Source organism: Onychomys torridus, chromosome 8, assembly GCF_903995425.1.
Source record: "Onychomys torridus chromosome 8, mOncTor1.1, whole genome shotgun sequence".
NCBI classification, from domain to species: Eukaryota; Metazoa; Chordata; class Mammalia; order Rodentia; family Cricetidae; genus Onychomys; species Onychomys torridus.
The window spans coordinates 87637622-87780055 of NC_050450.1; the positions used below are offsets into that span (position 1 = coordinate 87637622).

At 42.3% G+C, this 142434-nt stretch overlaps 14 protein-coding genes across 23 annotated transcripts; all 14 read right to left on the bottom strand.

The window, feature by feature from the left end:
- Window positions 1-14697: 14697 nt before the first annotated feature.
- On the bottom strand, window positions 14698-15054 carry LOC118588427 (keratin-associated protein 9-3-like). Its single transcript, XM_036194728.1, has one exon. It carries the CDS (start codon window positions 15052-15054, stop codon window positions 14698-14700), a length of 357 nt encoding a protein of 118 aa, XP_036050621.1.
- A 2065-nt stretch (window positions 15055-17119) lies between these two features.
- On the bottom strand, window positions 17120-17611 carry LOC118588753 (keratin-associated protein 9-3-like). The gene has a single exon (XM_036195301.1). It carries the CDS (start codon window positions 17609-17611, stop codon window positions 17120-17122), a length of 492 nt encoding a protein of 163 aa, XP_036051194.1.
- A 7020-nt stretch (window positions 17612-24631) lies between these two features.
- On the bottom strand, window positions 24632-25168 carry LOC118588754 (keratin, high-sulfur matrix protein, B2A-like). Its single transcript, XM_036195302.1, has one exon. It carries the CDS (start codon window positions 25166-25168, stop codon window positions 24632-24634), a length of 537 nt encoding a protein of 178 aa, XP_036051195.1.
- A 6232-nt stretch (window positions 25169-31400) lies between these two features.
- LOC118590413 (keratin-associated protein 9-3-like) lies at window positions 31401-31817 on the bottom strand. Its single transcript, XM_036198408.1, has one exon. It carries the CDS (start codon window positions 31815-31817, stop codon window positions 31401-31403), a length of 417 nt encoding a protein of 138 aa, XP_036054301.1.
- A 4215-nt stretch (window positions 31818-36032) lies between these two features.
- On the bottom strand, window positions 36033-36689 carry LOC118590414 (keratin-associated protein 2-1). The gene has a single exon (XM_036198410.1). It carries the CDS (start codon window positions 36653-36655, stop codon window positions 36263-36265), a length of 393 nt encoding a protein of 130 aa, XP_036054303.1. The 5' UTR covers window positions 36656-36689; the 3' UTR covers window positions 36033-36262.
- A 6441-nt stretch (window positions 36690-43130) lies between these two features.
- Window positions 43131-43535, bottom strand: LOC118588459 (keratin-associated protein 2-1). Its single transcript, XM_036194778.1, has one exon. The coding sequence runs from the start codon at window positions 43521-43523 to the stop codon at window positions 43131-43133; it is 393 nt and encodes a 130-aa protein (XP_036050671.1). The 5' UTR covers window positions 43524-43535.
- A 3677-nt stretch (window positions 43536-47212) lies between these two features.
- LOC118588444 (keratin-associated protein 2-3) lies at window positions 47213-48016 on the bottom strand. Its single transcript, XM_036194760.1, has one exon. The coding sequence runs from the start codon at window positions 47956-47958 to the stop codon at window positions 47569-47571; it is 390 nt and encodes a 129-aa protein (XP_036050653.1). The 5' UTR covers window positions 47959-48016; the 3' UTR covers window positions 47213-47568.
- Window positions 48017-52586: 4570 nt separating this feature from the next.
- Window positions 52587-53458, bottom strand: LOC118588240 (keratin-associated protein 2-1). The gene has a single exon (XM_036194452.1). It carries the CDS (start codon window positions 53331-53333, stop codon window positions 52941-52943), a length of 393 nt encoding a protein of 130 aa, XP_036050345.1. The 5' UTR covers window positions 53334-53458; the 3' UTR covers window positions 52587-52940.
- Window positions 53459-58691: 5233 nt separating this feature from the next.
- LOC118588238 (keratin-associated protein 4-6-like) lies at window positions 58692-70361 on the bottom strand. Of its 4 annotated transcripts, none has more exons than XM_036194446.1 (2): window positions 63621-63959; window positions 58692-59048 (listed from the first exon to the last, which is right to left on the bottom strand). In XM_036194446.1, exons 1-2 carry the CDS (start codon window positions 63957-63959, stop codon window positions 58692-58694), a joined length of 696 nt encoding a protein of 231 aa, XP_036050339.1. The 4 variants fall into 4 exon arrangements, with proteins under 4 accessions (XP_036050339.1, XP_036050342.1, XP_036050341.1 ...); XM_036194449.1 differs by lacking the exon at window positions 58692-59048 and adding an exon at window positions 70031-70361 and having other exon boundaries at window positions 63570-63907; XM_036194448.1 differs by lacking the exon at window positions 58692-59048 and adding an exon at window positions 70019-70361 and having other exon boundaries at window positions 63570-63907.
- Window positions 70362-76680: 6319 nt separating this feature from the next.
- On the bottom strand, window positions 76681-77139 carry LOC118588239 (keratin-associated protein 4-12-like). The gene has a single exon (XM_036194451.1). It carries the CDS (start codon window positions 77137-77139, stop codon window positions 76681-76683), a length of 459 nt encoding a protein of 152 aa, XP_036050344.1.
- A 5470-nt stretch (window positions 77140-82609) lies between these two features.
- LOC118588236 (keratin-associated protein 4-3-like) lies at window positions 82610-90318 on the bottom strand. Its single transcript, XM_036194445.1, is given in 2 exon segments — window positions 82610-83058; window positions 89766-90318. Coding segments are annotated over 2 exon segments (1002 nt in total).
- Window positions 90319-115618: 25300 nt separating this feature from the next.
- LOC118589402 (keratin-associated protein 4-3-like) lies at window positions 115619-122370 on the bottom strand. 4 transcript variants are annotated; one of them, XM_036196664.1, is made up of 2 exons: window positions 121886-122370; window positions 115619-115763 (listed from the first exon to the last, which is right to left on the bottom strand). In XM_036196664.1, the coding sequence occupies exons 1-2, from the start codon at window positions 122368-122370 to the stop codon at window positions 115619-115621; spliced, it is 630 nt and encodes a 209-aa protein (XP_036052557.1). The 4 variants fall into 4 exon arrangements, with proteins under 4 accessions (XP_036052557.1, XP_036052556.1, XP_036052558.1 ...); XM_036196663.1 differs by lacking the exon at window positions 121886-122370 and adding an exon at window positions 116223-116284 and having other exon boundaries at window positions 115619-116189; XM_036196665.1 differs by lacking the exon at window positions 121886-122370 and adding an exon at window positions 116175-116284 and having other exon boundaries at window positions 115619-115964.
- Window positions 122371-130228: 7858 nt separating this feature from the next.
- On the bottom strand, window positions 130229-130831 carry LOC118589403 (keratin-associated protein 4-3-like). Of its 3 annotated transcripts, none has more exons than XM_036196668.1 (2): window positions 130725-130831; window positions 130229-130613 (listed from the first exon to the last, which is right to left on the bottom strand). In XM_036196668.1, exons 1-2 carry the CDS (start codon window positions 130829-130831, stop codon window positions 130229-130231), a joined length of 492 nt encoding a protein of 163 aa, XP_036052561.1. The 3 variants fall into 3 exon arrangements, with proteins under 3 accessions (XP_036052561.1, XP_036052560.1, XP_036052559.1); XM_036196667.1 differs by having other exon boundaries at window positions 130229-130634; XM_036196666.1 differs by having other exon boundaries at window positions 130229-130831.
- A 4835-nt stretch (window positions 130832-135666) lies between these two features.
- Window positions 135667-136269, bottom strand: LOC118589891 (keratin-associated protein 4-3-like). Of its 2 annotated transcripts, XM_036197576.1 has the most exons (2): window positions 136118-136269; window positions 135667-136036 (listed from the first exon to the last, which is right to left on the bottom strand). In XM_036197576.1, exons 1-2 carry the CDS (start codon window positions 136267-136269, stop codon window positions 135667-135669), a joined length of 522 nt encoding a protein of 173 aa, XP_036053469.1. The 2 variants fall into 2 exon arrangements, with proteins under 2 accessions (XP_036053469.1, XP_036053468.1); XM_036197575.1 differs by having other exon boundaries at window positions 135667-136269.
- Between the last annotated feature and the right edge of the window lie 6165 nt (window positions 136270-142434).

Sequence of the window (142434 nt, forward strand, 5' to 3'; positions counted from 1 at the left end):
AGGGCACTGGATCTGGAAGCTGGAGTTAGAGGCATCATGTGGGTGCTGGGAACTGAATCCAGGTCCTTTGCAAGAGCAGCAAGTGCTCTTAACTGCCAAGTCATCTCTCCAGCCCCAAACTTGACCTAACTGTACTACCTTGCACTGAAAATGACCTTCAAGTTGTATTACTTTTTTTAAAAAAATTTATTATGTATACAATGTTCTGTCTGCATATATGGCTGCAGGCCAGAAGAGGGCACCAGATCTCATTACAGATGATTGTGAGCCACCATGTGGTTGCTGGGTATTGAACTCAGGACCTTTGGAAGAGCAGTCAGTACTCTTAACCACCAAGCCATCTCTCCAGCCCCCTGTATTACTTCTATTTAAGAGAGTAGTGATGTTTTCTGAAGTCAGCTGGTATTCACTGCTGTTGTGTGGGTGTGTAAAAGAGGAAATTCTCACTCTGTCCTGTGGACTTATGAGATCTCAATGGGCAGGCCAGAATAGATCTCAACGTGTTTGGTCACATGGCACATATAATATTCTTGAAAGTTTTTGCTTACCCAGCTTCCTCTGGCTGGAATTCTAAACAATGTTTTGGGGGGACTGTAGGTTCACTTCAGTTCTCATGTATTGTTGTGGTCTACAGAATATGCAGAGGGAAATAGAGAATCATAAACAGTGAACTAACACAGAAATATGTACTTTCACTAAAGCTAATGTGACTAGGAAAATGGACTCTGAGTGACAATTCTTTGTTTTTAAATTATTTTATATGTATGGAATGTTCATGACTGATGCATCAGATTCCCTGGAAATGGTTGTGAGTTGTAGGTGCTGTGAACTGAACGCAGGTCCTCTAGAAGAGTTGGAAGAGCAGTCGGTGCTTTTTTTTTTTTTTTTTGAGACAGACTCCTGGCTGTCCTGGAGTTCAATATGTAGACCAGGCTGGTCTCATAGAAATTCTCCTGCTTCTACCTTCCAAGTGCTGGTATTAAAGGTATGTGCTACCATTCCTGACTAGCAAATGGTCTTATCTACTGAAGCATCTCTCCAGCCCCTGAGTTATATGTCTGAGAGTGAGGAAAAAATGTTATCAGGTTACTAAGTGAAATCTATTGTTGAGATATTTAAATTTAAATTCATAATATTTAAATACTATAATTTATATTATAAATAATATTAATATTATAAATATTTAAATCTATAATTATTCTGTAGTAGCCTTAAAAGACTTACAGGTCAAATACATGTATCTTTTGTTTGTGTATGTGAATGTGTGAGTGTGGGTGCCTGTGGGCCTCAGAAGAGAGTAACAGAGTCCCTGGAGCTGGAGCTACAGGAGGTTGTGGGTTCTGGGACCTGAACTTGGGTCTTCTGCAAGAGCAGTATATGCTTTTAATTGTTAAGCCACCTGGCCCTAAAATGTTTTATTTTTAAGTTTTAGTTGACACTGGGACTTCAAAATATTTGTAATTGCAAGTTTACTAAAATGTATATCTATATACAATGATATAGAATAACAACAAATTCATATAATTTTTAAAAGTATGACTCTAAGGGCTTTCCATGTATTATGCCATTTAATTCTTACAACACTTTGTAAAAGTTACTAAGGTTGCTAATCCTCTCATTTATTGGTAAGGGCTAAGGGAATGGAACCAGAATTGAACCAAGGAGTTTCTGGTTTCACAATCTGTTGTTATCTGACTATACATTAATCTATAATGTTACTATTATTATACTTCTATTAAAATAATAATAATAATATAATTTGGTTTATTCCCACTAGTGGTTAAGCACCTTCCATGTAACTTGTCCTGTGTTAGGAGACGTCGGCTATGCAAGGGCAAGCAGGACCCAGGCATACTCTGAAGCATCCTTGTGTCTACTGGGGTTCACAGAGGATGTGGCGCTGCAGTGCAAGGTAGAGGGGGGAAGGCATTGCAGTGGCAGCGAACAGCAGCAGCAAACGCTAGGAGCAGGGAAGAACTGAATGTCCACAGACAACAGTGAGCAGAGACTGTTCTGTCCACAAGCTCACAAGACTGGGTCTAGCTGTGGAAGCACAGGATGAGGTCAGTCTAACCAGGTCAACCACTGACAACCAAGGAAACACTAGATATGGCTGTTATTGTCACACTGATATGGTGTTGAAGAAATGAATGAAATACCACATTAAGATGGTTGAAGCAGTGTGTGGAATACAGTAATTGCTCAGCCAACTGTTCTAGTAGGTGTGTTGGGTGTTGAGTACGTGGACTGAAGCTGGGCTCTCTTACTGTGGTGGCTGGAGGGGAAGTTGAGGTTTTAGCTTCATAGTGTCTCATTTCTGGGAAGTCTTTGTCCAGAAGTGCTAATAGCTCTCTGCTGCCCCGGCCAGCGGGGTTTCAACAGAGGTGACCCACCTGTGGGAGCGAATGAAAGGACAGGGCGACACGAAAAGACGGACAGCAAGACAGTATTCTGATCAAGCCGCCACACTTTATTTTCCTCCACATGGCTTATATAGCATAAGAGGGGAAGGGGCAGGAAGGAGGGAAGGGGAAGGGACGTGGAAGGCATGCAGTATGTGGGAGATGGGAGACGTGCAGGTCTTACAACTGCAGGAAGTCTGCTAAGGTGACTGGTCAGGGGCCATTTGTTCTGTTGCTAGGCTACCTGACCATGGAATGCTCTTTACATTTGGTTGCCATGGCCCCTGACTGTGGAATGTTCTTATCTTTGGGAGCCTCCGGTTAGCAAACAGGTGTTATTGCTCTAAGGGAGGGTGGTGGGTTTATGACTTGTTCTCTGGCTTAGCTACTACTTTCCATGGTTCATGTTTGGTTCCTGAAATCTTGGTCCCTAACACTCTGCCTTGCTCTGCTGGAGTCCTGGGATGTTGCCTGTATGTGGACATGAGAATTACAAAGAACCAGCTGGACCCAGGAGCAATTCTCCGTCAGTTTCTTTCTGTCTTTCTTTGCTTTTTTCTTCTTTTACTTCTTTGCTCTTGGGTTTTCATGAACACTTATGATTTGTATTGAAGGGATGCCATTTAAATACACTTAGAAAATGTAGCTGGGGTATGGGATATAATGGAACCACTGATCCTAGTTGGTCAGTAAGGGAGAATTTGTTTTCTTGGTCAGCTGTGGAGAGAGAAGAGAGCAAAAAGGAAGAAACATTACATGAGAACATTCCCACAAGTAGCCAAAAGTGGTTTGATTTTTTTAAAAAAATAAGGACTTACTATAAATCCCAGGCTGCCCTTGGACTGGCAACCCTCCTACTACAGCCTCTTGAGTGTTGAGTGTTGGGATTATAGCCTTGTGCCATCGTGCTTGGGTACATGCTTGGTTTTTAAGAGTAGATTAATTGGACAAAGGACCAATCACTCAGTAGAGTGAGACATCACTGGGAGTAATCCCTTCCTGTTGGCACAGCTATTTCCCACACACACACTAGTGCCTGGCTCCTTCTGTCCTTTTAATATTCTAAAGGGTTTTTTGCTCCCAAGGAAATAGATTTGAATAAATAGGAGCAGGACACATTATCTACCAAGTACCTACTACGTGTCAGGCACACACCGATAAATGGCTTTGTTGAGTACTTCTAGCAGTTCTGAGACATCGAACCCTCACTAAACAATTAAAAACAGTTTTGGGGAATCTCTGAGAGCCATCTACATTAGTGTGAGTAGATCTGAGGTTTCTAACTTGTGGTTTCTGATTCCTCTCATCCTCCTTTGTTTCCCTCCTTCGGTGGAAACACTACACAAGTTATTTGTTTCACTTAGCGCACGCTGACACATAAAACAAGACCTTGGCTTCCTCCCAAAGCCGCTCCTGCTCTATCCCTGGCCTTTTACAGCTTTCTTTCATTCTAGTCCCTTCTGCTCACTAACACAGTGAGTGTTGGGATAACGTTTATAAAACAAGAACCTCATAGTTCTCCAAGTGCTAGGTCAAAATTCTGTTATTTTGTCTCCCCCGCCATCTCCTGAGTGGAGAACCCTGGATCCCTTCTCATCTGGACTCTTTGTAACCATCACTCCCAAACACGGCCATTTCTAACTCTCCTCCAACTCCCTCATCTTCCCTGATGACAACTTCTCTGGAGATGCTGAGTTGCCTTTTCATCCCACAGGGCTGCTAACACACAAGGGAGGTGAGAAAAGAGTATGCTTAGAAACACACAGGCCTGATGTGAAGTCACACTGATTGTTTTGGATTAGCATCTGTCACGCTTACAAACACAACTCTGCTTAGCTCACAAATCCTCAGCTTCACCCAAAGCTTCCATGCTTCGGTAGATGTGGTGATTCACACATTCTCTTTTCAAAATCCCCCCAAATCACTTTATGCCTTGGACTTCTAAAATGATTGTACCTATGGGTGTTTAAAGAGCACCATGGGATTCAGGCTTCTTCCACTCAAGTTATGGTCTGGAGCATGTCAGGAACCAACCGAGGGTCTTCCCAGGTACCAGCCTCTCCCTGTAAGAAACTTTCTGTAGAAAGTGTGGAGATTTCTCAACTATCGAGTACTGTGGTGTAGGGCAATCTTTCTAGTTTCTAAACTAGACTCAGTGTGGCCCAAATATGATTCTCTGATATTCCCTCTAAAGTACACAAACTAGTAATTCCCCACAATCCACTGTGATAAACAACCAAAGAGAGTGAGTGAAAAGTCTGAACAAATAATTAAAAAAAAATCAAAGGAGGCAAATATAAGAGGGGTTAGTCAGGAGACATGAACTACGTGCACTATTTGTATTGAATTAATTTAATACAAACGATCTTCAAGTTGTTGGTTAGGTGGTTAAAAGGGCTTAAAGAAACCCCCAAGACATCGTAAATTTAGTACATGCAGAACACGTTCATTTTGAAGGAAAGAAGAAAAGAATGGAAGCGTACAAATTTAGAGAGGGCGTTACCCTGAAAAGTAAAACACCTCTTTGGAGAGGCGTGGCTGGCCAGCTGGTGTGATGGACTGACTGAGAAGAGCCTTGGAGCTGCTTCTGTGAGGATGGAGAGAACTGCAAAGTGAACTCAAGTGCAGCCAGGGCGAGGACCCGTGCTGCCTGCTGGAGTGCAGCAGCATCCTAAGGTGATAATCCTGGCATCAGAGTAAGCAGAAAGCACTGAAGAGAAGGGACAGGGCCCTCCTCTGCAGACTGTGCAGTTTTCCTCTCTTGCCCCCTAGTGGTCAGGTCTAGCAGAGCTGCCGGCAGAGCAACACTGGGGGATCAGATGGTGCGGCAAGCTCCTCAACCAGCGAGGAAGAACGACCACCATTCGAGGATTCTTCTCAGATCACACTTTATTGGAGCGCCTCTTGATTAAGGGAGAGTGGGAGGTGAGGGGCCCCAAGAACCAAAAGGCAGCTGCTTATATAGGGAACCAAGCGAACGGGTCAATCTATGATTAGATCCTACCAGAATGCAAGCACGGGGAGCCACGGGATAGGCTGAGGACATAAGACCAAATTACCATATACTCGCATGCGCAAACCTTGAGGCGCGCAGCCCAGCAAGCATAGCCAAATATGGAGTTGTTTACAGCAAAGCTGTCAGGAAGTCAGCGCCATCTTAGAATGGCAGCTCCCCACAAGATGGAGGATGACCGAGATGAAAAATGTGACAGCAGGTATACAAATCAGTTTATTCTGAAATCTACATCTTCCAAGACAGTAATCCTTAGGTATCTGAAATCTCCACACAACATCACTTACTTCCAGTTTCTCTCTCTAAATAACATGCATCCTTCTTTCTATCCATCTGTCTGTTTATCCATCTGTCTATCCATCTACCTACCTACCTACTTTCCTTCCTTCTTTCCTCCCTCCCTCCCTCCCTTCCTTCCTATCTTTCCTTCCTTCCTACCTACCTATCTACCTATCTATATCTATCTATCTATCTATCTATCTAATCTAATCTAATCTATCATCTATCTACCCATCCTGTTTGTGTGTGTGTTGTGTATGCTCACTGTGTGTGTGTGTGTGTGTGTTGTGTATGCTCACTGTGTGTGTGTGTGTGTGTGTGTGTGGTATATGCTCACTGTGTGTTGTGTGTTGTGTATGCTCACTGTGTATGTGTGTGTGTGTGTGTGTGTGTGTGTGTGTGTGTGTGTGTGTGTTGTATGTGCTCACTGTGTGGCTTCTCGGGATCAAACACAGGTTGCCTTTTGCCTGCTGAGCTAGCACACTGGCACTCTTCCTTTTTTTCTGAGACAGTTTCACACTGCAGCCCAGGCTGTCTTGAAACTCTAGGCAGTTCTGACTTAGCTTCCAGAGGCCTGAGATGACAGGCCTGACTCAGTGGCTTACTTCATTGTCTCTTCCTGAGGTGGCTTTTGCTGTAGTTTGCTTTTTGTTGATTTGTTTTTACATATGCCTGTCTGTGCACACGCACATATGTGGATACATGTGGAGACCAGAGGCCAATGTCAAGCATCTGCCTTCCTCTCTCTTCATGGCATTTTTGAGACCAAGTCTCTCACTGAACGTGGAGCTCAGCCAGACTGACTGGCCAAGAATCTCCAGGGACCATCCTGTGTTGGCCTCCCTAGGGACATGTCACCCTCAGCTTTTTACTGCAGCATTGAGAACCAAACTCAGGACCTCATGCTTGTGCAGCAAGGACTTCCCTGAGGGAGCTGTCTGCTCAAGCCTCTTGAGCATCAAGGTTGGAGTTAGACAGTTGTTTCCTCTCCCTTTTTCGTAAGTGTGTGAGTATAAGCAAAGTATTTCCTCATCGGCAAAACCATGATAACAGGCTATGTTTCACAAGCTCAATGTATTCCGTAAAGTTGCATCCGTGAGAAGTAAGTTTGGTCTGTAGTACCACGAAGGGAGCTTAGTGGAGAAAGGCAAGCAAGGAGGGCAATATCCCAAGCATCTTCTAGACCTTTTAAACAATGATTCCTTCAGTGTATCACATTCCAAGTGATGCCACAGCAATCTTCAGGAAGCCATGGTTTCTGCAACCCTTGATTCTGTAATTGGTGATGGAGATATGAGTGGTATTTATAATTCTTTTCTTCCAACACTCACTTCATTTCTTTATCTGGCTCTTGGCTGGTTGGGGTTCTTAACCTGTGGTGTTATTCCAATCTTCATTCTTCAAGAGTGCATCCACAGTTTTTTCGCATCCACAATTTTTGCTGTTAATTTTCCATTAATTTTTTTTTTTTTTTTTTTTTTTTTTACCAAGTTTCAATTTAGTAACCTGGCCTCCTCATCTAGTCCTTTCTTGCCACAAGAAGTGGCAAGCAACCCAGACTTCATTGTCAGATTCAGGACTCAAGACAAAAGCCAGCAGAGTGACCCACTTTCTGTCCCCCTGAGATCAGTGACAGGAAAAGACCAAAATAACAAGATGGAAGTACCAGCTCCTCAGCCACTGTTCTGCCTCCTGGTGAAAGTGTTTTTCCCTTAAGAACCAAGACCTCTAGAGCAGCATAGCTCACAATTATGGGACAAGAAACGACAAAGAGTCTACATTGAATAGTTGTGGAGTTACTCTTACTCCTATGTTTCAGAAGACATGATCTCAGCTGACACAGCTTAGAGGTTCAAACATCTTATAAACCCTGTAAAGAATTATTCTACATTGTTATCACAAGACAACACCACAACAGTCTTCAGGAGGCCATTGGACTTCTTTGTTAGGCTAGCTGATTTGAGGTAAGAATTTATAGGTGAAGACTAATTAGTTTCATAGGGACTGACCTATCACAAAATTTTTATTTATTTATTTATTTATTTATTTATTTATTTATTATCAAAAATTAATTTTGACATGAGATAAATTATTTGATAAGGACCCATGTTGTGTGGTATAACATCATAGAGGAGAAAACATTCTTTAAGCCTGGGCATGGTGAGGTAGACACGTCCATATTCAGCATTCCTCTTGCAGGTAAGTCGGAGCTCTGATCCTATAATGGATGGGATCGAATGCAGTAACTTTATCATGAATTGTGTAGCTGGTCCGCCTACAGCCAAAGGACGATGTCAAGTCAGGAGCTCATTGTTAAAGGTGCTTGTGACAGGTTAGGGTTTCACGGGCAGAAGGCTCCAAGCTGAACAGTGGAGCGGAGAAACCTGGGCTGTGGAGCCTGGTGTTCTGTGGCTGTCACTGACAGCAGGCTCCATTGTATGGGTGCATCAAGCAAACCCTGGTACAGCCGAGGAGCAGAGCTGCATGGCATGTAGAGAGCATTCCATTCGTTCACCTGACTATTGAGAGACTCCCCTACTATGATCATAAACACTTCAGAGTTGGGCCTGGTGCTGCAGGCTTATGATCCCAGTGGACAGTGAATAGTGGAATCTTAGTCTTCATCTGGAACACACTGGTCTACTGTCTCCTCAGTTTGTAGATGTGTAATTGAAATAATCATGTTTGACAATCGTCAGAATTCCCACCTTTGAGCATCAGCCTGAAGAATAAATTTTAGCTCAAAAGACATGAAGCAGTAGGAGCTGCTAAAGCTCCCTTGGGTAGTAGAATAATTAAGCCAGAGTTAGTTACCAGTGACTTGAAACTAGCCAGGATACTAGTACACTCCCCATTTAGCTCACCCTTTTCTTCTGAGAAAGCAGACCCATCTGGGAGAGTAATAGAATAATTCAGGTGATGACCCCAGTTGGCTCTGATATCCAAAGTGTAGTATCTTTAATGGGGTAAATCCACACAATGTGCAACTAAATATTTTGAAAAGTACCCCTCTCCCCATCAGGATATAGTGTGATCAACAGTACTTTTCCTAGTATTGCCTTAGGTCAATGTCAGCTTCCCTGCTGTCATAATGCACACAGGAGAGATCTTAATCATAGTGACTTTCCACACATTATGTCAGTCTGTTAGTTGGATGACATCATGCTGATTACCTTTGAAAAACAGGAAGTAGAAAGTATTAGATGTCTTAGCAAAAGAGGCAAATCCTACAAAAATAAGAAAACCATTACCTCGGGACGTTTCTTAGAGTTCAGTTGTCCAGAACATGCTGGGGTCTCTCCTCCAACACTGAATTAAATTTTGCTGTACCTTGAACCAACTTTAACTTGAAAAATGTGCAACTCTTTATTTATTTATTTATTTTTCATTTTACATACTAACTACAGTTCTCCCTCCCACTCCCCCCCCCCCGTTTCCTATCCCCTGACCCTCCCCCCAATCCTCTTCTCCAAAAGGGTAAGGCCTCTCATGGGGAGTCAACAAAGCCTGGTACATTCAGCTGAGGCAGTACCAAGCCCCTCACCCCTGAACCAAGGCTGAGTAAGGCATCCCATCATAGGGAATGGGCTCCAAAAAGCCAGCTCAATGAAAAATGTGCAACTCTTTATGGGCCTTGGGATATTACGAAATCAATGTCTATTATATTTGAGTGTGATAGTCCAACCTGCTTAATGATAACTCAAAATGCTGTTAGTGATTGGGAGGACAAGAACAATGGAAGGCATGGTAGTAAACTCCCATGTGTAATACAGGCTGTTTCTTCATTTGATCCCTGCAAACCAGCAGAGCCAGTGACATTGCAAATGTACTGAAGAACACGATTTCTATATGTAGCCTCTGGCATGCAGCAGCAGAAGGGTTAAGAGCAGGCCCATGGGGTTTAGTGAAAATGCATGCCTTCTTCAGAAAATATTTACCTACTAATAAGCTTGTGACATGCTTGTGAGCAAAACCTTCTCAAAGGCAGCAAACAGCTGCACTTGTAATGCAATAGGTGATATCTGGCCACCAAGCTGTAAGATCAGGTGCTCCCTGGAGTGATGTGTTAAAATGGAAAAGTGGCCCTGAGGTTTGAGAATATCCAAATGGCACAAGTAAGTTCCATGAGCAATGTCCCAGCCTTTTGATACCACGTTGTCTCCTCTGCTTCAGTCTGTGTTTAGCCTCTTGGATAATTCCTCATGAATAATTCTGTTTCGAAAGAATCGTGGTTTACCGGTATTCCCAGATAACATCCTGGTGCAACTGAGCATAGAATCCTCCATCACCTGAAAGGACAAGCTGTGCTGTTCACAAATAACAGCTCATCAGAGGAGCCCTGCTGTGGATATCGCTCTGTGTAAATAAAGTTCTGATTGGCCAGTGGCCAGGCAGGAAGTATAGGCGGGAAAAGAGAGTAGAGAATTCTGGGAAGTAGAAGGCTGGAGAGACACCGCCAGCCGCCACCATGAGAAGCAACATGTAAAGACACTGGTAAGCCACAAGCCATGTGGCAAAGTATAGACTAACAGAAATGGGCTAATTTAAGATAGAAAAGGTAGCTAACAAGAAGCCTGCCACAGCCATAAAGTTTGTAAAACAATGTAAGTTTCTGTGTGCTTTCTTGGTTGGGTCTGAGCGACTGTGGGACTGGCGGGTAAGAGAGATTTGTCCTGCCTGGGCCAGGCAGGAAAACTCTAACTACAGAGCCCTAGAGCAGAATGTTTTCTCCAGCCGAGAGCAGACAATCACTTAGGGAGATGCTACCAGAGAGGTTCAAAGTGTAAAATGGGGCTTGGCCGACCATTCCTGGTTTGGTACTGGAAGGGCTCTGAGAAAAACATGAGAAGGAAATAAATCCAAACAACAGGGAGCTATGAAGAAGACCCAGGCTCTAGAGGAGACTCATTCGACTGACTTCACTTGTGCAAACCACGCGATAAAACTTTCATGTTCAATTTTGGACCATGTCAGCTCTGTGGTTACAGGAAATGAAAGGCATATTGGAACTTCTGTTTTCTACCTGTCATGGACATCTGATAATGACTTGGCTTGGGTGTTGTGATCTCAAGTTTGTCGCTTTCCTTCTGAGAGCCCTGCAGAGCAGACCAGAAGACAGTCTCTTCCTCGTCTGTTATATCCCCACCACCGTCAGAGTCCTGACCAGGAGCTAAATGGCTCCCAAGCCATTAGATCAAAGTAGTAAGGATGGGATGATTCTATTTTACTTCCTATGGACAAGTTTAGCACCAAGTTCAAGTTTAGGAGTTCTATTAAAGCAGTCATAAAATCCCATTGTAGAAGGACTTTTTTCTGGGACCCCTCTTGTTACCAACTTTTGTATTAGTGAGGATCCAGTAAGGAGGGGAAAAAGTGCCACCATCTCCCCCCACACAAAAAGAATTTAATATAAGCCATTATTAACTAGCTATAGGCAGTATTAGCTTAGCAATTATAAAAGGAGTCAGAGGAATAGTTTATCACAGAAGTAGTACCTACAGGAAAGAAAGAGTCACACAGTAATAAAATACATAAATTATGAGGAAGTGTCTTGAAAAGGTGACTCATTGTATGTCGTCTTGATGTTTTCTAGTGTCCTGAACTTGGAGGATGGCCCCAAAGGACTCAGAACTCTAAGGATGGGTGCTGGGTGGCTTGAACAAATCTGTCATGGAAGCAGTGATGTGGTTTGTACAGCACCACCACCGGCCTCCCCGAGCTGAGTGTGGAAGGAGGGAATGGGGAGGGGAGCAGAGTTACAAGACCATAACCTATGCACCAGCATCTAGTAACTTCTTTGGAAGCCAATGATTTCTAAAGGAAAGCATTTTTTTACTATTACTATTAGTAGTAGTAGTAGTATGTGCCTGGTGTGTGGGCATGCATGATACGGTTGATGCACCTGTGTAGGTCAGAGGGCAGCTTTGTGGACTCGGTTCTCTACAATCATCTTTACATGACTTCTAGAGAGTGAACTCAGGTTGGTGGACAGAAAATGCTTCACCAGCTGAGCCATTTTGCTGGCCCAGTCCTAGGAACTTTGGCATGCTGTCCTAATTCTTTCATTCCCCTTTTGTGGATTTTGGAATCAGCTAGAGGTGGATTCAGATTTCCGCTTCTTTCTTAGGAACTGTGCATCAGAAAGCAAGACATCTTACCTCTTTTAAACTTACCCACATGTAAGCCAGGGTACACATATCTATTTCATAGGATTGATACAAGGTTTATGCAAAATAAATCTAGCATAAGTGTCAATGCTAAGTGTTAGTGTGTAAGACAGTACACAGTACAAAACAGAGCTGGGCTGGTTCCCATCTTTCCCCTTCCTGTGCATCTTTCTCAGGATTCTCTCTCTATTCTGCTTCTTGTCCCTTATTTTTCCTCACTGTGTCTTCTCTCTGTTTTTCTCCTCTCCTTTCTTCTTTTCTTCACCTTATAACTCTTTCCCCATCATTTAATTTCTAATTTGTTTCTTATCCCTTGGTTATTCTTCAGCCCTCCCATACCAATAACCCCCAATTAAAGAAATATCCCTACCTCTGCTTTGGAATTTGAAATGTGTGTCCTTTTGCCATGACTTGACTGTTCATGACCAGTAGATGTTGTATATAGGAATCCACCATTCCTGAGAGTTGATTGCAGCCTCCTGTACCATGGAACAGCGATGTTCTAGGCTTCTGGGTTTGGAAATCCAACAAGCATTGGCTTGATCGAGTCACACTAGCTCTCCTTACTGGTAGGCTAGCTGCTGGCATTGGTACAGACTTATCTTTGTCTGGACCAGGGCTCTGCCATTTTCACAGGAGTTTGTTCCAAGCATCAGGTGCGTGTTTCAAATAAGAAGGGTTAGCTGAGGTGATGAGTAAGGGTATATAGCAACCTCACATGCTCCATTCATCTGAGAAGGAACGCCCTCTCAGAAACCTAACCTGCTGTTTATAGGCTTAATTAGACTGTCCTGTGGTTCTCTATTTCCATAACTTCCTTTCTTTAAATCTGAAGCTTGTCTTTTAGTGACAGCGGCAGACATCTGCACAGCACAGTATTAGGACACTTAGGTTAACTATTAATTGTTTCTGTGTCTTTGGAAGAATGACTTGTAGTTGAACTATTTAGCATGGAAACTTTTCAGACTGGGTGGTTTCATATTTTATAGTAATTCAAAACAGTATTTCGTTGCATAGATGTCCCAGAGTTTATTCACCTACTGAAAGATATCTACATTGAAAACCTGAACTGATGTTGATTGTAAGTGATCAAGATATAAGTTTTCATCTCACTCGGGTATATATACAGGAGCACAATTTACAGATTCTATGGTAACAGTATGTTCAGTTTTGTAGGAAAGTACCAGACTACCAAAGGGCTGTAGCATTCTGTGTCCCCATCAGCAACAAGTGATCTCTTCTGTCATTGCACATCCTCATCAGCATTTGGTTGTGTTGTTGCTTTGGATTTAATTATTCTAATAGGTATATAGATTCTTCTTTCCCATCCTTTTCTTTTCACTGGGAAGGACCTTCAAAGCTCTCTCCTTTGTAAAGACCCTCTTGCTGTTGACACCGTCCACAGACCTTACTGGTCCCATGGTGAAGCAATCACTTACATTTTCACATCCTGTTGCTCATTCTGGGTATTCCTTTCCATAAACAAATCAAAGGTATTATTTCCAATGTGGAGACTGTCCAAAGACTCTTGGTCATCTCTAGAGCTCTTGAGGCATCATTTTCTTTTGTCCCTTTGTTTCATCAGCTCCCGGGTGACTTTTTTCTTTTTCTAAATTGACCCACACAGGAATCCCAGCCACTTTAGTGCTTTTCACAGAAAGTTCAAAGATTATGTGAATTTCTTGACTTAGTGGGGAGGGATCACATAGCAAGATCCATGAGCTCCCAATGACATAATACTCTCTCTTTCTTTTTCTCTGTTTTATTTCTAGACAAAATTTTCTTTCAGTCTTATGTGTTATTATTTCATATTATTCTGGTAGGATTTTGGGGCTTTGGGGCCTGTAGGGAAATACCTTATTGTAAACAGGCCTCTCAAGACATATTGGCCACAAACATATTCACCCACTAAGGGTCCTTCTGTGAGCTGGGAAGAGATTATACTTTATCTCATTACATTGTAGCTATTCAACCATATGCTTTTTCTTTCTGGATAGCCAGGTTGTCACAGATAAGAGTTGACTCTTCATCTTTCTATCTCTATCATACCTTCCATTTTCATGCCTTAAAGTGGTCATTAATGCATCTTAATGGACTGAATAATATATGATACATGAATGACTTCAGTCTCTCAGAAGAAACAAAAGAATCAATTTAAGTACATTTTCTAAAATTGTAAGTAGGTGAAATATTAGATAAACAAGTTGAAACACAAACCATGGTTTCTTTGCCCAGGATATAACCTTTATTAGGAAACATCACAAGACACAATACTACAGATATAATGGAAATAGCCAACAGACAAGCTAATTATGATCCAAAAAATATGGAAGGGATCCAATGTTCAAATGAGGAATAGTCCAGCCTATTTCTTAGAGGCTGGAAGTTGGGTAAAGAACTTCCATTTTCTCTGATGACATCTGAAGAATGTCTCTTAGCTGTATTCTGGTGCCTTTGATGTGGAAAAGCTTTAAGTAAACAGAAGATAAAAAAAATGGTCACCAAGCAGGGTGAGTAGAGTTCCGGTCTGTTCTTAAAAAAAGATTCCCTAAGAGTTTGACAATTTTCATTCCGGCAAGAGTTTCAGATACAGTGTATCCAGAACCATTTGGTGATCAACATGAGGGTTCTTAGCATTTCTGGGTCCACTGTAGAGGGTCAAGATATTGACTATAGAACAGACTCAGACAGGGCTGTAATGCGTCTGTACTCTGTGGCCCCATAACAGACAATGAAAGAAAGGTTCAAGAACTTGTTACTGGTCTAAGGTTGGTCAAGGAGATGCACAATTCAAGAATACTGTGTCCTGGGAAATTGAAAATCTGCAACCTGGCTCTTAGCAGCTGGGCAGGCAGCAGTAGCAGCAGCAGGCTGGACGGCAGCAGGACTGTCCACAGTAGGAGGGGCGGCAGCAGGAGGCCTGGGCATGGTGCAACTGGCAGCAGGTTGGGGGTGTGCAGCTCACCACGCAGCAGGGGGGCAGGTAGGTGCCCTCCACGCGGCAGTCTGGGCGGCACCATCTAACGCGGTAGCTCACGCCTCCATAGCCACCCTCCTGGCCACAGCCAATGCCACCCCCGATGCCATAGCCATAGCCAGCCTCACAGCAGCTTGGCTGGCAGCAGCTGGAGCCACAGGTACCACCAGTAGAGCATGTGGGAAAGCCACAGAAGCTAGTAGCGCAGCAGGCCATGGTGTTAGGAGTTGGTTGGGAGTTGAGTAGCTGGAATGAATTTCTGAGTTTGGGTGCTGACCTGAACATGGGGCCCTTTATATAGTCAAGAGAGCTACTGCTTATAAAATTCTTAACATATTTTTCTTGTTTTTGTTTAAATTTGTTCCTCAGTGGTCCTCTGATTGGCTTCCATGGACATACTTGTGACGTATTATGGGAACAACTTTGTTTTATATGGCTGCTGTGACTCGTTCTATTGGCCACATACTCTTTAGAGGAGTGTTTGTGGTTTCCACGTTCAAAGAGCCTTCTCACTTTAGGTTAAGGCAACACCCCTATTCTGAATAGTTGTCATTCCACTTGGCCATCTATACAAAACTCTAAAGCAGAGGACAATTTGCTCCTTTCAAGTATTATTTTTCCCTCCTGGATACAGAGACCAAATTCCATTGAATTCAGAACATCTACCACATTGACTCCATTGAGCACCATATCAAATCTTCTTCATAGTTCTTATCATTTCAGCTATTAGAGATGTATAAGCATTATTTGTATTTCAGGTCAAGCCAGAGAGGGTTCTTTTTGTTTGTTTGTTTTTTTTGAACCAAACAACTTGGTTTTTCAGAAAGTATCTAGCCTGATTTTGGTAGAGTCTTATAAAATGTTTATTGAATCTGATTCAGTGGGTATTAACTGAGGGGGTGGAGTATAAGGTATGATTCATGGACGCCTGAACCACTCAAGAATGAGTAAATAGCACTTTCAAGTTGTAGCACCGCCTACAAAGGAGACTTATTTGCTGTGAAGACACTAGGGAATGTCAAGTTATTTTTGTCTTAATTTAGTGGTTGAACAAAAGCTTAGGGAAAATATCTAGGAGTTACAACACCTTGAAAAAATGCACAGCCATTCAATTTTTCTGGAATGTACCATTCTGTCTGTGATCCATCCTTGGTGCCAATTTAATGAGAGAGGTAAGTGTTGGGTACTTGTAAGTAACCTGGAAAGAATGTTCTCATGTCTTCTTAGATTTATGTATTTTATGCTTACATAAGAGTTAACATTAGATGACAGAATCTATCTCCTTTTGTTCCAGGTTTGTGCTAATTTCTTAAGAATGGCTTTTTAAAATTGACTTGTAAATTATAAATCGTGATTTTTCTGTTTGAGACTTCTACTGTGTCTGTATGACGCAGTGCTGGAACTCAGCAGTTACACCCCAAAGCTGTCTGCTCTTCTCTCATCTAGTACAGAGGTACCCCTCATATACTTGGTAAGTGCAGGCGAATATTGAGAATTGAAGCTTATACAGCGGGGGACCAGTGGGAAGGAGATAGGCCAAGTTGGAGGCATTAAACCCAAGTTCCCTTGGAAATAGTATTGGTAGAAATTTTCCAATCTATTTAGTAGATAATTCAGTTTCTTTATTTTGTGCATGAATGAAGAAAAACATCTACTTTACTAAATGGGACAAGGTTAGAGCTGGTAGAAAAAGTCCATCCAGGGTAATTCTATTTGTCTGGATCTATTTTAATAAAACATTCACATATTTAAATAGCCATGAAGATTTTTTAATGCACAGAACATTTTTTATTAGCAGATGATTCAAACATAAGCTAATTTTCATACAACACTTTTGTTTAGATTATGTGTCTATGCCTGAAGATTACTATTGTCTATAGGTGAGCAGCTTAAAATTAGAAGATGGACAGAAATCTATTCACTTGTGCACAAAACACTTTATTTGAGAGCAACAGGGACTGTTCAAGTAGAAAGCATGGCTAAAGATGTGTGGGGACCAAGAACTAGGGAAGGAAGTCCACATGTCACTGGAATGAAGTACCGCCCCATCCTGGTGCACTACCTAAGCAAAGCAGAATCCTTTGAACATGCTGACTGAGGCATGTTTTCAGTGCACTAATTTCAGCACAGCTGTGGGGGTCCTGATGAATAGCTCCACTAATGATGAGCAGGTTAGCAACATGGAGACACTTAGCATCCACCACACAGAGCATTTCCTTAGCGAGCCATGCAATTCTGCCATGTTTTCCATTTCATTTTTAGATACTCAGCAACCTGGCTCTTAGCAGGTGGGCTCAGAGCAGCTGGGCTGGCAGCAGCTGGGCTCAGAGCAGCTGGGCGGGCAGCAGTAGCAGCAGCAGGCTGGACGGCAGCAGGACTGTCCACAGTAGGAGGGGCGGCAGCAGGAGGCCTGGGCATGGTGCAGCTGGCAGCAGGTTGGGGGTGTGCAGCTCACCACGCAGCAGGGGGGCAGACAGGTGCCCTCTATGCGGCAGTCTGGGCGGCACCATCTAACGCGGCAGCTCACGCCTCCACTGCCACCCTCCTGGCCACTGCCAGTTCCACAGCAGCTGGTCTGACAGCAGCTGGACTGGGAGCAGCTGGGCTGGCAGCAGCTGGATTGACAGCAGCTGGGCTGGCAACAGCTGGACTGGGAGCAGCTGGGCTGGCAGCAGCTGGTCTGACAACAGCTGGGCTGGCAGCAGCTGGAGCCACAAGTGCCACCAGTGGAGCATGTGGGAAAGCCACAGAAGCTAGTAGCGCAGCAGGCCATGATGTCAGGAGTCAAGTTGGTTGTTTGGTGGAGAGAAGTTTCTGAGTTTGTGTTGCACCTTCCTTACCCGGCCTTTTATATATTCCCAGAGCTGCATTTCCATGTAACATTTAGCATCTTTCCTTGATGCCAGTTACAGAGTCAGTCTTTGATTGGTCAGTATCTGAGTAATTGAGAAAATTATAAACAGTGTGTCCATCATCTGCTGTAGTCAGTGATCAATTAAGTGGCATTGAGCTTCCTCTTTCCCCTCTGGTTTAAGAGAAGGTGTATTGCCAAACACAGCAGCCCTCTATGAAAGTCACATGACAGGCTGTGGGCCAAACACTGCGCCAGCTTGCTCTGTCTCAGCTGACCTTTGATAACCTTAGGCACAGTTCATCCACACTGAGCATTTGTTTCCTAAGAAGCCACTCAATAACAATCATGATTTCATAAACAGTTTCCTCAGACTCTGTAAGACTAATTAATATTGGTGTCATCAAGACACGAGCTATTTAATTGATCAGCATCCAAACTAAGTCTGCCTTTCTGGGATCAGCCTGGGCAGGATAGAAGATCTATGCTTCTTCCTTTCGATCACCAATGCACACATTACAAATCAAAGCCGTTAATGACTTTGCCTTTACGTTGTTTTCTGTCTTTGTCATAATATACATATATATTACATGCATATCCATATATATATATATATGGATAGCATTTAACAAGGCCATCACCAATGCACACTTTACAAACTGAAGCCTTTAATGATTTTGCTTTTGCATTATTTTCTGTTTTTGTTACATTAAATATATATTTAATGTAATATATATGCTATAAATATATACCATTTAACAAGGCACACCATAATGGAGTTATATAAAGAAAATTTGATGTCCCTTTTCCCCAGTGTGCACAGACATGCACACACACACATGCACATATCTTTTCCTGGGCTAGTGTACCAGAGATGATCAATACTAGCAGGTTACTCTCTGGCACCTTCATTCCTGCTTCTAGAAGAAATAACAAACGTATTTGTGTGTATGTGTGTGTGATTCTTCAACTTAAACAAAATTTGGGTTTTATACATGTTTAAATTCAAATTTTAATCATGACAAATACTTATTGCATGAGAATTATGTTAACATTTTAAATATTTATGTCAATCATAATAACCTTCGGGCCTTATTACCCCTATTGAAAATCTTTTGACTATGCACAAGGATTTATTTCTGAGCATTCTATCCTATATGCCTGTTTTTGTGTTAATACCACACTATTTTGATTACTTTAGTTTTAAATAAATTTTGAAATCAGGAAGTTTACAAAATGAATCTTGTTCTTTTTAAAAAAGATTGATTTTATTTTTAATTATGTGTATGTGTGTTGGTATATACATGGGAGCACACGTGCCTGAGGAGGCCAGAGGAGACAGACCCCCTTGGAGCTGGAGTTACAGATAGTTGTGAGCCACTCAGTGTGAGTGCTGGGAACAGCTTCTACAAAAAGCAGCATTGAGATTGGATAGGAATTGCATTGAATGTGTAGGTCTTCGGTATTATCTTTATTTTCACAGCATAAACTTTACAATCTATGAACATGGGATGTCTTTCCACTTATTTGTCTCAGGAATCTGCTGTTATTTTTGGTGTCCAAATATTTTTTCCCAGTCAAATTGATCCCTTCAGAGTTTGTTTTTTTCTGAGGCCATTGTAAACTCTTTCTGTAACTTCCTTTTCATATTGCTTATTGTCAGAATAGGAATTCAAGTGTGTGTGTGTGTGTGTGTGTGTGTGTGTGTGTGTGTGTGTGTGTGTGTGTGTGTGTATGTGTATTGAGTTTACATTGGTAACTTTGCTAAGTTCATTGATTGGTCTTAGCACTTCTTTTGTGTGTGAATCCTTAGGTGTATGTGTATGCAAGATCCTGCTATTTTTGAACAGAGATAGCTTTACTTTTTCTTTTTCCAATCTGGTTGATATTTATTTCTTTTCTTTGCCTGATTTCTCTAGCTAGTACTTCTAATAGTATGATAAACAGCATGCAAAAGTTGACATTCTTGTCTTATTCCTAAGCTAATGGGAAAAACCATCAAGCTTTGGCTACTGAGTATGAGATTAGTTGTATACTTTTAGTTGATGGCTTCTATTTTATTGAGGTAGTTTCATTTTTTCCTAGCTTTTATTTTTAGTTTTAAATGTTAAAAATTACATTTATGTATGTGTATGTGTGTGTGTGTGTGTGTGTGTGTGTGTGTGTGTGTGTGTTAGTGCATGTGTGGAGGTTCAAAGATGACTTCCAGGAGTCTGTTCTCTTCTACCATCATATGAGTCTGGGGATCAAAGCCAGGTTGTCTGGCTTGGAAACAGGAGCTTTTGCCCATTGCACCATCTCCTTTGGTCCTACTGAGTGCTTTTAAAAATGATCAATATTAAAATTTATCATATTTATCAAAACGTTTTTTGGGGGGCAGTTGAGATAATCATGTACGTTTCCCCTTTCATCTGTTAAATAATGATTATACTGATTTTTTTACATACTGGAAAATTCTTGCCCTGTAACATAAATTCTCACTTAGTAATGCTTTTTAATCCTTTATTGTCCCATTGAACTCTGTTGGATAATATTTGACTGGTTAATGTTGTGTGGATATTAATTGGGAACATTATTCTGTGGTTTCCTTGTCTTACATTGCTATCCAGTGATGGTGGCTTTATAGGCTGAGTTTGGGTGTATTTTACCCCCGTTTCCTATTCCCCTCCCTCTGATTTTGAGAACACTGAACACTTTTTGAGATATTTCTTGGGAATTGCTGTTAATTTTTCTTTATATGTATTTGGTAGAATTTACCTATGAACATATCTGGTCCCTGGACTTTCTTTGTTGGGGGAGTTTTTGACTACAGAGTCTGTGTCCTTTTTCGCTACAGTTATGCTCAAGTTTTCAAGTTCTTTATGACTGAATATTGATAGTTTGCATGTTTGTAGGATTTTTCCACAGATATATTTGTATCTGTATCTATATTGTTCAATTTCTTTGTATGTGTGGAGGCCAGAGGTTGACACTAGACATCTTCCTCAACTGTTCTTCGTTTCTTTTTTTTTTTTTTTTTTTTTTTTTTTTGAGACAGGGTGAGTAAACCTGGAGCTTGCTGATGTGCATGCCCACACTCAACTTTTTTTTCTTACATGGGTGTGGAGGATCAAACTCAGGTTCTCATGCTTAAATGGCAAGCATTTTACCAACTGATTCCAGTTTTTTCTTCAAATTCATTTTAAGAGCTACATAATATCCAAGAGTATGAGCATAGCAGAGTTTGTTTACTTATTTTATAAATTGTTCTTTAAAATTTTTTGTTTGTTTTTGTTTGCCTTTTTGAGACAGGATTTCTCTGTATAGCTCTGGCTGTTGTGGAACTTGCTCTGTAGACCAGGCTGGCCTCAAGCTCACAGAGACCCGCCTGCCTCTGCCTCCCGAGTGCTGGGATTAAAGGCGTGTGCCACCACCACCCAGCTAATTTTAATTTTTAAAATGAAAACATATTACACAATTTCCCCCTTCCCTATATACTCCCTAGTCCTTCCCACATCGCCCTCACTCTTCACCCCCTCTCGAATTCGTGTCTTCTTTTTCTTTCATTATTATTGTTACATATAGACGAAGGTAAACCTGTAGATAGACTCTTCTGAGTCTGTTGAGTGCTGCTTGAGTTCAGAGCTGACCATGTGGTGTTGGGTAGCCAATCCTTGAAGAAGACTCTTTCTCCTGCTCTCAGCATTCCTTAGTTGCCTGTAGTTCTTTGTCTAGGGGTGGGGCTATCGGAGTTCCTCTTTCCATGTCTATTGGTCTTGTCCTTGTTCTGGTCTGGTTTACACAACCATTCCATTGATGTATCATGGTTGATGTTCCCTGTCATTCCTAGGAGACAGTCTCACAGCAGATTTCCTGGTCCTCTGGCTTTTACTATCTTTCCACACCTTCATCCACAATGTCCCTGGAGCCTTAGATGCAGACGTTATGCTGTCCATGAATCTATTGGGACTGGGCACAACATGACCAGGTGTCCTCTGTATTTTGACTAGTTATAGTTTTCTGTAATGATCTCCATCTGTTGCAAAGAGAAGCTCCTTTGATGAGGGATGAAGCTATACTCATCTGTGGTTAAAAGGATAAATATTTAGAATGCTGCTAGAAATTATGCTGGGTTAATAAATTGGCTGTGGTAGGTTCTTCTCAGATTCATGACCTCACTAGGGATTAAAAAAACAATAAAAGAATGACTTACAGTATATGTTTGGCTAGGGCTGTAGTTCAGTTGTGAGGGTGCTTGCCTAGCATGGATGAAGCCCTGGGTCCAGTCCCCAGGAGTATATGAACCAGATGTAGTGGCATACATCTGTAATCTCAGCACTTGAGAGTGAAGGCAAGAGAATAAGAAGTTCAAGGTTACATGTTCATACATGGTTGCATGGTAAATTTGAGGCTAGACAGTGGTGTGTGAAACCCTATTTTCTAACAAACAAAGCCCCCAAACACAAAACAATATGTGATAACTATGATAACACTGTATATACCTTGGTCACTTGTGGTCAAATTTCATTTTCTTCTATAAACCTTGGGCTGTTTAAGTGGTGAACCTGAAAAGAAATGGTGGCTATAATTAAGGGGGCAGAAGGACAGAATGTGCTTCCATTTTTGCCCTGTCCGGATAAGGCACCTCTGGATTGGAGTACGTTGCTAGACAGTATGTAAGGGAAGTGAGCTGTTGGCTTATGTTTTGCCCTTTATTCACACCTTCTATTTTTCTGGGTTTTGTTACTCTTTGAATGTATAAATTACAATTTAAAGCAAAGCAAGCTCTGATTGAAATCTTTCAGTTTACTTATTGTGTGTGTGTGTGTGTGTGTGTGTGTGTGTGTGTCTGTCTGTCTGTCTGTCTGTCTGTCTGTGTGCTGCAGGGCTCGTGTGGCAGTAGGAGGACAACTTGAGGGGCTCAGTTCTCTTCCCAGGGGTGTAAATTCCAGGAACAGAACTCAGGTGGTCAGTCTTGGTCAAAGCGCCTTTACCCACGAGCCATGTTGATGTTGATGATGATGATGATTTTATGTCTATCTATCTATCTATCTATCTATCTATCTATCTATCTATCTATCTATCATCTATTTACCTACCTACCTACCTACCTACCTATCATCTTCTATACCCTCCAGTTCCAAGTTCAAGGTCCCCTCATGTTAGTTTGAAAAGTTGCCTGGGTTTATGAAGCATTTCTTGATACTCATGCTTAATATATAAAAATCTATTTCCATACGTATTACACAAAGGCAATTTATATATAATAAGCATGTGCTTATTTTTCTATTAAGCATACATCTGAAACCAAAGAACACATGTTAATTATAAATATTGTGCAAAATCTTGGTTATCCTCACTTTCTATTTAGCAACTGGGGAAAATGGTTTTAAAATCTCCATCTGTTGGTGTTTTCTTTTTTTTGCCAGCTATATTATTATTATTATTATTATTATTATTATTATTATTATTATTATGTGTTTTAATTTTATACATCAGCCATGGGTTCCCCTGTCCTCCCCCTCCCACCCCGACCTCCACCTTCCCCCCAGCTCCTCCCCTCCATTCCCATGTCCTCCAGGACCAAGACACCCCTGGGGATTCATTTGAACCTGGTGGATTCAGTACAGGCCGGTCCTGTCCCCTCCTGTTTTCCTGGGAGAGGTTGGCCATCTGGACACCTGTCTCTTTCTGTCCTGCAAGATCAAGTTAGTGGAAATGAGTGATTTGTTAGCACGTGTTACCACTGTTTTAAGATTGCCTGAAACAGCTTCCTTCTAGTGGATGGGAAAGGAAGTCCCCTTCAGGTTCTGAGTTTCTAGCTTCTATGCCATCTAGTTGTAAAAGCACTGGGTGAGATTAAGAGACTCTTGGTGTCCTAGTTAGTGACAGCTGTTAACATGACATGGCCTACAATAACCTGAAAGGGATTCTCAACAAAATGAGCATCGTTTTCAGGTTAGTCTTTGAGAGACTGTCTTGATTATCATTTGAGTGAGGATGGCTAAGCTCACTATGGGCAGCACCATCTCTAGGCAGTGGTTCTGGTCTTATGAGAAAGCTAGCTAAAAATAAGCCTTCAAGTGAGCTAGCGAGCAAGCCGCGAAGCAGCATCCCTCCATGATTTCCGACTCCAGGTTCCTGCCCTGACTTCCCTCAGTGATGGACCGTGACCTGGAAGTGTAAGCCAGACAGCCCCATACCTCCCCATGCTGCTTTTGGTCAGGGCGTTTAACGAAGGCAACAGAACGAAGGAAGAACATGGACATGCTGCAGCTTTTTGTGCGATTTAATACCCTTGGGACTCATCCCATTTCCATCCCATAAGAAGAGCCATGCAGAATACAAGGGATGGGCTGACAAGATAGATCAGTGGGTAAAGGCCATTGCCACCAAGCCTGATCACCCGAGTTCAATCCTCAGAACCATAAGGTGGAAGGAGAGGTTGCCTCTGATCTCTGCACTCACACCTCGGCATGTGCATGCCCCACTTCCTACACAAAATAAATAAAGGTATAGAATCAAACTCAGAATTTTTTTATGTGGCTCTCTATGAAGTGTCTGTTATTTGCCCTCTAAATAAAAAGAAGTTATTTTGATATGCCAACAGATATAATTTATTACCTTTGATACATCAGCCCCCCCTTTTTTCCATAAGAGCAATTTAAGTACAGTGAAAGAAGAATGGAAAGTATCTCAGCATAGAAGATTTTTACATGGCCTTGGCAGCCTCAGCCCTTGCAACATGGGGGAAATCCCAAGGAAAACTGATTTTCTCATTTGGGGATCAAATTTGGATTTTATTATTTTCACAGGGGATGTCAAAGCCTTTCCAGTTCAGACAAAAAAAAAAATGTTCTGTGAGGCCAACTGTTTGGTGGCCCTCCCTCCACCAAACACAAGCCAAATCGAAGTTCAAGAACGTGTTAGTGGCTGAAGGCTTGAAAGTTGAACAGTTGGGTCTTAACAAGTGGGCTGGCAGCAGGTGGGCTCAGAGCAGCTGGGCTGGCAGCAGCTGGGCTCAGAGCAGCTGGGCGGGCAGCAGTAGCAGCAGCAGGCTGGACGGCAGCAGGACTGTCCACAGTAGGAGGGGCGGCAGCAGGAGGCCTGGGCATGGTGCAGCTGGCAGCAGGTTGGGGGTGTGCAGCTCACCACGCAGCAGGGGGGCAGGCAGGTGCCCTCCACGCGGCAGTCTGGGCGGCACCATCTAACGCGGCAGCTCACGCCTCCACTGCCACCCTCCTGGCCACTGCCAGTTCCACAGCAGCTGGTCTGACAGCATGTGGGCTGGCAGCAGCTGGGCTGGCAACAGCTAGACTGGGAGCAGCTGGGCTGGCAGCAGCTGGACTGGGAGCAGCTGGGCTGGCAGCAGCTGGACTGGGAGCAGCTGGGCTGGCAGCAGCTGGGCTGACAACAGCTGGGCTGGCAGCAGCTGGAGCCACAGGTGCCACCAGTGGAGCATGTGGGAAAGCCACAGAAGCTAGTAGCGCAGCAGGCCATGGTACCAGACGTTGCTCTGTGCTGAAGGCTTCTTTGCTTGGAGGTTTTTTGACTTTGGGTGGTTGTTACTATCACTCCAGTCCTTTTATAATCCTTGGCTGGCTGCTGTTTCCCTAATTCCCAAAGTCTCTTCCTTGTTTATGTTTATATAATTTTCCTCTAAATGATAATTGTTTGTTCCCGAGTTACTTGTTCAGTCTCCTGAAAGCCTGTAAAAAGTTTATTTTATTTGGCGTTCAATTAAGGCTCTTAACTACTGGGAAGTAGTCATTAGCGTTCATTGGAAACATAAGCATGGATCACCCATATTCGCTATAATTTTCCTATTGCTAAGGATGATTGGCTAATGCTGCTCCTACTTAAGGAGGGTCAAAATTACTCAGTGTTGACCCTTGTAGTAATTGGGTCTTGAATTTCACATGAGAGTTTAATTCCTTTGTCTGTTCTTTTTGGTTGAGAAGCAAAGGTGGGTTCCACTGGGCAGAAAAGATTCCTTTTCTGCACCTGGAAAATGTGAATGGATGGTTACTAGTAATGCTTTTTGGGCACTTATGTTCCTAGAGAACTGACCATACCTGGTAGCAATCCATTTCATTTTCCCAGCAATCTAAGCATGGGGCCTACTGCTGCTCTCATGATGCTAGGGAGGAAACTGAGCCGTCAACAGGTCAGCTCTGTGTTTTTGTGGGACTCCTAACAGTGGGAGGGGGTGTCTCTGACTCTTTTGGTTGCCCCTGGGACCCTTTCCTCCTACTGGGTTGCCTCACTCAGCCCTGACATGAGGGTTTGTGCCCAGTCTCATTGTGACTTGTTTTGTGGTTGTTATTCCTGGGAGGCCTGCTCTTTTCTGAAGGGAAACAAAGGAGGAGTGAATCTGGGGGAGAGGGAGGTAGAAGGGAGACTGGGAGGAGTGAAGGGAGAGGATGTGTTATATGAGAGAAGAATAAATTAAAAAAGGACTAAATAAATAGAGAGAGAGAGAGAGAGAGAGAGAGAGAGAGAGAGAGAGAGAGATCGATCCTCAAGGCTACAAAAAACCAAGTGGTGAATCTGAAGTCTGAGCTTCTGTCATCTGACTAAGGATAAAACTTGTTTTTTTTTCACCGTGTGTGTGTGTGTGTGTGTGTGTGTGTGTGTGTGTGTGTGTGTGTACATTCGTGTATGTGAGTAAGTGCATGCATGTGCCATGGAGCTCCTGTGGAGGTCAGAAGCCAACCCCAGGCGTGGGTCCTCACCTTTCACATTGTTGGAAACAGGCTCTCTTGTTTTCCACGGCCTGGGCCAAGCTAGCTGGCCTGCAGACTTCTGGGGATTCTCTTGTCCCCAGTTCCTATCTCTCCATAGACGTTCTGAGATTACAGATCCCTCTGGGTTTATGTGGATCCTGGGGAGTCAAACTCAAGCCTTCACACTCTGTGGCAAGCATTTTCCCCACTGAGCCGCCTCAGCTTCTTAGGTTAGCTAATGTTTCTACCTTAGGTGCTTGGAATGTGCAGGTGTCCTGATAACGATCTCAGGGGTTGTTTAATTCAGGTTGAAATTCCAATTCAGCAGAATGCTTGGTGCTAAAGATACAGATCTCGGGTATTTGAGGCTTTGTGGTATATTGTTGATAAAAGGCCCTGGAGATAATGGCATTGTGCATGGTATTATTGTTCCTGCCCTTTCTACCTTGGCACTGTTTTCAAGAGCTCCCTCAGTACAAGATTTAAGTCAACTTTCATGATTATGGAATTAGGTAATTGCTAACAATGAAACACAATGCTCAAGGGCCAGCAAGCTGGCTCAGCAGATAAAAGAACAACTCACCAAACCTGATGACCTGAGTTTGATCCCTGGGAGCCATGTGGTGGGAGGAGGAGCTAACTCCTCCTACTGGACCTCTGCGCACCTGTGTGCGCGTGCACACGCGCGCGCGCACACACACACACACACACACACACACACACACACACGATACATCTAATAAAGCAGTTAAAAATGTTACTTGGAATTTGAGAATTCTACTTCTCTGCCATAAAGTGAAGATGAATCTGAACATCCCCTTACTAACCTCAATTAAATCAAGAACATAGGATATAGTCAGACTCCGCCCCCCCCCACTTGAGCCTGTTTCTTTTGTATTGATTTCCATGGAAATCAAAACAGATAAAAATATTCATGATGTTTCTCTTTGTAGATTTTCTACCCTTTTTAAATACCAGGAACTTGTGTCTGTGTCTTATTGGAAATGCAGGTGTCTGGACATTGGTGTTGGCCCTGGAGGAGATGGGAATGGAGGGGAGGGGATGGGAGGGGGGAGGACAGGGGAACCCATGGCTGATGTGTAAAATTACAACACAAATATAATAATAATAAAAACATCATCCTGCTTATTGTCTTACATTTTCACGACTTCATTTTGGAGGGCTCAGACCACTCCTGTATGGTAAGAACAAGGGACTTTTGGACTTTGACTTTTGAATACTTGACCCTCTGTTTAAGAGTGGTGCTGATATTTGAGTGGTTTCTGTGTAAGACAGGATGGTCCTGGTTCTGGGGGGTTCTCCAACTTTCTTCCTCCTCATTTCACTGGTGCTTTGAACCAGTCTGATCTAATTCTCTCCTACAGTTCTGAAGGATAAAGTGTGGTGGTTGATACACCAGCCAAGTGAATGCACCATTCCTGCCCAGGGCATCCATGCTTCTGTGCTTTATATTTTATCCCAGGGACCTCAACCAGACAACAAACAAGCCTCAAAGACTTCCTCTCACCCCCAACTTTCAAGCCTTAATCAAGTAATAAGGTCCTACTTGAGTTTTCTAAATACTAACCTATGTCCTTTGGATGCTTCTGAGCTGAAGTCTTTCTAAGTAAAAAATGCCTCAAGCCTTAACTTTTTTATCCAGTTGGAGACAAGAGACCTATATATCAGGATCTGGATGTTGACCGTGTGGTAAGCCCATTAAGCACAGGTGTAGGTTGTGCCTGAATGTGGGACTGTGTCCACACAGAAGAAAGTGTACCATTCTTCATACTGATGTACTGAAGGTCTGATGAGCTGTGTTCCCCGGGTATATGCTGACTTCAAGGTGCTGTTTTTCTAATTGTTATGAAGTTGTACTAGGGGAAGCCTCACTCCTTTACTTTTTACAAATTGATGTAAAACCCATATAACACGAAAGAACCATTTTAAAGTGTATCGTAAAGTGATATTTAGTGTATTTTGTGTGTGTTTGTGTCGTGTGGTTTATGTGCACAGGAGCATGTGGGTGCACACTCCTCAGCGTGTGCAAATGGAGAAGGCCAAGGGAGGATATGAGCAATCTTCCTCTATTGCTCTCATCATCATCATCATCATCATCATCATCATCATCATCATCATCGGTGTGTGTGCAGGTGTGCACAGGCCATGGGGTGCACGCTGAAGTAAGAGAACAACTTTGTGGCATCTGTTCTTTTCTTCCATCTTCACATGGATTCTGGGGCTACAACTCGGGTGGTCAGATTTTTGTGGCACTGAGCCACCTTTGCTGGCTCCTCCATTTTGTTGTTGAGACAAGATCTCTCAGTGAATCTGAAGCTCTCTGTGTGTTGACTAGCTAGATGGCCAGAGTGTTCCTGGGGTCCGCCTGTCTCAGCTTCCCCAGTGCTGGCATTACCAGCATGCATGGCCATACCTGGCTTTTCATATGGCACCAGGGATTTGAACTCAGGTCCTCTTCCTTTCACAGCAAACACCCTTACCCACTGTGCCATCGTCTCAACCTCATGGTACATTTTAGACCTCTGATGTCCAATCTCTTTAATCACCTCTGAAGAATACCCTATAACCTTTAAACCATCACTTGCTAAATGCTCCTAGTCATGACCTGTAGTTCACCACATTGATTCTGTGACCAAAGATTTTATCCCATGGAGTGGAAGCTCCATTGTGCAGCTTTTGTTTTGGACCTGCTTTACTTTAGAAACACCTTCTGGAGATTAGAATAAGAACGGTGATCAGATGTGACCAGCATTGCGCTCTGTGTTCTGCCTCGCAGCACTTGAGAGGATTGTATAAGTACAAAAATACAGGTTGCTAGACTGATATTTTCTTTCATCGTTTTCCAAAGTACATATCGAGGATCACTAGTTACAAGACACTAACAGGCGAGATAACAACAGCAAACATCCTGGCTTTATCAGTTTGGGCATGATGGATAGAGACGGTCTTACTGAGGTCATTATGCCTTAATGTTCCAAGGCAACTTATAAAATCTTCACAATGACAGTTGTCCTGGTTTGATTTGCTGCTACTACAATAAAAACACTCTGACCAAAAGCAACCGGAGGAAGGAAAGTGTTTATTTCTGTTTATACTTTCAAGTCGCAGCCCATCCCCGAGGGAAGTCAGGACAGGAACAGAGGCAGAAATCATGGAGGAACAAACCAAGTTGCTTCCTGGCTCACTCTCAGTTTATGCTTGGCTTGCTTTGTTTTCTTTTGGTTCTGGGTTGTTATTTTTATCTAATTCTTTTTAGTTTTTGAAAATTTCATATATGAATATTAGAGTATTGTATTAATATCATATCTGCCCCTCCTCCTCCAACTCCTCTCATGCCCCCACCCCCTCAAATTCATAACCTCCTCTCTTAAAAATAATGTATATCTTACTGAGTTGAGTCTCTCTAGTGCTGCTGGTATGTGCTTGTGTGTAGGGCTGATCACTTGGGATTGGAATGACATATAAGTTATAAGGGAATTGTCCCCAAAGAAAATTATTTCTCTCTTTCTCTCAGGAGCCATTGATTGCTTATACTCTTCATCTAGAGGCGGAATATTGAGAACTTATCCATATCTAGAATTAATACCCAGAATATACAAAGAGCTAAGAAAACAAATAACCCAGTTTTTAAAATGGACTATAGATCTGAACAGAGCTCTCAAAAGTAGAATTTAATTTGGCTAAACAATATCTTTGAAAGTATTCAATGTCTGTAGCAATTAGGGAAATGCAAATTAAAACTACTTTGGTATTTTCATCTTGCCCCACTCAGCATAGCTAAGATCAAGAAAATAACTGATAAGCACTGGTGAGGACGAAGGGGAAGGGAGTCTTTATACATTTTTGGTGGAACTGCAGCCTGGCTCAGCTTGAGCTCTTACAGAGCCCAGGACCACCTGCTTAGGGATGGTAGTGCCACAGTGGGCTGAAGCCTCCTACATCAATTAGCAATCAAGAGAATTCCTTACAAGGCATACCCACAGGCCAATCTGATCAGGGCTTTTCTTCATTTGAGGGTCCCTCTCCTCAGGTGACTCTAGAGTGTGTGAGGGTGACATTACAAACTAACCAAGACAGCAATAAAGCGTATACTATTGTTGGATCGTTGGGTACTTCTCCTCTTCCGATGTCTGAGGATAAGGCCAGCATGACGCCTGTTGGTTAGATGATCTACACATCTCTCCCTGAAGGGACATCACCCAGTTTTCAGATGAGAAATAGTGAAGTGACTTGCTCAGTAGTCATGGGTGATGGCTTACAAGCTGTGGCTGGAAACACCTAGTGCTATTATTTTGCTGTCTTGAGTTTATGGTCTTGCATTTTGCATTACACCTTAGTATCCCTTTGATGTTTGAAAGAATCATCTGTAGACTCACACGTGAGTGACTGGATGTGCTTGGCAATGCCTCAGGCACCTAAATGACACAAAGTTCCTGTTTGTAAAATGGACCTTTTGGAACACTAGGACCATTTCGTTCAGGTAAGGGTCCTCATGGTTGTTGTGTTTTTTAGTGATGTATTTTGGTTGCAGAAATAATAGGCCATTTAGTAGGAAACAAAGAAAAAGAATTATTGAAAGAACAAGAATAGTTAAAGAAAAAGAAGTACTGTAGTGCCATGTTGAGACTTTGAAAAATTCCAGTCCCCACTATTATTAACAAATCCCAAAGGAAAGAAAGCAGTGACAATAACTTCTTACCATTGAAGAGATCAAATGCTTTTTATTAAATACAAGTCCCAGTAAGCTGCTGTAATACTTCTGGTAATGTATTACCCGCCCCTCTCCATATTGTAGGGCTTCCGTCCATGTTCAGGCCAGCAAAGACGTTGGCTCTTTCACGGCAAATGAATTTACCTCCTGGGAAATTCTGTAGCTGGGACAGTAGCTGAGTTATCAATGCTGAAGGTTTCTAGAGTGATAGCTGGTTCATTTGAAGTGTCAGCCTCTCAGGATCCTTGTCAGAAGATTTTCAACAGCTGGGCTCTTAGCAGCTGGGCGGGCAGCAGTAGCAGCAGCAGGCTGGACGGCAGCAGGACTGTCCACAGTAGGAGGGGCGGCAGCAGGAGGCCTGGGCATGGTGCAGCTGGCAGCAGGTTGGGGGTGTGCAGCTCACCACGCAGCAGGGGGGCAGGCAGGTGCCCTCCACGCGGCAGTCTGGGCGGCACCATCTAACGCGGCAGCTCACGCCTCCACTGCCACCCTCCTGGCCACTGCCAGTTCCACAGCAGCTGGGCTGGCAGCAGCTGGGCTGACAGCATGTGGGCTGGCAACAGCTGGACTGGGAGCAGCTGGGCTGGCAGCAGCTGGGCTGGCAGCAGCTGGGCTGACAGCAGCTGGAGCCACAGGTGCCACCAGTGGAGCATGTGGGAAAGCCACAGAAGCTAGTAGCGCAGCAGGCCATGGTGTCAGGAGTTGGTTTGAGAGCTGTGTAGTTGAGTTGAGCTTCTGGATTCTGGCTGCTTATTCCAGCCGGGGCCTTTTATAAGGCTCCAGCAGTCGCTCTGCGACAGGTAGCATTTTTATCTTGTTACTCTTCAAACCAGATTTTCTGGGGCCCCTGAGTTACTTTAAACATATTTTAAATTGGGTGTTTCCTTGTTGCTCAGCTAATGCTCATCATATATGTTCATCTGAGGTAGACATGTTAAATGCTTTATGTCCAAACAGAGTCGTGATTTCCACTTGAGTCTTAGCCTCAGTTTTGTGTTTGTGGTCATGGCACCTGACAAGATGACTCTCACCTGTAATTATAATGACGGGGACATGCTCACCAAATCTCAAATATACAGAAAAGGGCCATTGATCCTGGGTTGTCCTCCAAGAAGACCGTCTTTACAGGTCTGGTTTTATTTTATTGTTAAGATCACTGTTTCTACATCATTGTGTAGAAAATTACACATAGAGAGATAAGTTACACATTAAGAGGAATTCACAGATATCTCCAGATTTTTTTTGTATGATTTCTGTGAGCTCTTCTAAACTTAACACATTAATATTTGAGGACTCATTTGTCACTCAGGAGAGTATATGGAACAAAACCTGCTGCACTCCAATTTAATCTAAAGAAGAGGCTAAAATTTGTAATCAGTGAGTGGTGGAAAGCACCCACAAAGCAGTCAAGAGAAACTTATGCTTCCTTAGGATAGTTTAAAATTAATGCTATGTGGATCATTTGGACAGTGTTCCCCAAAGGCTTTCAATGTATGTCATTTTATGTTACTACACCATATGCCCTGCAAAAAGGGTATTGAACCAAATGGTACAGCAGCTTAATTTACAAAGAGGAGTCAAAGAGACAAAAGGAATCAGGAAATACTGTTTCTCTGGTTCATAATGTTTGTAAGAGAGATTAAAAATGGGATATCAATATATGTTAGTAGGTACAAAAGCAAAAATTTAGGATAAATCTTAGCAAATGAAAAGTTAAAATCATTTCTGGTAGTCGACAAAAACGACGTGATTTTTCTGCTAAGTGTTTAGGGTTACATGAGGGGACATGAAAAAAGTGTAGTGACCAAAAGTCATTTTTGCTTCAGTGATGGGCTTGTTAATTCCATGCATATGAATATAAGCACAAAGTTGGCTTTTATGAGATGGGGATACTGTTTTGGACAGTGGTAAGATTATGTTGGAATATTGTTCATGCTAGTTTCAGTAAAGATGTACGCCCTCTGGTAACCATGGCGATAGGCACGAAGTTGAAAATAGTTACATGTAATCATTGAATAATGGGAAGAAAAAACAATAACCCATTTTTTGACTACTTAACATTTTAGGTGTAGAAACCAATACTGTTTTCAATGTGAGTGTCACAGGCTTATTTAGTTCTACTAGTCACAGGACACTGAAGGACCATGCAGAAAGAATATAATTATCCGCCTCATATTTTGCTCTGGTGCACAAAGCTGTGGGGTATCAATAGGATTGATTAATTAGAGGAATGAGTTAAGTAACAGAGCCATTCATTCTCAAAGTCCTAGACCAGAACACTGGTGTTGTGACAGGTATGAGTTTTCATTTTACCTCAGCATCAATTGTTGAAAGAGCACCGTGATCTGGGAACAGAGAAATTTGTAGACATTGAATGAGCATTTGTACACACAGAGAGAAGAGATGGGTGTGATGGTCCCCTCTCCCTTCCATAGACCAGTTCTTTATATTTTATGACATGCTGCTTTCCAGGTTCAGTGTGTATCAGTAAAACTCTGCGTACTGCCTTTACTTTAAATACTTTTTAGTCGTTCAAGAACATAAACATGAGGTGTTGGATAGGATATACTACAGAATAATAATCTGAAACACAAAGCAAAGAAGCATAAATGTGTTAAAATCATTTTAAGCATTTTTAGCTCAGAGTTGAAATAAGTTACACTTACTTTCTAGTTGTGTGGTGGTATTGTGTTCCCCTAATATTGTGTACCCTAATAAATTTATCTGGGTCAGAGAACAGGAACAACCACTAGATAGAGAGGCTAGAAAATGGTGGCACTCATGCCTTTAATCCTAGCATTCCAGAGGCAGAAATTCCTCTGGATTTCTGTGAGTTCAAGGCCACATTGGAAACAGCCAGGCATGGTGACACTTGTCTTTAATCCCAAGAAGTGAGCCTTTAATCCCAGGGAATGATGGCAGAAAGAGAAAGATATATAAGGCGTGAGGACCAGAAACTAAGAGCTTTTGGCTGGTTAAGCTTTTAGGCTTTTGAGCAGCAGTTCAGCTGATATCCATTCGGATGATGACACAGAAGCTTCCAGTCTGAGGAAATAGGATCAGCTGAGGAATTGGCAAGGTGAGGTAGCTGTGGCTTGTTCTGCTTCTCTGATCTTCCAGCATTTACCCCAATAACTGGCCTCAGGTTTGATTTTATTAATAAGACCATTTAGATTCATGCTACATAGTTGTTTCTTGTCTCCCACTTTAAATTTAATGTACCTTCTGGTTTTCTGTGTTTGTCACCTTCTCTGTCTCTGTCTGTCTGTCTGTCTCTCTCTCTCTCTCTCTCTGTCTCTGTCTCTCTCTCTCTCCCCCTGTATGTGTTCAGGTTTTTGTGAATATACATGAATAGGGAAGCCAGAACTCAACCTTAAGTGTCATCCTCAGGAGTTGTCAATTTTTTTGGGGGGAGACAGAGTCCTGGGATCTGGGCCTCGCTGATTAGGCTGTGTCTCCCCAGGACGGGGACTGCAAGCCTGTACTACTATGGCTGACTCTTGTTCTCGCTCTTGTGGAGACACTTTTACTCACGGAGCCATCTTCTTCTTGTCTTCATTAAAAAGCTCCCACAGACTGTTCTCAGCGCCAGCTTCTGTCCTGTCATGTATGGACCCAAGACTGGAAACGGCTCCTTAGCGCTTCTTTACAAACTCCATTGGCTGACAGGCCAAGTATGGTAAGTTTCTAAATAGTTCTTCCACGGTGGCCCCTCACATATCCAGTCCTCTAGCCAAAATGTATGGATGACCCTTGAGGTACTTCCCTCCATACCTTTGTCTATACTGTTTCCACCCATGAGAAAGCTGCTCTCCTTCTAATCTGGGCAACAAAACCTTAACTCAGAGGAGATACTAACATTTTTCAAACTTTCTTTCTAAACAATAGTAATGTCTTTGCAGATACTATATGATATATACCCCTCATTTCTCATATTCTATTTAATTGTGTCAAGGTAGATATGACTCATCTTCCCAGAGGTTTTTAATGAAAGAAAAAAATTTAAGCTGGAGAGATGGCTCAGTGGTTAGGAACACTGGTTGCTCTTCCAGAGGACTTGGGTTCAATTCTCAACTTTGACAGGGCAGCTCATCACCAACTGTAACTCCAGTTGCAAGAAATCCCATACCCTCTTCTAACCTCTGAAAGCACCAGGCACGCGCGCGCGCGCACACACACACACACACACACACACACACACACACACACACACACGATGAATAGACATATACACAGGCAAAACATTCAAATACATGAAATAAAAACAGTGAAAATAAATTAAAAGGTCATATTTTAATATTTCTTTTTCTTTTTGATTATTACATGTATACACGCACAAATACATAAACACAACTTCATGTGTTGCTTATGTGTATATGTTTTAGAGATGACCACTTGGTATTGAATAACCAGTTAGGGGGCTTGTCCATGGGGAGGATTGATTCCTCTCTCTTTTAGCAGTAGTCATTAATTGCCTATAACTTTTCATTTAGGGGTGGGAACTTGTGAGATTTTTGAGGGGAAACTTTTTGAAACCCCAGTTGAATGTTTCTCATGGTCTATGCAGTCTGTGGTAAGCAACCCAAATTTCTTTGAGAGCTAATTTTTTAAAAAGCATGAAGAAGATGGACTCCCTTCCTCTGGTAGGTGGTCCACACTCCAGCGGATGGGCCTGCACCTATGCAAATAAATGCAGCACTAGTGGAACTCAGTGGGTTACCAAAAACCAGGTATGAAGTTGTAAGAGGGTCATGGTTGTAGGGAGGGGAGGATGGTCTGGAATTGAAGGGGGAGTGTGGGATATAGATGTGATCAACCTAAGTTGGACATGCGTAGAAAATTCTCAAAGAATAAATTAAAATAATTTAAAAGGCACAAGTAAGAGCAAAGCAATGGTTTGTGAGGCCAAAGAAGAGAAATTTATTAAAAAAATAAACATGTTCAAAAAGATCTTAGACCCAAGAAGGAGAGACGGACAAAACCTGCTTAAAAGAGTCGCGAGAGCCTTAATGGAAGGCTCCCGGGCCTCCGTTCACAAGCTGGTTGATTTAGGGCATCGTTGGCTCAGGGCAGGAGGATAGAGAGAGAAAGGGGAACATGACTATTTTCCAATGGGCTGCTGCTTGCCCCAGGTGCTCAGCAGCAGGTGTTGCAGGGGGAGGTCCTGCAGGTGGTGCGGCAGGGGGCAGGCTGGCAGCAGGGGGGTCTGCAGCAGGGAGCCTGCACAGAGATGGGCTGGCAGCAGGTGGAGGCCCAGCAGCAGGGTCTGCAGACCACAGCTGTGCAAGAGGTGGGGCAGCAGGTGATGGGGCGACAGCAGCCCTGCTGCAGGCTGCAGGGGTCACAGCAGATGGGGCGGCGGCAGGGCTCACAGATGGGCCTGGTGCAGTGGGGCACACAGGTCACAGGGCGGCACACTGTGGTCTGGCAGGACACTGGGCGGCAGCAGCAGGGGTCTCTGCAGCAGCAGGGCTGGCAGCAGCCTCCACAGCTCTGGGAGGAGAAGGATCCACAGCAGGAGCCGGTCATGGTTGGTGTCTGGACTGGAGTGGGGCTGAGAAGTGGAGAGGAATTTGGTGTTCTTAAGTGTGATGTCTCTTCTGGGTTGGACGTCTTTATATACCTGGCTGGGAGCTGATGACCTCTCTTGTTTATCTTTTGACTAATTAAGTCAACTTCTGTTTGAGTAACAGTTGAGTCATGGTCTCATTAAACGATTCTTATTCAATCTCTAAATATGAACATCTTACACTCACTGTTCATTGTGAAAACTTGAAAATCACAGCCATGAGATGACAGAGTGTCAATTGACAGAAAATGTGCGGGTTTATGGAGTAGAGTGTGACATTGTGCTGCACTCACCCACCGTGTATTGATCAATCCAGGAGGCAACCTGCCATCATTGTCTCAGACATTTCTCATTCCATTGTGCTGAAAACACTCCTAATCCTGTCTTCTAGTTTTAATTATGAAATATTGTTAACTACAGTCACACTTTGTGTAATGGAACACCAAGACTTCCTTATTTAACTGTGATTTTACCTGTGGACCAATCTCCCCCAGCTTCTCCCACCATCTCTCTGGGCTCATTTCAAATATCAGCATTAAGATAAACCTGGAGCACATGGCCACAAAAAAACAAACAAACAAAAAACAACTCAGTTTTCAACATTATTGAGTATAGTGAGGTACACAGATTGTTGAGTGGTTTCTACCCTGGAAGCACCTGTCTGTAAACAGGCACTAGGCATGTTGATTTAAGAGATTCATTAAGAATACATTTATTTACCATTAGGTATAAGATACTATAAATTCTTTTTGCTAGAATAGCAGCTCATATATAGAAAAATCAAAAGGTGACTTTTAGATGTGTTTGATTGTATTTTCTACAAATGAGTGTTTTGTCTGTATGCATATATATGCACCATGTACATACCTCATCCTCTAAGAGGTCAGAAGAGGGCATTAGGTGCCCTGGAACTGCAGTTACAGATAGCTCTGAGACACCACATGGGTGGTGGGAATCAAACATGGATCTTCTGCTAGTAGCAAGTATTCTTAAATATTGAGCTATCTCTGTAGTTTTCTAAAATTTAGTATTATAAATATTATTATTGTATTGTATTAATATATTGTAAATGTACTAAAAGAAAGCATCTAAGGTCACTGTGTGCATCTTTATTTTCTCCAGGTCAGGATATGTTCAGCTCTGATGCTACTGGTCACTAATTTTTATCTCTAAATCACATTTTGTTTGTTTGAGGCAGGGACTCATTATGTAGCCCAGGCTGGCCTTGAACTTATGATTCTCCTGCCTCAGCTGCCCAAGGGTTGACATTACAGATGTACACCATTATGCCTAAATGGAAATGTGGCTTTTGTATGCATGTGTTGGTGTATGTATGAGCACATGTTGACATGTGTGTATGTGTATGCAGGGGCACTTGTGGAAGCCAAATGTCCATGTTTTCTTCTCTATGCTTCACTTTACTTTTTGAGACACAGTCTTTTACCTGAAGCTCACTAATCCATGCAAATCATCTGGCCATCAAACTCCAGGGGCCGACCTGTCTCCACTTCCTCTTGAGGCTGGAGGTGTACAGCTCTTACATCAGTGCTGGAGGTCCAAACTCAGATATCAATGCTTGTGTGGCAAGTACTTTACTCACACAACCCTCTCCCCAGCCTAAATGCTGTGGGGAGATTCTCCCTCCCCCTTTGATATCCTATGACTATCATCAAGTAAAATGATGGTAGTTTTCTTAGTCTAGACTGCAAAGATATTATTCAATACAGCTTTCAGGGGCGGGCACAAAGGAAGGCTGCTCCATATTTGTAATATTGTAGCTCTGCTCCAGACACACTGGGCAGGCTGCTTCAGGAAGGGCTCCTTATTTCCCAGCTTTGCAAACCTTTCTGAAACTTTCCAGGCATCTGCTAGATTATTTTAGAATGACTCTCTCTCTCTCTCTCTCTCTCTCTCTCTCTCTCACACACACACACACACACACACACAACTGTGCCTCAGGCTCCAGGATCTAAAGTCACCTCTGGTAATTAAAACATAACTCTACTACTTTTAAAGGAACTGTAGTACCATCGTTAGCATACTTGCCTAGCACTCACAAAGCACCAGGTTTGATCTCCAGGGCCACATACACTAGGCACAGTGGTACACAGCTATATCCCAGGGCATGTCAAGTGGGGACAAAAGGATCTGGAGTACAAAGTAATCTTCGGCTACATGGCAAGTTCAAAGCCAGCATGGGCTATGTGAGACATATCTCAAAAGGAAAAAAAAAGTGGATTGACTATTTCCACAACCAGGGAGATAGAGGAGGAAGAAATGTAGATGTGTCTCATAGATAATGATGCTTCACATACTTTTGGTTCTTTCTTTTGTTCATAGGCATGTTGAGTCTTCTTTTCCTCTTCCTCCTCTTCCTCTTCCTCCTCCTCTTCCTCCTCTTCCTTCTCTACTTCTCCTTTCTCCTCCTTCTTTCCAAATCAGTAACCTAAAGAAACAGTTGTGTATTTGGTGCACATTAATTATCAGATTTCATGTTGTTGTGGAATCTCATGGTTAAATTTTTTTCCTTTTGCAATGGGACTCTCCTCCAAAGCCATAAAATGCCAACTTAACAAGATGAATCTCTCTGCTACATATACTTCTCATCAGTTGTCCCATAGGGATTTTTTTCTGATTCTTATATAAACATCCACAAGGACAGTGTCTGAGAATAGCTCAGAAAACTCTTCAGATGTTTGTTTACTGTGGCATACTTATCCTGGCTCCCTAGCGCACCCTCGTTTTCAGGCTGAGGACATATAGTTCCTGTTCCCATTATCCATGACACAGTGAAGACTCAACTGCTTGCTTTGGCATTGGCAGCAAGGCAGATGCTGTCTTCTGAAACCACTTATCCTAGAACACTCAGCACTCAACGAGGCTCTGCCACTCACTGGCTTTGTGTCCTTCGGTCACATAATTGTGCATATCTGGATAGTCATGGGGATTAAAAATACCTGTCCAAGGACTAAGAGCAGAGTCAGATGCTTGGTGTCTTATTTTTGTTAGATGAAGGAGTATTTTTTAGCTGCCTTTGCCAGCTTGTAATCCCAGTACAAAGAGTGCTGAAGCATGAGCAGTTCTAGTTTGAGGAGAGTCTGGACTGTGTAGTGAGACCCTATCTAAAAAATATATTTTAAAAGTTTATATTATTGGTAGGGAGACGGCTCAGTGGGTACAGTGCTTTGCTTTGTAAACATCAGGACCTCAGTTAAATTCCCAAAATTAATGTTTTTCTTAAAGTTGTGGTGGCATGTGATCATAACTCTGTACTGGGGAGGAAGAGACAGGCTGATCTCCTGGGCTACATGGCCAACCAATCTACCTTAACGAGCCATGGATGGTACCTAAGAAGTGATACCCAAGGTTGATCTGGTTGATCTCTGGTCTGCACATGTATGGACACACATGTGCCTGTGCACACACATGTTCATGCCGCACAGGAACACACACACACACACACACACACACACACACACACACACACACCATATTATTTTGGTGTATCATAGACTTTAAAATTTGAACTTTAAACAAAGTCAGCATGTATGATATGGGCCAGTTCTCTGCTCAGCTGCCACAGGATGCATATCAAATAAGATGAGTATTTTGTGGTGGCTTTTCTTAATATCATAAAGTAAATCTGAAGCACCTGTAAGGAAGGTTTAACACTCTTTCCAGGTCTTTGTTCAGGGGAGTCAGACTACTGCCAAGTGCAGAGGACATGCATATGTGAGAACTATGGACAGAATGTATTACTGCAAACCCCCAGTTCAACAGCAGACTGGGGTCTTAGGACAGTGTCTTTAAAAACACTTATAAAGAATTTAGAGAGCTTCCTGCTGGTTGTGGGAAATATTTTTATTCACAGCAAGTCATAGGACCCCATTTATCACTATCATTCAAGATCAGCATTGTGAACACATTTTATGTGGGAAATATTTTCTTGTGTTCTCAAATTCCTGATTATTCACACAAATGGATAAGAGCAATTTTACATATGACACAAATAGCTAACAACTTACAAAATTATTAATTTGGAGCATAATAATGTAGATTATTTATGTAATTGAGCTGATCTTCAAGTGTTAGAAGATAAATTCAATGCTTTATAATTTGGTCACATTTTTAAAATATCAGAAAATCCCACCATACACCTGCCTGTCAAACAAAGAGACTTCTTTAATAGTACAAAACACTGCTTTATGTCAATTAGACTTTCATAAATAGGTAAGTTTTGAAATCAGAATATATTGGAAAAGGGACTTAAGTGTTTTCTCTAAAATAGTAACAGTTTCTCAAAAAACTTAATTTTTTAAGTTTGTTTTGGTTAGCACACGAAGAAATGGGGTCTCATATGACATTTTCACATATATTATTATTATATTTTATTATTGTGTACTTATTTGCTCTAACTACTGCCTTCCCTCCACCATTTAAACAGTTCCTCCTCTTGATTTTATAACACACAAATTCTATCCTCTATTCTCCTTTACCCCAATAATAGCTTTTAGATACTGTATTTTGTTCATAGTAAAAACATGTGCTTACTTAAGAATTATGTAATTAAGAAAACCTAAAGAAGAAACTGAATATTATCACCAACTATGAGTAGATTTTATATAATATTACAATTTAAGCCTAGACAGATATGGTTTATTTAAGAAAATTTTTTCTCACAAAAATGGTTTCTTCTATTACAGCTTACTTAATAATATGAATAATATGTTACGGAAAGTTGTGTGGTATTTCCTAGTAGGTTTATCATCTTCATCCATTTAAACAATTTCTCTCCTCTCCTCTCCTCTCCTCTCCTCCTCCTCTTCCTCCTCCTCCTCCTCCTCCTCCTCCTCCTCCTCCTCTTCTTCTTCTTCTTCTTCTTCTTCTTCTTCTCTCTCTCTCTCTCTCTCTCTCTCTCTCTCTCCCTCTCTCTCTCTTACTTCTGTCTCTTCGAGCAGGTGTGGAAAAAGGACAGGGTCCCAAGGTCTCATATAGCCCAGGCAGACCTCAAACTCTGTAGCCAACTGTGACTTCGAACTTCTGATCCTCCTGGTTCCATTTCCATAGTGCTGGGACTGCAGGTGTGTACTACCATGCCTGGTTTCTCTTTCTCTCCCTCCCTTCCTTCTTCTTCTCCCTTCTCCTCTCTCACAGGATTTCACTTTATAGCCCAGGCTATCCTCAAAGTTGTGGTGATCTTCCTGCCTCAACCTCCCAAGTTCTGAGATTATAAACCTCAACCACCTTCCCCAGCTGATTTTGTCTGTAAATTGACAGTTTACTCACACATCCTCTCCCTATGCACAGTATATACTCACTCTTTCAAGCAAGGTCTCCTGTTCCACACTGTACACCCTTCAGTGTAGTGAGCTCAGTGCCTCATTTGTACTAGATGTACAATAAAGACATGCCAAACTGGCAGTGATTGATTTGCTTGAAAAATATCAATAATATGTAATTTCTGAGCACAAAGGTAAGCAGACTTGGAGGGCCACTGCAGACTTAGTATCCATAAGAGCTGGCACTGCCACTAACATTCTAAATGTCACATAGAAGCACATAGGAAGAGACTGCTTACTGAAAGCAGCAGTCACATTGGTAACCGTAAAAAGAGACTCAGTGACCTTGGCAGGAAGAACAGGCTTCTGCCATACTTAGGATAAGTGTTGACCTCAAGGTTGAAGTTTGGGAATTATCTATTCTCTGCGGTAATGTAATGATAATTACATTTTATCCCTATAAATAACCAACTTAGTTCACATTCACTAGCCATTTTTTTTTTTTTTTTTTGTCTTCAAGCAGAGACAATTCACCAGATGTGGCCTGGGGTTTCTCTCACCTCTGCTTTGCAGACTTTCATGATATCCCAACAGTTCTCCACTCAGGAGACAAGCCAGCAGCCTGGGCATGCAGATGCCACCTGGACACAGCTTCCTAATGGGCTGATCACTGCAAGGAGGTTCTCAGTTGACTGGCAAGGGTGGAATTTGGATTATATGATGAACAGATGGGGACTAACTGCCATCATTCTAATCAGCTGGCTTGCCCCAAATGCCACTTACAATGATTCCAAGAGAACAACTCAGACTTTAGTTATTTCCTAGGACAATACAAGATTATTCTGTATCTTGTACTGAAAAAAAAATCTCTGGAAATTGAGACAATAGACCAAAGGAAATGATCACAATGCCCATAATTTCTATGCTGAGAATGTTGAGTTTATTAGAAAATAGTATGACGTATTAGATCACAGTCCAAAGAGGGTGCAGTGTTCTTTGTTAGAAGAGGTCCCAAAAGGTATCTTTCATGAGTGAGTTGAATTAATTTTGAGAACATACTTGTCAAGAAAAAGTAATTTTTTTTTTAATGATGTCCTGAGTGGCAGCAGCAGGAACCTGACCATCTCCCAGGAATCCTTAGTATTAGTTAATTGGCTCAGCAGCAGGTGTTGCAGGGGGAGGTCCTGCAGGTGGTGCGGCAGGGGGCAGGCTGGCAGCAGGGGGGTCTGCAGCAGGGAGCCTGCACAGAGATGGGCTGGCAGCAGGTGGAGGCCCAGCAGCAGGGTCTGCAGACCACAGCTGTGCAAGAGGTGGGGCAGCAGGTGATGGGGCGACAGCAGCCCTGCTGCAGGCTGCAGGGGTCACAGCAGATGGGGCGGCGGCAGGGCTCACAGATGGGCCTGGTGCAGTGGGGCACACAGGTCACAGGGCGGCACACTGTGGTCTGGCAGGACACTGGGCGGCAGCAGCAGGGGTCTCTGCAGCAGCAGGGCTGGCAGCAGCCTCCACAGCTCTGGGAGGAGAAGGATCCACAGCAGGAGCCGGTCATGGTTGGTGTCTGGACTGGAGTGGGGCTGAGAAGTGGAGAGCAGTTGGGTGTTCTCAGGTGTGATGTCTCTTCTGGGTCGAGTCCCTTTATATACTTGGCCAGTGCTGATGATCCCCAGGACAGATGGCCATTTCCTTGTTTTCGTTTATTCCTTCTGTAATGGCATTGGTGGGTCAGTAAGCTCTTTTGACATGTTTTAGGTGCTCGGGTCCTTGTAAAAGATTGTGTTCCTTATTTCATGGTAACTCATTCTATTTTGCTATTTATGGTTCAAATATGAACTTAATAGCCCTAACTTCAAAGTCACCAATTATCTTCATAGTTTGGCGATGCTTTTGCCAGTTGGTGTTTTGATGGCCCAGAAGAGCTGCCACGCCCTCGGGGTTACTTGCTAACGATGGAAGCAAATTCAGCAAATCATTGTACAGTTCCTTTTCCACCCACTGCTCATGACAAAATGAGGCAAGAATGTTGTAAGAGTATGTCAAAATAGGTTAATAAGAAAGGAATTTCCCATCTCCTTCAGGAGTTCCAGGAACATATCTTGGTAGGCCTGCATCTTCAGCAGTGGGTTTTTGTCTTAATTACCCATTCCCTGATTTCAGGATCTTATTAACCTTTCTATGTCAAAAGGAATTCTATTGCTTTATGTCTTTACTTCATATCTCTGAATCCCAACTGTTTCAAACATCATGCTTAATTAAATAAATGTGTTAATTTATTCTTTATAAATTCCTCCAAGGTATGGATTATTATATCCTGCAATTGCCCTATACCAGAGTAAGGAAGTTCTTTACTCAATGTCATATATTAGGAGATGCTGCAGCCAACACTCAGACCCCAAATATGTGTCATATTGTTTATAAGTCCAATGAGCTGCAGAATGAATGATGAGGACCACATGACCAGAGCTTATTGAATATTTGCTTTGTTTAGTAATTTTAATGATGTATTTACTTTCACAGCTGTTACATGTGACCTTTTTCAGTCATCTATCTGCATTCTGTCTCTTACCAAATATCCCCAGGAGCTGAGAAAATTGAGCCCCACATAACTTAGGAATTCTAAAAATTCGCAAATATGCCTCCAAACAAACTAGGCACAATTAAATAGTCATGGGACACTCTGAACAAAGGCACCCAAAAGGCGAGGAAGCCAAAGAACCTGCGCCCATCTGGAGAGGCTTCCATTTCCTGGTATAAGAGTACCAGCTAGTTCCGATACAAAGTGGTCTTCAGTCCTATCTTGTCTGTATCTAGTACTGCCAATAGCTCCTGTGTATTAGGGTTCATGAAGTTTATTTCCATCAACAGAATCAACTGTGATGTTTAATGGCTCCAAACGATCAGAGTTCATAGAAAAACGACATCTTTATTGTATAGCTCTTGTCTGCCCTTTCTCTACGATGACTGCTATTCTGGATCTATGGCTGGAGGCTCTAGTTCACTCCTTTTCATTTGTCATGACGCTTGCATAGATCTTTAAGGGGGTTACCCAGCGCTACAGCAGCCACTGTAGCTGACCAGAGCGTAGGTTTACCATGGAAACAAACAAGTGCCAACAATCCTATTAATGTGTTTGGAAGAAAATAAAATGTTATCTATCTGAGAAAATGAAGTAATGTAAAAAAGTTTCTAAGGGTTGGGGATTTAGCTCAGTGGTAGAGCACTTGCCTAGCAAGCACAAGGCCCTGGGTTTGATCCTCAGCTCAAAAAAAAAAAAAAAAAATGTCTAAGAAGGAAAACGCTGAGAGTGAAGCAGAGTTTGTATTTTTTTTTCTTTTTAAATGTTGATCAAAGACACACAGAAAGAAATTGGACTCACAGAGGGCAAGGGCTATAGCTCAGCCGTAGAGCACTTTCTTAGTGTCCATAAGATCTGTCCACAGAACTGCAAAAGCAATACAATGGGATTGGTAAACCAAAGGTCTGATGGGAAATAACTGCCATCCCTAATCATGAGAAAACTCCACTGTACACATACTAAAGATGTATCGTTATGAAATGGTCCCTGGAAGTCCCTAGTCACAGAACACCCTGTACACATGACTTGTATTGGTATTGTGTTCCCCACAATATTGTGCACCCTAATAAATTTATCTGGGGTCAGAGAACAGGCAGCCACTAGAACAAAGCCAGAAATGGTGGCTAGAAAATGGTCAGAGCAAGCCATAGCAGAAGTTGGGCGGTGGTGGTGAACGTCTTTAATCCCAGCACTTGGGAGGCAGAGCTAGGCAGATCTGTGTGTTCAAGGATACAGCCAGCATGGAGACACATGCCTTTAATCCCAGAAAGCGAATCTTTAATCCCAGGGAGTGGGGGCAGAAAGAGAAAGATATATAAGGCGTGAAAACCAGGCACCAAGAGTTAGTTAAGCATTTTGGCTGGTTAAGCTTTTAGGCTTTGGAGCAGCACAGTTCAGCAGAGATCCATTCTGGATGAGGACTCAGAGGCATCCAGTCTGAGGAAACAAGACCAGCTGAGGAACTGGTGAGGTGAAGTAGCTGTGGCTTGTTCTGCTTCTCCGATCTTCTAGCATTCACCCCAATACCTGTCCTCAGGTTTGATTTCATTAACAAGAACATTTAAGATTCCTACTACAGTGACTTCCCGTTGAGATACAGTGTGATGAATCATCTTGGTGTTATTTTAAAAAAATGCACATATCAAAAATGAGACAAATGGGGCTGGGAAGATGATGTCTTCTCTCCTCGCCTCCTTAGTGCTTATTTATTCTCAATATCGTTCTGTTATATGTGCCAAATGTCCAGATGAGCCAGAATCCAATCTTGACCCAAACCAGCTCAGTCCCTCCCCTCACAAAGCTCCCTCGCTTGCCCTATCTCAGCAATCAGTGCATATGGCTAAGTGTATAAGCGGAACATCCAGATTAGATTCCTGGGACTCAAAAAGTTGATAGCATGATTTTTAGCCCTTGTTTTATAACTTGTTTGTGTCTGTGTCCTTTCTCTATAATGACTTCTGTGGTTGAAGCTTTTCTTCAAGAAAACAAAAGCAATAAACAAAACAAATAAACGAAAAACAGTAGTTAGTCTTCCTAATTGTCCTAACAAGATTCTAACAACAGTGAAGCCATCTTACCAGGATTAATGTGAACATCATGTCACCCACACTGACACTGTGTTATTGACACTGTATGTCAGATTCTAACCAAGGCTGTGTTTTTTTGTCTTCTAATCAACAGCCGCATTGGGAACCTAACTACCATACTGGTGCTGGTTGGGGGGATGAGAGAGTGGCTGATCAGTAAATACAGAGGAATTCAGTGGTGAGGGTGTTCCTGGGTACTAGCTAATAGGATCATTGCATAGTTTTCTATGTTGGGAAGCAAACAGGGCTGTAACTTGGGGTTTCTTCCTTTTCTTGTGTGTATGGACCACTCATGAGTCAAATTCACACTCAAAGATCTGCCTCAATGTTTTTGTCCCATCACCACAAAAGTCTGTGTCTTTAAATATGAAATCCCATCAGCAGAATTATCTGAAATATTTGAATTCTTTTTACAATTACAGATGATGCACCTCAAATACTCTTGGGAGGGGAAAGTTCAAAATACAGCCTTTAAAAATATTTCCCCTTGATTCTTCTCATTTTGAGCACTGTAATTTATTCTGTAAATGAGGTTGTGCATACCAAGGAAGAATACAAAACAATCATATGTGCTTCATCAGAAATAAAATTTTATTTTTTTATCATGCAAAACAACAGCCTGAAAATATCATGCTGAAAATATATCCCATCTGAAACCCTGAAATAGAAAATTACAGTGATGCAATGGGGCCATGCTTCATTAAAGAACTTTATCTTTGTTTACACGTTTTTGAAGCCAAGAACTCAGCTGATGAGAGCTAGGATATGTCTAGAGTTATGCAGATGACCAGCTGCATATATGTGGGAAATTTGATAAGCCTTTACAGCTGAGTGAGTTGAGGAAGAACAGGTGGGTTACAAAGGTCACACTTTCATCTGCTCCAGCAGGAGTAGGAAGAGTTCTTTTCATAAGGCAAAGTTGTATATTAGATGACTCAGCAGCAGGTGTTGCAGGGGGAGGTCCTGCAGGTGGTGCGGCAGGGGGCAGGCTGGCAGCAGGGGGGTCTGCAGCAGGGAGCCTGCACAGAGATGGGCTGGCAGCAGGTGGAAGCCCAGCAGCAGGGTCTGCAGACCACAGCTGTGCAAGAGGTGGGGCAGCAGGTGATGGGGCGACAGCAGCCCTGCTGCAGGCTGCAGGGGTCACAGCAGATGGGGCGGCGGCAGGGCTCACAGATGGGCCTGGTGCAGTGGGGCACACAGGTCACAGGGCGGCACACTGTGGTCTGGCAGGACACTGGGCGGCAGCAGCAGGGGTCTCTGCAGCAGCAGGGCTGGCAGCAGCCTCCACAGCTCTGGGAGAAGGATCCACAGCAAGAGCCGGTCATGGTGGATGTCTGGACTGGAGTGGGGCTGAGAAGTGGAGAGCAGTTGGGTGTTCTCAGGTGTGATGTCTCTTCTGGGTCGAGTCCCTTTATATACTTGGCCAGTGCTGATGATCCTAAGGACACAAAATCATTTCCTGGAATTGTGGTTACCCAATGAAAAGAGAAGCCTGGATTCAGTTGCCAGGCAATAATTCCAGTATCTTCAAGGATGCTTTTCTTTCCACCCTTCTACTGTGTCCCTTGGAATGAATACCTGGTAGTTTGTATCATCAGAACTATTGCTCACCTGTTACTCAATCCTCCCAGGCTATGCCATGTGACAGACTGAAAGTCTAAAGTGCACATTACTGATGTCACTTTCCCCTTGTGCACAGTCTGTGAAGAGATGTGAGGCTAGGATGCACAATTGAGTCACAAGCCTGGTTTCTGATTGACATTCAGACAAAGTAACAATTCCTGAAAAGCCACGATGGCTCATAAAATAGATGCGTGTCTCTTCTGTTATGGGAAATACAGCCCAAGGCTTCTGAAAAAGAGCTAATTGCCTTGCTTATGGAGAGATAATCACCAAAGCATCAGAGTGACCTTTAATAAAAGAACATGAATTGTCCTGTAACTCACAACCTCCCATGAGATACTTACTTACTATGTGAACAGGGCAATGAGGGGGACAGAGAAGGAAAACTAAGCTCCCAAATTTCTTCCCACATTGTAATCACAATTTGTAGGGGGACAAGATAAAGCCAAAAGTAATTAAAGATGAAGAACTTTTCAAAGGCCAATAAGATGAAACCAAATGAAGATTTTGTTCATGCCTGTCTTTTGAATCTCTTTCTTGACCGCTGTATTTCTTGCTTACTAAGTATGAGACAAACACTGCAATTTAAATTCTTTAAAATCCATTGTAGGGCTGGTGAGATGGATGGTTCCCTGGGCAAATGCTCCTGCTGCCAAGCCTGACAACCAGGGTTCAGTCCCACAGGACCCACATAGAGGAGAGAGAAAACAGATTTCTACAGGTTGTCCTCTGACCTCCACACGTATACCAGAACACACCTGTACCCACAGACATGGGTATGTGCCTGCACACAAAATAAAGAAAAGAAATAAAATCCATTGGAAATATGTGTGAAGGAATCAAACATCTTTCTGTAGTCAGTACTGTGGTTTGTTGGCTGAGAATTTTGATTGCTTATAAAATATGGGATAGGATTATTACAAAGAAGGAGCCCTGGTGAGCCAGTGACTGGACAGAGAACTTTGTGCTTCACCACCATAACGAGGGGATATGGAAGATAGACGAAGGGTAGAGAGACAGGTGAATAATAGCATGGGCAAAGGATTGCTGAGGACTTTGGGATCAAATTTGCCTCTGAGTGTGTGTGACTGTTAGTCTTGATAGTCAACTAGTCACACTGTAGAGTCAACTGGGAAGGGAGTCACAATGAGGCCTGTGGCTATGCCTATGAGCTGTGTGCTTAATTGGGTTGACTGGGGTGGAAAGACTGACCCTGAATGTGGGCAGCATCATTTCATGGGCTGGGCCCTTCAGTGAACAAAAAGTACAGAGTTAGTTGAGTACCACCCAGCATGTGCTAACTCATCGCTCTCTGCTCTTGACTATGGATGTAATATGAAGAACTCCCTGCCATCTTGACTTCCCCACAATGATGCACTATAACTTGGAATTGTGCACCAAAATAAACCCTCCCCTCCCTCAATTTGCCATGTCAGGAATATTGTCACAGCAAGAAGTAACTAACAGAAGGTCCCAAATTTCAGGTAGGAGATATAAAGTCACAATATTGCCCTCTATATTCATTATGTCATTTTCTGCAGAAGAGGGGTCTGTTTGACAGCCCCTGCTGATGTTGGTTCTTTTGTAAACAGTCCTGTTCAGTTGATCTAGATTTCGTTTCCTGCAGTGTTACCAGAAAGCCACCACCCATCAAATCCTATGATGATCTCCCCCTCTCTTGGCTGCTCTGCTTGGTGGGTGCTCTTGCTGACACATATTCAAAGACAGGATTGTTGAAAGGGGAGTGTCCCTGACTTGATGACATGAGCTTTTAAAGTCATATTATTCCAGTTCCAAGCATTCTGCAAGAACATAATCATCAGTGGGAACACATGCATTTTAAGCATAATGGTAATTCGTTGTGATACTTCTGTGGCTGGGTTGGAAAAGAATGTGGCGATGGTTGACTGTTGGTCCAGTAGGCCATGTCCTTATTTTGATAGCTTTGTGACCGTGTTTTGTTAGAAACTAGTTTGGGGGAAACGAGGTGTCAGGAGATGTATGAAGTTCTGGAAAAACACATTTTTCGTAGAAAATTATTTCTTGGTAGCACTCTTAAAGTACACTCCAGTCGTGGGAGCCAGAAATGAGGACGAGGAGGGTGGAGGGGAAGGGAAGCATTATCTCAGGGCAGACGACATTCCCATAGGCCCCGTTTCCTCATCTGTGAAACGGAGTCTTCAGTATCTGGAGTTCTTCATGACGACTCTATTGTAACATCTGTGCAAACACGAAAGACAGAGAGATACAAATAATTAACCAAAAAGAGAAAATAGCCAAATTGGAAATACAGGAAAACAATGGTCAGAGAACTGGTGGAAATTTTCAATTTATTTCTGTAACTAATATATATATATAATCTTACATTATAGAAGTATATGTAAACAATCTATCATATATCTATCTAATCTCTCTTAAGTTCCTGCCTAAAGTCAGGAAGATTAAACAAAATATCTTGGAATCTCTTAACGCTTTTAGATTTAAAATCCTCTTGAATGGGTAAGTATAAGAGAAAGACTTTCAGAGACACATATCACCTACTGTTCTTTTCTCTTGTTATTAAACTCTCCTTGGAAGACCTGGAGTCTAGAGCTCATTTCTATTGGTTTTAAACTAAGACTCCTAGCAATAGTGGATTTGTAGCCCAAACTGGCCATCTCCTGGGATCAGATTGGTGACTACCCAATTGCCTTCACCAGTAGCTGGTGACAACAGATGCAGAGATTCACAGCCAAACATTAGGCTGAGCTCAGGGAACCATGTTGAAGAGAGGGAGGAAGGATTGTAGGAGCCAGAGGTGTCAAGGACACCACAAGAAAACATTCAGAAATTGACTAACCTGGCTCATAGGAACTCACAGGGTCTGAACCAACAACCAGGGAGTCTGCATAGGACTGACCTAGGCCCTCTACATATATGTGACAGTTGTGTAGCTTGGTCTACTTGTGGGACTCCTAACAATGGGAGCAGGGGCTGTCCCTAATGCTTTGGCTCGCTCTTGGAAACCTATTTCTCATACTGGATTGCCTTGCCCAGCCTTAATATAAAGGGAGGTGCTTAGTCTTACCACAACTTGATATACCTTATTTTGTCAGTATCCATGGGAGGCCTGCCCCTTTCTCAACAGAAACAGAGGTGGGGCGGGGGAGGCACAGAGGGGAGGTAGGGGGAGGGAACTGAAGGAGAGGAGGGAGGGGAAACTGTGGTTGGGATGGAAAATAAACAAATTAAAATAATAAAAATCTATAATAAGTTTTAAAGATTTCTTTTCATTCTGAGACTCTATAATCTGATACCAAAGTATACTGACACCAATTAGAAAATACATTTCTCTGAAGTATCTCAGAAAAAAACCATATTGAAACATATGAGTAAGATCTCCCCCTGAATTCTCTCTGACCCTCAATGACTTGATTTGAACCAGTGAGCATGTTTTTGTTTGTTTGTTTGTTTGTTATTTTAAGACAGAATATGACTGGTGCAAATAATGGCACTGGGCACTTAATGTGTGACTGGTGAAGTCATTCAACTTTTCCGGAGATCTATGTTGAGAATTGCTAAATCTCCCATTTTACAGTGTCGTCCCTAGGTAGGTGGGCCTGGGCTATGTAAGAAATGCAGCTGTGGAAGCCAGAGGGAGCTCGCCAGTAAGCAGTGCTCCTGTGCTCCAGTTCCTGCCCAGAGCACCTGCCCTGGTTCCTCCTGATGGACTGTCACCTGTAAAATGAAGCAAGCCCTTTCTTCTCCAAGCTGCTTTTGGTCATACTATTTACCACAGCAGCATGAAGCAAATTATAACAGAAACTAAAAGTTAGAGCAGTTCAGTGATCTATGATGATCTTGTCTTTTCTTCGAGTGAATACCTCCTTATTTTAATTCTTGTAAAGACAATTCCTTTACAGCTTAATTTCATTTAACAAATGGAAACCAAGCACCAGCCTTGTACTAAACACTGAGCTCCATCTCTACAGGCAAGGCCAATTAATGGCAATCTTCCTCAAAAGCAGAGACCAGCTAATCTCAATGTGGTGCTTTGTGCAGAGTGAGGTAGCTCTGGGTGCTCCAGGAACACGCTGGGGTATCTACTGCAGCCTGATATCATGCAAGTGCATGCATATGTATGTGTGCATGTGTGTTTTTTGTGGTATGCAGTTTAAGACATGTCCACAGGAGAGACAGAGATGACTATCAGAAATGAATCAGAGCTAAGTGCTTGAAAGAAGGAGATGAAAGAATATTTGAGAGAAATGACAGAACTTTGGTTTCCTAGTGCAGTCTAGACTTCTGTTCATTTGTACACTCTCATCACAAACACTAATGAATGAATCAGGAGTGTGGCATTTGCTATGCCAAGAAAATCATTTTATTGAAACAGTGAGCAACACATGGCAAAGACATTATTGAGGATTTGGACTGCTTGAAGCATAAGGGCTTAAGATGGGCTTATCCAGCCCATTCTGGGGACCGCTGAAGGTTATTTACCATCCATGATGATGCCTGCTGGGACAGATGTCTGCCAATTTGGCATAGGACAGGAATGACAATGTCCTTATTTCACATTGTATCCAGGTTGCAGGATGTTAAGTTGTTGTCACCTTTGGGGAAAAATATTTTCTTTCAATTTGGTTAGAAGCCCAAATAGGTGTGTAGGTGATAGCACATCCTTGGTGGGGATGCTGGGAGCTCAGCAGCAGGTGTTGCAGGGGGAGGTCCTGCAGGTGGTGCGGCAGGGGGCAGGCTGGCAGCAGGGGGGTCTGCAGCAGGGAGCCTGCACAGAGATGGGCTGGCAGCAGGTGGAGGCCCAGCAGCAGGGTCTGCAGACCACAGCTGTGCAAGAGGTGGGGCAGCAGGTGATGGGGCGACAGCAGCCCTGCTGCAGGCTGCAGGGGTCACAGCAGATGGGGCGGCGGCAGGGCTCACAGATGGGCCTGGTGCAGTGGGGCACACAGGTCACAGGGCGGCACACTGTGGTCTGGCAGGACACTGGGCGGCAGCAGCAGGGGTCTCTGCAGCAGCAGGGCTGGCAGCAGCCTCCACAGCTCTGGGAGGAGAAGGATCCACAGCAGGAGCCGGTCATGGTTGGTGTCTGGACTGGAGTGGGGCTGAGAAGTGGAGAGCAGTTGGGTGTTCTCAGGTGTGATGTCTCTTCTGGGTCGGGTCCCTTTATATACCTGGCCAGTGCTGATGACCCCCAGGCACATGATCATTCTTGTAAATCCTCTGGCTAATTAAGGGAAGAGTTAGCATTGACTAATGGTATCTTTCCCCTCTCCACACATAGCATGCATATACATCACAAATATTTATTTTCTTTTGTGGTTTATTCTTACTGAGTCTAAACTGTAGATTCAATTATGATGAGTCTGGAATATTTATAAGTCATCAAAGAAGAAAGAATTTGTTTTCTAAATCAGATATGATCTAACCACTCTCTCCTTGGCTCTGACGTCATCATCTTGCCTTCAAAGACTCCCTGGGTTACCACCCAAGCAGTGACTTACCTTATTAGTACACACATGATAGCAGCAGATTAATAGCGCCACTGTAAACAGACCAATCCTCATCTGCTCCCAAGAGAACTCCCAGCATGCACTTCTGGCAGATGTGTGGTTTTTCATGTGATGAAGGTCCACATGGGCAATTCCAGCCTGTCACACTGGTTTGGTCACTCTCTCTTGCTGAGAGGATCAGGGCTTCCCAGTGCTGGCTGTTGTTTCCTTACTGACCTGGAATGCCCTGCTTGTCCTGAACTCAACTTCCACCTTGATGGTAAAATCTGCTTCCAAGACTCCTTGCGATTTTTATCTTTGAGATTTATTTAGGATTAGTCATCGCATCTATAGAATCCAGGAAAGGATTGTGGAGCATCTATAGGCCTGTCCCTTCCCTCCTTTATGGCTTTAGGGTTTACTGAGGTCACACAGTGAGGTTGCAGTGTGAGGTCTGAGTTCTGAATCCCCTCACTTTTTTGATATAAATATTCTCTGCCCTGGGGTCTATGCATACTGTTCTGTAAACCATGATTCTATCAACGTCAGTAGGACTGTCCCTTGCATGCTCATGTGGGGTCACTCACTGATTCCTTCAGTGGAGTGGGGGAACTTTTGACCACAGAAACAGATAACTTTGGGAAAAGGACACGTCATCAAAGGACAAACTCTTGTCAACTCCCTTGCTTCCTTGATTTTAGTCTGATTTAGCCAATGGCGGGAAATGAGGACAAATAGATTTCAAAACCGAATTCAAGAGCCAGCAAGATGGCTCAGCAGATGAAGGTGCCTTCCTCAAAGGCAGAGGACCAGAGTTCCAGTCCCAGGAACCACATGGTGAAAAGAATGACCCAACTCCTACAGTTATCTTCTGACCTCCACACATGCTCTGCCAAGGACGCCCACATACACGCAAGCACGCACTCACGCATGCACATGCGAGATAAGTGTTAAAAAATAAAAGCAACCTGACTCATCCAGGCTGCAGTGGCATACGCCTTTAATCCCAGCACTTGGGAGACAGAGCCAGGAGAATCTCTGCGAGTTCGAGGCCAGCCTGGTCTACAGAGCAAGATCCAGGACAGGCTCCAAAGCTACACAGAGAAACCCTGTCTCAAAAAACCAAAACCAACCAACCAACCAACCAAAAACCTGACTTACATGCTCTTTAAATGTCATTTATCCTGAAATCACTCTTCTCCGGTGGGGAGCTTTGTTGACATCATGAGGGAATTAGCTCTGTCTTGCATAAAAGATATGGAAATGTAGCTGTGAGTGTTCTCAAATTCATTATGTCTGTCTTTCTTTGTGCAATGGTTTCCTCTTGGTTCCTTGTTACTACTTTATGACCTGGTAAAAGAAAACTAGTTCCTAGTTTGTGTACAAATAACCTTTTAAATTTTGACCAGCTTCTGTGGACATTTTGTTAGTCTTTCTTAGTCATTTGAATTGATGATTCACATCATAGGATTGTAGGGAATCCCATTTTCTTTTGTAACAGGTTTTTATTAAAAGCATCTACTCTAAGAACAGCTTGCCATAGTTCCCATAGCTACCTTCTCGAATGTACTTCATTTACTGGTGTTTTGTTTCAGCTGCCGTTTTCCTGCCTACCACATGAGAACTTTCAGTTGCCATTTATTGAATGCTTGACCTGTTCCATGGATTGTAACAGGTATTTTAATAACTGATTGACTACCATGCTAATCAATAGAGGTGGCTATTATTATTATTTCCACATTAAAGAGGAGCAACCTGAAGCTTAGAGAAGATAACTAATTTGTTCAAGATCACACAACTCTTTACTAAGAGTCTGGGTACATAGTCAGATATGTCTCAGTGGTTAGTTTATGTTTAAAAAAAGATGCTTACAAATGAATGGAATCATCCTACCGCCTAACATTAATAAGTTAAGTTTACACTGTCCACCTCAGCTTAGTTTTATCTATTAATCTTCAATTTTATAATTCCAAATTGTATTAAAACTCAAAATATAGCCAATCCTGTCTGTATTCTTAGACACCACTGAATATTTGCTGTCTCGTGGAAACCATCTTCTCATCTTTGCATACTGACGGGCATGCTAAATTAGTTTATCATTGCCATGACTGAGTTAGTTACATTCAACTGTGGTGCACAGCAGCCAGCCATCGGCTCTCATCAAGTCCAGTAATCAGAGCTTATGTCCTGGTCTGGATGATTTAAAACTGGGAATGGCTTCTGGTCACAGGTTAGTGTAGAACTTCTTTTGGAACTCAGGTTGCCATATTTCAAAAATGAAATTGTATATGTTCTAGATACATTATTTTCTAGATACATAATTTTATAGTCTTGAGTGTAGATGACACATCTTTACATTTTAAAACTATTTGTTGTTTGCAAGGCGGTGGTGGCGCACACCTTTAATCCCAGCACTCGGGAGGCAGAGTCAGGCAGATCTTTGTGAGTTTGAGGCCAGCTTGGTCTCCAGAGCGAGATCCAGGGAGGGTGCAAAGCTACACAGAGATACCCTGTCTCGAAACCCCCCCCCAAAAAAAAGAAAAGAAAAAAAAGAAAAGAAAAGAAAAAAAAGTCTTTGTTGATTATTTGAAGTTAAAATTTAACAAGGTGTCCTGTATTTTAGGTACCAGCCCTACTGAGCAGAGAGAAACCCACTGACACCTGTCAAGTCTTTGGGCAGAACAAGAAAGAGGGTAGAGTTACTGTTAATGGCAGATAATCTAATGAAGTTGAGAATCAGCTACCTCAGTGACCTCCCCTGTGGTGGTTAGACAGTGCCTTTAGGAAGTGGTGGCCTCTGTTTGTATAAATAACATCTTCTCTTCTTGCTTCCTCTCATTCCAGATAGTCAAGAATGACCAGTTATTAAACAGAGACTGCCGGATTTCTCCATAGAAGTTCACTCTGTCTTATCTCCTGTTAGTTGGTATTTATTGTGACCCAAAAGACAAAACAAACCTCAAAGTATTGGGAAGAGCCTGGTTTTATGAAAGTTAATGGAAGAAGAGTAAACCCTGTGTTTACATAGAGATCTAAACACTGATGTGGGTTTCAAATCCAACTTCAGACGGTTGTAATATCAGGAGCCAAACAAAACTAAGACATTCAGGTCAGGGAGCAACTGGAATTCATATGGAGAAATACTATTTGGCCATTTATTTTCTCACCCAATATGTCATTGTTAATCATGATTTAATAGACTGGAGGTTTTCTTTCCCTGTAGGAGTATAATATTACTTGGCTGTACAACTGTGTCTTTTTTTTTTTTTTTTTTTTTGAGCTGAGGATCGAACCCAGGGCCTTGCACTTGTTAGGCAAGCACTCTACCACCAAGCTAAATCCCCAACCCAGAACTGTGTCTTACTTAGTTTTTTTTTTTTTTTTAATTGCTGTGAAGAAACATCATGACCACAGCAGCTCTTATAAAGGAAACATTTAATTGGGGTTTTAGAGGTTCAATTGACTATCATCTTGACAGAAAGCATGATGGCATTCAGGTACACATGGTGCTGGAGTAATAGCTGAGAGTCCTATATCTTGCAGACAACAGGAACTTGACTGAGACACTGGGTGGTATCTTGAGCATAGGAAACTTCAAAGCCTACCCCCACAGTGACAGACTTCCTTCAACAAGGCCATATGCATTCCAACAAGCCACACCTCCTAATAGTGCCATTCCCTGAGATTATGAGGATCAATTACACTCAAACTACCAAACACATGAACACAAACACACACATACCATTTTCATTCCCATATCACATATAGCATTTAAAAATGATTTAATTATGGTTTAATTTCCCAGTGTTTTTATATGAAAAGTGAATCTTCCATTATTTGGTGAATATTTATTTTCATTTTCACTTTATGTATCTCTGTGTGGGTACATACATGTGAGTATAAATGCCCATGAAGGCCAGAGGCCTCAGATCCTCTGGAGCTGGAGTTACAAGTAGTTGTGAACCATCCAATGTGTGTGCCGGGACCTAAACTCGGGTCCTCTGGGAGAGCAGCATATGTTCATTAACCACTGAGAGATTTCTCCAGTCCCCTCAATCATTTTTTAAGGATTTATTTTTATTTTAAATACCATGTATGCTTGTGTATCTAAGTGTATGTGTGGAGAGAGTGCAGTTGCCTGCAGGGGCCAAAGAAGGGCAGGAAGTTCCTGGAGCTGGGGTTGAAGGTGGTTGTACACTGCTCAACATGGGGGTTGGGATCTTTTTTTTTTTTTTGGTTTTTCGAGACAGGGTTTCTCTGTGTAGCTTTGCACCTTTCCTGGAACTCACTTGGTAGACCAGGCTGGCCTCAAACTCACAGAGATCCGCCTGGAGTGCTGGGATTAAAGGTGTGTGTCACCACCACCCAGCAGGGGTTGGGATCTAAACTCAGGTCCTTGCCAGAGCAGAAATTGCTCTTAATCAGCCAGACTTTAGTCCTCAGTTATTTAGTACAATGGAAGACACATAGAACAGTACCAATGAATTCTTATTTGTAAAAAAGTTTATTAGAAAGAAGAGAAACAACAGGACATAAGAAATTCATTTTAGGAAAAACAAAACAAAACAAAAAACCAGAATATATCCAAAGCCTCGTGTCTGGAGTGTAAAGTCAATGCTAAGACAAGGGCTGTAGAAAATGTCTAATTTACTAGAGATAATAATCTAGAGCCACAACATCAATCAATTTGGAGAAATAGGATACATTTTTTTTTTTTTAGCCCATGATGTACAAATTAATTTCTACACTGTACTAACTTTGGAAAGAGATGGTAGCAAAGGAGAGGCGTCCAGTGAGCCAGGATGTGCTGCCTGATTCTGGAGAGGATGATAGGCTCACTGGAATTGTGCAGTCCATCCTGTTGAATGATATTAAGCAGATTCCTGAGGGTTCACACGAAAGGATGGTGTATAGCTGCAGGGGGAAATGAGCCTAGAGCAGGGGTCTCAGCAGCAAGGGGTGGCGCAGCACATGGGGCGGGGGCAGGTGGAGATCACACACGTGGGGCGGTAGCAAGTGGTCTGGCAGCAGACCTGACCACAGACTGGGCGCAGGCAGCAGCAGGGGCGGCAGCAGGGGCGGCAGCAGGGCTGGCAGCAGGGCTGGCAGCAGGGGCGGCAGCAGGGGCGGCAGCAGGGCTGGCAGCAGGGACGGCAGCAGGGGCGGCAGCAGCTGGAGATGCAACAGCTGGGGCGGCAGCAGGGCTGGCAGCACAGAGACTGACAGCAGCTGGGTCTGCAGCAACTGGACACACAGCAGGTGGGCCTGCAGCAGGTGGGCTGGCAGCAGCCTTGGCCACAGCCCTCCTCAGAGCAGACAGAGCCACAGCAGGAGTTGACCATGGTGTTGGAGGTGGAGGTTCTGGGTGGATTTCCAAGTGAGTGAAGATAGTGGGTTTGGAAGTTTCCTTGCCCCACACCCCCTTTTATACCCCACTGAACACCTCATGTGACGTCACTATTTCCTTGTTAGTATTTACCTTCTTGGGAAACTCAATCATTTAATTGCATAATTGTAATGTTTCTAGTTAAATACTCCAAAAGAAAGAAAATAAGACATTTTTCCCTCCTCTGGTAGCCCCCGTGTTTGCAACTGAAATACTCATTGCATTTTTCCATAGTGGGTCACCTTTGTCCTTTCAGCAAATAACTTGTCACAGGACTCTTTGGCATTTTGTTTTCTAAATGTGACATTCCCTCCTGTCTGTACACTGTTCCTTACAAATCATGGAAATGTTTTCACACAAATTCAAGGATTTATCTTGCTGTCAAGGAATGTTCTATTCAGATGAGACTTGGGGAAAGAATCAGAAGGGAAGACCGGTTAGATGAATAGAAACTCAGTTTTTTGGGTTTGGGGTCTATTTTGTTTTTGTATGTCTTCCTGGAGAATGATGAAGAGTAGGGAAATTTTATTCATCTTTTAAGTATGTAACTGCACAGTAGATTTTTTTCACCCACAGAGGCATTCAAGCAATTTACAGCATAGGCACTATACATCATTAGCATTTCATTGAATTTATTTATTATCTAGTGTGTGTGTGTGTATGGGTACACTCACCATGTGGGTCCCAGGGATGGAACTCAGATCATCAGGCATGGCAGCACATGCCTTTACCTGCTGAGTCACTTTGCTGGTCTGATTTCTTTTTGTACATATAAAAAATATTTTGAGTTTCTAACTTCGGCAATTTATATGTAAGAGTTTCTGCTGAATATTCTAGGCATAGAGCGGGTAGACCTTCATGCCTTTCTGTAAGTGGTTGGATAAGGCACAGGCAGAGGGAACTGTTTGGCATAAAATAAAGAATTTCAACAACTTTAATGAAACAACTAAAACCAAAATATGCAGTATGAGAATGTGTTCCATGTGCCTTGGTGGGGTATAGTTTGTAAAATGTCACTGTGTGCCAGGCACCATGTGAGCTGTGCTGTATTTCTTTTGTTTTTAATGCAGTCCTATGAAGTGCTGTGCACTCTTCTCTTGATGGAGGAGCTTGATGAAGCACAGAGAGGCTAAAACTAAGATGTGTACCCAAGAGGAAACCCAAAGTGAGCTGAACAAGCCTCTGAGCAGCAAAGGACATGTGAAGATTAAGCGTGCAAGCCTTTGCTCAGCTTGTTTCTCATCAGCTCTGCAAACCCTTCCTCATCTGTCAAGACTCACTGGAGATGTTTCCGCCTGCATGGTGTCTGTCTTCATAAACGCCCCCCCCCCCCCCATGCATTGTGCTTCTAACTTAGCACAGTCTACTTCCTGATAGAAGTTTGTGGCGTGGTTGGAAGTGTAAGAGCAGGCCATTGTATATATTAGAGAAAAGGCAGGAAAGAGTCTCAAAGTGGATCACAGTCCTCTTTGAGAAAAACGACATTTATTTATTTAATTCATTATTTGGTCAAATGTTCATATTGCTTATGAGGCAGCATTTAGAGTGGTGTGTCACTGGCTAAAAGCTAGGTGTAGAAAGTGGCAGAAAACTTGATTTGCAGAGGGAGACTTGTTTTTAGATATCCATTAATACTGTGCTTAACTCCCATGTATCTAGCCTTGGGGAATGGGATAGGAAGAAGACACTTACCAAACACTAACACCTATTCACTTTTGCTTCTAAATTCCCCAGTTTTATTCTTACGGCTAGAAAAACTATCAATCAGCTATTTCTGAACATCCCTTGACTTTGCTTGAGTTTTACATCCTGCAGAACCCTAGAAGAAGGCTCCATCCCAGAAGGTATGAGAGAGGGAAGGGAGAAAAATGGACAGAAGAGGAGAAAAAAATCCAAAACACTGTATTAATGATGGGGTTATACTGTGGGCTACAAGGGACAGGCCATGGGAAGTGTCTAAGCCCAGATGCATTGGGCTGCTATGACAGTCCCCTCAGAATATCTCAGAACCAGCTGGGCATTAGTGTTAATCACAAAGTCAGGATAATATGAATTTATGAAAACTGATTAATATCTTACACGTAAACAATAATCCTTCCTAAAATGTATTCACCATTCTCACAATAAATGCTAAAAGATGCAAATAAACATGCCTAGCCATACACTCAGCCTGGATGGGAGTAAGTACTGACATTTCCTGAAGTATATCAAATAATTTTTAAATAAATGACAACCTAAGTAATGTACAACAAAAGCTAGGTGAGTGAGTGAATGATGTTTATTTACTACATGTATGAATGTGTTTAATAAGGCTGTAATGCATACCAATGGCTCTTGAATGAGATTAACAATGACTCATAAAGGGGAATTTATTTATGGTCACAGACTTTTGTATTGTTTTAAAATTTAAAGATTGTGTGTGTGAGAGAGGTGAGGTTACTATATAAACTTTATAATTTTCTTCATGGATTATGTACAATATACTTCTGCCATTATGCTTATATTCTTATTTCTATCAGGCACTGAAAGATTGAACATGCATTTTTAATAAATGGTTCCAGCTCTCAGGTCATCTATCATAAATGGGTTTTGGGAACAGGTGGAACTCTCTAGAAAGCACGTGCTGAGACAGAGAGCAGCATGCTGTGAGTTCATGGAGACATGCTGTGGGGATCAACTGTCACGGATGGGAAGGGTCGAGTAGAAAAACCGAACTGGAAGGCTACCTCATGAGCACGCTTAGTCAGTCTTTTGGGGAGTTCACAAAATGGAATGACCTGTTTACAATCTCTAAATTGAGGAGAGGAAATGTGGTTCTTTATATGCCACCCTGGGAAAGGAGAGAGGGCAGGCTTAGGGAAAAGCCACCACTTCCAATAAAGCAACAGGCTTCCTCTGGTCCTCATCTGCATCGCCTGTATGCCTCAGAAGTGGTCCCTTATACAGGGGGATGAATGCCCCATTGACAATCTGCCCTCATGAAGCATACATGTGAAGAAAAGGTTCACCACACCTGACTCTGGAGTAGAACATATAAAGAATTTACCACACGACCTACTGACTGTCTTTATTCCCCCAAAGAGAATAAAAGGTGGTGTGAACTGTGTTCAGTCTTCCCTGATGACTTCTGTTATATACTCATGGCTGCTTTCTCATTTTAATTCCTCCTTCTCCCCCGCTGCCCAACAACTACAAAGTAATTAATTTACCTGCAACAAAGAAGACTTTCTAGAGAAACTAGGCAATTGCTAATGCCATTTCATTTCTGTTGGAACTTTGACTACCATGGGTTGTTTACTTTCAAGTGCAGTGAAAATACAATTCATACGTAGGCAGTTGTGTTGGTGAGATTTATGAGTGCAGCTTCTGATGTTTCCAGGAGACACAATCTCACAGCAAATTTCCTGATCCTCTGGCTCTTACAATCTTCCCATCCTTTCTTCCACAATGTTTCCTGAGCCTTAGGTGTGGGAATGTCTATAGATGTATCTCTTGGGACTAGGCTCCACAACTCTGCATATTGATTGGTTATGGCTTTCTGTAGTGGGCTCAACAGGTAAGATCTGGGAATATGTGCATACAATAACAATTGAAGAAAAAAGAGGCCATGAGTTTGAAGGAGAGTAGGGAGAGGTGTATGGAAGGATTTGGAGGGGAAAATGTTATAACTAAAATACAATCTCAAAAATTAACTAACTAAATGAAGACAAAATATTCATTACCCAGGAAGCATATGTAAAGATTTCTTTCTCTTTATGTAATTTTTAAATATTCTCCATCCCCACCGTGTGTGTGTGTGTGTGTGTGTGTGTGTGTGTGTGTGTGTGTGTGTTGCAGCTGCCACAGCATACACGTAGTAATAGAATGTGTGGGAGTCAGTTCTCCCACAATGTGAATATCAGACTTGGAACTCTGATAGTCGGGTTTGTTATTAAGTGCCTCTATCTGCTGAACCATTTCCCTTGCCTCCTTTTTTATTTACACTTTTTTTTTTTTTTATAAAGAAAGCAACAGTCACACTCAATTTTAAGTACCCGTGTGATGGATGTTTATTTTTGTTATACAGAAATAGCAAAGTATGAAAATTTTTGCAAAGACTATAAAAGACACTTTATTGGATTTTAATGACAGAAGGGTTAAAATTTGTGCTCCTACAAGTGCCAGGGATAATTTAAATTCCTCCAGCACGATGAATAGATAAAAAGACGAGGTGAGACATGTTGGAGGAGGTCTGTTAAGTTATTGGGAGATTTTTGATAAACTCATTCTCAGAGGAAGAACTTGGGACAGAAGTCAGAATATGCACACAGAACAACTGCAAATAAGACTGAGTTCTGGGACTCGGGAAATCAAGTCCCTCGAAAGCTACATATTTTCTAGAAGGAAGGACTTCATCTGTAGAGAATGAGGGGATTAATGGTGCATTTGAAGAGAAGATTCAGCAGCAAGGGGTGGCGCAGCACATGGGGCGGGGGCAGGTGGAGATCACACAGGTGGGGCGGTAGCAGGTGGTCTGGCAGCAGACCTGACCACAGACTGGGCGCAGGCAGCAGCAGGGGCGGCAGCAGGGGCGGCAGCAGGGCTGGCAGCAGGGGCGGCAGCAGGGCTGGCAGCAGGGGCGGCAGCAGCTGGAGATGCAACAGCTGGGGCGGCAGCAGGGCTGGCAGCACAGAGACTGGCAGCACTGGGGTCTGCAGCAGCTGGACACACAGCAGCTGGGGCGGCAGCAGGTGGGCCTGCAACAGGTGGGCCTGCAGCAGGTGGGCTGGCAGCAGCCTTGGCCACAGCCCTCCTCAGAGCAGACAGAGCCACAGCAGGAGTTGACCATGGTGTCAGAGGTGGAGGTTCTGGGTGAGTTCACAAGGTGGTGAGAGTTCCTAGTTTAGTCTCTCTCTGTGCTGTCTCTTGCTTTTATATCCTGCTGAGGGCTACTAACCACGTGACTCTTGTTTATACTACAGAAGATCAGTTTTAGTCGATTACTGTGTTTCTCTATATATAGAAAAGGCGCTGCTTCCTTTTCCTGCTATATTCTGCACTATCTAATTTGGCATAGCTAAGAGAATCAACTTTCCTTTTTTTCCTTTGACACACATTCCTAAAGTAGACACAGTCTATGACTTTGTCTCCTTGTGTTTAGAGTTAATTCTTTATGTCTGGTCTCTTATCCTGGGATATTAGGTTCAGAACAGACATTATGGTGATTATATCTCTTACAGTAGTAGGTTTGAAGTAGGTCTTATGGGATACTGGTGGGAAAACAGGATGGAATAGCTGGTATTTGGGGGAATGAAGGAGGTAACTTGCAAATGGCAAAGAGTATTGCATTTCTAACATGGTCAGTAGAATGTGAGCAAGTTGAGGGAAGGTCCTATCAATCTTGGCTTATTTAGTTACTCCAAGGTAAAAGGACTTTGAAATGACAATTATTTTTGAATAGCAACAACATGTTGGCATGATGAATTCCTAAAAATTCCTGAATTTCTAGTGTCGTGGTTTTCAGGAGTGTCTTAAGGGCACATTTTGATCAAACCTTTTGGTAAGTCAACAAACCCAATGAATATATGCAATGCAATAATCTTAATGCATTCTCTACAGGCATGAAATTCCCAAATAATAAATAAAAAATAATTTTAAAAGCTATATCTTTTCCATATTCTGAGTTTTTTTTCCCTCTGTTGGAAAAGTTTTACTTGAGATAAGATAGAAATAAAGGCACAAACTTTCATCTGCATCCTACAAACAATTAAGGGGACAGGAGATATACATGGTAAAGAGCTTGCCAGTTATTCCCAAGGTTGTTGGACTAGTCAATAAAATAACAATGAGGTATTTAAATCTATGCATTCCTAATGGACAGTGTGATAATCCTGCTAGTTAAAATTAGTTGAATACCTACCGTGTGCCAGGAATTTTTGGAGTTCTCTGTAATTGTTATCTTATTTACATTTCTCAAGGATTCTGAGGTGGGTGCAGTTCTTGTTAATTCCTTACACACAAGGTGACTGAGGTCCCAAATGGACTGAAGGGACATAGCCAGTCTCTCATAGAACAAGAAGAGTGATAATCTGGTGTCATTTCTTATGCCTAGAATATTTTTTTGACTAGAATGTTTTCTCCTTTGTCAAGTTATCAAATCCTTACTCATCCTTCAGTGCCCAGCGCAGCTCACTTCTGATTCCTTTTTTGACATCTACTACACTCAAGGGAACTTTTCTTTGACTATTGCCTCAGTTCTAGGGGATCACATCATAACACAACTGTTTTGTTTTATCTCCACTTCCAAGGTGTAGCCTAAAAGGGCTTAGTCTCAAGAAAATCTCTCACTTGCATTTATTAGTACGATGCCTAGTCCTAGGTGATAGGTCAGTTGATCAAATTTTAGGTCAGTGTGATATATTTTAAAAAAGGCACTTATCAGTGACAGAGATAATATATTTGGGTGTAGAAGAAACATTCAGATGATGAACATAGGCTTGGATGGGCCTGTGTTTGGGCTTTTGATGGGCTTAATAACCTGTCAATCATGTGTGAGGATTGCAGAGGAAGACAACACTCGATGAGGAGGATGAAGAGAATTTAAGGATTTTCTTGAATTTATACTGAATGCTGTGTCATCATCTAGTAGGAATAAAAGTGTGAGCAACACCCTGGGCTTGTAAATATTTGGAGGTGTGAGAATGGTAGGAAGCAGGAAGAACACTTAGATGGTTGTATTGAAGGGGTGAAATGGGAATGCCTGTCTAGGGTTGTAATAATAAATGTAGAAAGGAGGAAAAGCATTGTCTTGATAGACATTTCAATGAAGTTAGCTAGAGTTAGTTACAAAGACAGAGATACATGGAACCTCACCATGCGAGAAGTTTCATATGTTTTTGTCTCATACATGTGAACAAACACACTTTTGCAGTCAAATCCTTCCTGATAGTTTTAGCAAAAAAAATAAAAAATAAAAAAATAAAATAAAAAAAACAAACAAAAACAACGGACAGCAGTAATCGGGATACATTATACACTGATAAAATTGTCAAAGAACAAACTCAACAAAAGTTTAAAAATTACTGCATACTAAGCCATCACAAACAAAATAAAAACAGAAATGGCAAACACAGAGAGACAGGGCGGGTGGTGTGTGTGTGTGTGTGTGTGTGTATGTGTGTGTGTGTGTGTGTGTGTGTGTGTGTGTGTGTGTGTGTGTAGGGAAGGAAGGAGAGAACGTAAAAGAGCTTCTAAGATAAATCAGAAGGAATCCGTGCTTGGTATTATAGCCCAAGGTGAAAAACTGTCTAGAAAAGTCATAGTCCCCAGAAGGAAGCTTACTACTGTTGTTTAGCTAGATTGAAATTGGGGCAAACTGTTTTCTAGGTGTGTGTGTTTATACCTGTAGACTACTCTCAGTCTAAGTAAAGAAATCTCTCTTTGCAGCCAATAACGAATGCAGAGATGTTCAAAGTGCCAAGAATAAGCAACAGCTGAATGCTCAGTTCTAAATAAGACACTACATTCTCTAAGGCTCAGGGAACATCGCCAAAGAGCGAACTAGAAGAATGTAAGACTGGGAAGACGAGGAGGAAGGCTGTGGACCCCCATCCACTAAGCAAGTAACAGCCAGGGCCTGTTCTGACCCGCTCCAATCCTGCACAAGACTGGCCCTTTCAGCAATCAGTCACGGATTAGGGCGGGGCTCTAATCATTCCTGTTGAACTATTGGCTACTATAGATTCTGGGCAAGTCGTAGTGCTGTCTTTATTTCCTTTACTCATGGATGAGTAGATCAGGCTCCGGTGAGCACATTTATTAGTCTCACACGTCTGGGTGCGGTTTAACTCATTGTACCACAAAACAAAAAGACATAGATGAGGGAGCAGCAATTGTAGGGAGGGGTACTGATGGGTGGGAAGGAGATAAGAGAGGGTGGGGGTGAGAATAATCAGAATGTATTTTACGTGTGTTTGAAACTGTTAAAGAACAAAGTTAATCATTAAAAATATTAAAAGAATTAATTAAAGAATGGCACAACTTCAGACACTGGACATTTGTGGTAAGTGATATATAATCGTGCTCAACTACCATTTTCCAGGACAGCTTGAAATGTCTTAAAAAGGCACAGGACAGATGAATGGATTTGGTGTTTGATAAAGGTAAGCTAGTAACTCACTTAATGGTCGAAATGAGAAGATTTATAATTACATTTCTGGTATTATTAGACAAGCACTACATTTTTTGCAGGCTTTTTGTTCCACCTTGTTTTGTTATTTTTGGTCTTATTGTTGGTTTTGATTCTCATATTTGTTTTGTCTTCACGAGAGGGAGAACACTAAGTTTGCTGGGAAGGGAACTGAGGAGAATCTGGGAGGAGCAAAGGGAGGGGGAAAATTATCAAAATATTTTGTATGAAAAAATTTTAAAAAAGAAAAAATGAGACAAGCAATAATAATAATAATAATAATAATAATAATAATAGCCTAGTTGATATTTGAGATGGAAGAATTACCTCCAATTAAATAGAATTGATTATTGAAAGATAAAAGTAAACTAGATCAGGAAAAAGATCACCTGCTTCAGGGGAAAAGAAGATGTTTCATACAAAGATACACAATAGTGAGAAGTAAAGTGTGAAAACATCAAGGCCTTGAAAATATTTGGAGGTGGGGGAATAAGTCATATACCCTCTCTTGCATAATAAAAGAAATAAAATAATTAGAGATGATACTTTTCATCCATTTGGTTGTCAAAAGCTCAAAATCTGGCAATATGTAAAAAAAAGTGATCATGATTTTCTTGTGAAGATTTACCAGTAAATAGCAACATTATTCTTGGGCATAGCTATTCCAAATCTATAAATTATCCCCATATGTAAGCCATAAAAATATGAAGATATTTTATGAGGTTATTAAATCAGTTTTATTTGTAAGGGGAAATAAAGAAACAAAACAGAACTGGACATAGCCTGGGCATCCTTCTATAGGAGGCAGAAGAATAAATGACATCAACTTTCCACAACACAGCACTGTGTAGCCCTTAAGTGAGGAGGGTGCACCTCTCTGTGCTGCTGTTTAGCAGGATATTGTTAAGCAGTGGTAAAGAAAGTGTAGAAAACATGCATCACACTCTATAGTATGTCCAAACAACCCATGATGCAAATACAAAAATACATGTGGGCTAGAGATCTGGCTCAGAGGTTAAGAGCACTTATTGCTCTTCCAGAGGACCTGGGTTTGATCCCTAGCACTCACATGGTGGCTCACAGCAATTGGTAACTCCAGTTCCAGTGGATCTGATGGTCTCCATTGGCACCAGGTGCATATGTGGTGCATGGATATACATGCAGACAAATTTTAAATGTGTTACACACACACACACACACACACACACACACATTTGCTTAATATTTAAAATGAGAAAACAGAGAAAGAGGAAGTGAGGACATAAGAATAAAAGATCTCCACTCAAAGCCTAGATAGAGTAGCAGGGGTGGGTTTACTTTCTTGTCTGAGACAATTGAAAAGTCAAACAGAAAGGGAGCACAGGTTTGTAGATATTGACTGTCAGGTGGGGCAGGAGGCTGGGCTATTGGTGTGTGGCAAAGAGGAGAGGCCCGGGAGGAGAGGGAAAGGATCTTGTGTTATCTTTCAAGGCTGGGCATCGCTTTATCTTTAAACAAAAAAGATATCCTGTTCTTCAACAACAATAAGACTATTTCTGCTCCAGAGAGCTCAGGGACATTCGGAGACCTAAGATCTTTAGTTGCACAAGCCAGATGCTACCATACCATACCTCAGTGTCTTCTGTCCTAGTTAGGGAATCTGTCCTGGTGTGGCAGAACAGTCTAGACTGAGAGAAGAAGCATCCTGGAGCTTGGTTTCTCTACGTCATAGATTCATCATCTTCAGCTTCATCTTTCCTCTGTTTGCAAATGAGAGTTTACACACTAATACGAAACCTCCATTTCTCACGTTCATCCTCTGATCTCATTTAGCACCTGCAGCTTTCATTGCATTTTTAACAAAATCAATTGCCCTCAGCTACAGACACCTGACTCTACTATCCTTGTAGTTACTATGAGATGTGTTTGCATGTGCATAATATCAATAGATGTAGACCCACGGAACATGATTTACCATCTTTCTAAAATGGATTTTCTGATTTCTACCCATGAGTTTTCCCATGTTGTCTAAAAATAAAGGAGACTGTTGAAGAAAAAGGCAAATGTAGTTTAAATTTTTTTTTTTTCACCAAAAAAGTCTTTTCATTCATCCTACGTGTACCGGCAAAACACACTTTCTTCAGGATTAAGAAAAAAATCTTAGAGACTTATAAAATCACACCAGATTTTCTATATAGGAAAGTGGTAGTTTATTTTAACACAGTGATACAACACAGGAAAACTGGGAGAGTAAGGATGACCCAAGAGCATCTTCATTGAACAATTAAGACAGAGACTATGAAAATCAACGACAGAAATATTGAAATCAACCTGTGCACCCTTGAACTTTGTGACCTGAACCTAGAAGTTGAGAAGAATCTAGGAAGGATTAGTCAGGCCAATTCAACAGCTGGTGAGGGGCGAGCAAGTCCCCATGTAGATGGGAAGGAGAGGTCCACATGAGGGATTTGGATTGAAGCTAGAATAGCTGTGGTTGGGTCGAATAAAATACAGAGACATGACTCAACAAAACAACATTGAGCCCATTCCGTATGTCCTTGTGGTTAGTTATGGGGACAGAGTGAAATAGAAGCTGGATCCAGGGATGGAGGCTCAGCAGCAAGGGGTGGCGCAGCACATGGGGCGGGGGCAGGTGGAGATCACACAGGTGGGGCGGTAGCAAGTGCTGTGGCAGCAGACCTGACCACAGACTGGGCGCAGGCAGCAGCACGGGCGGCAGCAGGGGCGGCAGCAGGGCTGGCAGCAGGGGCGACAGCAGCTGGAGCCACAGCAGCTAGAACTACCGCAGGAGGGCTGGCAACAGCTGGACACACAGCAGCTGGGGCGGCAGCAGCTGGGGCGGCAGCAGGGCTGGCAGCACACAGACTGGCAGCACTGGGGTCTGCAGCAGCTGGACACACAGCAGCTGGGGCGGCAGCAGGTGGGCTGGCAGCACACAGACTGGCAGCACTGGGGTCTGCAGCAGCTGGGTCTGCAGCAGCTGGACACACAGCAACTGGGGCGGCAGCAGCTTTGGCCACAGCCCTCCTCAGAGCAGACAGAGCCACAACAGGAGTTGACCATGGTGTCAGAGGTGGAGGTTCTGGGTGGGTTTCTGAGAAAGTGAGTTTTGAGAATCTGAAGGTCTCCTGGATGGTGTTCCCTTTTATACTCTGCTCAGAGCAACTGGTGTCAACATGAGCAAAGCTCCTTTCCTTGTTTTTCTTACTAGGACATTAATTAGTGTTATTAGGGCATAATTATGTTTGCAAGGTTAAGTATTCCAGCATGTAGAAAAGGCATCATTTTCTCTTTCTACATTGTTATGATTCATTGAATTAAGGCACATGAAACGACATTTGTGCTTCTATTTCTGCCCATGTCCCTTCTAAAATGGGACTAGCACATGATACATGTGTCATTCTATGCCTGCCTGATAATATTTTGAGAATGGCTCACAAAATGTTGTCTCTTTTTTATGTGGATACAAATAAGCTATTGCCTGGAGCTCACTGGTAAAGAGAGAGATGGGAAAGATTCATCAGTGCAGTTATTTGGATACTATCAGGAACAACTGTGTTCATAGCTCATTGTAAAAATTGTTAGCTGGGTGGTGGTGGTGTACGCCTTTAATCCCAGCACTCGGGAGGCAGAGCCAGGAGGATCTCTGTGAGTTCAAGGCCAGCCTGGGCTACCAAGTGAGTTCCAGGAAAAAGGCACAAAGCTACACAGAGAAACCCTGTCTTGAAAAACAAAACAAAACAAGACAAGACAAAACAAATGTACCTGAACGGTTAGCTTGAATGAGTCTTTGCCATTGAAAAACATTCAGAGTGCTGGAGAGGTCTCCAGAAATCCACAATGATACATCCTCTGTAGACTGCTGGCCATAGTCGAGAGAAAGCCTGACCTGACCTAGTCTGGTGATCAGATGGCCAAACACCCTAACGGTCGTGCTGGAACTCTCATCCAATAACTGATGGAAGTGGATGCAGAGATCTACGGCCAGGCCCCAGGTGGAGCTCCAGGAGTCCAATTGTCGAGAAAGAGGAGGGACTGTAAGAGTGTGAATTGTTGAGACCAAGATTGGAAAAGCACAGGGACAAATAGCCAAACTAATGGAAACACATGAATTATGAACCAAAGGCTGTGGAGCCCCCAGCTGGATCAGGCCCTCTGGATAAGTGAGGCAATTGAATAGCTTGATCTGCTTGGGAGGCACCCAGTCTGTGGGACCAGGATCTGTCCTTAGTGCATGAGCTGGCTGTTTGGAACCTTGGGCTTACACAGGGACACTTTGCTCAGCCTGGAAGGAGGGGACTGGACCTGCCTGTACTGAATCTACCAGGTTGAATTGAATCCCCAGGGGAGTCTTGGCCCTGGAGGAGATGGGAATGGAGGGGAGGGACTGGGGGAAAGGTGGGGGTAGGGGCGGGAGCGGGGAGGACAGGGGAACCCATGGCTGATGTGTAAAATTAAAACACAAATATAATAAAGAAGGAGAAAAACAAAACAAAACAAAACAACTCATGTGAATCATCTGTTCCTGATACTCTTTTAGTAATTATGGGTTCCAGATATTTTGCTTGGATAACAATGGCATAGTAGGTTTTGCTCTTTGTCCTATAGACTCTAAAGTGTGCTATGTTAAAAAGGAAATCCTGACACAAATTGAAAGTGTAGAAGACCAGGATCCAAATCAAGAATTAAACATTTCATACATTTTTCAATGACAATGGACCTCACAGAGGCCATCACTGTTAGTGAGTGTTGGCCATGCTCCAGACCTCCTATTCATAATTTGTGTGTATTGTAGTGAGTCTACTTTTCAAAGAGCCCCCAAGGCATGTGGTCACTACAGCTCATGCAGAAATGAGTTAAAGTTGTTAGAGACTTCAGTAGTCCACAAAGCAGAAATATTATTAACTCCCATACCTTTTATTGTCCTGTTTCATCTCCTTAGAATGTACCTTCTTCAGCTTCTTTCCAGAAAGTTCTTTTACTTCAAGCCAATTGGCAGCCCCACCCTCCTTCCTCTCAAGTGTTTTCTTTGGCATTATTTTATTAGTTTGCGGAAATTTCCCCTGCTCCTTTTGCTTGTCTTTGTACTGGGAAGAGCCCTGCTTGAGCCCAAATGACCACAGTCTGAATGTGTTCAATTGTCTCATCCCAGACTGTAAACTCCCGAAGTAAGTATTTAGAACTACATATTACCATGTCATCATGTTGGGTGCGATGGATAATCCTCACAGTCAACGTGATGGGCTTTAGACTCTCCATGGAAACTCACATCTGAGTGTATCAAAGAGAGTGTTTCCAGAAAACTTAGACAGAGCAAGGAAGACCCACCCTGAATGTTGACGACACACCCCTTAGGCTGTGATCCCATGCAGAATAAAGGGAGGAAAGGGAGCAGAGAACAAGCTTTCATCTCTCTCTGCTTCCTGACTACAGATTCAGTGTGACCAGCTACTTCACACCCTCACTGCAGGTCTAATGGACCATATTCCCCCGAGTGTAAGCAAAGTAAACCCTTCTTCCTTAGGCTGCATTTACCAGGGATTTGATCATGAAAAAAAGGAGTATACTTAGAATTCACTACACATCCCATGCTTGCTTCTCATAGTCCTAAAAATTACTTTAAAAATTTAATTGTTTTAATATACATAAATTATTTTGGGTTCCAAAATAATTTTTACAAAATGAGGCATATCCAAGGAAGTGTTGCTTTTTTGTCTTTCTTCTCTGCATGCAATCTCTCTCTCCTCTATGAGTAGAACTTGCTTTTGATTGACACATGTTCTGTGTACATATTTGTGAAGCACAGTGCAATTTCTTGGCTCATGTGCATATTGGATAATGATTAACTTGGATTGATGAGTATATCAACCAACTTAAATGTTTATCATTTTTAAAACTGAAGGTTGTCTTCACATTGCTGTTTTAATACAAGTTCATACTTACTGTCAGTTTTGTTAGATAGCTGTTCTCATACTATGCACACTTACTTACAGTTTGCTTTGGTTCACTCACTGCACCACAGTAATGGTGTATTACTATGTATTCTATAGTAGTGGCTTCAGATATTTCTCATTGCATTTCAGCCATCCAATATTTGATTTTGTGGATGTAATATAGATCATCCGGCTAGTATTTTACTGAGAAATATTTGGTCTATTGCACATTTTGTTATAAAAATGATACTCTGCTGTAGATGTAACCATCTTGTTAAATAAACACAGAGCCAATTGCAGAGTTAAAAGCCAAGAGGTCAGAGCAATAGCTGAGAGCTGAAAACCTTACCCTTCACTGCTGTTCTGTCTTTCCTCTCCGTCAGAGACCTACTTCCTGTGTCCTGTCTTTTATACAGACTTTCTGTTCTGCCTTCTCATTGGTTGTAAACCCAGCCACCTGACCTCCTCGTCACTGCCTGTCTGTATAGACCTTCAGGTCTTCTATGGTTGGTATTGAGATTAAAGGCATGTGTCACCATGCTGGCTGTATCCTTGAACACACAGAGATCCTGCCTAGCTCTGCCTCTCAAGTGCTGGGATTAAAGGTGTGCACCACCACCACCCAGCTTCTGCTATGGCTTGCTCTGACCCCAAGGCAAGTTATTTATTTATTTATTTATTTATTTATTTATTTATTCATTCATTCATTTATTCATTTATTATTATTTTTTTTGGTTTTTCAAGACAGGGTTTCTCTGTGTAGCCTTGTGCCTTTTCCAGGAACTCACTTGGTAGCCTAGGTTGGCCTCAAACTCACAGAGATCCACCTGCCTCTGCCTCCCAAGTGCTGGGATTAAAGGTGTGCACTACCACCACCCAGCACAACTTTATTAATATACAAATAAAATCACATTTCAGTACAAATAAAATATCACTCTACTCTGCATTTGAAAGCAAGTTTTTGGGGAGGGAGGGTTTAATTTGTTTTGGTTTGGACATCGCTGCCGAGAATAAGCTCTGCCTTACAGATTGGTTACTTCCTGTGGGCTCTATCTTTAGTTGTACAGTATATTGAGTTTCGTTCTGATTCTTGCTTCTCCTAGAGCAGGGCTTTTCAACCTTCCTAACACTGCAACCCTTTAATACAGTTCCTCATGTTGAGGTGACCCCAAACCATAACATTATTTCATTGCTCCTTCGTAACTGTAATTTTGCTACTGTTACGAATCATAATGTAAATATTTGTGTTTTCCGATTGTGTTAGTTTGAGATCCACTGTCCTAGAGCTTCTGAGTTGAGGTTTGCTCTCTCTTTATATCACCATCATAATAATAATGGATCTCACTTTGTCTCGTGCAATGTCTTTTGGGTTCGATTCAGATCATTTAGTTTTTATCCTAAGCAAATAGCTGAGGTGTATTTCCATTTTGTCCCTCATCCATGGGTCTGCACTTCTGGCCTCCTCTCCAAGCTACAAGATATCAGACACTCTCCAGAATGGAAAGATAGGATATATCATTAATAAAAATAGCCTTTTGAGGGAATATTTCCCATTTTTCATCTAAAGGGGACCTCTAAAACTCAGTTTCATCCCTATGAATAAAATTACCAGAAAAAAATACTATGTACAAACTGAAGAGGACAAGGGTTTTGCTTTTTATTTGTTTTGTTATTATTTCATTTCGTTTTCTGTACATGGGTGTTCTGTCAGCACTTATGTCTATGTACCACGTGTGCACCTGGTGCCCACGGAGACCAGAAGAAGGTGCTGGATTCCTTGCAATTGGATTTACAGTCCGCTGTAGAGCCACCATGTTGGTGCTGGGAATCTAACTCAGGTTCTCTGGAAGAACAGCCGATGCTCTTAACCATTGAGACATCTCTCCATCTCCTGGAAAAAAAACTGAATGGGAACAAACACATCAGATACTTTATTGGGAAACTCCATCATGGTGTAGACTCTTAAGTGCAGAGCCTTGTGCATGTCGGCTCCCACTATTGCCTCAGCACTTACAATGGGGGTTGTGTTGGATGCATTCAGTACATGATCTTTGAATGAGTATGTGAAGAGTCTGGAGTCTGAGAGGGTCAATGGCAGCAGACTCGATTTTCAGCAGGCCCATATGTCAAAAGAACATGGGAACAATGACCAGGAGCTCTGTGGGGCTTTTCTGATGCAGACATGCAGCCTGCAGTTGACCGTAGTTTACAACAGACCACATTTTGCTCGTCTATTTTCCCTACTGGATCTATCCTCTCCTCTAAGATATGGTTCCGTCCTCTGGATATTTCAGGATTTGAAAACTTTCTATCAAGAGGAAAGGTGAGTCATGGGTAAAGTCCTGCTCTATTTCAAGTAAATTTTAATCTGATATTGGAATATGTCTGCTATATTATTTTCCAGTTAATATATGAGTTTAGCATATTACTGAGTTTCATCTTGGCATCTTTATACATAGGTGTCAATGTGCTTGTGCTCATATGGAAGCCCTGCTCTGCATGGAGGCAGAGGCAAAACAGGCTTGTGGCATCTGGATCCCAAAGACGCAAGCTTTCTGGTGTGAAGAGGGAAGCATGCACTGTGTTGTTCATGCTCTTACATTCATTAAGTCCTGCAAGCATCGCTACTTCTCATGGCTTTTCTCTTTCCCCAAAATTGACTCATAGTACTAAATAGTTTGTCCTTGAAATAGTAAGACATCTGGGGAAAAGTTGGCTAGTGACCAAGGGAACCTGGAAAGCAAGAACATTTTCTTCTGTGCTCTGTAGGTGAAATACACTTGTGTTCTCCCCCCGAACCCCCCCCTCTCTCTCTCTCTCTGTGTGTGTGTGTGTGTGTGTGTGTGTGTGTGTGTGTGTGTGTGTGTTTGGGTAGGCCAGAGGTCATTCAGCCGAGTCTGTCCATCTTAGGTTTTGAAACAGAATCTCTCCCTGGGACCTAGGGTTCACCAGTTGGGCTAACCTGGCTAGCCCAGCAGCACACGGAACTCCCTTGCTCTGCCTCTGCAGCACTGAGTTTATGAGCATGTATCCCCACATCTGGCTTTTTACACAGGTTTTGGTGATAGAATTTAGGTCCTCATGCTTGTGCAGCAAGTACTTTACTGACAGATCCATCCTCCAACCCACCCCCCCCAGACACACTTGTTTAAGAAGAGTAGACGCCATCTTAGAAGAGCAACAGTCATACTGAATTTTTATTGCAGAGAATTGGGAAGTTTCCTATAGAGAGGGTGTGAAGAGAAGTGTTTTTCTGGTTGTTTGTTGGCTCCATAAAATTTGTTTCCAGGTGAAATCCAGATTCCAGGCATCATCCACACGGTCTGGCTCCTCACTGGACTCATGAGGCTGAATTTCACGGTAACAATCCACTCCACATATTTCAAGTTAAATTACATACGCAAAAGATCTGAATCTATAGGGAGGAAAGTGGATCTATGGCAAGGGTCTCAGCAGCAAGGGGTGGCGCAGCACATGGGGCGGGGGCAGGTGGAGATCACACAGGTGGGGCGGTAGCAAGTGCTGTGGCAGCAGACCTGACCACAGACTGGGCGCAGGCAGCAGCAGGGGCGGCAGCAGGGCTGGCAACAGCTGGACACACAGCAGCTGGGGCGGCAGCAGGGGCGGCAGCAGCTGGAGCCACAGCAGCTAGAACCACCACAGGAGGGTTGGCAACAGCTGGAGATGCAGCAGCTGGGGCGGCAGCAGCTGGGGCGACAGCAGCTGGGCTGACAGCACACAGACTGGCAGCACTGGGGTCTGCAGCAGCTGGACACACAGCAGCTGGGGCGACAACAGGGGCGGCAGCAGCTGGACACACAGCAGCTGGGGCGGCAGCAGGTGGGCTGGCAGCAGCCTTGGCCACAGCCCTCCTCAGAGCAGACAGAGCCACAGCAGGAGCTGACCATGGTGTCAGAGGTGGAGGTTCTGATTAGTAAGGGAGTGAGTAATGTAGTGAATCTGAACATCCCCTTGCTGAATGCCCCCTTTTATATTCTGCTAGGGGTGCTGTGACCACAGCCTGGAATATTTCCAAGTTGTTTTTCTTTTCCCTGAAGGAATGTGCATCATTAAGTCAGATCATTGGTTTTCCCTTTTAAATACTTGAAGATGAAGAAACACACAATTTCCTTTTCCTTCTGCATTGAGATAGCCTAATCTGACTTTTGTTGCAGAATTGCCTTCCCTGTTTGTGCACCCTGCTTCTTGGGTGGGTCCATCCTATGGGTTTGGTCACTGGTGATGCCTGTGGTTTGTGTATCACTCATGATGCTATTTAAGCCAATGTGTCTCATGATGCTCACATCTCTTTTGATGTCAAAAGGGAAGTAAATGTTAGTAGGTAAATGGGGCACATGGTGGGGAGGGTCTTATCATTGTGAGATAGCTCCTTGTGAGCTATGAGGAAGAGAATCTTGTCTGTGAGTCAAGGATAATCATTAGATGCTGTCCAGACCACCTCAAGGTATGCAGTCGAAGTGATACTTCCTTCACCCGGTTTCAAGCTGTCATGAATGACTCACTGTTTTAATATGAAAAGGCCTTTGGTGCCACCTTGAAGGCACTCTCACTGTCCCAGTATGGGACAACTTGAACACCAAAACAAATAATGACAGCAATAGATTTCAACACACCAAGTAAAATAAAATAATCGGTCTATACTAAGACCAAGGAGAGAAATAGAAGAAGGTGAGAAACTCTCCACAACAGTGGAATGATGATTAGTTAAATGGGAAAGGAGTAGGGAGTTAGAGTCTCTATATCTATCATAATAAAACTTGGTCAGGAAAATCTCAAAAATTCTAAAATGATTGGATAAAAGTTTCACTAGGAATGTGATGTTTGCATATTTCAAAGTATTTCTCTATCAGTTATTTATCAATTTTAAAATGGAAACATACTAACTTGTTGTTGAAAGAACTCTTAATCTGGGGATTAGTATTGGTGTTAGGGTTGTAAAGATGGTTCATGCTTGCTCTGCTGGCATGAGAACCTGAGTTCAACTCCCAGAAAGTATTCCAAGCATAGTGGCATGTACTTGTCACCTCAGCACTGGGGAGGCAGACACAGGTGGAACCCTGGCACTTGCTGGTCAGTCAGTCTAATGAATGGTCTTGTCTCAAAATCAAAATGATAGACAGTGCCTGAGGCACAATATCCAAGGTCATTTTCTGGTCTCCACAAACATGAGTATATATTTGCATCTGCACACACATGGATGAACACACATGTGTGCATGCACAGATGCTCTCATGTTCACACACACATGATAAATGCAGTCACACATTGAAAAGACACCTCATTTATTATTCCTCTCAAAGGCATAATCTGACTGTAGCTTTAAGGAAACTTAAGATAAACAAAGGCTGAAGAATTCTGCACATAATGACTGGCTCACCCTCTTTAGTACTGTCAGAATTTTCTAACATAGTGACAGGCTGAGGAAGTGTTTCAGATTTAAGAAATCAAAGAGATGCAGTATCTAAGTGTAATGTATAGCTGTGAATATTCCTCTACAGGAAGGTGTTGACAGCATTTGGACATGGAGTGGACATTAGACAATAGATAATAGTATTGTATAATATATGATTTAATTTTGTATCTGTATTGTGGTTATATATAAGTGTCCCTAAATTTAGGATATGTGTGTGTGTGTGTGTGTGTGTGTGTGTGTGTGTGTATGTATGTATCTGTGTGTTATATGTCTGACTACATTCATTAGTCTTTGTTCCTTCCTTCATTCCTTCATTTCTTCTCTCCCTCTTTTCATCTATCCATCCATTCCTGTTCTCATCCATTCATCCACCTGTCCATTCATCCACCTACCTACCTGTCTCCTAATGTGTCTGTCTAGACAGTCATCAAGTGTGGCAAAATGATGAATCTCAGTGAAAGCAGCATGCAATGAGGAACTCTTTGCATTGTCGTTATGATTGTTCAATAAGCCCGATGCTTTTCAAAAATAACAGTTTAAAAGTATAAAAGGAACTGAAGCAAAATTTCTATTGAATGTCTATTTGGTCAAGATGGAAATAAAGAAAGAAATTAAAGACTTCCTAGAATTCAATGAAAATGATTGTGCAGCATACCCAAACTTGTGAGATACAATGAAAGCGACATTAAGAGGAACAATCATAGCACTGCATGCCTACATAAAAAGTTGAGTGGTCTCATACTAGCAACTTAAAAGCTCACCTGAAAGCTCTAGAACAAAAGGAATCAAGCACACACAAGAGGAGTAGACAGCAGGAAATAAGGGCTGAAATCAATAAAATGGAAACAAAAAGATCAATACAAAGAACCAATGCAATGAAGAGTTGGTTCTTTGAGAAAAACAACAAGATAGACAAACCCTTTATTCAAGCTAACTAAAACACAGGAAGAGAGAGAATATCCAGATTAGCAAAATCAGAAACAAAAGGGGGACATAATAACAGACACCAAGGGAATCCAAAGAATCATTAGATCATAGTTTAAAGATCTATACTCCACAAAATTGGAAAAATCTAAAAGAAATGAATAATTTTCCCAATAGATACCACTTGTCAAAGTTAAATCAAATCAGATAAATAATTTAAATGACCTATAACACTTAAAGAAATAAAATCAGTTATTAAAAGTCTCCCCATTCCACCCACCAAAAAAGCCCAGGGCCAGACAGATAGTTTTAGTGCAGAATTCTACCAGACTTCCTAAGGAGAGTTAATGCTAATACTCCCTCAAATTGTTCCACAAAACAGAAGGAACATTGCCAAATTCATTTTATGGGGCCATAGTCACCCTAATATCCAAACCACACAAAGATTCAACAAAGATAGAGAATTACAGACCAATTTCCCTTATGAACATAGATAAAAAAATACTCAACAAAATACTTGCAAATCGAATCTAAGAATACATCAAAAAGATCATCCACTGTGATCAAGTAGGCTTCATCCCAGAGATGCAGGGATGGTACAACATATGAAAATTTGTCAATGTAATCCACCATATAAACAAACTGAAAGAAAGACACATGGTCATCTCATTAGATGCTGAAAAAGCCTTCGATAAAATCCAACACCCCTTCATGATAAATGTCTTGGAGAGACTGGGGATATAATAAAGGCAATATACAGCAAGCCGATTGCCAACATCAAATTAAATGGAGAGGAATTCAAAGCAATTTCAACTAAAATCAGGAACAAGACAAGGTTGTCCACTCTCTTTATATCTAGCCAATATAGTACTCAAAATATAGTATAGTATTCAATATAGTACTCCAGCTAGAGGAATAAGACAACTTAAGGAGATTAAGGGGATACAAATTAGAAAAGAAGAAGTCAACATATATATGCAGATGATATGATATACATAAGTGATCCCAAATCTTCTACCAGGGAACTTCTACAGCTGATAATCACCTTCAGCAATATGGCTTGATACAAGATTAACTAAAAAAAAAAAAAAAAAATCAGTGTCCCTCCTATATACAAATGACAAACAGACTGAGAAAGAATTCAAGGAAACAGTATCCTTCACAATAGCCACAACCCTGATCAAAGAAGTGAAAGACCTGTGTGAAAAAAACTTCAAGTCTTTGAAGAAAGAAACTGAAGAAGATATCAGAAGAGGGAACGATCTCCCATGCTCAGGGATCGGTAGATTTTTACTCTAATAAAAATGGCCATCCCACCAAAAGCAATCTACAGGCTCAACCTCCATCAAAATTCCAACACAATTCTTTACAAACCTTGAAAGGGCAATACTCAGTTTCTATGGAAAAACAAAAAGTCCAGGATAGCCATACACTGGCATTGTGAAAAAGGATTTTCCTCCATGTGTTCTTAACACTTCACTCATTTTGAAGTCCATGCAGATATTCAAAGAGATGATAGACTTCAAAGTGTTCTAGTGGATGACTACGAAAAGCTGGCTGTATTTGTATACTTGGTAAAGAACCACTTAAAGAATTCTTTCACTTTTTAATTCTTCTTTTTATTTTCTTTTTCCATATATAATTTAATTTTTTATGTTCATTGGTATTTGGCCTGCATGTATGTCTGAGTGAAGGTGTTGGATCCTCTGGAACTGGAGTTATAGACAGGCGTGAGCTTCCATGTGGGTTGCTGGGCATTGAACCCGGGTCCTCTGGAAGAGTAGCCAGAGCTCTTAACAGCTGAGCCATCTCTCCAGCCCCACTTGGTTTATTTTTTATTCTTTGACACTTTCATCCTTGTGAAGCGGGTTTTAGTCTTTCTCATTTTCGGTCACCCAGTCTCATCCCCTCCTCAGACCCAAAGCTCCTGACTAGCCCCTCTTTCTTCTTTCATGCCTTTGTCCATGGGTGTGACTGCTAAGTGTAAGCAGGCCTGGCCAAGTGGGCAGGGATAGGTTATTTCTTGTAACGGGCAACTTATCAGCAGTTAGGCTTCTGAAGAAGGTAGGCATCTCTCAGCCCTCATTAGCAAAGCCGCTTTTTGCAGTAGACATGGGCAGTTAAATGCAGACTCGCAACCATCCAAGTAGAGATTAAGAGACTGGGGAGAACTCAGGCCTAATCTGGACATTTTATCACACATGCATGTGCGTGTACACACACACACACACACACACACACACACACACACACACGTACATGTACACCCACACATTTGCACACACTGCTCAGGAAAGATCATGCAAAAGAGACCGCAAAAGCCAGTGTCTTCTGGACATGCCAGGTCGATGCACTCATGAACTCGCTGCACAATCAACCATGGTTACTTCCTTTCTTCCAATTTTTGACTCATCGCGTTGGATATTTTCTGAAGTTGTGAGAGCAGGGTCAGGAAATGTTGGTGTAATTGTGCTTTGAATATAATTTCCTTAATTAAAGTCAATCACTATATATACAGCAACAGACACAGGAAAATTGTATTTCTATTCCAATGAAATGCATTTTATTTAGAAGTAGCAGCAGTAAAGTACAGAGATGTCACAGTTAGCGTGAAAACAGGATGGCAGCGTGAGACTTTCAGCTCCATAATCTGACTCTACAGGCGCTGAAGGTATTTCCACTTTGGATAGAGAAGACCTGTACTCTGATGAATTTCTTTTTAAAATACAATATTTTATATTAATTATTTTAGAATTTCATAATGCACACAATGTATATTGCTCGCATTAACACCTCCACTCCTCCCTTAACTTCTTCAGGAGCCACCCCCACCCCCTCTATATTAACTTCTTAACCTCCAGTTTCATATTATGGCCTGAGACAAGGTAGAAGTCAACAGAGGCAGCTTTCCTGAGTCTGGGATATGGGAATGGCCTCTCTCAAGACAACTATGAGGTCCACAAGGTCTGTTTTCATAACAAAGGAGGTGGGGAAATGGATGTGCTCTGGAAAGGAAGGTCTCAGCAGCAAGGGGTGGCGCAGCACATGGGGCGGGGGCAGGTGGAGATCACACAGGTGGGGCGGTAGCAAGTGCTGTGGCAGCAGACCTGACCACAGACTGGGCGCAGGCAGCAGCAGGGGCGGCAGCAGGGGCGGCAGCAGGGCTGGCAGCAGGGGCGGCAGCAGGGGCGGCAGCAGGGCTGGCAGCAGGGCTGGCAGCAGGGGCGGCAGCAGGGGCGGCAGCAGCTGGAGCCACAGCAGCTAGAACTACCGCAGGAGGGCTGGCAACAGCTGGACACACAGCAGCTGGGGCGGCAGCAGGGACGGCAGCAGGTGGGCTGGCAGCACACAGACTGACAGCAGCTGGGTCTGCAGCAGCTGGACACACAGCAGCTGGGTCTGCAGCAGCTGGACACACAGCAGATAGGTCTGCAGCAGGTGGTCTGGCAGCAGCTGGGTCTGCAGCAGCCTTGGCCACAGCCCTCCTCAGAGCAGACAGAGCCACAGCAGGAGCTGACCATGGTGTCAGAGGTGGAGGTTCTGGGTGGGTTTACAAGTGAGTGAGTTTCAGGGTTTGGATCCTCCTTGCTGCAGGTCCCCTTTTTATACTCAGCTAAGTTGTTTCTGTAATTATGCAAACACTATTTCCTTGTTTTTGTTTACACGATACAAATGCAAATTAATAGGCTGTAGTTTTTCCAGTAAAAACTTCCAATCTGTGGGAAATAATTACCTCACTTTTCTCATGTTTCCTAGTGTTCCCCCATGAATCACCTCTTGCATTTCTCCCACGGTTGCCATATTACATGACCTCAGTCCCTGCTTGTCATGTGACATGACAGACTCATTGTCTGCTTCAGTTCTCATGCCGACATGATTTCCGAGGGGTTCCTCATGGAGCTGGAATTCACAGTAGATAAATGCTGGCTTCTGTCAGGTGCACCACTGGAATGAAAATAGGAAGTAAGATCCCCTCTTTCAACTGTGAGAATGCAGGATGCTTGCTCATGATCCATGTGTACATTCTAGGTGCTTGTTGAGCTAGTGAAATGCTAGGACATTCTAAGATGTGTTCAGTCTCAGCACCCTGATGCACCATGAAATGGTTAAGCAGGACTCAGAATTTTAAGGCCCTGAAGAGTTATCTAGGACTGAGATCTGTCTTCAGAGTTGACCTGCAGGCTGAGCTAGACTAATACACCCAATAGTTTTAAATGCATTTTTTTTTCTGGAATATTAAGGTATCTCATTGTTATACTTTATTAACATTTTACCAAAATATTTTCATGTATTCTAGAAGTTTTGTAATCTGTTTAATTTTAGAGGCATTAAAATGAATATAAGACCTATTCTCAATTTTACATGTGCTTACACAGAAATTACATTCATAGAGTTTACATCAGACACCAGAATTCCAGAGAAATTCTGTCTTCAACTGTGATAAGAGAAACTTCTCAATAGTGGGTGACATTTATTGCAGTGACTTAAAATCCCAAACAGGACATCTCTATCACCACACCCGAGGCTCAGGGGACATCCTGGAAGAGCAGGTGGAGAGAATGTAAAAGCTGGAAGAAGGGATGGGGCACTGGAAATCATTGTCTCCTCACATGATATAGCCCTTGCACTCACAAACTCACAGTGTGTGTGTGATTACCTGCACATGACTCATACAATCCACCACAGATGGAAGAGGGGCTCATGAGGCCTCACCCCTCCCTAAGGAGTCATTCAGTTAAAGGCTTCTGGAGGAGGTGGAGTCATTTAGTGGTATAACCATTGGTAAGTTTTCCATGCTCCAGAAAATGACTCTCACACTCATGCTCATGCAAGCAATCTTACTTAAGCTCAGTGGGTCACAAAAACAGATAAAGAATGTAGGAGGGAGCCTAAGGAAGAAAGATAAGACAGTTCAAGAGGAGTAGGTAGGTATATGACACAATAACAGGAAGTGAACATATAATCAAAATATATCATATGTATGTATAAAAGTATCAAATAATAAATAAAAATTAGTGGTGTTCAAAATAAAGCTTCAGTTAAAACAGTCAAGACAATCTCCCTCAGACATGCCCAAAGGCCAAACTGACCTAGATAATCCCTCATAGAGACTGTCTTCCTAGATGATTCTAAAATGTATAAAGTTGACAATTAAAACTAGCCATTACAGCCACCTTCGAAAATAGTAACTTCTTTTATGTATTCTGGATTTGATTTTTCAATCCCCTAATGATTTTCATGGACCAGTGCAGCAGGAATTAATTTATTGAATTAATTTGCTTGTAATGGTTCTCAAATCCAGTCTGTCATTACGGCAATATGCTAGTGAACTCAAATGTGCATGGGATAAAATAATAAGCATAGTGAGGTTCTTGCCCCGAGAATGTGACTGGCCCCTGGCCAGACTCTGACTCAGCAGCTTCTCTAGGTTTAAGATTCTTGTAAAGTCTTGCACATTAGGGCCAGTGAAGTGTCTGTAGGAGCCACATTGTTTATTCATGGAGAACTGTCCGTTATCCCTCAGGAGCTGTCTTCCTCACGTTCTGACCGTGCTGTGGATATCGCTCTGTGTAAATAAAGTTCTGATTGGCCAGTGGCCAGGCAGGAAGTATAGGCGGGACAAGAGAGTAGAGAATTCTGGGAAGTAGAAGACTGGAGAGAGACACCGCCAGCCGCCGCCATGAAAAGCAACATGTAAAGACACTGGTAAGCCACAAGCCATGTGGCAAAGTATAGATAAACAGAAATGGGTTAATTTAAGATAAAAAAGGTAGATAACAAGCAGCCTGCCACGGCCATACAGTCTGTAAACAATATAAGTTTCTGTGTGCTTTCTTGGTTGGGTCTGAGCAACTGTGGGACTGGCGGGTAAGAGAGATTTGTCCTGACTGGGCCAGGCAGGAAAACTCTAACTACATGACAGCACTGGCTGAAAAGGATTTGTAGAGGAGTAAAACTCCCTCTTCAGCCATTGATCAGAACATCTTTTGTTGCCCCTGTGATTTGTTGTAACTTGCTATTTATTTTCCAGATGGACTTGAAGAACCTCAAATATATAAATATCTAAATGTTTATATATCTAGGACGGCAAATTAAAATGAGAGTTAAGGATAGTTACTGCTTTATTCACTACACATTGAGGCAAAGCGGCTGCAGCCTATAGCAACAATAAGCGAGCTCAGCAGGTTGTATTTATGTATTTACACACTGCTACACATGTGACAATAATAACCAAAGCAAAAGAGGCCACCGTTTTGAGAAAGAGTGGGGAGGGCATGGAAGGATTTGGAGGGAGGAGACATGGGTGGGAGGGAGGGAGGAAAGGGAAGGGGGAAATAATGGAATTACATTTTAACTAAAGGTTAAATTTTTTAAAAATGGAAAAAAAAGACTCAGTTCCACTTGTTGTTTGTAAATATGATATCACCGATTGTATAATGGACAGAAACTTTAATATATTTTTATTGACTAACACTTTATGTTTTGGTGATAAGAAAAAGAAAACTGAGATGTTCAAGAAATGTCCAACCTCGGTTATCCTAAGAAAGATCAAGACTGTGGAGAGAGTTCATTATGAGAGAATAGAGTGACAAAGGAAATTCAGAGACCTCAGAAGCATGGTCATCTGATGAAGGCACTAGAACTGTGAGCCTCTGCTGATGAACATTTTTAATTTTCATGAGGAAATTGCCATACTGCTCATACACTTCCAGAGATTTGGGGTTAATAGGCACATGCTGGATTCCAAGTAAGAGTCATATATTTAGAGAGGAAGGAAAAAAAGAAGGAAGGATTCAAGGAAGGATGCTCACAATTTATACAGCCAATAATAGAACATAATGGAACACAAAATATAGCCTGGTGACATATAGATAGCTTCATGACCTTGAATTCACTGCAATCCTTAAAGGACCCTGGAAATACAGACCAATGCTTCATTTTAAATTATACAGGACAATCCATGGGTGATACATATTTTCCTGATATTTATCAAAGAGAATGATATGCTAATAAGTTATTTTTAGCCTTAGGTAGTATTTCAATAACAAAAAATACACATATGAAGAGCCTGTATTATATGCCAGACGCTGTGATAAGCATATGACATGGATTAGGTCTTTAAATTTGAAAGGTATAATGCATCATCTGTATTTTACAGAGACAGTCTGAGATCTGAAGATGTCAAGAGCCTCCTCTGTGTCACACTGCAAATCCCCTGAGCTGTCCTGACTCCATCCTAGGAGGCAAGAATAAAGCACTCCTAAGAATGCTCTTCTACATTGGTGGTGAGAAAAGTGACCTTGGATGAAGTGACAGATGAACACATGTGCAAACATACACATGCACACACATGAGATAAAATATTAAACTCATTAGGAGATTTTAGTAAGATGGGAAATAGCTCTCAGTTGAGATTCCATGGAAACATCGCTCTATGAGATCATCACAATTAGCCAGCACTCACAATGCAGATATGTCCTGTCTAAAAATAGATATGCTCAGCTTGGGTTAAAATGTCATAGGTATTTACTCTTTCTATTTCCCGTAGGAACTGAATTCAGCTCTTAATGTTTCATCAAAGAGGACAGCAGCCGAGAATCTGTTTTTCCAGTCACTGAGTAGCTATAATACATTTTATGTGACTGGTGAGAACATCCATGGTGTGACAAGTATTCCAAACAGTGATCTGCAGCAATGAGAGGCGCAGGCCACAGAGTGGTGGCTGGTGCAGATGGTAAAGGTTGAGCGACGGTATGTGGTACAGCAGAAGAGTTGGCCATATATATGCTGAGCACATCCGCAGGCACATCTGCTGGAGCCTTAGCAACTGGAACCACCACAGGTGGATTGACAGCAGTTAGAGATGTAGCTGGCCAGGCAGCAGCTCCCTTGGCAGCAGCCTTGGCCCTGCAATGAGCAGACAGAGCCACAGTAGGAGTTGACCGGTGTCAGAGGCTGGGACCCAGGAGGGTTCTCAAGAAGGTTCTGGAGTTTAGACAGCTCCTCTACCACAGCCTCTTACACACTGTGTGAATATGCTTTCCTTGTTTGTATTTCCTGTCTAGATGAGTAATTGTCAGTTTGAATAGCATTCACCCACGTAATGACTTAATTTGTGAGAAACAACATTTTCTTGTCCAGTTGTAATAAATTCTGCTGATCTGGTCTCCTCCTGACTCACATTTCATTCTGATTGCTTCTGGAGTGTGCTGCTCTCATCTCCCTCTCAGAAGGCTCTCATGTGAGTCTCTGTGTTTGAGACTACAGCCCTTTCCCTCTGTCTGTATCTTCTACCACAATGATAGCTGTGTAGACATACTTCTTATTATGTATTTTTTTCACTAACCAATGGGAATGATGCCCATTGTTGTGGTATTTTGTGGGGCAAAGGGAAAAGGTCTTGATAGTTCAGGTCATTTTTGAGTAATGAGGATACTAAAGTATGCATGTGTCATGTTAATGACATCTGTGCCACTGGAGTAGATTTTGCCAGATGTTGAAGATTTGGCATCATTTCCATGTTTTTAAATACTGGCAAGCAAATTATCTATGTAGTTAATGCTATGGAAATGTCCTGCTCTCTCTCTCTCTCTCTCTCTCTCTCTCTCTCTCTCTCTCTCTCTCTGTGTGTCAAATATTACTTTTTGATGTTTTGTTTTTATTTCAAATATGTTTTCATACAATACATTTTGAACATATTCTTTCCCCTCCCCTAAGATTTCCCTGATGCTTCCCACCTCCCTAAAGACCCAATTTCATTCTTTCTCTCTTTCCCCTCACCCAGCATGTGCAAAGAATACAAGAAAGATGCCTTGTCCACATTGCTAATGTGAGACACAAGGCAAATCGCGTTCTGCTTTCTGGGTAACTGTCCTCAGTGGATGGACGTGCAGTCAGTAGGAGGTATGAGCTCTATATGCACCTCCCTGACACTGTGGAGGTCTAAGGTAGTAACACTGGGCAACAGAACAAAGGTTGAGACACCTTGTCTGCAGGAGAGGCATTCCTATTCTCGAGCCTGCTGGTGATCAGAAAGATGGGCTTCACTGATATCAGATTTGGACTTAGCAGTTTCTAAGAGTCTGACTTGCTTCTGTGACTGTCTACCAGAGAGTGTTCAGGATAATTTCCTTACTAGACTTTTCTCTTGGCAAAAATCCCTGGGTCCAGTTGTACTTTTAGCGAATCCCACATAGTTCACAAACCATGAGGTGGCTCCCCTCTAAACACAGTCTCCTCTAGAGTGTTACTGGCATGAACACTACTCTCTAGGGCTCAGATACAGCATGGGGACAAAATGGACAAATAAATAAAGATTAATAGATAAAATAATGGTGCAAAACTTGTAAAGGAAGAGAAAAATGTGACAAGATTTGCAGTTAAGTGGCCACACCATTCATGGTGACCACTCATGTTATGCGAAAATGTGCAAAGGGCCAGCAACACTGAGACTAGGGAGACAGGGCTCTGAGATGAGGGAGTCACTTGAGAAATGATCCAGGATGGGAAGGAAGCCAGCGCAGAGCACATAGGAGCAGGACACTAGCATATGGGGCTGGCTTCCATTCCCACCCGGGAACACGGGGCTGAGACGTACTCAGTGAGGGAGTGCCAATGGGAGCATGAGCTTCCTACCTCCCTTCTTCCACTTGCTCTGGATCTCAGGCTTCAACTCTCCCTCTGGGCTTCTCCCCCAGACAGAGAAGCTCCAGTAGAGAGAACCACATGGCTGCTCCAAGAAAACACCTTCCTGAGTTACAGCAGGCACACAGAGGAAACAGAGGACGCAGGTAAATTAATCTTACTATGGGCTTTTTGTTATTTTGAGTGGGGCTAAAAAAAAAAAAAAAGCTGAGAGCTAAGAGCAATGAAGGAGAAATAAGGAGATACAACGCATTTACATTTGGATATCTAAAATTCAGATTTATTTAATATATAGAAATACTTCTATTATAGACATAGAACAGAAAATAAACATCAGAGTAGGAGTAACATACTAGATTACAGAGAAAATCCAAATTTGTTTTTATTTGAGAGAGGGGGGCTGGCTAGGGAAGAGCGAGTGAGTGCATTTTGAGGCTTAAATCAAGTTCAAAGAGAGGCTTTGATTGGTCTCTTGGGATTCAGCTCACAGGGGTCCACATCAGGAATCCTGGGTGGTGAAGAACAGGAGACTGGGTGAGAGCACTCAGCAGCAAGAACTGCTAGAGCATGCTGGGCGGCAGCAGCTGGAGATGCAGCACTGGGGTCTGCAGCAGCTGGACACACAACAGCTGGGGCGGCAGCAGGTGGTCTGGCAACAGCTGGAGATGCAGCACTGAGGCCTGCAGCAGCTGGACACACAGCAGCTGGGGCGGCAGCAGGAAGGTCTGCAGCAGCTAGAAATGCAGCAGCTGGGGCGGCAGCAGGTGGTCTGGCAACAGCTGGGGCGGCAGCAGCTGGAGATGCAGCAAGATGGTCTGCAGCAGCTGGGGCGGCAGCAGGTTGGCTGGCAACACACAGACTGACAGCAGCTGGGCCTGCAGCAACTGGACACACAGCAGCTGGGGCGGCAGCAGCTGGAGATGCAGCAAGAGGGCCTGCAGCAGCTGGACACACAGCAGCTGGGGCGGCAACAGGGGCGGCAGCAGCTGGACACACAGCAGCTGGGTCTGCAGCAGCTGGGCTGGCAGCAGCCTTGGCCACAGCCCTCCTCAGAGCAGACAGAGCCACAGCAGGAGTTGACCATGGTGTCAGAGGTGGAGGTTCTGGGTGAGTTCAAAAGGAGGTGGATTGGAAGGTTTGGAAGTGGGAGTCTCCCTGCCCACACCCCCTTTTATACCCCGCTGAGGGGCTGCTGTCCTCACATGCAGCATTCTTTCCCTGTTATTGTTTAGGTTAATAAACAGGCGATTATCAAATTAGCCAAGTTTCTTTTCCTGGTTACATTTTTCAGGTGAATGGAAAACATGATTTCCTTCCTGTTGTATTAGGACTCATTGTCAGTTCTTGCTGAACCATCTCCTAAGTGGCTTTTTTTGTTTTAATTTCTTCTAAGAGAGCTGTGACCTGTCATTCTATGTCCTGGTCCCACGTGTCTCATTGTCATTTTTGTGGTGCCTCCTCCACTTCCTGTAAGTAGTCACATTCTTACTTTCTTATAAGACCCAGAAGACACAGGTGCTTTTGACCGATGGCTCATGCATAATAGGTCAGGTGAGCACAGAAAGCCAAGTAGCTGGAGAACAGGGATGTACTGGGACCAGGCTCTGTCCTTATTGCCTCTTGTTAATGGGGGATGTTGTTGCAGGCCTGAGCTTGCTAAGGGTGATGGCAGTGGTAAGTGTGTAGAGAACCACAGTCCAGGTGGCATCACTTAACTGGAAGAATGTACGTCGATATAATGAATTCTGAACAATAAGTTAGAAATGGCAACTGAGGTAGAGTGGTATAGTATGTAACTCAGAGGGACCAATGGTTATCAATAGAAACATTTCTGTCCTTCACAACAGAGTGAATGTAGACAAAACTGGTATGGCCGTGATATCAGAGTCCAGGTCTCTGTAGCTATAGCATGCTTGTACATATGTATATGTGTAAGGTATTAATAGCATTGGATAACCAATTGGTGTGCTCTTCCCTGGGAAAGGCAACTTCCCCCACTTTCAGCATTCCTATGTTTCCCATAGTCCTTTGTGTAGGGTTGAGGCCTTGTGGATTTTTTCTTGCCCCCTTAAACATGTCTATTATCATTGTCTTTGTTTAGCTTGTGTTTGGTAGTTATGTTAGCAAGACCTGAAAACATACATCCAAGTAACATGATACAGACTGAGTAGGTTAGGTTGTACTTATGTATATGTGTGTGTATATATACACATATACAACATACATGTAACAAGAATGAAAAAAGAGGCCATGAATTTGAAAAAGAGAAAGGAGTGATACAGGAGATGGTTTAGAGGGCGGAAAGGTAGAGGGACATTCTGTAATAATATTAGAATCTCAAAAGAGAAATAATTTTAAATCAGAACAGGATCTTAATGGTAAATGAGCAAGGGGAAGAGATGAGTTGTTGCGATGACAAGTGTTTATCATTCCTCCAGCATCCGGCCCTGGTGTGGTACTTAGAGCGGTGACACATCAGCTGTAAAATGGGCCGGTTCCCCCAGTTAAAAGCCCTCAGCTGGTGTACACCGTAATGGCTCCTCCGCTCCTTTATTCCACGCATCTCCAGGGGATGATACATGTGCATGTGGAGGCTACTAGAGAGTAGATGGGTGCTCACACACACAACTTGGTATGAGAATGCTGACCCCCATTGGAGTCTGTCAGTGACAGTCAGAAAGCAAACGTGTCTTCCCTAGGTCACTCTCATTGTCTGTCCACTGTGTCAACGGGTGTCCCTAAAGATCAATTGCTCAGTGCATGTGTATGAAATCCAGCAGCTTCTTTCCTTGAGTCACAGAGTAAAAACTACACAATAGAAAAGCCACAGGAAACCCTTAACAAAACCTAACCCCCATCACCATACTGCAGGTGAGGTAGAAAATAAATATCAGATGCTGGGTCTACCTTCAAAGGCATAAAAATGGAGGGACTGTTGATCTGTCCCACGTCCCTGTATGTGAAGTCCCACGTCAAAGAGATGGCTGGAGACTGACAACCATAGATGACCACATGGCCCAGCAATAGCAGTTGATGTGATGCATGTGCAGTATGACTTTGAACAAGTTCTTGGTGTCTAGACTGAGCAGTAGAGAATGGACTGGCAAATCAACTCTTTAATATTCCCAAGCAAGGAGAAGCAGAGGTACATCCACTGCAGTTGTATAACTTTATTGCCTTGTCTCAGGGCTGTGTTAATTCTCCTCTCCATCACAACACATTTTAATGAGATGTGAACCTCTGGATACCAACAGAACTCCCTGTTGTCTTATAATATTAATGGCGTCATTTTGGTCAGATCTGATGAACAAGACACTGAATATTCTGGAAATCTTAGTGAGACATAGGATAGGATGTGCTCAAGAAGATGCAGGGGAATGTGCATTCTGGCCTGGTGCTGCATTCAAGAGTCCAGCCTAAAGAAACAAGGGCATTCTCTGTTTAATACATTCTATGCAAACAAGAAACTAACGTGGAACCCCCTGTCTGGTGCGATCTCTTGAGAACTTTAACAGACTGATTGTTTCTCAATGAGTTCACGTTCAGCCTGGGAAAGAGCCTGCCCTCTAAGCTTGCAATGTCTTAGTGTGCTCAGGCCAAAGTGTTGGAACTGACATGTGGAATCCTAAATAACCACACCTAGGACAGCAATGAATGTGAAGCCATGGAAATAAGAAAACAACACAGGATCCACGGTTCTGTCTTATTCCATACTGTACCATCAAGGAACAAATGAAGCAATAGCATGATGCCACCACCTCTTGAAGCCAGCTTAGAAATGGCATCCTATGAAGACGAATCTCGGCTTTCAGAATACGGCACACACACACACACACACACACACACACACACACACACTTGAATATATATATATATTTCAAAGCAATAAGCAATGTATGTGGCTTCCTCTAGAATAAATAAAATATATTAACTAATGTACAGAATTCAAATACAGGAAACTAGTACATCAAAGTGCAAGCTAATTTACTCAGCTACACTCTCAGTGATTATTTGGGAAGACAGGTCCTTCTTTATGTAAATTCAGGCTCTATGGATATTGAAGTTGCTTTTCAGATGCAAGGAGTCTCCAAGAGACACTCATGTTTCCTTGGAATGAAAGTTACCACTGCTGCTTTCTCTCTAGACCTCAAATGTCAGTGGACAATCCTAGGAGTCAGAAGTGGGAACAGTACTGTGCAGTAGAGGTGGACAGAACACATTAAGCATGAGTAACACACTGTGGCAGTCTTGAAGTTCTTAGGTAAAGATATTTTAACTGTATATAGACATTGTACAGTAAGGACAGAGAAACCAAGATGTTGGAAATGTCCAGATTTGAGCTTCTCTTCGTGTTACTCCATTAAATAATCAGAAAATAGTCCCGACAGAAGAGAGTATTTATTCTGGGATAGTCAATCTTAGTGGGAAGTGAAAGGCGGGAAGACCTTGAAGCATTTGATTGAGTAATATCTACAGAGAGGAAGCAGAAAGCAGCGGCAGCTAGTGTCCAGCTTGCTTCCTACACTTCCTACCATCCAGGATGCCATGCAAGTGATGGTTCTGGCCAGAGGAAATGTCATTTCCTCAAAAACTAAAATAAAACAATCAGAAGATCTAGGTATATTGCTTCAGATCTTTTGTCCAAAGGAATAAAAAGTATAATACAAGAGGGACCCTATATATCCATGTATTCTGCAGCACTACTCAACATGGAATCCTGGAGACTGGCTAAATAGAGTTCATGTGTGCATGGATCTGTAAGTTGAAACAAATGTACAGTAGAGAATGATTTATATACTAAGAATACAGCCAGACTATGCGTAAGAAAATGAATGGAAGTGGAAATTGTCACATTAAGCAAAATCAGCCAAAGTCAGGAATATAAACATCAATGTTTGGTCAGATATGTGCCACATGCATACATGCTCATATCATTGAACATGTGTACACACATACATCATAAAAAAAGAAAAAGTTATGAAATGGGAAGGAAAAATGGAGAAGAGGGAACTAGACAAGCAGAAAGAGACAGGTGTAAGTAGCATGTGGGATAAATGCAAAATACTATCTATACATATGTATTCTACTGTCATACAATGCTAATTTCTACTTTTGGTAATATGAACCTACAATACTATAATTACTGAAAATTGAATCGCCAAAATATTGATGACAACAAAAATAACCAAAATTGTGCAGAAAGTGAAATGAAAACAAGGACACTTGGTACAAACTTGCTATTTTGGGGGACAGCAAATCCAAAATGAATATCCATCATATGACAAGCCCCATATAGTATGGAAGATGTGTTCAATGGCAGCAATACTGAGATTAGGACTGTGAGTGTCTGGGGGTGGATGACCACAGGAGTAGACACAATACTGAAGGCTGCAGTAAGCAAGTTCATACAGGAAATAATTGGAGGACATGTTAGGAACTAGAAGTTATCGAGGAAAGAGAGAGAAGTCAATAAAGAGTGTTATCATGAGTAGGACAAGCCTGGGAGCAGCAGAGTTCCATGACACTCATGACCCCTGGGGCTTTGGTAGGACACATTTGGACTCAAGGGCAAAGAAACCAGAGCATTTGCTCACCCATCCTCTCTCTGCCCAGAGAGTTCAGCTCTCCTATCTAAGCTTCTGCTTCTTTCAGAGAGTCTCCAGGGAGTGAGGTTCATGCCTGTGGACCACAAAGCACCTTTCTGTATTAGGAGGAGATGCAGCAGATACAACACTGGTGTTTCGGAGGTCAACTGCTGGCATTTGTTCATTGTATAGAGAGGAAATGAGAATATAGACAGCCGAGAATGACAATTTGAGCAGAAGACATGGTGCCTAACTATTTATACACTTGGAAATTCAGGTTTATTTGTGAATGGGAAGCATTCCATTTTGCAAACATGGCAAAGAACAAATTATTCCATGGGGATGAAGTGAGATTACAAAGATTCGAGAGGAGATTTTAACTAGTGTACATTTTAGAGATAGAAAGCAGGCAGGAGTTTAGACAGGATAACTGGTGTCCCAGTGAGTCCCAGTTGTACCAGAGGCTTTGGGGTTGGCCTCACAGGATTCATCTCACAGGTGGTCTACATCAGGAATGTTGGTTGACGAAGAACAGGAGACTGGGTGAGAATGCTCAGCAGTAAGAACCTAGAGCTAGTGCATGGTGGTAGGCAGCAGGTGGTCCTGCAGCAGGCGGTTGGCATCAGGTGGTCCTATAGCTGGTGGTCTAACAGAAGAAGGTCCAGCAGCAGGTGGTCTAACAGCAGAAGGTCCAGCAGCAGGTGGTCTAACAGCAGGTTGTCTGGCATCAGGTAGTTGGCAGCAGGTGGTTGGCAATAGCCTTGGCCACAGCAGTGAGCCTCAACAGGAGTTGATCTTGGTTTACAGGTTGGAGGTTCTAGACTGGCTTTGATGAAGGTGGGTAGGAAGGTTTGGGAGTCTCCCTGCCCACATCTCTTTTTATATCCTGCTGAGGGGCTACTGTCCTCACATGAACCACTCTTTACTAGTTATTGTTTGTGTCAAAAATAAGTTGTAAAGTTCGGCAAGTTTCTTTTCCAGATTCAATATTCAAGGCAAGTAGAAAATAAGAACTTCCGACTAAGACTCATTGTTGGGATCAGAATGGCTCTGACCCCTCTAAGACTGCTCCCACCTCCCCAGTTCTGACTGCACTGAGGTCAGGCTGTTCCACAGATGTTTTGCTGATCAGTACATCTCATGGTTTGGCAGCTAGGGCTTCCTGGGGCATGCTGGGCATTCCTTGACCCTGGGTGCTTGGTATACAATTCTGTTTGTTCCTCCTTCTAAAAGGGTATAAAAGATGGGGAAGAAAGAATCAAAGAGTCTGGATACTTGCAACTTAACTGGTGTGTGCTGTGTTCAACCCTACTTTCCCTGCCAGACTTTGGGCTCAATTGCCATTCAGGCATGGCAACTCACGGTGAATGCTGGGTGAACAATGTCCTAAGTAGTTCTCCTGTTTAAATTTCTTTCTGGAATTCTCAACAGACATTCTGTGTTATATTACCCCAAAATCTCAATGTTAATTTTGTGGCACCTCTGGTCTACTTTCAGGTAGTCAAGAACTGATCTTCCAAACCACCCCACTCATCTCTGATGGATCCCTATTCCCTGTAAGTCTAGATCCATGGGATAGGACCCTCTGATATGGACTTACAAGGGACCTGAACTCATATGTGCAAATACCTCAACAATGGCGCGCGCGCGCACACACGCGCGCGCGCACACACACACACACACACACACACACACACACACACACAAATTGCAATTGCATGGAATACTGAAACCTCAAAATCTGCCTCGAGAGACAAGACTCCCCCCAACAAGGACAAGCATAATCTTTTCCAAATAATTTCACAAGCTGAAGTACAAGTTTTCACATATAGGAGGTAATGAAGGACATTTTCATTCAAACTACAAGAGGTGGCAATTCAGAAATTAATGACTATCCTCGTCATTTTGAGAGATGAACTATAATATTTGAAAGATGAAGGCAATAATTCAGGAAAGAAAATGAAGAGATGCTATTAGCAGGGTATGTGTATACCTACTCTTATTTATTTAAAGTGTAAAAATAATCTTTATTTTTGAAATTATGGCAAAGAACAAATATTTGTTGGGGCAAAGTGACAGTTTGAACTTCTGGAGCTCAATGATCAGGTATATGAGTTGGCGGGGAGGGGGGGGGGCTGCTTTTCCTTTCAAGCTCCCAGCCCTGAGATCTTCCCATTAGAAAATGGGCTGAAAATTTTTAGATATGAGAGTAGTGGATCATGAATGTCTTAATTAGGGTTACTATTGCTGTGAACAGACACCATGACTATGGCAAATCTTATAAAGAAAATTAATTTGGGTAGATTGCTTACAGTTTCAGAAGTTCAGTCCATTATCATCATGATGGGGAGCATGGCAGTGTGCAGGCAGACATGGTGCTGAAGAAGCAGCTGAGAATCCTGCATCTTTTTTTTTTTTATTATTAAAAGTTTTTTATGTGTTTTACATACTGACCACAGTTTCCCCTCCCTTTTCTCCTTCCATTCTCTCCTCCCACCTCTCTCCTCCCCTTCCCCCATTCCACTCCCTCCATGGGAGTCAACAAAGCATGGCACATCAAATTGAGGCAGGATCAAGCTCCACCCTCTGCATCAAGGTTGGGCAAGGTAACCCATCATGGGGAATGGGTTCCCAAAAGCCAGCTCAAGAGCTAGGGGCAGGTCCTGCTCCCACTACTAGGAGCTCCACATGCAGACCAAGCTACACAATTGTCACATATATGCAGAGGTCCTAGGTCAGTCCCGTGCAGGCTCCCTAGCTGTAGGTCCAGATGACAGTGAGTTCCCACAAGCTCAGGTCAGCTGTCTTTGTGGATTCCCCTGTCATGACCTTTTACTACACACCAAAATTAAATCAATACCAGAAAAATAATCTAAATAGACCTATAACCCTCAAGGAAATAGAAGCAGTCATAGTCTCCCAACCAAAAAAGCCTAGGGCCAGATGGTTTCAGCGCAGAATTTCAAAGAACAGCTAATACCAATACTCCTCTGTGATGATATTGTGTTCCCCAAAATATTGTGCACCCTAACAAACTTATCTGGGGTCAGAGACAGAACAGCCACTAGATACAGAGGCCAGAAAATGATGGCACACACACCTTTAATCCTAGCACTCCAAAGGCAGAGATCCATCTGGAATTCTGTGAGTTCAGAGCCACACTGGAAACAGCTAGGCATGGTAACTCATGCCTTTAATCCCAGGAAGTGATGACAGAAAGCAGAAAGGTATATAAGGCATGAAAACCAGGAACTAGAGTCTGGTTAAGCTTTTAGGCTCTAAGCAGCAGTTCAGCTGAGATTCATTCTGGATGAGGACTCAGAGGCTTCCAGTCTGAGGAAACAGGATCAGCTGAGGAACTAACAAGGTGAGGAAGCTGTGGTTTGTTCTACTTCTCTGATCGTCCAGCATTCACCCCAATACCTGGCTCCAGGTTTGTTTATTATTGATAAGACCTTCTAACAATTTGTGCTACACTCCTCAAATTGTTCTACATAATAGAAACCAAAGGGATGTTGCCAAATTCTTTTTATGAGACTACAGTTGCCTTGATACCCAAACCATACAAAGATATAACAAAGAAAGAGAATTACAGATCAATCTCCCTTGTGAACACAATACAAAAAACTTAGTAAAATACTGGCAAACCGAATCCATGAACACATAAAAAAAAAAAATCATCCACCATGATCAAGTAGGCTTCATCCAGAGATGCAGGGATAGTTCAACATGAACAATCTGTCAATGTAATCCACCATATAAACACACTGAAAGAAAAAAATAAATGATCATCTCATTAGATGCTGATTAATTAAGCCTTTGATAAAATCTAACACCCCTTCATGATAAAGGTCTTGGAGAGACCAGGGATACAATGAACATACCTAAACATAATAAAAACATTATACAGCAAGCAGACAGCCAAAATCAAATTGAATGGAGAGAAACTCAAAGCAATTCCATTAAAATCAGGAACAAGACAAGGCTGTCTATTCTCTCCATATTTATTCAGTATAGTACTCGAAGTTCTAGCTAGAGCAATAAGCCAACAAAAGGAGATCAAGGGGAATACAAACTGGAAAGAAAAATGTCAAACATTTACTATTTGAAGATCACATGATAGTATATTTAAGTGACCCCAAAAATTCTACTAGGGAACTCTTATAGCTAATAAACACCTTCAGTAATGTGGCTGGATACAAGATTAACTAAAAAGCAAAATACAAAAACAAAGCAAAACAAAAAACAAAAACAGCTTTGCTGTATACAATTGATAAACAGGCTAAGAAAGAAGTCAGAGAAACAACACCTTTATAAATAATATAAAATACCCTGGGGGTAACTCTAACCAAACAAGTGAAAGTCCTATGTGACATGAACTTAAAATCTTTGAAGAAAGAAATTGAAGAAGCTATCAGAAAATAAAAGATCTCCCATGCTCATGGATAGATAGGATTAACATAGGAAAAATGACAATTTTACCAAAAGCAATCTACAGATTCAATGCAATCCCCATCAAAATCCCAACACAATTCTTTACAGACCTCAAAAGAACAATACTCAATTCAAAGGGAAAAACAGAAGCCCAGGATAGCAGAAACAATCCTATATAATAAAGGAACGTACAGAGGTATCACCATCCCTGACTTCAAGCTCTACTATAGAGATATAGTAATAAAAACAGCATAGTATTGGCATAAAAACAGACAGGTGGATTGGTGGATTCATATAGAAGACCCTGACATAAATCCATACACCCATGAATATCTGATATTTGACAAAGAAGAAAAATATACAACTGAAAAAATAATGCATCTTCAACAAATGGTGCTGGCTTAAGTGGATGTGGGCATGCAGAAAAATGCAAAAAGATCCATATCTGTCATGCTGTACAAAAATAAAGTCCAAGTGATTCAAAGACAAAGATACAAATCCAGTTACACTGGAGCTGATGAAATAGAAGGGGGAAGTAGCCTTGAACGCAGTGGAACAAGACTCTGACATTTGTAGGAAATAAGAAGTCTCCTGACAGACACACCAAGGAAAGCTTGCTCAAAAGGGAATTCAAACACAGCATGCAATGACACACGTTACCAACAAGACAGCTCCTATTGATGTCACTCCCTACAGAGACAGTGCAAATGCATTCAAGAGGAAGGGAATATACTCACTAGATGTATGCTCCTAGGTCATATTGAGAAACGGTCTTCCTGCTCTCCATATGGGAAGACTCTGCTGGTATTCAACAATATCCCCTAGAATGGATGTTTTTCTGGCAGTCCCCCTGGTAGTCACTGGGTCATCAAAGGGATAGTGGATATAACACGTGCATAAATACATGAAGTCTTCCTTGGTGTATGATTGTATGATGGGGAAAAGGCCTATTCTGTCCCATTAATATTAATGACACCTTTCATTCCTATTAAAAAGTCCAAATTAGTGAAAAAGGGATGCAGAAACAAGATTGTGCACACATTTGAAGACAGAAACAGCCCAAGAGAAAATTCAAAGTTGGAAACTGAACGTGGGATGCACCAGAGGTCAACAATCTGGTGTTGAAAGGCCATAATGCTAAGATAAAGAGCATGGCATCATGGGATTTGCATCTTTGGGAGTACACACAAAACTGAGATTTGGCATATAGTCTATTCTGATGAGAAAAGGACCTTGGGAAGGGATGAGGAAGGACTTGGGAGACAGCAGGTTCTCCACTAGAGGACAGATCAGCACACAGGACAAATTGGATAGAGCAGTGAGTGTCCAAAGACATTCACACCTTGGAGACATTGCTGGGAACACACATGCATTCAAGTGGATGGTTGGAAAGGCTGGTGCTCCCTTTCCAACTCTCATAGCTTGAGTTCTACATGTTAATAGCTTCATATCTCCTCCGTAAATTTCTCTCCATGGTCAGAGAATAGCACAGAGGGGTAATTCTTGGTTTGGTCCTCATGTAATCCTTTCTACTGGAAGAAAGATCCAGAAGGAATATATGTGTACTCAAGTGCATCTTCTATTCCTGATATGAGACTTCATTACCAAAGCAGTGAATAGAAAAATGGGTTTATGGCCACAAAGAATTTCAGCAGACTTGAAGGCATGTACTTCATGTGGGCAGCTGTGTACAGCGCTGGAACAAGAGTTCTGACCACACAACTAAAGCCACCACACTGAGGCAGGGATCAAAAGAGAAGGTCAGAGGGCCTGTGAAACCCCCAAATATACTCCAAAGATAAACCACTGGAGAAAGACCCACCTCCTAAACCTTTCTAGACAATTCCAACACTGAAGATCTAGAATTCCCATGTACCTCTGTGTATGGGACAAGGTTCACTGAAACACCAGGGGTGGTAATGTTGAATATGTTCGGTATATTCATGGTGGAGAGAAGTCCTCCTGTTTCCCAAAGCAGGCACACTCAAGAAATAGGAGAAACGAAGATCCAAGACACTTGTAGTTGGGTGTTTGTAGAACAGTCACATTTATTAAAGCAGGGGAAGATCTCCAGTGGCCAAGATCATGGCAAAGGTCCTACAGGTTCAGAGTTACAAGGTGAGAGTTTCTAGAGCGCAGAAGAACATTGTGGAATGTGTTCCTTTCAGAGATGTGAAGCTAAGTGTTGGGCAGCCTGTTTGTCGAACAAAATCAGCAACAGTGGTAAGGGACAGTCTTTGTAATGGCATTTTTGGGTGTGGAGACAGTTTATCTCCATTGTGGGTGTTTGATGCTTTCAGGGAGAAAGAATACTTAAGAGCATGAAGCCCAAAAGAACATTGGCCAGGAATAGGCAGGAGTCCCTAGGGCAGCTGCTCCTCCAGCAGGTGGTCTAGCAGCAGTTGGAGCCACAGCAGCAGGTTTGGCAGCAGCAGGGGCAGCAGCAGGTGGTTCTGCAGCAGGTGGTCTGGCAACAGCATGGCTGGCAGCAGCATGGGCCACAACAGCACTGCATGGTGTCAGAGTCTGGAGGGTCTGTCTTTGGGGGTTTGCAAATAGGTGGGTTGGAGGGTTTGGAAGCCTCCCTACTCAGGTCTGCTGTTATACCCTGCTGAGGGGCCCTTGTCCTCGAGTGCAGATCATTCCTGCCTCCTGATGCTTGGCTAGTCAACAAATCATCAAATGAGGCAAGATTCTCTTCCTCAGTCAAAATTCAAAATGCAAACCACACCTTCATACTTAGGCTGTGTTAGGCATCACTGACAAATGTTGGCGGCTGAGCATCCTGGGAAATCTCTCAGATATAACTGGCTTCCAAGGAAGCAGTCACATGACATTCACTTAGCTCACACCCTATGTTTTAGAGTTGGTTTTGTGGCCTATCTTGGGGCCCTCTGGAATGCCGTGTCTCATTAGTCTGATGGCTCACAAATAATAGGTCAGGTGAGTCCACAGAGCATGAGAGTCAAAGGACATTGACATGACAACACATAGACCTTCATGTCATGGCCCTGTTCTAGACGGATGCCACTGATGCAAATGCTGTGCAATGGAAATCTGCTGGGATAATGGTAATGACAATACTGTAGAGAAACCCAATCCACCTGACACCTGTTAAATATGGCTACTCATCCTAAGCAGAGCCAGAGTATCCTGACAGGCTAGGCTGCATGACTATCCACCTTCATTTCCCCACCTGTGTGAATGACATACCATCTGTCCTTAGACTTGATTTCCAGCCTGTTGTGTGAAGTGTGGAAAATGAAATCTCAGATAGAGACTTTGAGCTCTTTGATCATTGGGTGGTGGGAGCATCCCTAGAGTGTGTCCCTCCTGCAGAGTTATGACCTGCTGTCTCCTCTTGCAGCTGTCCCATGTCAACCCCAATGTCTCTGGGTGGACCTGGGTTCACCAGGACTCTGGGTTCCCACACCCACAGAGCCTTGAACTAAGCAGGGACCCTGATCTTGTGATTTCCATCAGCTGTGTCTAAAGAGGATCCCAGAGACCCCAGTAACACGTCTTGGATGAGAATGAGAGGGGGACTTAGTTTGATAAGAGAATCTGGACACAAAGCCCTAGCTCTGTTGTTTCACAGAGTCCATCCCTGGGAAACCAGGGCATTTGCTGTGGAAGGCAGGATCTGCAAACAGTGAGCAAACACTGGACCTCCAAGGACTCCTCCTTTCTCAAGAGCACTGCCATTCTCATGCTTTTCCAGGAAATGACACTGTGCCTATGGAAGGATCTGTCCCGTGAGCTCTGGAGTCTGCTGGTAAGTATCACTTGGCAGAATATCTCCAGTAGAAGATCACAGTTTTGGAAAGAACTCAGCATAAACAAGACACAAGGCATAGAAAATCTGACAGTGGAATCTGGGGCAGCACCTCAAATCCTTCGTTGAAAACACAGGGAATTCAACACTTTGTTGCCATCAGCTCCTGGAGCCCTTTCCCATCAGAAGCAGGGAGTAGACATCATTTGGTGTTGGAGAGTTGGCTGCATCAAATAAAAGTGATGCTGGTGTCTCAGAGCACTCATTTCAGTTTACAGAGCACAAGCCGCTACCCAGAGCACCTGCCAGTCTTTGTCAAACTCCGTAGATCATCACATCTGAACTCTAGGTGAGTCAGTACTCACTTGCTTACAGGTACAGAGATACATCCATTTTAATGAAGGAGATACGATGTAAGATGAATCTTTAAGGGTCTCACTAATAAAAACAAGCCTGGGACCATGTGTTGTGTGAATACTGAAAGATCAGAGAGACAGAACAGGCCACAGCTAACCTCACCTTGCCAATTCCTCAGCTGATCAAGTTTCCTGAAACTGGAAGCCTCTGTATCCTCAACTGAATAAATCTCTGCTGAACTGCTGCTAACGGCCTGAAAACTTAAGCAGTCTCTAGTTCCTGGTCCTGATGCCTTATATACCTTTCTGCTTCTTGTCATCACTCCTGAGATTAAAGGTGTGTGTCACCATGGCTGGCTGTTTCCAGTGTGGCTTTGAACTCACAGAGATCCTAATGGATCTCTTCCTTCAGAATGCTAGGATTAAAGGTGTATGTCCCACCCTTTTATGGCCTCTGTCCCAAGTTAAGTTTATTAGTATGCTCAATATATTGTGGTACCACATTTACACTTTTTTTTGTCTAAAATTTAAAAAGCTTATAACTAATACAAGAAAAACTATGTCCAATAAGTATATACAATATATATAGTCAAGAATTACATTAATAATATATAGTCCATTAACATTTGACAAATTCAGATAAAAATTTTCATTACCTATCCTATTTAAAACAAGTATTTACTCTTTAAAAGTAGATTCAATAATGTCCCTTTTTATCTTATCATATCCATATTCTCTTTTTTTTCTGAGTAGATGCAAAAATCTACCTTTTATCTTATCATTTCTTTATCTTCCCTTTTTTTAGAGTAGATTCAGTGATCTACCCTTTTCTGTATATCTTCTTTTTTCTTTTTCTTCTTTTTTTTAAACAAGATCCCTGTATCCAATCTCCTTTGTTTAGTTTTATCTTCTTGACCGTTAACAATTAACAACATCTAAACAATCATGGTAAACAATAACGATTATCCTTAAGCCACTGAATGACCAAAAAACACCCACCCCACCTCTTGGAATGTGGATGTTGTTTTCTTAAAATAACTTCCTGCTTTCTGAGGCCAAAGACATCTTTGGGGATCCTGAAAAGAAAATGTATGGGTCAACTGGCAAGTCCTGGGAGAGGGAGCTCTATCATTTGTTGTCCAGTCTCTGCATAATGGGAAAATGTAGGGCTTGTCTCAAGTCCTTGCTCGAGCTGTGTGTGAATCTGGATCATCTCAGCTAGCCATCTCGAAATTGTCCTGAGTAGTTTGTAGTCCAAAGCTGATCTTTCCATGGTGTTACAGCTTAATGGCTTTACCACAGTCCTTGTGGAATCATCTTTGTGGGGTTCTGTCATCCTTTTGAAGATTTCCAAGTTGCTATTAGGTGTGATCATGGTTCCCTGCAGAATTAATTAATTAATTAATTAATTAATTAATTAATTACTTTGTGCCTCCTCCGTGGTTTGGAGCAATCACAGTCTGATAAATGTCTCTCAAATCCATGAACATTCTTCTTAGAAGACAAAATCTTCAGAGCAACATTCTCCCCACTATTTGTCTTTCCAAACTTTTCTAAACTGATCTTTGCCTATGCTTTCTTGTAACACGATGGTCCTGGAAATTCTTCTCTGAACAAGCAGTAGCAAACCCTTTGTCTCAGGTAGCAGCATCAACAAAGTCATGAGCACAATGAGAAGAAGCCAGCAACTTGGAGCAGCAGCCACTGCCTCCATGATTCCAACACCACCATTTGTGGCTTGGCCCCAGCCACAACTTCTCCTTAGGAAGCCTCCAAGGCTGGCCTCAAATTCAGGATCCTCCTGCCTCTGCCTCCTTCAGCAAATCCTACCAGCTTGGGATACCACTAATAGCAGAGTGTGTCTTGGGTCTGAGCTGGGGCCCTCAAGGCCACAGACAAGTAGTTTTTTCACAAACTCATACCATGAACATTGGGTGCCAGATATAGCATGAACTGTTAGAAGGTCTTATTAATAAAAACAAACCTGGGATCAGGTATTGTGTGACCACTGAAAGATCAGAGAGACAGAGCAGGCCACAGCTAAACTCACATTGCCAATTACTCAGCTGACCTCGGTTCCTCAAACTGGAAGCATCTGTGTCCTCAACTGAATGAATCTCAGCTGACCTGTTGCTAACAGCCTGAAAACTTAAGCAGGCTCTAGTTTCTGGTCCAGACACCTTATATACCTTTCTGCTTCTTGCCATCACTCCTGGGATTAAAGGTGTATGTCACCATGACTGGCTGTTTCCAATGTGGCTTTGAACTCACAGAGATCCTGATGGATCTCTGCCTCAAGAATGCTATGATTAAAGGTGTGTGTGCCACAATTTTCTGGGCTCCATGTCTATCTCTTGTCTGTTCTGTCCTCTAACCCCAGATAAGTTTATTAGGATGCACTATATATATAGGAGAACACAATATCACCACAAAATGAGACCCTCCGGGCAGGACCAAGTTTCAGATCAGAAGACAATTTAATCCACTAAGCATTGATTTCACCCCTGCACCTATAATAGCGAGAACTCAGAGCAGAAACCAAGGTGTCCGATGATGAAGGAGAATAATGAGCCACTGCCGACAAATTGGCCAACATCCACTCACTAGATGTATGTTTTGCTAGTTCTGAGACATGCTCATCCTGTTCTCCTGGTGGAAAGTCTCTGCTGATAGTCTTCAACCTCCCCCAGAATAGATGTTTTTCTGGCAGTCTCCTTGGTAGGCATTGATCATCCAAGAAACTAAGGAAGTGCCTAATCTAATGGCAAGGAATGTCTCCCTTAGATACTTCCACACAGAGTAGGACAACCAAGGTCATCCGTGACCCAAGCCACTTACTCACAGCTTCTGTTACATGGGGAGGGAGGATGCATTTGCATTCAAAGGGAAAGGAAGGAGAGCCCATGCTCACAGGCTCTCTCTCACTGCTCTATGTTCGAATAGTGTCGACTCTCCTACATAAAGTTTCCTCTACTGTCATAAAATGTTAGGAAGGAATGGTTTTATGTACATGATCCTGAAGTCAATTTTTTACTAGGAAAAAGGTGCAGAAGAATCATCTGCTGTCTGACGTGCTTTTCTGTTGCTGTGATAGACATCATAACCAAGGCAATTTAGAGAAGATAGAGTGTATTGTAGCTTCCCTTCTTAGTGGGCTAGGGTGCACGAACATCGTGTTGAGAGCACATGGCAGGAGGCAGTCAGGCATTGCTCTGAGCAGTGGCTGAGCGCTCACACAGGACCACAAAGCAGAGAATGATAACTGGGAATGGATTTTGTAACCTCCAAGCCTGCCCCTGTGACATTCCCTCCTATAAGGCCACACCTCCTAATCCTTCCCCAAAAATTCTACCTGGAGACCAAGTTTTCACATCTGTAGCTCCGTGGAGGCCTTTCTCATTCAAACCACCAGGGCTGCATTTCAGAAATTAGCTGCTGTCATTTACTCATCTTTCAAAGATGAACTCAGTATTTTTAGAGATGTGGGCAATGAAAATGAAATGATGAGACATGAAGCTTTTATTGTGTCTTCCTACAGTATTCAGTACTGAATCTACGAGGTTGAGCTGAATCCCCACAGGAGTCTTTGCCCTGGAGGAGATGGGAATGGGGGGAGGGGCTGGGAGGAGGCAGGGGTGGGGGTGGGAGGGGGAGGACAAGAGAACCCATGGCTGATATGTAAAATTGAAGCACAAATATCCATATAAAAATAAAATTAGAAATAAAAAAAAGATATGTGAAAACCTTCACTTTTGAAAATATTGCAATGTACAAACTGAGACATGGGTGTGAGATGAGAGTTTACAGATTGTAGAGAAAGACTGGAGGTTGGGGACATTTTAGTTCTGATGTCCAGTCAAATTTCAAATGTGAGTGACCTCATCATCATGAGGAAGTTGGAGCACCTCTGCGCTTCAAGAGTAGGAGACCACATTGACCATGACACACTGTTGCCATTCTGATGTTGTTAGTTAGTTTTGTTATTGTGCATGGGGAAGTAGCAAGGCAGACAGTCCAGTGTGAACTTAGAATCCAAGAGATCAGAAGTCTCCAGATAAGAACTTGGCGGCTGTATTAGTGTCTTGTCCTGATCTCTGCTCCCTAAGAGATTAGACAGAATCTCTTAGGGAGCAGAGATTTAGTCAAGTATGCTCCTTCAGGTTGGAGAAGTTAAGGCAGTGGTAACTTGAAATGGCTGTTCCTGTAATATTCACAGTCCAGAAGCACAGAATGAGTGTGAGCTACTTTCTCTATTTGATACCATCCAGGATCCTCATCTGGGGAGTGATCTTTCCCACAGCTAACTTGGGTCTCCCCAAGTCAATTAACCCAAGGCATGCTCAGAGGCTAAGTCATTCCTCATTGGGTATCCCTATAAACTCATCTCCTAGGCAACTCAAGAACCCATCAGGTTGACAATTAACATTAAACATCACAGTGGCTCTTCAAGGTGAGTAATCCAGAACAGCAGACATCTGGCCACTGGCACACCTATGGTACCTTCTCTAGTAATGCTGATAAACCACACGGCGTAACCCGAATAAGAGAAGCAGTCGGGTGGGATGGATTCTATGACACTGTATGCCAGTACTTTTAACCCTAAAACTTCCTCATTCTTATGCTAGTGTGAGTATAGAGTGCAGGTGGTTCAAACTGTATGTGCTGCCCTCTAGATCACTGCCATCAGCTGTAGATGCCACTTCCTCTAGTCATGTCTGTCATTTCTGCACCCATTCCTCCTTCCCTGAGTAGCTACCAGTGATGATAACTGAGAGTTCTGGAAAGATCAAGACCCTTAGGCTCTAGTTGAGGAAGAGCTATAGTCTCATGCATGCTCTGCATCGTCCTCATGTGTCAAACAAAATAGAGTCCACTGAGAATGTATCTTAGCTCGTGTATTTCTACTCTATCATCTTTTCTTCAGTAAATTATTACTCTCGTCCTTATAAGTCATTTGTACAAGGAATCTTGCCTCGGGTTGTTCTTTGAATAATTACAACTTACTCTTAAGCAACGCTCCTGTAAATAGATGTCAGGATTGCATTCCCTCACTCACAGAACTCTTTTAGCCCACAGCATTAATTGGTAAAACCTCAGCCTATTCCACTAACTACTTCAGGCCAGGCATCCTTAAAAACAGTATCCATATGCATGTAAAGCCTTTGCCGCAGCATTTCACCCATGCTCCAGATATACTGACACCAAAACTTGATGATAAAACCCTGTTGCTGGTGTCATCACCATACACATTAACCACAGGGGACAGATGATTTAAATTCCTTGTTACCAGGAAACTTCTTCCCCCCGGCTGTCTTTCGTAGTATTGCAAAGCATAATTCAGGCTGCTGTGGAGAAGCAGTCATCAAGAGTTTACCCAGCTGTGAATCCTACAAATTTTAATAATGACCAGGGTGGCAAGATTTGTCCGCATGTATAATAGTTGCATGATTTTGATGGGTATAATCAACTGCTTTCTGATTGGATTTACACCTGATCTGCACAAGCAAATACATGCCTGATCCTACAAATATGGCCAAGAATCTATGGTTAGGGATTTCACAACCTCCAGGGAAGAATGTAGCACTATTATTCTGCTACATAGTGTCAAACTGCCCTCTCTATTGGTATCTCTCTATCCACAGATTAAGGCAGCTCTCAGCTCTCATTAGAGAGCTGTGAACAGTGCAGTGAACAGTGATCAACACAGAAACCTAGAACCAGTTAAGTGCAGAGAATATGTGAGTGTAGACTGTTTGTTCACACTCCTCAAAGATAAGGGGCTGTCATGAAAGGGGGAGGGTCATGGAAAGTGTAAATCAAGCTAGTCAAAATTCTTGCATGGTGCGGTAAATGGTTCACGAACCCCCAACTCCTAACTGAAGAACTATGGGCAATTGAAGACTTCTGGGCAAGGGAGAGTCAGTTTTCTTTAAGGAGGTTGACTTCTAGGAGGTCAACCACACTTTGGTGGGTGGTTCCATACCCAGGGGTATATAAGCAGCACAGTGGACTCAATAGTTATTAAAAACAACCAAGAAAGGACACACAGTTGCAGGGAGGACAGGTAGGGAGGTAAAGATTGATCTAGGAGGAGGAGTAGCAGGTATATATGATTGAGGCACACTCTATGAAATTCCCTAAGATTTAAAAAAGTATTTTATTTTATTTTATTTTTTTGTACTCACTCATAAGTGGATACTATATGTAAGGGAAGAAAAGTATTTTAAATATCAGTAAAAAGAGCAAAAGAATTAAAATGGCACAGTCTCTATTTACATACTTAATGTTTATATAGTATATAAGTACATATACATATATAATCAAATATACTATAATATATTCTGTAAAAATACTGCTACTTTTTAGTTATTCAACATTGCTTTGGCTATTTGGAGTATTTTACAAAAGTGTTTTCATATGAATTTTAGGTTTCTCTTATTTCCTACTTCCATGAAGAATATCAACAAAGTTTTGTGGTTATCGCAATGAACCTGAAGATGGATTTAACTGACGTGGCTATTTTCACAACATGGATTCTGCCATCTATAATCACCAGTAAGTCTCTCCAACTTCTAATGCCTTTTTCATCATGTTTCTTCAGGGTTTCACACTTTTATTGTGGAAGTCTTTCCCAACATTGGTTATGCTTTAGCTACTTTTTTGCGGGGGGGGGGGGGGGGGGGGGGGGGGCGTGTACTATGAATGACATTTTTTTCCTCATCCTATCTACTGTTGGATATGTCTCTATACCCAGCCTCAAGTTCTACTTTTGAAAGGCAACACTATTATTTGACTGGAGAATGTCCCCATAGGATGATGGTTTAAACATCTGGTCTCCAGCTGGTGATGCTGTTTTAGGTGTGCTATCAAATTAGCCTACTAAACCAAAAAGTCTAGTTTTTGCTTTAGAAACAGAAGCTAAATTAATACATAGAGGGCCCCTATATACCTTTTCTATTGCTAGATCTTTTCTTGTGTGTGTGACATAGCTCTATGTAAGTCTTCTAAGAATTAATAGGCAATAGACATATATAAATCTGTAGTCAGGAACTTAATTTTCAAATTAGTTTTACTCGTTTTGAATATGTTTTTAAAAGTTTCATATCTATTGTTTGCTAATATTTCCCTTTATAATTAAGGGTAGTCTGAGAACATTTTACAAAAGTGGAAGCTCTAACAAGAGAAGTGTAGATGTAACCGGCTTGTTAAATAAGAAACACAGAACCAATTGCAGAGTTAAAAACCATGAGGTCAGAGCAAGAGCAGAAAACCTTATCCTTCACTGCTTCTGCTGTTCTTCCTCTCCGCAAGAGAGCTACCTCTGTGTGTCCTATCTTTTTTTTTTTTTTTTTTTTTTTTTTTTTTTTTATAGATTTTCTGTTCTGTTTTCTCATTGGTTGTAAACCCAGCCACATGACCTCCTCATCACTGCCTGTTTGTACAGACCTCCAGGTCTTCTATGGTTGAGATTAAAGGTGTGTGTCTGCCATGCTGGCTGTGTCCTTGAACACACAGAGATCTACCTAGCTCTGCCTCCCAAGTGCTGGGATTAAAGGCGAGCACCACTATCGCTCAGCTTCTGCTCTGGCTTGCTCTGACCTCAAGGCAACTTTATTAACATACAAATAAAATCACACTTCAATACAAATAAAATATCACTATATTTCCCCTTTTCTATTTTAATAAAAAGAAAAAAAGGAAAAAGTTATAACTAATATAAGAAAAACTATATACAAAAGTACAATAACTATATATACCATATATACAAACAATAAATACCTAAACAATGTCTAGCCCATTTGCATTTGACAAATTCAGAGACAATAATTTCATTATCTATCCTATTTTGGTAAGTCCAAAATGTACCTGATTCACTTTCTATCCTAACTTATATTGCTAACAGAACTGTCTTATAACATCTTTCAAATTTATACACTTACAGCTCTTAGTGAGTTTTTCTGAAATCCTTAACAATGATAATTATAACTATAACTAACTGATCTTCAACTCCCTCAGAGACCCAAGAAGGAAATAATACTACCTAATAAAAAATAAAAACAGGAAATCCATGCAAGCAGCTTCCAAAAAAAAAAAATGTGAGTTGACAGAAACAGCCAGCTGCCTGGACAGTCACCTGAGGTTTCTCCACAGTGTTGGGGCATCATCTTCAGCCTATAGGCTTAGCGTAGTCTTTTGTGAACTAGGATGTATATAAGGTCAACAGTTTGACCTCACATTTGGTGAGAGCAGTCCATGTACCAGAAATACCTGAATTCCATTAGTGTCATGTCATGATTCAGGATTTTAAATTCTGGAAATTATTGATGTTTTTTTTTTTTTTAATTCAGCTGTCCATTTTTCTTGGCTGTGTATATGTGGCTTCATCTCAGCATCCCATTCTTTGCATCCCTCTATTAAATGCCAGTCTACTATTGAGAGGGGTGAGCTTAGTTATTCTTCAAGAATAACTGTTTCATCTGCTGTTCCATTGCACATCAGAAGCCATTGGCCCACTCCCTGTTCAGCTGCCTTTGAAGAAAAGGGCACGGTATCTTTTACAGATTGCAAAGGCCGCTCACTTCAGGGATGGTGCCATATTGTTCTAGCTTCAGAAAATGCCTTTTGTTAAAGCCACAACCACACTTGTTTCGGCAAGAATCGGTAGTCCTTTGTTTCATGTCCTGTCTGTCCTAATTGTCAGCAGTTGATTTGAGGATACTTTGTTGTCCAGTGGCTAACTTTTGCCACAATGAAAGTTAACTCCATATGCAGTTTCTTCAGTGCCCACATTTTCTCTGAAGTAGATTGGTACTGCCAGGAGCTGACATGTCTCATAGTCATAGCAAAAAAGAAAAATTCCTAAGTTATTAAAAGAGATCTCTGAAGGGTTTGAAGATGACCTGTCTATCTAAAATATATCTGTTTGATCTTGAAAACATACCTAATATGACTACAAGTTCAATTGTAATGTCTAACCACTAACTTTCATTTCTATATATCCTAATAGTTGGTAATACTAACATTCAAGGATTAGCAAATTGCCTTACATTGTTAAATGAATGGTATAAATACAATATCTCGAGCAAGATTAGAAATAGGTATATGGCATATTCTAACAATCTCAATCTCAACAATAATAATAATTTGTATACAATATAAAACAATCCAATCCAATGTAAAGTATTTAAAACTAGTAATTGTCTTTTTCTTTTTTCTTTTTCTTTTTCTTTTCTTTTTTTAAACAAGCACCTTTTGCCTAGCCCTTTTCCTAATCCTTAACAACAACTTGTAACCAACCCTCCTAAACAATGAAAACTATCCCAGACCCAAAACCCATAAAAAGACCAAAAAACCACCCACCCCACACCACCCCTTTGGGAATGTGGATGTCGTATTCTTAAAATTGCTTCCTGCTGGGTATGGGCGAAGTTATCTTTATTCTGAAAAGAAAAATTTTGGGTTAATTGACAAATTCTGGGAAAGGTAACTATATTCTTTGTTATCCATAATGCCAAAGTTCAGGGTTTATCTCAAGTCCTTATTCAAGTAGTCTTTGAAACTGGATCATCTCAGCTAGCCATCTCAGAATTGCTCTAAGCACTTTGTAGTCCAAAGCTGATCTGTAGATGATGTTTGTCAGCTTAGTGATATTATTTTCCACGTGGAATTGTCGTGGTGGGGCCCCATCTTCTTCCTAGAGATTTCAGTTGATGTTAGGCCTGGCCGTGATTTCCTGCAGAAAACTGAAAAGAGACTCGAACACAAAGACATGTATAGGAAGCTAATTGAAGCCTTTTTTCTAGAATTAATTAGTACTCTATATGACCATTATTATCTTAACAAAGTTTAAAATATATATATCTTGTAAATTTTGATATAAAATTCATACTTTAAGAAAAGTTCAAAGAATCAGAATAGAATCAAAGAATTGAGATTAGTAATAGAATAGTCCCTTAATTAATTTGGTTTTTCTCCTGTCCCATGTCAGAAGATGGCTCTTTCTTCTGATATGATACAGGGAGTTTTCATTTTCCTTTTAACAACATGCTTGAGTTTAAAGGAGGAAAGAGCCATTCTCCAACTCCAAAATCAGCTTGAAGCTTTAATTGAACTGGGACTACAAGAAGACCAAGAGTATTAATTTTTTAGAGAAGAGCAGAAACAAAATTGCATTACATTGTTAATTTTACTTCAGAGAGGAGGATGGGCATTGAAGACACTTCATATGGAGTTTATCTTCACCTTGGCAAAAATATCCATTTGGACAAGAAACTGTTCTTGCCTGGACTGCTTGATTGACTGGACATGCAGGACCCATAGAAAGGTGACCACTAAACTTTGCTTGACAAAATGGTCCTTCAGGTTCCTGCTTTGCAGAGGAATCTGCCAAACATTTTACAGGACACTGAGAGAAGTGACTGAGAGACTCTAGCCCTGTGGGCTGAAGACAAATGCCCCAACTTTACAAAGGAACATTTGGTGACTGTCCAGGCTGCCAGCTGTATCTGTCTACTCTTGCAAGACTCCTGAAAAATGCTTACATCCTTCTCCTGATTCTCAGGTAATATTATATCCTTCTGAGGTCTTTGATGTGGTTGAAGACTAGATAGTTATAATTTCCTCAGTTATGATAAAAGATAAGTTAGATATAAAACCTTAGACTTACAAATAGGATATCTTCTTTAATATTGTAACTGTAATTCTTGCTTGATGATTGTTTTGTTATATGTAATTGTACTATGTAAAAGTTAAAACCTTCCTTTAAAAATAAGGGGGAAGTACTGTGGATATCGCTCTGTGTAAATAAAGTTCTGATTGGCCAGTGGCCAGGCAGGAAGTATAGGCGGGACAAGAGAGAAGAGAATTCTGGGAGGTGGAAGGCTGGGTGGAGAAAGACACCGCCAGCTGCCGCCATGACAAGATGTAAGGTACTGGTAAGCCACGAGCCATGTGGCAAAGTATAGATTTATAGAAATGGGTTAATTTAAGGTAGAAGAAGTAGCCTGCCACGGCCATACAGTTTCTAAACAATGTAAGTTTCTGTGTGTTTACTTGGTTGGTTCTGAGCATCTGTGGGCCTGGCGGGTGAGAGAGATTTGTCCTGACTGGGCCAGGCAGAAAAACTCTGACTACAGAGAAGCTGTATTATATTTTTAAGATGTTAAAATGTTACCTACTGGACATGCAGAATAGCCTTCAAATAAACTCAACCTAAGAATCTTTCCCTGCACACCTCTTAGTGGCTTAAAGGTTTACTGACACTAACTCCTTGGCATCTGTCACTTATACCTCCTGTTGTGGAACCAACTGGGACAAATCTGATCCTTAACAACAATTGACAGTAGAGGACCAACCTCCAGATGACTTTAGAGAACATTGTTTGGAAATTCAGTGATGGGGTGGGGATGACATTAATAAGGGAAGGACACATGTCTATTCAAAGGAAGCAGAAAAGAACATTTCACACTCACCCTCTCATTGCTCGAGTGCTCTGCATAGAATACTTAAATACTCTCCTATTTAAGCCTCCTCTCTGTCAGAAAAAGTCACCAGGAAGTGAGTTTAATGTGTATGGTCTAAGAAACTATCTTTCAGCCGGGCGGTGGTGGCGCATGCCTTTAATCCCAGCACTTGGGAGGCAGAGGCAGGTGGATCTCGGTGAGTTCGAGGCCAGCCTGGTCTCCAAAGAGAGTTCTAGGAAAGGCACAAAGCTACACAGAGAAACCCTGTCACGAAAAACAAAAACAAAAACAAAAACAAAAACAAACTATCTTTTTGTCCTGGGAGGGGAATGCAGAGGGAGCAGAGTGGGCATACTAAAAATGACTGGCTGGAGTTCCTTTGCTATTTATAGATTATCTAACTGGGAGTTCGGAGGTGGGAACAACCATTTGAGAAAGAGAAACAAGGAAACATGACTTTTTTATGTTTGCAAAACTGCAAATTATTTTATTTATTTAACATGCGAGAAAAAGCTCCATTTTAAAAAAATATAGCAGACAGCAAAGATTTCTGCTAGGTTAAGGTGAGAGTTTACAGACTCCAGAGAAAACACACACTTGTTTCCATGTTGTAAAGAGATACTCAGCAGGCAGCAGCAGTGGAAGCATATTTGGAGGTCAAAATCATTATCAGCTGGAACGGAGGCTCTACACGGGGCTGCTCAGGATCGGCTCACAGGGGTCCACATCAGGAATGCTGGGTGGTGAAGAACAGGAGACTGGGTGAGAGCGCTCAGCAGCAAGAACTGCTAGAGCAAGCTGGGCGGCAGCAGCTGGTCTGGCAACAGGTGGGGCGGCAGCAGCTGGAGATGCAGCACTGAGGCCTGCAGCAGCTGGACACACAGCAGCTGGGGCGGCAGCAGGAAGGCCTGCAGCAGCTAGAAATGCAGCAGCTGGGACGGCAGCAGCTGGACACACAGCAGCTGGGGCGGCAGCAGGAAGGCCTGCAGCAGCTAGAAATGCAGCAGCTGGGCTGGCAGCAGCTGGATCCACAGCAGCTGGGGCGGCAGCAGGAAGGCCTGCAGCAGCTAGAAATGCAGCAGCTGGGACGGCAGCAGCTGGATCCACAACAGCTGGAACTGCCACAGCAGGGGCGGCAGCAGCTGGAGATGCAGCAAGATGGTCTGCAGCAGCTGGATATACAGCAGCTGGGGCGGCAGCAGGAAGGCCTGCAGCAGCTAGAAATGCAGCAGCTGGGACGGCAGCAGCTGGATCCACAACAGCTGGAACTGCCACAGCATGGGCGGCAGCAGCTGGAGATGCAGCAAGAGGGCCTGCAGCAGCTGGACACACAGCAGCTGGGCCTGCAGCAGGTGGGCTGGCAGCAGCAGGTGGGCTGGCAGCAGCCTTGGCCACAGCTCTCCTCAGAGCAGACAGAGCCACAGCAGGAGTTGACCATGGTGTCAGAGGTGGAGGTTCTGGGTGGATTTACAAGGAGGTGGATTGGAAGGTTTGGAAGTGGGAATCTCCCTGCCCACACCCCCTTTATATCCAGCTGAGGGGCTGCTGTCCTCACATGTAGCATTCTTCCCTGTTATTGTTTGTGTTGATAAACAGGTGATTATCAAATTAGGTGAGTTTCTTTTCCTGGTTAAATTATGAAGGTGCATGAAAAACACGATTTCCTTTTCCTGACATTAAGATTCATCATCAGCTCTTGCTGAACCATTTCCTAAGTGTCTTTCTTGCCTTAATTTCTTGACAAACAATTGTCACATGACATTGTGCGTCTAGTCACTGTGTGGTTTAGCATCATGGTGGATGGCTCTACTGTCTACCCTTAGATAATCATGATTTTTAAAGACCCATAATTGTTTCTGGTGACCCAGGAAGATAAAGTATTATACCAATGGCTCATCCACAATGGGTCAGGTGGGTGTTGATGATGTGAATATTAGGACCATTGGCATGAACAAAGAAAGGTCTTCTTCATGTGACTCATACATTTTCTAGACCAATTTCAAAGTGGAAAACTGAATGGGAAATGTTGATATTTACCCCCTCCCCTGACTTTTTTTTTTGCCAGAAACATCCCTTTAATAGTCATTTATAGGGCCTTTCTCTACAATGGGTTACAGACCTCAACTGGCTTAAAAATTCAGATTTCTCAGCTCTGGCCTGCGGAATTATTTCTCTTCTTTTGCAACCTAAGTTTCTGGCTTAACAGAACATATGTAGCCATATCCCACCTTTTCCCAAGATTTACTTTGCAACTCCATTTGATAATTGAGTGGTATTGTCACTTATTCTAATTTAAACCAAATGTCCCGCTTTCAGCTGGGCTTTTGAGTAGGAGACTCTCCTATTCTGTGTTTCAAGTGGTGGATTAGTCTCCCCTCTTAATGTTCATTTTACACATGTGTATATATGCATATACACATGTGTGTTGTGATTTTATATATCACATATATATGTATATATTACATGTGTAAATATGTGATGTGTGTATGTATATATCACATATGTAAATAAAAGGAGATTGATATATATATATATATCTATTTTGGTACACATTAAATACTTAAAGGGCACAAAACACCCATCCAATTATCTAGGTGATTAATGTTTCAAATATGAAGGATGCTTCAGGCCCTTTGCTGTCCTCTGTCAGTCAAGAAACAGATGGACAGGGGATAACTGTGTGTTAACATCATTACATTTCTTAATAGGACCATTTAGTCGCCAAGCGTTATGCAATGTTTTTATGACAATTTGTTTAACAAACAACGAGTCTACAGGCGTTTTTCTCACAGGCTCATATTTGTAAAGCTTGATAAGATGAAGGATTTAAATGATGATATGTCCTGAGAGAGATTTTTTTTCCCCTGAATTGCTACAGTAGCAAGGACACCTCTGCTTCCACAGGAATGGGCATAGGAAGTTCTCTTGATTACTAGAGGAGTTGTGGAGCCCAGTCCCAGCTGATACATCTACAACATATCTCCTGTACCTAAGGCTCGGTATCCTTGCTGAAGAGGGAGGGAGTGGAAAGATTTTACAGCCATAGCATCAAGGAGTTCTCTGTGAGACTGTCTCCTAGGAATGTCAGAAGCTCCACCCACGAAGTCTCACCAACACGGCTGCCCAAACAGGAGTTGAACAAGGCTGACATCAATAGACAAGGCTAGCATGGGAAGCTCACGAGGTCTCAACCCTACACATAAAACTACCGACAACTAAGGAATGCTTGGAGTGGGAGAAAGAGTCTTCCCCAGGGAAAAACGTATCAATTGGTTATTCATACCAAGTGGTCATCTCTGGAAAACATACATACAAGTAACATTACACAGACTGTGCAGGCTGTATTTATGTATTTAGGGATTTATATATACATCACACACACACACACACACACACACACACACACACACACACACACACGAACAGGAAGATGATATAATTGTATTATAATCTTAATAAAAATAATTTTTTAAAAAAGAAAGGTCTTTTGGTACAAGACTTGCCTAGGAGCACACAGTACTGGGCTCAAAGCCACAGAATAAAATAAATCAGATGAGCCCCTTTCCTCTCCTAAATGGGCAGAGGACATTCTCTAAACCAGTGGATCTCATGACTGGCTGCAAGAGGATAATCCACAGAGTATTAAAAACTGTCAAATCCTGGTTTGTGCCCTGGACAGTCTTCTTTTAACTGGTCTGAGCACCAGTAATTTATAGAAGTCCACAGATGATCCCAGTGAGCCTCTAGACTTTAGAGTCCCTCACTAAACTGCCCACATTCCATGCATTTGTGTCTCTTGTCATATTCAGCAGTAACTCTGAGCCATAGAAAGAAGTAATGCTAAGTCTCTTTATTATCATAGGCCAATCTCATACTGATCATAACACTGACCCACATTGATGAGAACAGACCAACAGGGAATGGAGTCCAATGATTGGATTTATTTTAAAAGAAGAAAGCACCAAACAGAAGAAACAGTACTATATGCTTTTTGCTAAAATTTACCTGCTATAAAGCAAAATGGATAATTAATATCAGGACTAGATAAACAAGTTATGTGACTACTATCTGGCCTATCAGTTTCCTAAACTCTGAGTTGTGACATGTAGGGTCACATAACTGAATATGGGGTTCATTGGGTAAACAAACCACTCCTAAGGGCAGGTCCTGTGCCTAGCAGTAGATGGCCAACACAAAACAAACTCAATAGCTTTGAAGGGTCCTTGTCTCATAATGCATTGACAGGGCAATATTTTCATTTAATTTTTTCTTTCCTTATTTTCTTCCCTTACAGGTCTTCTGCATATACATTATGGTTTCTGAAGGTGTGTTTTTATGGGAGTTTTAGGGTGTGCAAATGTGTGAGTCTCTCCATCCATGTGTTTCTTGTGCTTTTTCTGCAGCCATTTTTCATGTTTGTTTGTTTGCATCGTTCTATCCCTGTTTGCTTTTTATTTTACCTGCACTGTTTTTAAATGCCTGCTTATATTCTAATGAGAGCAATAAAGAAAGATGTGCATTTGGCTGGGTGAGGAGTTGGGGAGGATCTTGGAGGAGTTGGGGAAGGGGAAACCATAATCAGAATATATTATATGAAAAACTATCTATTTTCAGTTAAAACAAAATTCCCGCTTCAGGCTTTGCTTTTAGTGGCTCTTTATATAACCCTTCTTTAAAAGTTTGGGTGCTACCCAGCTTATTTGATTTTATTATAACTTATTGGTTAAAGCTGTAAACACTTAATACAGCATCCTGTAGCCGAAGCCATTGGCTTGCTTAGATTCAGTTTCCTCCTCCAACAGCTTAGATACAAAGTTCCATAACACAGATACATGTTATCTCTAGCCATTTTCCCCCAAAGCTGGTAATAATTAAGAAAATGCAGACAGCATAGAAAAACAAAACAAAACAATTGTCTTTCCACTCAAGACCATGTTGTCTATTCCTGATATTTTTGTTTTTTTCTCTTCTCTTCTCTTCTCTTCTCTTCTCTTCTCTTCTCTTCTCTTCTCTTCTCTTCTCTTCTCTCTCTTCTCTCTTCTCTCTTCTCTCTCTCTCTCTCTCTCTCTCTCTCTCTCCCTGTATTCCTTTTTTTTTTCATTTTAGGGTTGTTTTACAAACATCCAAGGAACAGTTCATTGGATTTTACGGAAGTGCATAGAATTTTAGGGGGGATTTGGTATTTTATTTGGAGAGAAGATAGTGAGATTTTGCTTATGAAATCCATTTACTGGTTTCTTTCTCATTGAACTAGTTGTTAGAGGCATAGCACACAGACTCTAAGTACCCTGCAGAGGTGTGGTAACAGTAACAGGATAGAACTGGCATAAAAAAAGCTAAGTATGCATATCTATGGAACATATCAGCAGATCCAGAAAGAAATTCTCCCACTATAGACTTCTGAGTTTTAATAAAGTTGCTATGAACATATATTAGGGGAGGGTCCATTAAGATCAATCCATGTGAGTCTGTTTAATGGGTATTTATTAAGATAAAATTGAGGATCTACACTCATGAATACAGAACTGAGTAAACAGCTGAAGTCGTCCTCTGTTCTGACCAGGAGTGAATCCACCTGGCAGCTCAATCAGACCAAGGCAGCAGGGAGAAGGGGCTCTCGACCCTTCTCCCTTACTTTGTAAGAGGTCACATACTACGGCAAAAAGCACCACCTCTTTCTTTCAGGTCCTATAGCCCAAGGTCATGGGCAGCCCCACTACAAGGGTCCCTTTAGCAACTTGTGTTAGGAAAACAGGATACCCACATAAGGAACTGAAATGTATCCCTTGCTCATCTCGCTAGATGAATGCTCACTCAAAATGGATAAAATGCTTTAACTCAAAATTTGAAAAGTTGAAACCACAAGAGGAAAAAAAATATAAGAACATTCAAAATGATAGTAAGAATTGACAAATTGAATCTCATAAAAGAAGAAACAACAGAATGAAGAGAAAGACTGGAAGAAATCTTCACCAGCTATTCATTGCCCAGAATATTAATATCCAGGATATATTTAAAAACTCAAAAACATTAAAAAGAAATGAAAAATAATAAATCAATAAATAGGCAATATGTTCAGAAGATAGAACTAAAAATCAAGGCTTGATCCTGACACCATGAAAGTCTCTACATTATGTTAGACTTTTGCAGAAGGAAAGTGTCACTGGATTGGGAGCATGGGTATTAAATTGCTTGTCCTCTGAGACCTGCTTTTATACAGAGATCTGAGACAAAGTTGTTTATCAGGAAAGTGATCTGAGGAAGCACTGAGATGAACTTAGGTAATGACAAAAGTCAGCATGAATTGTGTGATCAGAACATCTCCAGAAGCAGCAGGGCTCTGTGCCACTGAAGACCCAAAGAAGGTTGTGTAATGCACGTTCACCTGACTCAGTGAGCAAAGGCTTGTGCTCACCCAAGCCCTCTCACAGCTTGAACTCTGTGCCTAGGGCCTTCAGCTCTCCTACCCACTGCTGCTTCTTCAACCAGAGAAAGTTCTCAGCCCAGAGGTCCATGGTGCTCTACAAGAACATTGTTCTGCATGGAAAGAGAAGTGCCACAGGACAGAGCTGGCATAGGCTGTCTTTGTACTTAGAAATTGTGGTACTTCAGAATTTGACAGACTCAGAAAACATCCTGAGAGGCGAAATAAGTAGACATGGCACATATTGTATGCCTGCAAAACTCAGATTTATTTAAGATACAGGAGAGTCTCCATTTTTAAGAATATGATAAAGAACCATTTTCTTTTCATGGGTCAAATGTATAGAGATTTCAGAGAAAATTTGAATTTGTGGTCATTTTAGAGGAAAATGATAAACAGGACAGTCTGTTTGGAGCCCAAATCGTTATCGGCTGGAACGGAGGCTCTACATGGGGCCGCTCAGGATCAGCTCACAGGGGTCCATATCAGGAATGCTGGGTGGTGAAGAACAGGAGACTGGGTGAGAGCGCTCAGCAGCAAGAACTGCTAGAGCATGCTGGGCGGCAGCAGCTGGTCTGGCAACAGGTGGGGCGGCAGCAGCTGGAGATGCAGCACTGAGGCCTGCAGCAGCTGGACACACAGCAGCTGGGGCGACAGCAGCTGGATCCACAACAACTGGAACTGCCACAGCAGGGGCGGCAGCAGCTGGAGATGCAGCAAGAAGGCCTGCAGCAGCTGGACACACAGCAGCTGGGGCGGCAGCAGCTAGATCCACAACAGCTGGAACTTCCACAGCATGGGCGGCAGCAGCTGGAGATGCAGCAAGATGGTCTGCAGCAGCTGGGGCGGCAGCAGGGGCGGCAGCAAGTGGGCTGGCAGCACACAGACTGACAGCAGCTGGGCCTGCAGCAACTGGACACACAGCAACTGGGGCGGCAGCAGCTGGACACACAGCAGCTGGGCCTGCAGCAACTGGACACACAGCAGCTGGGGCGGCAGCAGCTGGACACACAGCAGCTGGGCTGGCAGCAGCTGGGCTGGCAGCAGCCTTGGCCACAGCCCTCCTCAGAGCAGACAGAGCCACAGCAGGAGTTGACCATGGTGTTGGAGGTGGAGGTTCTGGGTGTATTTACAAGTGAGTGAAGATAATTGGGTTTGGAAGTTTCCTTGCCCCATACCCCCTTTTATATCCTGCTGAGGGGCTGCTGTCCTCACATGCAGCATTCTTTTCTTGTTATTGTTTGTGTTGATAAACAGGTGATCATCAAATTAGGTGAGTTTCTTCTCCTCTATCAACATAGATGGAAAACACAGTTTCTTTTCCTGGTATTGAGATTCATCATCAGCTCTTGTTGAACCACTTCCCATGGGTCTTTCTTGATTTAGTTTCTTCTAAACAATTGCCACATGACATTATGTGTCTAGGCACTGTATAGTTCAGTCTCATGGTGGACGGTCCTATTACCTCCTCTTAGGTAATCATTGGTATTACAGACTCATAATTATTTCTGGTGACCCAGGAGAATAAAAGACTTTTATAATGATGGCTCATCCATAATGGCTCAGGTTGGCCTAGAAGGTTTGACCACAAAAATAAAAAACACTCAATGGTATGAAAATAGGAAGCCTATTAAGCCATATATCTCCTACCCCATGTGGAGTATGGTTCACTTCCTAGATTGTTTTTCAATGAGAAACAAAACAATTTTAGGTAGAAAACTGAATGACGAATCTTTTTGTCAGAAACAAAGCTCTAACTCTGAGTTTAGTTCCTCTTAGGGGAAATGGGCTTCAGCTCAGCTGTACCTCAAAGTCTAGGGGCCTTTGTTCTGCCATGGGGGCTTCTTTCTCTCTGTCTCTGGCAGCTTGTCCTTGCTGCTTTAATAGGAACTCCTGGGTCTTGGGGGAGATGGATTCCTAATTTTCTAAGGAAGTGCCATATTGATTTCCAAAGTGGCTGTACAAGCTTGCATTCCCACCAGCAGTGTAGGAGAGTTCCCCTTGCTCCACATCCTCTCCAACATAAGCTGTCTTCTGTGTTTTTGATCTTAGCCATTCTGACAGGTGTAAGGTGGTATCTCAGAGTTGTTTTGATTTGCATTTCCCAGATAATTAGGGATGTTGAGCAATTCCTTAAATGTCTTTCAGCCATTTGAACTTCCTCTGTTGAGAATTCTCTCTTTAGTTCTATAGCCCATTTCTTAATTGGACTGTTGGGCATTTTGATGTCTAATTTCTTGAGTTCTTTATATATTCTGGATATCAGCCCTCTGTCAGATGTGGGGTTGGTGAAGACCTTTTCCCATTCTGTAGGCTGTTGCTTTGTCTTGTTGGCCGTGTCCTTTGCTCTACAAAAGCTTCTCAGTTTCAACAGGTCCCATTGATTGATTGTTTCTCTCAGTGTCTGTGCTACTGGTGTTATATTTAGAAAGTGATATCCAGTGCCAATGCGTTCAAGAGTACTTCCTACTTTCTCTTCTATCAGGTTCAGAGTAACTGGATTTATGTTGAGGTCTTTGATCCACTTGGACTTAAATTGTGCACGGTGACAGATATGGATCTATTTGCAGCCTTCTACATGTTGACCTCCAGTTATGCCAGCACCATTTGTTGAAGATGCTTTCTTTTTCCATTGTACATTTTTGGCTTCTTTGTCAAAAATTATATGTTTCATAGATGTGCAGATTGATGTAAGCATCTTCAATTCGATTCCATTGGTCCACATGTTGGTTTTTATGCCAGTACCAAGCTGTTTTTTTTACTGTAGCTCTATAGTAGAACTTGAGGTCAGAGATTGTGATGCCTCCAGAGGTTGTTTTATTGTACAGGATTCTTTTAGCTATCCTGGGTTTTTTGTTTTTCCATATGAAGTTGAGTATTATTCTTTCCAGGTCTGTGAATAATTGTATTGATATTTTGATGGGAATTGCATTGAATCTGTAGATTGCTTTTGGTAAGATTGCTATTTTTACTATGTTAATCTCGCCTATCCATGAGCATGGGGGATCTTTCCATTTTCTGACATCTTCTTCAATTTTTTTTTTCAGGACTCAAAGTTCTTGTCATATAGGTCCTTCACTTGCTTATTTAGAATAACCCCAAGGTATTTTATAGCATTTGTGGCTATTGTAAAGGGTGATATATCTCTGATTTCCTTCTCAGCCTGTTTGTCTGTTGTATATCGGAGGGCTACTGATTTTTTTGAGTTGACCTAGTATCCTGCTATGTTGCTGAAGGTGTTTATAAGCTGTATCAATTCCTTGGTTGAATTTTTGGGGTCACTCATGTATACTATCATGTCATCTGCAAATAGGGAAAGCTTGACTTCTTCCTTTCTAATTTGTATCCCTTTAATCTCCTTATGTTGTCTTATTGCTCTGGCTAGAACTTCAAGTACTATATTGAATAAGTATGGGGAGAGGGGACAGCCTTGCCTTGTTCCTGATTTTGGTGGTATTGCTTTGAGTTTCTCTCCATTTAATTTGATGTTGGCTGTTGGCTTGCTGTAAATTGCCTTTATTATGTTTAGGTATATTCCCTGTATCTCTGATTGCTCCAAGACCTTTATCATGAAGGGGTGAATGCTCAATCATACCACAAGGGCATTTGCTCAGCTATGGCCATATCAGCATTGTTTGTAATAGCCAGAACCTGGAAACAACCTAGATACCTGTCAACTGAAGAATGGATAAAGAAAATGTGGTACATATACACAATGGAGTACTACTCAGCAGAGAAAAACAATGACATCATGAGGTTTGCAGGCAAATGGATGGATCTAAAAAAAATCATCCTGAGTGAGGTAACCCAGACTCAGAAAGACAAACATGGTATGTACTCACTCATAGAAGGATACTAGATGTAAAATAAAGATGACTAGACTGCTACTCACAACTCCAGGGATGCTACCTAGTAAACAGGACCCTAGGAAAGAAACAGGGATTGCCCAATAACAGAGAAATGGATAAGATCTACATGAACAACCTGGACATGAGTGGGGGTAATGAAGGGCAAGGTTCGAGGGAAAGAGAGCTTAGGGGAGCAGGAGATCCCACATGGATCGAGAACAGAAAGGGAGAACAAGGAATAACAGACCATGATAAATGGAGACCATATGAGAACAGGAAGAAGCAAAGTGCTAGAGAGGTCCTCAGAAACCCACAATGATACCTCCACTGTAGACTACTGGCAATGGTCAAGAGAAAGCCCAAACTGACCTAGTCTGGTGATCAGATGGCCAAACACCCTAACTGTCATGCTAGAACTCTCATCCAATAACTGATGGAAGTGGATGCAGAGATCCTCAGCCAGGCCCCAGGTGGAGCTCCAGGAGTCCAATTGTTGAGAAAGAGGAGGGACTGTAAGAGTGTGAATTGTTGAGACCAAGATTGGAAAAAGCATAGGGACAAATAGCCAAACTAATGGAAACACATGAACTATTAACCTAAAGCTGTGGAGCCCCCAACTGGATCAGGCCCTCTGGATAAGTGAGACAATTGAATAGCTTGAACTGTTTGGGAGGCATCCAGGCAGTGGGACCTGGACCTGTCCTTAGTGCATGAGCTGGCTGTTTGGAACCTGGTGCTTATATGGGGACACTTTGCTCAGCCTGGAAGGAGGGGACTGGACCTGCCTGTACTGAATCTACCAGGTTGAGCTGAATCCCCAGGGGAGTCTTAGCCCTGGAGGAGATGGGAATGGGGGGGGGGGGCTGGGGGGAAAGTGGGGCCCAAGACAGGAGCGGGGAGGACAGGGGAACCCATGGCTGATATGTAAAATTAGAACACAAATATCCATATGAAAAAATAAAATAAAATAAATGTATTTAAAAAAAATAGGAACTCCTTGCCCAGGCTCTTGCTTTTCTCAGATGTCCTTCAGAACTTCAGTTAGATGAGCAACTTCCAGTCTTTTGTTCTCTTTGGCCATGGACCTTCTGTGTCTGTGGTGGTTCTCATCCCCATAGATGTCTCATCTGAGTCTCTTCTTGGGTAAGTGGGTTAGACTTCACCCTTCAGGACCTCCTTTGAAAAAAATGTAAAAAGAATGAGTAATCTACACGAAAGGACATCAGCTTATATTTATTTGTAGTGGAGATACAGTAATGGCTTAAGGGGTACAAAAATCCCACCCAAGTGGCCAGGTGATTAAGGTTTCTAAAAATAAGGAATGCTACCAGTCCACTACTCTTCATGCTCTGCTGGTATAGAAAGAAACAGGCAGGGACTTGCTGTAGCTATGTGATGACATTATTAAATGTCTTAATTGGGGCCGTTTAATGACCAAGCACATGGCAAGATTTTTATGACGCTTACTTGCTTAGCAAACATTTGGTTTACTTGTATTTTTGTTGGCTTGTAGTTGTGAATTAGACAATATGTAGTTTAAGCAATGATGCATGTCGGAGGTTTGTTGTTTGTTTGATCCACTGTTACAAGAGGGACCAAGGGGGAAATAGAGGTATTGGATAAAGGCTGGTTATCAGTAGGAAAATTTCTATTTCTGTTTTAGATTAGGAAAGCCCTTTCCCTGAAGCTAAAAATACGGTGAATTCTCCCTGCACATCAATCTACACAGAGTCACAAATCTGCAGCCAACACAAGTCATTAGTGGCCACAAGATGGGAGACACAAATTATAGTGTCTGGCACCTCTGTAGAAGGCTTTTCATTTTATAGTAGTGGGCTTGGGCTTGGTGTCCGTATTTTATGATGCCCCTCAGGTTGTCTCAATGGGCAGTGAATTCTGAGGTCACCTCTCAAATAGTCTACATGGCAAAAAAAAAAAAAAAAAAAGATGATTGCATTTTGGTAATGTGGCTATTTACATAACAGAAAAATGTCTGTGATTTAGAACCACTGATCTTTGAACACCGTAGACTGAAACACCGGTCATCTTCTTACCTATTATTTTAGGTTGCTCTAATAATCACAGTACCTGAAAGACACCAATTAGAATGGATTAATAGACAATCAAGCTTCGTTTGAAATTACTATGTCTGGAACACTGGCTTCTATGTCTCTTTTCTTGACCATATGTATCCTTTGACCTCAGGGGAAAATTACAATTATGATGCTCAATTACTTTTATATAACTTCTCTTAGCCATGATGCTCCCTCAGTGCATGTCTCGGACAAATGCAGTTTAATTACATAGTAAGTTTGTGGATGTTGTATAAAGATAATTTTATAAAGGTAATTTTACTATACATGTCTATTTTTACTTCTTTGCTAAATACCCTATACTAGCTGGGCCACCATTTGTTACCATTATCCTAGTATTCAAGGTGTATGTAATTCCTTGTCCTCAAGCCACTTACTTCTAACCAGATTGTGGCTTTCCTCTTGGCCAGCTCTGTTACCCAGGTTCTTCTTCCATCATTTTAATGAGCCCACACTAAGTGGGAGAGATTCCTGCATCAAAAACCCAAGAACAGCCTGATTTCAATACCTGAAAAGCACTGAGTCTCAATTCAGCTGCTTCAGAGGATCAGGTACTCTCAGCCATCACAGAAGGGATCACGGAATCAGGTTCTTCCACGTTGTCTCCTCACAGGGGACCCCAGTGCCAACTGACACCTTCAGTGAAATCTTATAACGCATAAGGAAAACTGTCTACACCTGACTCATGGTGCACAGAAACTGTAAGATAATCAAAGTATGGTGTTTTTGTTGCTACATTTTGAGGAGGAAATAGAGCAGAGATATAGATTACTAATCCATATTTCTCTGGTCCCATACAACTCATAGTAAAATTTAAACGCCAAAAGATCCAATAAATAAATGGAAAAGTGATATAGATGCTTTCAAAGAGAAAAATTATAAAGGACTACTAAGAACATGAACAATGGTTGAATATTTTTTAACCATCAGGAGGCTATAAATCATACTACATTGAAATTTTACCTCACCCTAGTCAGAATATTTACCATTATGAAAACAAAAAGAAACAAATGGTACAGTGGATGCAAAAGAGTAGGACCCTTATACCCTGCAAGTGTGAGTGTAAACTGGTACAACTGGAAATCAGTGCAGAGTTTTCTCAAAAACTAGAAGATCTCCCAAACGATCTAGCTATACTACTCCTGGCTGTGCCCAGAAATGCATTGAAAACGACATGCAGTAGAGATCCTGGTACACCCAAGTTAATGGGCTTGCTATTTATAATAGTCAAGCCCCCAAATCAGCTCTAGATGCAGATGAGTTTGTGATGAAAATGTGGCATATGCACACAACAGAGAATGTTTCACCCATCAGGAAGAATGAAATTCTGTCATTTTCGGGAAAAAAGCCTAGAGCACCATATTAAGTAAGACAAGTGAGCCTCAGGAAGAGGAATATCAAATGTTGCCTCAAATAGGTGCAATCTACCCCAAAAAGGACTGTTAAAAGTAGTAGAACCAAACAGCCAGCTCATGCGCTAAGGACAGGTCTGGGTCCCACTGTCTGGGCGCCTCCCAAACAGTTCAAGCTATTCAATTGTCTCACTTATCCAGAGGGCCTGATCCAGTTGGGGGCTCCACAGCTTTTGGTTCATAAGTCATGTGTTTCCCTTAGTTTGGCTATTGGAACCTGGAGCTTATGCGGGGACACTTTGCTCAGCCTGGAAGGAGGGGACTGGACCTGCCTGTACTGAATCTACCAGGTTGGGCTGAATCCCCAGGGAGTCTTTGCCCTGGAGGAGATGGGAATGGGGTGAGGGGCTGGTGGAAAGGCAGGGGCCAGGGACGGGATGGGGGTGGGCAGGGAACCCATGGCTGATATGTAAAATTAAAACACAAATATCCATATGAAAAAAATGTATTTTTTTTTTTAAAGTAGGAGAACTAATAAGAAACGATTAAGGTTAGCAAGAGGGCAGAGAGATTAGTGTCAGGGAGGGTAAGCCAACAGACCTGAAATGGGATTATTTTCTATACATATGAAAATATCATAATGAGACCCAGTACTTTTAAATTATTAGATACTAAATGGAAACTTGCTGGCATTTAAAAAATCAGCAAAAAAAACTGGAGATGGGTAGTATAATACAGTTGCACAAATATTGGACTAAAGATATAGCTTCAGGTTCATGAAATAGATCAATACACTAAGTGGTAATCCTGAGATTAGGTCTTGACATGGTACAGTCATTCATATTGTCTCTGTGTGGATGCTGGGTAACACATGAATAGGGATATGAGATTCTTGAGTTGCTTCACTGGTGGGCCTGTCTCAGATATGGTGTAGAACAGTGACGAATATGAAGTAGTTACTTAGGCAATAGTCTCAGGAAGCATTTGAACTTGATAGATCATACCAGGCAAAGAGGAAGCCAATGGAGACCACAATGAGCTGAGCCCCACAGGAGACAACTAATTTCCATAATACCCAGAGCATCAGTAAGTGGCACATTTCCTCTTGGAAGGAAGTGGGGAGAGCATGTGATCACAACTGTATTTCCTTGCTTGAGCTCTGTGTTCAGGGGCTTCTCTATCCTTCCTACAGAGCACTTTTCAACTAGAGGCGGTCAGGGGGATCCTTGTGCTTGCCCTATGAGATCTTTTTCCTATACAGTAAGATGAATACAGGGGGAAAACAGCAGACACACTGGAAATCATCTGCTGTGATCATAGCATTGTTAGAGATGGGCTAAAATATTGACAAATGAGGATGACAATTCAAAAAGAAGAGATGAGACATATACACATTTGTATGCTTACAAAACTAAAGTTTATTTAAGACACAAAAGGGAAAGCTGTTTTTGAAAATGGAGAAGAAAAAAATGTAAGGATAAGTTTACGGATTTCATAGAAAAATCAATCTTGTGTTCATTTGACAGAGACACAGGGACGTGTCTTTGGGAGGTAAAAATCAGTATGTTAAGACAGAAGCTTTACACTGGGCCTCTCAGGATCAGCTCACAGGGGTCCACATCAGGAATGCTGGGTGGTGAAGAACAGGAGACTGGGTGAGAGCGCTCAGCAGCAAGAACTGCTAGAGCAAGCTGGGCGGCAGCAGCTGGTCTGGCAACAGGTGGGGCGGCAGCAGCTGGAGATGCAGCACTGAGGCCTGCAGCAGCTGGACACACAGCAGCTGGGGCGGCAGCAGGTGGTCTGGCAACAGCTAGGACGGCAGCAGCTAGAAATGCTGCAGCTGGGACGGCAGCAGCTAGATCCACAACAGCTGGAACTGCCACAGCAGGGGCGGCAGCAGCTGGAGATACAGCAAGAGGGCCTGCAGCAGCTGGACACACAGCAGCTGGGGCGGCAGCAGGAAGGCCTGCAGCAGCTGGACACACAGCAGCTGGGGCGGCAGCAGGAAGGCCTGCAGCAGCTAGAAATGCAGCAGCTGGGACGGCAGCAGCTGGATCCACAACAACTGGAACTGCCACAGCATGGGCGGCAGCAGCTGGAGATGCAGCAAGAGGGCCTGCAGCAGCTGGACACACAGCAGCTGGGTCTGCAGCAGCTGGACACACAGCAGCTGGGGCGGCAGCAGGTGGGCTGGCAGCAGGTGGGCTGACAGCAGCCTTGGCCACAGCCCTCCTCAGAGCAGACAGAGCCACAGCAGGAGTTGACCATGGTGTCAGAGGTGGAGGTTCTGGGTGGATTTACAAGGAGGTGGATTGGAAGGTTTGGAAGTGGGAATCTCCCTGCCCACACCCCTTTTTATACCCCGCTGAGGGGCTGCTGTCCTCACATGCAGCATTCTTCCCCTGTTATTGTTTAGGTTAATAAACAGGCGATTATCAAATTAGGTGAGTTTCTTTTCCTGGTTACATTTTTCAGGTGAATGGAAAACATGATTTCCTTTTCCTGATGTGTTAGGGCTCATTGTCAGTTCTTGATGAAGTATCTTATGGGCTTTTTAGTTCCTTCTAGAAGAGTTTTCACAAGACGATGTGTGTTGTCTTGTCACTCTGTCCTTCTTTCTCATGCTTTACAGCACCACTGTCTATTCAGGAAATTTTTTTTTTTCTTATAGATCTTTTCTCATGACTGGGAGGATAAAGCTGCATTCATTTGATGGCTCATCCCAATGACTCAGATGGGACAAGGTTAGGTCCTGGATACCTCCCTGTGTAGTCTATGATCCACTTTCTAGATCTTTTTAAACTGGAAATGGAATAATCTCCTGGTGATAAGCTGGATGGTAAAATGTTGGGTTTTATTCTTTTTTTTTCTACCAAAGCAAAACTCTAAAACTAATTTTACTGTCACTTAGGAGAGTTGTGGCTGCAGAGCTGAGCTATACCATAAAATGCATGTCCCTCTATTGTTCCCTTTGGCCCTATTCCTTTACCATTCTGTCTTCTGGCTGTGACTGACCCTCACAGCCATGTTGTTTCTATTTCAAGACCTCAGAACTCCCACTGCACAGCATGCCATTGCCTCTTGCTCTAGCTCAGTGGTTCTCAACCTGTGGGTCACAACCCCTTTGGAGGTCACCTTTCACGGGGTCACCTAAGACTATCAGAAAACACAGATGTTTACATTACAACACATAACAGTAGCATCGAAAATAATTTTAAGGTTGGGGTCACCATTACATGAGGAACAGTATTAAAGGGTCTCAGCATTAGGAAGGTTGAGAATCATTAGTCTAATTTGCACCCAACTTTCCTGTGTCTGTTGAGGTCCTGGACCCTGTAGACACCCCTGCTTTATGATTTGAGTGGTAAATTGGACTGCTCCGTTCAGGGTTTCCTTTAATAATGATATAACAAGAAAATGATAGGAAGCAGGTATTTAGATAAGAGGATTCAGCTTGCATCTGTTTATGTGTGGTCACAGTAGAGACTTCAAGGGTGCATAATCCTCATCCCATTGGCTAGGTGGTTAGAGTTTCTGATAAGGAGGTATGTGAAGTATACCTAAAGCCTGTAAGACATCCATTGCCTCTTCTTGTTCCCTTAGGCTGAAGAAGCAGAGACTATCTAGTGATGATGTCATCCTTAGGATAATTTAAAGACCAATCCCACTGCAAGGTTTTCATCCTTTCGGCTTGCTAAGCAAACTCTTCATTTTTGTGCTTTTTACTTTAGGCTTTTCTCTGCAGTGCTGAAGAATGGGAAAGATTGAAACAGGTATGTGTCTGTAGTAGTGGCAAAATGCTTGCTACATTTGCTACGTCATAGAAATGGAGTAAAAAAATAAAGATGCAGTTGATTATTAGAGGAGAGGTTTCTCTGTAGATTTAGGGAAGTTCAGGAAGGCTGGGGCTATAGCCCAGATGTAGAACACTATCTAACATGGGCAAGAGCCTGTGGTCAAGCCAAACAGTATAAATTACATATGAGAATGAAGTCAAGCCCTCTCTCCCACAACTAGAACAGTGGAGTTCATTCCCCTTGTAAAACAATTTATAAACAATCACAGCCATTAAGCTGGTTGGAGGCATGATTGAATCATTTTTCGTTCAGAAGACAGATTGCAAAATCAGTCACATTTCACTCAGTGGCATCCAAACCACAGAGAAAATTTCCCTGAATTGGAAACATTGAGCTTGAGGTACTGTAGACTAAGAGGCCCATAGCACTGAGAATGGACTGAAGCCCAGTGGGAAGTTGCTCTGGACGGCACACTGGATTGTTAAAGAGGAAACCCCACACTGAGAGACATCATTCCACACACCCTAGCTCAATTTTACCACTGGCTAGAACAGATAATTGATGCCAGTGTGGTACAAACAAACAGAATGGATAACTGATTCCCGTGCCGTGCACCAGAACCATGAGATGTCTACCTAGGCTGTACTTGCACTGTGTAGGTGGGGTTTAATGTCTCTTGAGTAATTTCTCTCCCTTTAAACTGCTCTTTTCATGTTTTTAAAATACCAAAATGAAAGAAGTCAGTTAAATACCATCAGTTAGAATGGAATGAAGAAAATTGTATTTCCAAAAGGCATCCAGGAGCTAGGCGATTATTGTTCAGAAACCTGACACAGGCTGGGCTTATATCTTGTCAAGCATTGTGTTAGTATATACAACCATTTCCCCCCCCAAATTCCTGGTATGTATCTTGCCTGTAGCTAAAATGGATAATTAGGTGAGTAACAGTGTTTAACATAACCTCATGATCTATACAGAGAATACAATAAGTGTGTCTAGTGGAAAGTCACATATTTCCAGTACAATTAACTTCCTTATAATTAAAATTGAAGTTCCATTAAGTACTAATGAATATATATATATATATATATATATATATATATATATATATATAAAGTGAATGTATAATGAATGAATGAACATATATTAAATGAATGAATATATTAAATATAAAAATGAATGTATATTAAACTGTATTGTCAGTCTTGAGAGTGATATATGTATTAGAAATAATGGAATGCCCCCTCAACCATTGATTGGTTCCTCTTTGCTCTTAAAATATTTCATTGCTTAATCTAATCTTGCTGTTTAAATCTAGCTAAGCATTTCAGTTCACCTGCTTGAAAATAATCTTTGTTTTTCTGAAAACATGCATATACTAGAAACGTCTAAGTGTATATTTACATCACAATAGCTCTTAGGGAAGTGCAGCCTAAGGCCAAGTCAGAGAGACATATCATCTCCAAGAACAGCTGATTCTGTCTTGACGACATCTCTACCCACACAACCCCAAAGAATAACTGCCTCAGAATTACTGATGTAGACCATCTGTGTGCTGAGTTCTGGAAAGCCCATTGTAAAGCCTCTGATATGACTGAGACTGACTGGGACAGCAGATCCATTGCTCCATGGCTGCCTGTCTCTGTCTAAAAGGAACATGCATTTTCAATCTTTTTAAAATTATATTTGTGTTTTAATTTTACATATCAGCCATGTGTTCCCCTGTCCTCCCCCCTCCCGCCCCCCCATTCCCCCCCCCAGCCCCTCCTTTCCATTCCCATCTCCTCCAGGGCAAAGACTCCCCTGGGGATTCAGCTCAACCTGGTGGATTCAGTCCAGGCAGCTCCAGTCCCCTCCTTCCAGGCTGAGCAAAGTGTCCCTGTGTAAGCCCAAGGTTCCAAACAGCCAGCTCATGCACTAAGGACAGGTCCAGGTCCCACTGCCTAGGGGCCTCCCAAACAGTCCAAGCTATTCAGTTGTCTCACTTATGCATTTTAGAATTACAGGTGATATTCATTTTGCTTTTCTTGCCACCACTAGCCCGCCAACGGATATCTGTAAACAGTGTAGTTTAGTTTTAGAGAAAGTTTGTGAATATTGCATAGACTATAACTATTTGCACTTTTTTTCTTTTTCTTGGTATTATATTCTACCTGAGAACAAGGTTCCCCAGTTGTGGCCCCCAGTTCTCTCTCTGTTTCACAGGATGTGTATGGTTCCTTCTTTGTGAGCCATTTACTTCTAACCAACAGCACATGGCGACAATCAAGGGTGAAGTGATGAAAGACTGTGACTGTCCTCCTGGTGGCCAACTCTCCTCACAGATGGCCCCTCCATCCCTGGCTTCGATGAGTCTGGGTGTTGTGTGGGAGTTCTGAGGTTCTCACCCCAATGCTACCAAGGATGCAAATGTTCTCAGCAACCACAGAAGTGAACGTGGAAGTGGACCCTTCTGGGCTGTCCCTAACATAAGACCCACCTTCCCTGAAGCTGTATGACACACAAGGACACAGATAATGAAGCCTGTCTGTACCTGATTCCTGATCCACAGAAACAGACAATAAACGTGTCATGTTTTAGTTGCTGTGTTCAAGGAGTGCAGCATGGCCATTGATTATTATTCTAGACTCATTTGGTCTCTCATTGCCCATAAAGGGGGAAAATCAAAAGGTGTGAAGAAGTAGATACACTAGGATATTCTTAGTCATGAGGTTTGACTCAATTGAGTGTACCAGGCTCTGCTGACTCCCCATGGGAGACCTTGCCTTGGAAGAGGTGGGAATGGGGGGTGGGTTGGGGAAAGGGCTGGAGAGTGGGAAGAGGGGGGACAGGGGAATCTGGTTGTATGTAAAATGAATAGAAAGTCCCTTAATAAAAAGGAAGAAAGAAAGAAAGAAAGAAAGAAAGAAAGAAAACCCAGAGGGATGAATGTTCCCCTTAAGATCCTGTAAACTCTCAGTTTACCAAGATATTAAAGGGCGATTGGGAACAATGTCAGCAAGAAAATAAGGAGGAACAGTGGCATTTTATTGTGTACTTTCAAACTTTTAATTTATTTAAGATGTAGAAAACTTGATTATTTAAAAGCATAGCAAAGAACAAATCAATGCAAGAGTTTGCAGAGTTCAAAGAAAGCTCAAGTGTGTGTTCATTCCGACAGAGACAGGCAGGAGTGGAGCAATAGCTGCTGTCCCAGTTAATCTCAATTGTATCAGAGGCTCTACACTGGGCCTCTCAGGATCAGCTCACAGGTGGTCCACATCAGGAATGCTGGGTGGTGAAGAACAGGAGACTGGGTGAGAGCGCTCAGCAGCAAGAACTGCTAGAGCAAGCTGGGCGGCAGCAGCTGGTCTGGCAACAGGTGGGGCGGCAGCAGCTGGAGATGCAGCACTGAGGCCTGCAGCAGCTGGACACACAACAGCTGGGGCGGCAGCAGGTGGTCTGGCAACAGCTGGGACGGCAGCAGCTAGAAATGCAGCAGCTGGGTCGGCAACAACTTGATCCACAACAACTGGAACTGCCACAGCAGGGGTGGCAGCAGCTGGAGATACAGCAAGAGGGCCTGCAGCAGCTGGACACACAGCAGCTGGGCCTGCAGCAGCTGGACACACAGCAGCTGGGGCGGCAGCAGGAAGGCCTGCAGCAGCTAGAAATGCAGCAGCTGGGACGGCAGCAGCTGGATCCACAACAGCTGGAACAGCCACAGCATGGGCGGCAGCAGCTGGAGATGCAGCAAGAGGGCCTGCAGCAGCTGGACACACAGCAGCTGGGTCTGCAGCAGCTGGACACACAGCAGCTGGGCTGGCAGCAGATAGGTCTGCAGCAGGTGGGCTGGCAGCAGCTGGGCTGGCAGCAGCCTTGGCCACAGCCCTCCTCAGAGCAGACAGAGCCACAGCAGGAGTTGACCATGGTGTCAGAGGTGGAGGTTCTGGGTGGATTTACAAGGAGGTGGATTGGAAGGTTTGGAAGTGGGAGTCTGCCTGCCCACACCCCCTTTTATACCCCGCTGAGGGGCTGCTGTCCTCACATGCAGCATTCTTCCCCTGTTATTGTTTAGGTTAATAAACAGGTGATTATCAAATTAGGTGAGTTTCTTTTCCTGGCTAAATTATGAAGGTGCATGAAAAACACAATTTCTTTTTCCTGCTGTGTTCCTTGTCCACTGCTGCTGAGCCATCATCTAAATATCTTTCCTGTTTCAGTTTCTTCCAAGAGAGCTGTTGCCTGGCATTTTGCATCTTGGTTCTGTTCACTTTGTTCTCATTTTGTATGACCCACTGTAGCCTTAGGTCAGGATTGTGGTGATGTAATTTTATGAAAATATCTCTTATAGTCTAAGAGACTGAGACTTTTGCTGGATGTGTGCATACTCACACACAGACTTAAAAATATATAATATTTCAATAACATACATACAGAGACAAATAAAAGCACCAATGAAAGGTATTTTGTTAATTTTGAGGCTTCTATATAAATTTAAGGAGATTAGGAAAGACAATTCCCCATGCCAAAAAAAGGGGAAGAAACAAAACAAAACAGAATATGTTACTTTTTAAGAGATATTTTTTACATAGCTTCTGGTGGGAAGGGGAATGACTCAGTTTTCTTTAATATCTACTTTTATTTGTGGGGGTGTTGTGGGTGTACATGTGTGTGCATGTTTGCATATGTATGCATGTGTCTGTAGGAGCCAGTAGAGGACATCAGAGCTGGAGTTAGAGGCAAGTTGTGCATCCTCTGACATGATGATCCTTGAGCCAAACTCAGGTCCTCTCAAGCACAGCAAGAGCCATTTCTCCAGTCCCCCAAGACAACATTCTTGTCATAGACAACAGGTAGATAATACCAGTCTCAGAACCAGTGCTTGTCAGAACCGTTGGCTACATGGTGGAACCACCCTGAAGAGTACTGCAAACTAGCCAATTTGGTTTATATTTTAATTGATTTAAATTTAAAATGATATGCTACAAGTAAGTGGGTTTCATTCTGGCCTTTTTTTCATGGTAATACCTTTATCTAAATAGAGATACAGTAGTAATTTTTTTTAGTTTATTATTTTTATTTTAAAATTTTAAATTAAAAATATTTTATTATTTTAACAGATATCAAGTGAACTTTATTTTGGATTCATCTATGTTACTTTATAGTAAAAATCAAGCTTTACTTAACATATTTCAATATGTATATAATTATATATATTGCTGGGCCTGTTATGAAATGATACATATAGTCAGAAAAATTTGTGAATTAATAACAATGTCCACCTATGGTTGATTCAATTTCACTTTGTTTTTGAAAAGTCTTTCGGTGTTACTTATCTATATCTGGTTGTTAGTATTTGGTTATAGTCAGCACAAAGGTCTGTCCTTGTGCTAACAAATAAGGAGAACTTAGAATGTAAACACACAGTGTTGTTCCTTCAAAGAAAGGAATGCCATAGCCTATTATTCTACCCAGAAGGCTGGGGGCAGACATGGTTAATAGCCTGGTGACCTTCTGCTACCTGTGTGGACAAGACCACAATGGATCTTCCCTAAGATCCTTTTCATGAGCTTATTTTTCTCAGGCAATCTATAGAATCTATTTTTACAGAAGGTAAAAATCAATTCATAGAACCCATCTTTATGGAAGGTATCACATATACTTTACAAAGAGTTTCCATGTATTCACATCCAATCTTTATTTAGCTTACTGTCACTCAAAGAGATGTGTGTGTGTGTGTGTGCTTTATTATGCATAAGGGGCTGAGTTAAATATCACCAGAAAAGTTTTCACCAATTTGTGCTGTGCTTAAATATGCCTAAAATAAACTACTTAGGGTCAGACTCCCAAACTTTGAACCAATGCCACCTACTTAGTTGTGTTGAACTGAACTGCCTTCTTGCCTCCCACAGACTGTTACTCTGCTAGTTGTGGTGGCCACAGAGACCCCTGCATTTGGTATTCTAAAAACACAGGTATATTGGAAAGTACTTGCAATATTTGTGTATAACATAGAAAATAATTATTAAGCCAGTTTCTACCCAACTCAAAGCCCAGCAGAGAGTCTTTGCTTCACCAAGTAGAGTTCCCACATGTCTTTCTTGACTATATCTCCCTCCCTCTACCACAGGGTTACTATCCTAATTTTGGGAGTAATCTTTTTTATTTCTTTTACTCAAAATTCAATGACCTAGGTTTGCACTTTCAAACAATAAAGTGTGGTTTTACTGATTTTGAATGTTCTGCAACAGAATGCCATTCTGTGTTTTGAATTTCAATTCTTTTGCTCAGTGTTCTATACTCTCTTGGACAGACAACCTCAAGGGGAGCCCCAGTTATGCTCACTACATACTGTGCTTTATGCAGAGTATCCACCAAATGCTATGTGTTACAGTCTGAGTACCCAGAGGCCAGCATTAGGAGGTTTTTGAACCCTCAAAAGGAAGAACCACTAGAGAAGGTCACGCCTTCCATAGGATTTGTCTTAGTTGGGGTTTCTATAGCTGTGGTAGACACCATGGACAAGAGCAATTTGGGAAGGAAAGAGTTTGTTTCAGCTTGCATTTCCATAGCACAGTCTGTCACTGAGAGAAATGAGGGCAGGAATTCAAGCAGGATAGAAAGCTGAGGCAGGAACTGATGCAGGAAGCCATGGAGGAATGCTTGTTCCTCATGGCTTGCTCAATCTATTTTCTTATATCATCTAGGACCATGGGCCCAGGAGTAATACTGGTGAGCTGGGCTTACCCGCCTTAACCGTTAATCGAGAAAATGCCCCTCAAGTGTTAAAGTCACTTCTTCTTGCTAGCAAGCTCTTTTGCAGGCTCTTCCACTGTCATAGGCTTTGATGAACTCAGCTGCAATGTAGGAGAAATTCATGTGGCAAAAAAGCCAGAGACAACCTCCATACAACACCCACGTGGGTGCTGAGGCTCTCATCCCAGTGGTATCAAGGAAGAAGGTATTCTCAGCTATCACAGAAGTGAGTTTCAAATCCTTTCAGACCGACTCCACAGATGAGACCCCATTGCTAGCCAACATTTCCCCGGAGCTTATGAAGTGCTAAGAAACCATCAGTGCAGCCACACTATCTGAGTCCTGACCCACAGACACTGTGATTAATAGTGTGCAATCTTTATGCAACTAAGTTTTGAAGTCATGTAATGATAAGTGGCTAGTGTAAAGAGCACCAAGAAAAAGAAGAAGCAAGCAAAGGTTGAGGGGACATAGATAAGCTTCAATATACTTAAGGGTTGTAAACCCAACAAACTCATTTCGTTTCCGGGTAGCCCTAGAGATGCTCTGTTTACTAAGATGGTTTAGGAGAGGGCAATTAAGGGGTCACTAGCATTGTGGATAAATTCAGAGTAGAGACAATTCACTAAAGCCCTCATTTTTATAGGAAGTATTACTGCAGAATGTAGCTCCATAGGAGTAATGGAAATGATAAGATCACAAAAGAATCCATGTAGAACCATTTAGTGCTGAGAATTAATATGAGTATAATTATGGGATGGGTAATCAGTTAGGAATGGCACATGGGACAGAAGTAGAGCGTAACTCCCAGCAATCTGTGGATTTTGAAGGAGAAACTGGTGTTCTGATTATAAGACATGGACACCAAAACCTGGAATATCTGTTACTGTAGGCGCTACATATATACACGTATCAATACATATGTATATGCACATATTTTTATGTTTTATTATGACATTCCATCGGTATATAATGCACTTTGATGGCACCTGTCCCTCAATCTCTCTCAACATCCTTCTACCCTTTCCTAAAATCCCTTTTCCATTTTCATGTATATAGTTTTTCCACATATGGAAGGAAATGTGATAATTGTCTTTGTGGGGCTGACTTTCTTGTGGAAAGTTTTAAAAAAGATTTCTTATTTTTAAATATAGGCACTCATTGTTAAAAACAAAACATTAGTACTTACAGCCTTTGCTGTGGACCACGGGTTCTGATAGGCTGTGTTTTCATTTTTATTAGATTTTAGGAATTTTACAGTTTCCTTGATGATTTATCCAATGACTGATCACTCAAAAAATATATCATTTAATCTCTGTATGTCTGTATTTTTTCTGTAATCTCTTTCCTGTTAATTTCTATTTTATTCATTTTAATCTGAAAACATACAAAAACACATTTAAATTTTTATGTCTGTTAAGAATTAATTTCTGGTCTTAAATATGATTTGACAAAAGTTTCACAGGGTCTTGAGAATATGTAAGATGTATAATGGAACATCCTTAGATTCCTGTTTAGTCTGTCTGACCTAATAGTGCAGGTTAGTCTAAAGCTTTATGGTAAGTTTTGGAGAGAAGTCTAGATGACCAATAGACTGAAGAAGTAGCACTGAAATCTTCCACTGTTATTATGTCTGGACCAATCCATCCATTTGTATTAGTAGTGTTTGTTTTATGGAGTTGGATGCACAACTTTCAATGCATATAGTGGATGTTGTGAGGTGTTCTCTAACATGCAAATGTTGCACAAATCCTAATTTGTCTTTTAAAAAAACATAGAGCCAGATATTGGGGTAAATGCCGAAAGATCAGAGAAAACAAAAGAACAAGCCACTAGAGAAACTTTTCAGCACTACCAAATCCTCAGGCTGAATGGAAGGCGAGATCCTATCTCCACAAATCCTCTGACTGAAAGTCTCTGAGTCCTCAGCCAAAAAGTCTTTAGTTTCTGTCTCCTCACGCCTTATATATACCTCTCTCTGCCTAGCTATTTCACATCCTTCCTAGCAATGAGATTAATGGTATATGTGCTTCCCAAATACTGGTAGCAAAGGCATGAGATCTCAAGTGCTAGGATTAAAGGCGTGTAACTCCCAAGTACTGGAATTAAAGGTGTGCGCCACCACTGCCTGGATTTGTTTCTCTCCTAGACTGAATCAATCTCATGTAGTCCAGAGTGGCTTTGAATTCACAGAGATCCAGACAGATCTCTGCCTCTAGAGCACTAGGATTAAGGGTGTGTGCCACTACTGCCTGGCCTTTCTGTTTAATCTAGTGGCTTGTTCTATCCTCTCATCCTCAGGCAAGCTTTATTTGATATACAGTATATCACCACATGTAAATATGCGTCCAGAAAGAACTTAAGAATGAGGAAAGTATTTAGGTAAGTCGCACCAATGGCAATCTGTAATTCCTTCTCCAAGTTCCACCTGGATACACTTCTCAGACCCATGACCCATCAATTGAAAAAGAGGACAGTCCTCTGAGAGACAGTGTCAAAACAAATACAAAGAGCAGTAACCCTTTTGTCTCTTCTAAAAACCCCTGCAACAACTCAGAGGCAAATGAAATGCCCATACACTTGTGTGCTATTGATCAGCAGATCTGAATTAACACTGGCAACAGAATTCCAAAATGCCAACAGAACCCCCATTGGGATCTGGTGGTGATATCAGAAAATAAATTGAGTCCTGACCCACATGAGTCTCACAATCTGTCCACTGGATCCTTGTGTGCCCAGACAGCCATGTACCCACTTCACAAACATTAGCGATAGCACATTATTTCCTTGTGTTATGGAACTAAAATTGTTGGAATAGAGAAAGCCTCATGATGTCCCTGAAGTGGCCTAACACTCATGCCCATTTCCCATGTGAGCTAGTCAATAAAAATAATAGATTAAAGCCTTTTCAAAGACATGCATGGGAGGTCAATTGTTGAGGGATATTTGATCACACTGTGATATTCTGAGACTGTTAATAAAGTTAACCTTGAATCAGGGGGGCAAAGTCACTGACTAGCTGACCAGAATTAGCCACTGAGAAGCCAGGGATTTGGGTAGAAATGATGAAAAGAAGGAAAAGATGGGACTAGAGTTTGGTGCATCCTTTTGGTTTTGGAACAAGTGAAGAGACACGTCTCTTGTTGTGTCTCTGGCCAAAAAGCAAGGTCAGCTGGTTGCTTCCTGGCTTCTCTGATCTAGCAGGTTTTCACCCCCACATCTGACTTCTGAGTCCTTGTTGGTAAATAGAGCAATAGAGGCTTAGTTTAAACCTACATATGGCAGCCACAGCAGAGACAGGGTGGTGGGACTAGAAGGCCCTCAAGGCCATGGCCT

What these genes read in the sequence shown, in the direction of transcription:
- LOC118588427 (XM_036194728.1), bottom strand. Translation starts at nt 15,054, where the DNA reads ATGGCCTGCTGCGCTACTAGCTTCTGTGGCTTTCCCACATGCTCTACT.
- LOC118588753 (XM_036195301.1), bottom strand. Translation starts at nt 17,611, where the DNA reads ATGGCCTGCTGCGCTACTAGCTTCTGTGGCTTTCCCACATGCTCCACT.
- LOC118588754 (XM_036195302.1), bottom strand. Translation starts at nt 25,168, where the DNA reads ATGGCCTGCTGCGCTACTAGCTTCTGTGGCTTTCCCACATGCTCCACT.
- LOC118590413 (XM_036198408.1), bottom strand. Translation starts at nt 31,817, where the DNA reads ATGGCCTGCTGCGCTACTAGCTTCTGTGGCTTTCCCACATGCTCCACT.
- LOC118590414 (XM_036198410.1), bottom strand. Translation starts at nt 36,655, where the DNA reads ATGACCGGCTCCTGCTGTGGATCCTTCTCCTCCCAGAGCTGTGGAGGC.
- LOC118588459 (XM_036194778.1), bottom strand. Translation starts at nt 43,523, where the DNA reads ATGACCGGCTCCTGCTGTGGATCCTTCTCCTCCCAGAGCTGTGGAGGC.
- LOC118588444 (XM_036194760.1), bottom strand. Translation starts at nt 47,958, where the DNA reads ATGACCGGCTCTTGCTGTGGATCCTTCTCCCAGAGCTGTGGAGGCTGC.
- LOC118588240 (XM_036194452.1), bottom strand. Translation starts at nt 53,333, where the DNA reads ATGACCGGCTCCTGCTGTGGATCCTTCTCCTCCCAGAGCTGTGGAGGC.
- LOC118588238 (XM_036194446.1), bottom strand. Translation starts at nt 63,959, where the DNA reads ATGGTCAACTCCTGCTGTGGCTCTGTCTGCTCTGAGGAGGGCTGTGGC. An exon ending in CCTGCTACCGCCCCACCTGT is followed by an intron (nt 59,049 to 63,620) that starts GTGATCTCCACC and finishes TGCTCTGAGGAG; the next exon opens with GGCTGTGGCCAAGGCTGCTG.
- LOC118588239 (XM_036194451.1), bottom strand. Translation starts at nt 77,139, where the DNA reads ATGGTCAGCTCCTGCTGTGGCTCTGTCTGCTCTGAGGAGGGCTGTGGC.
- LOC118589402 (XM_036196662.1), bottom strand. Translation starts at nt 116,284, where the DNA reads ATGGTCAACTCCTGCTGTGGCTCTGTCTGCTCTGAGGAGAGCTGTGGC.
- LOC118589403 (XM_036196666.1), bottom strand. Translation starts at nt 130,831, where the DNA reads ATGGTCAACTCCTGCTGTGGCTCTGTCTGCTCTGAGGAGGGCTGTGGC.
- LOC118589891 (XM_036197575.1), bottom strand. Translation starts at nt 136,269, where the DNA reads ATGGTCAACTCCTGCTGTGGCTCTGTCTGCTCTGAGGAGGGCTGTGGC.